The sequence below is a fragment of the Toxotes jaculatrix genome, chromosome 17 (assembly GCF_017976425.1).
Source record: "Toxotes jaculatrix isolate fToxJac2 chromosome 17, fToxJac2.pri, whole genome shotgun sequence".
NCBI lineage: Eukaryota > Metazoa > Chordata > Actinopteri > Toxotidae > Toxotes > Toxotes jaculatrix.
Window position 1 is genome coordinate 19,959,318 of NC_054410.1, and position 144,179 is coordinate 20,103,496.

A 144,179-nucleotide genomic window follows, 5' to 3' on the forward strand; every position below is an offset into this window, starting at 1 on the left:
TTTTTGACTCAAGGGAATTTGCAGCCATTACTTTGTTACTCAGTTTGTTTTATGAATTGGTAGAAGTAGAAGAAGAAAAGTAGCACATCTAAGCTCTCAAGTTCATTTAAACCCATTCAACTGACTTGTCACAGGATAAAAAAAAAACAACTTGTAATAACAAACATGAATATGACGGCTGTGCTTCGTTTGGGTGGGACTGTGCTCCGTCTCGTGACATGGTTTACTGCGACACCTAAATGAAATGGAGACATCGTTTATTGGTTAATCAGTAACACCTGTGCTTTTCCTGCAATGACATGTCCAAAAGCCTGCTGTGACCAAGGTCTGTGGTCATTTAGCAGCGTCTGCCTTTAGCAGAAACACACTTATATCAGGCCATACTTCTGATAAGGTGAAACTGAAAACATGTCATTCAATCTATCTGCTTTCTCATTGGAATCCCCCTGTTTGGCATTTATAAGAACTGAACATTAAATAAATGATTTATAACATACTACAGTGTAGTTGTAGTATGAGGATGTTTATATGTGTTTATCACTGCACAGTGTTTATTGACAAAGACAATGTCTCCTGTGAAGATATATTATGTATTATTACAGCTGTGTTTTACACAGCTGTAAAACACAGCTGGTTACATTTACATTTTAGTGCGTTATAAACCATTTAATAAATATTTGAGTTCAGCTTACAAATGCTAATTACAGTGACTAAAGGTGTCCCATTCTATCCTTTATCCGGTAGTGGGAAAGGATTCAGAATCACACACAAAAAGCATTCAAAACAGGGAAAAGTCCTGTATTCACAATCTAAGAATACAAAAATATTGATAACAAAATTTACTTGAAGTAAACGCACTCAATGCAGGAAAATGGCCTGTAAACACATTATTATGTCATTGCAGTATCATTGTAACTGATGCTTTGCTGTGTAAGTGGAATGTGAGGTTGAGGTGCGGCTAAGTATTTTATATACAGGTGAGCAGTTTAATCAATGCATCATGTTTTATAAGATCATTATAGCGTCAAAAATACTGTGCAACTGTTTCCCTCTGAGCTGCAGGTGAATCATTATGTTGCATCCTGAAAACAGTCAAATAAAGTATGAGCAACAAATACTTTACTTTCCACCACCAAGTTTACCACATGTTAAAGGACTCTTTCTTTGGCATGAGGATCATCAGCATGGTGAGATATGCTTGTTTTGACTCAGTATCAAAGCATCTCAATGATAATGTAAACTTTTACTGCCTTATCATCCTTCATATATCCTGTTATGGGCTTGCGATAACAGGAACATTTTACCTGAATACTATCAGTAAATACTGTTTTGGCTTGTTTTAACATTTTAACATGATTTTAACATGTAAGACGTCACATTGACCTTCTTTTGGAGCACTGTAAACTATGGTTCAGCCGGAGAGTAGCTTCAATAGACTTGAAACTGAGTCTTTGAGTTGTAGTGTCACCATAAGTTAATTCACAAGTTATTATCACAGCGTGAATGCATGAGCATTGTACCCTGAGGATTAGTTCTTTCCAATGTAGAGTGTGGGCGGTTATACAAATCAAACACTGAGGAGTGTCAGTCGGACCAAATACTACTAGACAAAGTGTGTCCATTTTGAAGTCTGGAATGATTTTTACAATAACAACCAATCTATTGTACTGAATAAAGGGACTGTTATTTTTACTGAGGTGTGTGTAAACCCTCTGAATCCATGAAACAGTTGCGGGTGCTTTTGTTTCAACGGAGCTTTCCAAATCTAAATAGAAGCTAATGTTTCCATTTGTGAGGCTTTCCAACAACAACAACTGCACCTTTTCAAGAATCTCCATCAGAGACAGAGAGACAGAGAGAGGAAGAAGGAGAACACGTCAGGTGTAATTGGCGTAAGTGGGGCATCCAGTTTCAATGATGTCATTCTCAGCAGCCACTGTCTTCTCTAAGATGTCGATGCATGCGTGCGTATGTTGCACGCATGTCCTGCACTGCAGCAGCATTTGTTTTTGTTCTTTCTATGACCACTGACCTAAAATGCTGTTACTAGAAATACGTTTATGCAAAAGCTAATTTTAGACTGAACAAGAATAATTATTCAACACTAAAGTAAGACAATTTCTAGTCATTTAACACATTTAACAAACAGAACTTATGTGCGCAGCAGTGAACACTAATGTTAACAATTTGCTGTGCCTTTAAAGGCTTGTGGCTCACTTGTTTGTGTTTGCAGGCTTTCACACTTAAAATCTCCGGTCAATGACCTGGTAAACTTTCCAAGGAACCTGTGACTTGGCTCCTGGTCAAGCTCAGTGCAAATCCAATTTGCCACTGAATATAGCCAACGACTCAGCAATACCCATGACCTGCATAACCTGTGTGAGTGTGCTTTTCTAATACATATAAACTGTCCAAAACAATAAGAAAAGAAAAGGTACATTATGATTTTGATCATGTGTAACCGTATTCAAATTACAGAGGACATTTATAAACTCATTCCCTTTGGGTTTTTGTCTTGACATTTTTGGCCACATGGGGGCAGCATTCAAATTCTTTTAGAGGCAGGGAATAAATGGATTACATCAAAGAGAAGATCCTAGATTGCGAGGATAGTCACAAATCCTCTAGACTGCGGCGTGTGGCTGTGGTGCGGTTCAAGTTCAAGTTATTACTAACAGGACCACTGACCTTTGGAGGATGATCATTCTGGTTTGTCATGTTCAAAACAATTTGAAACATGTCATTCTCAAAGGGGAAAATAATATATGTGGATGAAATGTTTTTCCATTGATGCACTCTCCTTCTGTGAAAGGTCTTCCTTAGCTTTTCGTGTTCTCAACAAATACAAGCTGACAAGAAGCCCCCAAAAAATGTTTCCCTGAGGTACATATGAAGTGAAAACCACTCTGAAGCGTGGATTTTTTTTTTTCTTTTTGTCAAGTTAAACCATGTCATGCCCAAATGACACCCAATTAATGACAAGGCCACAGTAAACCACTATAGAGTGTGAGGGCAAAAATGAGCACAGTTTGTAGTTACAGTTTGTTCACCTCTTATGTTTGTTGACTGCTGTGTGAATAGAGGGAGGACTGACAGCACAGCTATTTACAGCACTGCCAATTGTCATTGTATATTTGGGGAGTTGGACTTGTGACCAGTTCATTTTTATCCAGTGATCACTTTGTAGATTTATCACTGGAAATGCATCATGCTTGCAGAGCCTGCCGCAGCAAACGTAGCTCCAGTCAGCAGTAGTCTTGTTTGCTCTCTGCTGGCAGCTCAGTGATATTGCACTGATCATGTGGAGTGTAGGTAGAAAAGGTGCTACGTGTTAGGGATCCGTACAGAGCAGGGGTGTGAGAGCCGTTTGTTCATTCTTTGCTGACACTAAAAGCCAAAAGCACATCAGTTATTTATCCTAACGCAGCGTGTTGCATCACAGGGTGGAACAGTCATTTCCTGTTAAGGACAACACTCATAAATGTTTCTCTCTTCCTCATTTGAATTGTAGTCATTTACCGCACATTTGTGTCTAAATAATTCCAGTGAATAAAAGAGATGTTGCTGTAAGAGTTCATCAGAGTTTCAGCACGGACACTCATCATTGCAAGTATACTCTTAGAGGACAGAACCATGTTCACCAATCCTGAAAACAATTCTTCAGAAGAGCAGAGAAGAGAAAATCCTGGGTTTAACACTCTGACCAGCAGCAGGACCACACACCACCTAAAGGTGATGCTATGACACCACTCACCAGCACAGTTTTGTCTCGGTTACCAAATATGGCATAACCTTAAATCCAGGAAACAGTGTTTGATTTCTCTGCCTTGATGATTGCACAATCGGAAGAATGTGGGGGCAAGAAATGATGTGAGCATGCATGGGTGATGTCAACATTTTTCCCTCTCCCTCGTCAGTTGTTTAACATTGCTGAAATAGCTGATGACAAATCAGCCGGCTGACCTCTGAGCGTCATCGCGTCTGTTTTTAGCAGTGTATACTGCAAACCTCAGCCCACTTGGCCTTGGAAGTCCTTGTCTTTCTCTCTCCTGCTGCCCGTGTCGCCCACACTCTCCCCTGGATAGCGGCGTACGGCCATAGCCTCTCCTCTCGCCTCCACTCCCCTCCACTCTTCCCTCACCCACTGACCCACTGGCGGAAAGCGTGGGGCCCATCTGTGGTGGAGAGGCTACTTTTAGTCTCCCAGGCTGCTATTTTCTCTTCACTGTTTTGTTTTAAAAACACAAAGCACAGGCTGACTTACGCAATACTTGTCTCACTCCCCGGTCCTCTCTTCCATTGCTTCACAGGTCTTGTTTACTCAACAGTGCACTTCGCCTGTGGCAACACACCCTTACAGGAAGAATGATTGTCAAATTTAGACATGAGATAAATTTTCTTTTCTTTTTTTTTTAAATGAATGGAGGAATAAAGGGTTTAAAATAGCAGTCCCTCCACTGGGGATGGAAATTTACATTCACATTTAGGCTATTGTTTAGGCAGCTGCTCATATCAAGAACTGAATGATCATGACTTTACATTTTTAGTAACATATCATTTAAATGTATATCATAGAATACACTGTATGTTTAATGTATTTTGGTAGGCAAACCTTTTTTAATGACAGTTTCTGTCTGATGATTGTGCTACATTCAAGCTGAGAGGATTTCCAGCTATTTCGGTCTGTTTCCCATGTTTTCCCAACAGTATACATAACATTACTTAGTGTATAATCTGTGATATATATATAGTTAAATTGAGAAATGCAAACAAATACCCTCCAGATATTTGAAAAATAGAAAAGAAGTGACATTTCAAAGAACAGATGCTGTTAAAAGGTTAATATATGGGCTTAGAAGCTCCTACGTTACGTCAATGCAGAGAAACTGTACTGCATATTAAAGCTGTTAAAAGGTTGCTGTAGACCTATGGCAATATAATTATCTCATAATTTAGACTCATGGGTTTAAAATGGGCATATTTTAAATTATACTCTAACTTATTAGAAAATATGCTAATCCAGAGTTCACAGAGAATTGCTTCTGCTCACTTACAGCTCCCCCTAAAACCACACAGTTTCAGTTTTACATTACTGATTGTGCACAGATTAAATAAAGAACACATAATATGTTGTTTTTTTTTTAGGTGTTGATACATGTATCTCTGAACTTTCAGAGAAATTCCTCCACATTTAATGCACAGATTGTTCTGTTTGGGGACAATACAAACTCCTGATGCTTTAGAACCCAACATATGACAAGAATAACACATTAAATATTATATACATACACATTATATCTCGTTATGCTCTTACACAACAGGTTGCATAAAAGACACAAATGTATGTGTCATATGAAAGCATGAAATGGTCTGAGACAATGACTGACTGAGATATTTGATGACTCCAGTGGAAAAAAGAGAAATGATCTAAGTTGCAGGTTGAACAGCTGATAGATACTGTGGCTAAAGATAGCTGCTTTGACCACAAGTCAGTCTTGTGCTTTTAACTATGTTGATCTTTAACACATGACATCACTGAGGAAAAACAAGCGTTTCTCCTACTTTTCATAAAGCAGCAATCTGAACAGATTTGATTTTAGTCCTTAACATAAGTTCCATTTCATCTGATTTTAACCAGGGAGGTGAATGTTCACACATTCAGTGACACCATGCTCGAAATTTATCTCCAGGGGTGAGAATTTAAATACGCATCTGCAGCCTTTTTCCATAAGATGTTAGCCACACCACACTGGCCTTTAACAGCCCATTTTCCTCTGCAGCATGTTTCTAAGTGAGTATTATTCCAGTCATGTTCATGCTTGTGGAACAAAATGTGGTGAAACTCTGAATGGAAAATATGGCATCTCTTTCTGAGAAGACAAACTCTGGGAACACAACCTCAATTGCAGAAGTCAAATTAATATGCAATTGCTGACCTATGTCCACACAGTGGTGGATCATTTTGTGTGTGTGTGTGTGTGTGTGTGTGTCCACCACTAGGTCATGTTGCCCTGAAAGAGTGCCACTGATTTTTGATTGCTGGTAGAAGCCCTTGTTACTGGATCTAAAATGACATGGTAGGATACAGTGTCTTCACCGGAAAACAAAAATATTTTCTCTACGATAAATAAAGTGATAAACACATTACAAAGAAGATTCTTCCTCTGATCCTCTACATCTGCACTGACCGAAACACACACAAAAAAATATACATAGACTGTTACATTACTTTGTGATGCATGTACTTGTACTTTCTTACCGTTTACTTCATGCTTTTATTCCACTATATATCAGAGAGAAGTATTGTGCAGCTGTAGTAACTATTTACTTTGCTGATTAGGATTTTACTTTTGTTTTTGTTTTTTTCAAGTATATGAAGTTAATGAGCTCCCTCTTGACCAACATGTTAATGCATCAGCATCTGACAGGAGCTGTTCTGTTGCATAATGAGTACAGTAATTCTACTCTTGATACATTTTTGCTGTTAATACTGCTCCACTTTTACTTTTGAATGTAGGGCTTTTACTAATACCCATGGAGTATTTTTGCATTTTGGTTGTTCTATTACATAATTAAATATAGGAATACGTCATCCATCACTGCCAATAAAAGAACATACATAATAAAACAATATATATAATCTATTTAGCCTCCTTGAACTGGCTCACAGTATTGATTACCTGTAAGGTTCCCATGGTCGTGCTGCTTACTGGATTTCTGACCTATGACACAAACCTGTACCTAGCTTGGGATCCTGGGGCAAAGACTTGTTGCGGAGCCCTGCTGTTAATAATAAGTATTAACAGCAAAATATACCCAAAGTATCAAAAGTAGAATTGCTCATTATTCAACAGAGCAGCTCCTGTCAGTGTTAATTTTTTACTGAAGCTCTAACATGTTGAAGGGAGGGAGCTACTTTTAATTACTTTGCACATTACTGGGTAGTTTCAGCTATAGTAATGCATCATATTCCATAAACTAATGTGTTTCTATGTGTTTTTAGGTAAAATCTTAATCTGGAAAGTTTCTAGTAATTACAACTGGTAAGTAAAAGTACTAGAGTTAAAAAAAAAAAAAAAAAAGGACAAGGGGCAGAGGTTTTACTCTCAGGTGTGTAAGTCAGTGCACTGGTATAATTTTCAAAATTTCATTTCAACCTTTCAGTCCTAAGCTTAAACTGCAGTGAACAACAGGGGGCAGCAGAGTGTTTTGGTGCAGTCACTGAGAGCTGATTTAATGAGAGCAGTAGGAAACACAGCATGCTCCTCTGGCTTGGTATGGAAGCACTACACTTAGATGAAGGATGAAGCCGGACCGGCCGCGGCCAAGATGAACAGAGGCAGGGGGCCTCGGGGTGCTACTTCCTCCTTTCCCTCTCTTGGCAGAGGCATAATTGCTGAGGTTGCCTAGCGACCGGAAGCCTGGAAACAGAAGGTGTCACTTGTTACCTCAGAGCTAGATTTAGCCAAATTGTAAAATAGCCGCTGGTGGATCATGAGGGGGGTCGAGTTGCTAAAGATAAGCAGCAGAAGGCAGGAGGAGAGGGAGGGATCAGAAGACAGGTCACTGTGATGGCCACCGATTCATGACATAACATTTTTCTGGAAATGTTTAAATTATTACTACATATTTAAAGCCACCCAGTCAATGGACAAATAATGTAAAACAATAACAAAACAATAAAGGATTTTATGATAATGGGTCACAATGTAGAGTGATAAGTGATGTTTTTACTGCATCTTGGCACAAAATAACTAGACATATTTGTAAGCTAATAGGTTTTTTGGTCACAGGTCATTACAGACATGTAATAGTATATAACTTACTTTTATAGCTCTATGACTACAATCATCTTTAAAGACTCAGTCCCTTCCCTGCACATTGTTCGATAACAAATCACGGGTGTGTGATGCTTTAAGTATTAACGAGTGACCACTGTCACAAGATCTTTTTGAAAGTTAAAAAAAAAAAAGTAAATGACAAAGTAGTTTTATTTGAAGGGTGTTGCATCATAATATTTCTTCACCACACATTTTGTTTCTGTTCTGATTAGCTAGCTTGCTGGTGTCAATTACAGACCACTAAAAGTGGGAGTGAGGTACTATAGGTCCAAGATGTAGGAGGAGATCAGTTAGTAGCTCTCACACACAGAGGTTGATAAAGGTACATTATTTAATTACTCAATTCAAGTAATTACTTTCTAGTAATGATTTAGCAAAATAAAATGCTTAAAGCTGCATAGATCAATATTTTTACATTAAGAAATGGCCACGTGCGGCTCTTTGTGACAAGCAGCCAGAGAGTCATCACTTGACTCAGTTCCTCTCAGCTTTGCAGTGTTTGAGCTCGCTGTTTTTGGTTTTATAGCCCACAACTTTACTATTTTAATGCAGTTGTACTGATCTCATCACTGTTGTTTCCAGCTACAACAGGCAGCGCCTGATAAATCCACTACATGCTTCCCTGCACCAAATGCTATATAGTGAAGTATTTAGCAACTGACGAACTACTTTTTCATTTTCACTACACATACAGTATGCTAGTTAACATAAGTTAACATATAATAATGTATACGTGCTCTTGACCACATTTGTGTTCTGTTAGGAGCACTTTTAAGAGCATACTGTTCCTATTACCCACGCGTCACATGAGCCTGATGCAGATAATCAGCTTGAGTCAAGTCTTTTTTATTTACATAGCCCAACTTTATCCATATTTCTCAGATGCCTCATTAGAACTAGACTGCATAAGGAAAACAAAAGTCCACAAAAAAAAGATCCATTGACAGAGGAAAAAAAAGGGGTAAAACCTCGAGAAGCTCAGCAGAGGAGGGATCGCTTTTCCATAACAGACATATTATAGAGAATGTGTTTACAGATTACTACAGCATCAGCAGTAGAATTACAATATGGAGAAACAGAATGACAGCAATAATTAAATAAAGTACATAATATGAATGTATTATAAATATCATTGTTTGTACAGTAAGGAGTTTTAGTCAAAATGCAAAAGGCTTTGAAGTGAAGACCGTGGGAGCAGATAAGACAGGCTTAGGTTTTATTCAGAACTGCAGTGTAGTACTGGCAACACTTGCATTGTGTTGTGATGTGTATGTAAATGAAGTCATTGACTGGCCTCTGCAGCCAATGGCACTAATTACATTCTTTTATATAATATCTTAATTTGAAAAGCCTTCATTCTCAAAATCATTTCCCATCAAGATGTCATTCAAGGCTTGTCATTCTAATTCCTGATATTTTTCTTTCCGACCAGTCCTTTCCCCGCTGTCTGTGTCTTCCACCCGCTTCCGCTCCTCTGTCCTTATCTCCCCATTATCAGGCTCTCATCCCCTCATCTCCTCCTCCCCACCCCTTCTTTTTCTCTCTGCATTTTCTCACTGATCCACGTCTCCCTCCCTCCAATAAACCCGTCCTACAATCTGTACTATAGCTCACTCTCTTCTTTCCTGTCCCCGTTTATCCCCATTATTTACTTTTCTGTATCTCCCATTGTCACCTTCTCTCAGGCTTCCACTCACTGTTGTTTAAATGCCTCCCCTCCCCTCTCCTCTATCATATACCTCCATCTCTGCCTCCATCTCTGGTGCGCACACAGCGGATGGCGGCAGCCCACTCAGTCCTCTCAGGGAGCAGAAGGTTTGTCCACTCCCACTCAGGCTTTGCGTCATGGAACACAGCGAAATAGAGACAGAGGAGAGAGAACAGATGGGAGGAGGACACACTGGCTGCCTGTTTTATAACATTACTCCTAACAACGCTGTGGTCATCAGTACGACTATGTAAAGTAGCAGGCTATTGTAGGCTCATCAAGCAGGCCTATATATAGGCCTGTGCTGAATATAGAGGAGCAGGAACTCACACTTTTGGTGTGAAGAGCAGATTTTGCCCCACACTTTGGGAAAGGTTTAAAAGATTTATCCATGATTCTGAAAAGATGTAAGGTGATTCGATGCTTTGTATGAATCCTAACCTTTTTAGAGAAACACTGACAACACCTAATAATTTAAAAGAGCATCAAGAAGTTTATCATTAGTATTATTAGTATTATATTATTTAGTTTATCTCATTAACCCGACCCAACTTTTTAGACCATTAGCTCACCCTCACAGACCTGCTGTCTGCGTGGAAATCCAATCTGAGGGCTTCACTATCACAAGATTGGTGTAACCATAGCGACCTGATGCACATCAGTGCATGACATCATAACTGACACAATCACTCCCATTTACGCAAGTGGAAAGACAATTCAGGCCATTCTGCTATCACTATTTTTGCCTGTACCAGCTCCTACCTATGCTTTTAAACAAGCATTGCATAAGATTCTGGTTGCAAATGATGATGATAATAAAAAAGAAAAAAAAAAAAAAGATGTTACATTTTATAAATGGCACAGAGGATAGTCATAATACAGCACGTTCAAATGCAAATGCTGTTTGCTGGATTTACACGAGAACAAAACAAAAATGAGATTTGTAGCAACATGTAAACAAGAGATTACATCTTCTCACTGCAAAGCTGAACATGAACAGTCAAATCTGGGTCACGCTGAAAGCAAAAATCCACCCTGGGAGAGAATTCCCATCTTTTTCCCAATGATCTTGGACAGCTGGATAAAGATACACAGACACTGACAAGTTGCTTCAAAAGCTCCAGAGAGAGAAGAGAGCAGTGTGTGATGTGATCGAGCAGCATTTTCTGGAACAGCCTCACTGAAAATGAATTAAAGTCTGAATGTGGAGACATACTGACAGTACCCAGGGTGGTTTTGCGGGTATGTGAGAATGTCTGTTGGTTCAGTGTCACGATATAAGTAAAGATGTGGGTGTAAAAGCATAATGAAACATTCTAAAAGTCCACAAAATCAGCCACCTACAAATTGTCAAAGGTGCAGAGCCACAGTTTAGCTTGATTTCAGCATTTTGAGAGCTGCTGAGTTAATTATGATCTTGAGCATTAAATGTGTAATTATATTCAACTGTGGCTTTTTCCCTCGAAACAGTGGTTGTCAGGCAACCGGCAGACACTCCAGGAGAGCCACTGCTCCGAGCCAAGACAGAGTCCAGTACGTAACCTCTCCTGTAAAACCACAAACAAGGCATCAGCTTATCTTAGATTAAAACCATGGGGACTGGAGACAGGGGGAACAGCTAATCTGAATCTTTCCGCAAGAAAGAAAATCAGCCTGCAAACACTTCCAAAGCTCATTAACACATTCTATCTTGTTGATTTAATCTACAAAATTCAAAGTAAAAAAGAAAATACATTCAGGTTTTGTCACCTTTGGACACAGCCCAAAGCCTGCCTGAGTAGACCAGTTGTTTTTCCCAGCCAGATCAGCATTATTTCCCTTGTGATTTTTTTTTTCCCAGCCAGAGATCGAGTTAATGACTTCATGACTTGACTTCATCTGTCTCAAGTCTTATGAGTCACAACAAGCTCTATTGAACGGAGCAGTTTAATCAGTCAACGCATTCGGTACTAAGGTGTGTCACAACCGCTGTCCAAGGTGCTGATCCTGGGACCACCGGGGGACGAGGGAGCCGTCTGTGGTACTAACTGTCATAGATCTGCTGACAGACAGGCTTCCTGCTGTGAGCAAATGAAATCTTCTCAGGTGTTGAGATCTGCTGCTCTTAACAGATTTTTACTGAGGCAATTTAGCAGATTTTAATTTTGTTTTGTTTTGTTTATCGTGCCACTTCTAAGCACCAGTCTGACATTTTCTTTTCATCTTAATCTTCTTTGTGCTCATATCAGTGTCGATGTTGCCTGTGCAGGGACTTGAGCTAGTCCATTGATGTGTCAAGTTGACCAGAGAATGATTTCTAACTCACTGACTCCATTTCTCTTTTGTCACCTAAACTAAAACATATCCCGGATATTAATGCCCTCATTTGCATTAAACTTGCTGAGTATATTCAGCAGACGATGAATCTTAATGTTTTAGTTGACCCCTTGACCTTTCCTCTGGCACCGCTGTCAGGCCACAATCCCCACTAATAGATGAGACATGACATGAAAACTTAATTTGCATGTTTTGTCAAGTGCTTACATTTGTGATAGCAACATGATTGCTGAACATTTCTCCATTGAGTCACACCAACTCCAGAGGCACCTGCTGTTCATTAATGATTAAAGGAGAGCACCACTATCCCCTTCATGTGACAGAGAACGATTCCTCTGATGCACAGCTGCAGGCAGGGTGTTCCTCCTTTGCTTTAAAGAGTGTACCCTTCCTGCACAAAGACAAAAACTGCAGGTCATTTGTTGTAGATGGTTGGGGATTCAGACGTGGTGAGGTGACGTGATTAAAAAACACATTTTGCTATTTATTCCTTCCCTTTATTAATTAGTTAATATACCATCGTGCTGATGCAAGCTGGGTAGTTGTGAACCAGTGTGTGGTGTTTGGTGCCTCTGAGTCTGTCTGCGTGTGAGTCATAGTGTCACCTACTGCGATCGGGTTGGTAGGTCAAAAGAACAGCAAACCGTTGTTGTGACAGCTAATAATATACGAGTTGGGGCTTGTTCGGTGGAAGTGGTTTGTGTCTTTGTGTGTGTGTGTGTGTCAGTGTACAGGTGTGCCATGAAGCTGTGCATACTTAAAAACACGACCAATCAACCAGTGGAAGCAATCAGCATCATTAAACACGCACTTTATCAGCCTGTGCTCTTAATTAAATTAGACTACTTTCTGAATTTAGAAAATACATGCTTTAATAATATTTATTTATAATAATGCCTTTGTCAGAACTACAATACAAAGTGAACTGTTTTAGATGTTCTTACCAGCTGTTACATAACTCAACACCTCTTCAGCTAGAGTGTTGATTATTTTAAAGCTGCACTAGTCAATATTTTCACATGAATCAAATGACTGTGTAATGTGTCGCTCATGGTGACAAAGATTTATTGGGATTTATTATTTCTTTGTTAGCTCTGTGGATCCATTTTAGCATCTTTCAACTCACTGTTTTGGTTTTACGGCCCACAATGCAGTTTGGGTTCACTCATTTCCAGCCACAGGAGGCGCTTGTTTCCCACAAAACCAACTGTTTGCTGCCTGCTCAGAACCAAACAGATTTTCAGGGTGTAGTTCTACAGAGTGAGAATTGCTTTCTCTGTTAAATCCAAATCATTTGTTGTGTTCAAAGACACAAACTGAGAAAACTACAGGTAGCATTGCTGACAGTGAGCATACCAGTTCTCCTGCAGAGACAAAGACAATCTATCAATCTCACGTTCTTGGCCTCAAAAACCCTGTTCTTCATTTCACAAAGAACTCTTCAGTCATAACTTGCAAATGAATTACCACTCAGATTTGATTAGTTCTTCCTCATTTGTTTTCCTGACGATAATCTCAAAACTCAGACACTGAACCCATACCTGTTCAACTTTGAGTTAGTATCCGAGATCAAGTGTCTAAAATATAAATGAACGTGTAAGTGATACAGAAGATGGGAAATAACAGGTCGTAAATGAATAGAAAGAGCATGTGAGATGGAGTGAAGAGTATAAGTGCAATGAAGTGGGAGAAGAAAAGAGTAGCTAACGTCCGGAGTGGCTGTGGAGAGTGCTGAGTGGGTGGGGTGGTGGTGGTGGTGGAGGAGGAGGAGGAGGAGGAGAGCTGAAGCTGGAGCTAGTGGTCTCAGCCTCCTTCTCAGAATTATCCCTCAGTGACGCAAGCTCCTCCACACACACATCCTGACAGCTGCTCCCTGCCTGGTTACAGCGCTCCTCGGCCTGTCCAATAACATTCATGTTCATTTCCGCTTTAATGCATGGCTTTCCCCCGCTGGGTTTACCAGTACTGCTCCATTTAGGCTCATTAGTACATGTTCACTTACTACTTTTTTTGTTTTCATCTAATCCATGCACTCGTGGGACCACAGTATCGCCTGTTCACTGGAACTTTATTTTTCTTTTAACGAGGATAAGCTCTGAAAGAAAAGACGTCGTTATTCATACTCCACTCGTCTCAGGCATTGTTCCTCCTGAGTGACGACATACAGACCAAAATACACCGGATGCTCGAGAGAGAGTTGAAGAGCCCTCACTAATTTCAGAGACATACCACCCCCTGTTTTTATAATGGTTCTCTTACCATTTAAGTGTAGTGATATAGTAATGGAGCCATTCAATAAAACATATAAAGGGATTTATGACATACACAGTGAAAGTGAATTAATAAAAGACAAAATGACAATAAAAATCAAAAAAACATCATGACAACTGGTCCAAGTGTATTGCAAATTCAAACAGAGATAGATTATAATAACATAAAACACTTCATTTTTCTTTATGGGGAAGTTTAAAGCCATGAAGAGGAGTTTACATTCTGTGATTGCATATGTATTTTACGTGTCTGGTTTCTGAATGCAGACTGATAATGTTTAGGTTTAATGCCTCACAGGACTAAAGTACCATATGAAGCAATTAAGCTTCATCATTACCAACATTCTGAAATGGGCCATTGCACACAGAGTTTGGTTGGTGGGTACGGTTCTGTTTGGGGAATCTGGACTCAGACTTAGTATTTCTGAAGTCCTGGCTATGCCCTTGCACACACAGGAACATATTTTGTGTCTTGTTAATATTGTATCTAACTAAAAGAAGTTTTAGGTTTATAACTGTAATAGAAAGTTACAGAACGTCTATAAATTACAGTGCATTATCATTAATGTACAGTGCGTAAAATGGGTATAAATTTATCTACCACAGCCAGAAACAACATTAAAATGCTGCTCATTTGTTAATGCCTCACTAATGATCATCCGGTATCATAATATGTAATGTAATATGACACTGACAGAGGTTGTTTTGCCTGCACTGGCATTGGTGCTTTTACTTTGATGGGTAAAGGGTCTGAATATTTCTTCCACCACTGGTTTATAACAACTGATACTGAAAACATAAAGATATTAAACCATTATTACTGTCAATATACCACAATTATTCTAGTGACCGTTATATGAGCCGTTTACATGGACTTTATGTACCGTTTGTTTGAATAAGGTCCTTCACTGTTAATTTAAATTCCAGAACAATATAGAAATATTGATTATTTGTTCTGTTACCACAACACCAACTTGTAAAAAGGCCTATAGTAAAATTAATTATAACGTGATTACCTTAGTTCATGACCCCAGACCTGAGTGAAACCAGAGATTATTTACATCATGCTTACGTATTAACTGAACATGCCCATGTATGGAAACCACTGTCATACTTTAGCAGCCACAGAAAACTACAAAATACTTTTCAGTTTGGAGCAGGCTGAATTCTCACTGAATCATTATTTCACTGCGAACAAACCAAAGGGCTATTAAGTTACTACGTTCTGAGGAGTTAAAGGGGACTTCCACACTGACATTATTTGTATCAGACCCATTCATCTGCCCTTGAGAGACAGGCTTTTCACTGATGCTTTGTCTGCATGTCCTTCATCTTTCTCCTTACAACCCATTCACGAAATCCGAGTTGCTTCACTGAGGCATGATGATATGCGACAACTTGTAACATTCTGATCTTTTTCCATGGTGACTTCAATAATTTTGTCTATTCATGGAACTAAATCTAAATTAATTAAGTCAACATGAAATGAGATGAAACAAAGTCTGCTCCGTTACATACAGCGTGATATGCAAATCATTCTTATAGCAGAAAGTAAGAGTTGTGAGCAGATTTCATTTGGAATTGAGATGCTTTGAGACTCTCTGTTGGATATAAGAAGGAAAATTATTACATCACCACATCCACCACAGCTGGATATAACAATCCCATCTTGGTCAGAAAACGTTAACACATGCTCATTTGCTCTCATGGCCACCAGCCAATGTGCTGCTTCAAAAGAACAAGAAACATGTACTGGAAAATCTCAGAGAGCCCAGTCACGTCACTGATCATGGTTTTAAGGTTGGCAAAATCATCCCCAGAGTGAAATATCTCCATGTCACCTATCCAAAAAATGTGTTTTTTGTCTTTCAACAATAGACAGCCCCTTCTCAGATATCCAGACTGACAGTCTGACATCCATCCTGACTCCTTCCTCCTATTTCAAAGACATCAGTGGTTTCTTGAAACTTATTTATAGATAATGTACCAGAATCACGCCTCCAGCCTGGTCTCGTTTCATGTTCAGCACAATCTTGAATAACTTAAGCTCCCCTGCTCTTAAAAGCAGCCAACATCTCTCTCACAACTGTCAATACCTGCATTTCCTGCATAAAAAAGAAGTGACAAATGCGTTTTGTGGAAAGGGGCTTGTTTGGTGCAACAGGTTGGAAATTGGAAAAGTGGCAAAGAACACAGAAAAGGACAAACAAAAGCTATGTCATTCTTTCTTGACTACCTTCAACCACCACTGCCCAGGTCTGCCCCACCAAACCCAGAATCAGTATCAAAGCTCCCATCATTACTGTATCTTACCATATATGGTAAGATACAGTTTTACAACTGGCAGATATATCTGCCAGTTGTAAAACCCAATCACTTGATTATGTTCATAAGGTCTGTTTCATGTGTCAATCATCAGTTGTTAGTTTGTCTACTTCTTATCAGCCAGTGAATCACTCTCATCAGTTATTGTATATCAGCTTCTTTGGCTGGTGTCATTATGTTAATCATCTCTGTTTAAAAAAATGTGGATTTGGTCATGTACCTTCAAAGGAGATTGGAAGCTGAAGGCCAAACAGGTATCTTTGAACTTTAACCAGCCTGATAGCTTATGTCCACAGGGATTATCCATATTCATTTCTATTGATAGGGGGTACACACTATTCTTTTGAAATAATGGGTATTTCTGTGTGTTGCCTAATCTGTCAGTGCTCTGCAAAGGTGAAAAGTGAATACAGCGTTTTGGTGAACTACACCTTTAAGGGGATCCGGAAGTGATTGTCAAACCGGAAGTTCAATATCCTCAATGTGACTTACAGTGGTTAACGCTGTTATGTTCCAATACTGTCTATGAGTAGCAGTTTAGAGTCTACAAAATGTTTCTTACCACTGCAAACTGTGAGTATTTGAATCACTGTGTGTGGGTGTTCAAAGAGTCGTGTACATGCTCTCTCAAACGCAGCTAAATGAACCAAACCGTTAGCCTTAACTTAGCTAGCTGACAGCTAATTCCTCAGTGTTAGCATCATTACTAACATTACAGTGTTTGCAGTTTGCTTCATTTTACTTGTGTGTCAATTATCGGTGTTTTCGTTGCGGTTTAATTGTTTCTGATGTCCCGCTTCGCTTTTGTTATTGTGTATGTAGCTGTGAGCTTGAGCTAGTCGGTCACTGTTAGCCTTCTGTCCCGTAAATACACTGTTCTTGCTAAGCTTTCGTTGTGTTACTCTGACTCATTCACCCACATGTGCTCTGTTTTCTTTCGTGTCCCAGTGGCCAAGGCAAAATCAAAGTAAGTAAAAGTCGATTAATATACTCTGATGTGGTGTGTAACGTGTATAGCCGCAGCTGTTACTACATGCACTGTGCAGCGTTGCAGCTACATTCACCTCCACCCACGGTTTCTTCTGTCAGGACCCTCCTGGTGCAGATGATGAGCGCTGCAGGGACAGGTTACTTCTTCAACACAAAGAGGAACCGTCTCAGAGACAAGCTGGTGCTGCGCAAACACGATCCAATTGGTAAGATAAGACTAACCAGCTGGGGCTTTGGAGCAGCTCTGTTCTGCTGAGGCAAGATACTTATGAAGGCAATTTATTATGAATTGCTTAAATGTCATGTGCTCTGTTAACAGGGTCTAATTCGTTGTGAAAGGTCATTTCTAGCTCCTGATCCTGCGTGGTTTGGATGCACTTGTTGTAAAACTCTTTGCACAAAAGCATCTGCTAAGTAAATGTAACGTTGCCTTCCCTCTTAGTTCTAATAAAATATAAATGAGGAGTCCATGTTAATTGAAACAGTGTAGTAGCTTGTTATCTGTCATGAAGGCCATGCTAACGTACATCTTCAGTGGCAGCATAAGTACCTTTGTCTAAACCTGCCTAGTGGGAATTTATTAATGACTTAAAGGGACAACCTCTGTTACTATACTGGAAAACTGTGGGGAAGAAAGTAACAATGATATTAAATTCAGTTAGAAGATTAGAATTTCTGCTTTCGCCGGCCGGTTAGCTCAGTTGGTAGAGCGTGAGACTCTCTCGGGGTCGTGGGTTTGAGCCCCACTCTGGACGGCAGTGCCTCCCATGGGTCCACCACCTGTGGGAGGTGCCGTAGGACTTCGGTGCAATGTGAACTGAGCGGCAGTTGCCCCCGCAACCTGGGCCTGGACCCAGATAAGCAGCAGATGATGACATGATATGACAATTTCTGCTTTCAGACTATAAGGTGGTTTTGCGGCATTGTTTTGAAACTGTTGCATATTTAAGTATTAGTTGCCTGTTGTACTGTTTGTGGGGAAATGACACAACATTAGGACTGTTTATGAACCAGATGTGATATTCATCTGACAGTTATGTTCAGTTAGTTCCATTCAAACCCTGTGACTTACATTTAAAATCTGCTTTTTCTCTTTGCAGTGAATAAGCATGTCCTGTTCTTTGAGAAGAGGAAGATCAAATCAATTTAACAATGCACAAAAATAAATGGACAACATAAACCCACGGGGTTTAAATGGACAGTCTCTGTTGTCATGGATTATTCAAGGTGTTCGTCAGTCAACAGTTTATTCAGTGTATTCAGAGGATTTCTTCTCAGATGTGTCAGAAGAGGCCTCTACTCTCCCCACGGCACCAGTTCAGCATGATGCTTCAACAAAGTCTTTATTACCACCACCGCTTTAAACAAGAACGTACAACTTGTGTAAAAGTGAGGTTTTAGTTCAGTCAACTGCTGTAAAGCTTAAATATTCAAACTTGGTAAATGTAATTGAACCATTTGGAGTAATTCAATAAATTAAGTCAATTATGTGCTGTAGAAGCTTTAGTGTTAAGATGTTTGTCATTTATTAAACCGTTTAAAACTATTGCGATGAAAAGAGTTTGTGCAAAATCGGACACTTGCGTCGTAGCTGTGTTATCACTTAGGCACTATTCAAGTTGTTATCGTGTTCAACTTCATGTTAAAATAATATTTGTTACATCATTAACAACTAGTATAACATTGGTCTTTCTCTGATTTCTCAAAAGCAGCTGATTTCATAAGACAGTTAGCATTCAATAAGACCCATTTCACAACTTTAAACCGATCTCAGAAGAGTTCAGCTGGTAGGTCCTTTCTGAAGGGGTAAGACGTCTGTGTGCCCACAGCCTGCACGCTCACTGCTGCCACCTGATTGGCTCTGCGGGCCATCTCCTCCAGAGGCATCGTAGGATAATGAGCCATGTAAAATGCCAGCGCTCCAATAAAGCTGTCTCCAGCACCCTGAGGAGAAACAATATAACAATGCTTCATTAAAGTTCACCTGTGGGGCAAACAGTTGCACTGTGTAACTCTAGGCTACCATGACAAGTGCATATGAGAGGGATTAAAAATGATTCCATGTAAAAATGAAATGATTTAGCTCAAAGTTTTACTGTTTTAAAATGTTTCATTCTGTATTTTTAAGATTATAGGAGCAGTCTGGGTAAAAAAAAAGTGAAATGATGGAAAGGTTTGTTTTAAATTCAGTAAACTGTGAACAGTAGGGGGTGCTGTTTCTCTGTGTCTTACACTGGCGCCTGAAGCTTCAAGTAGTAGGAATGATTTACTGAATTTTTTTTTTTGCCTGGTGTGAACGTGTGTCTCCATCAGCTCTTTAAGAGAAACATCTGTATCATGGTCATTAATCATCTGCTCAAAGTCCTCTAAATGTTAGCAGAATAATAAATTCCATGTAAAAAGTTGATGATATATGTTAAATGTGGAGTTAGTTATACAGCATCCTTTAATAATTTGAAAAGCAGAAAATTTTAAACTGACAACAAATCCTGTGTTAAAGTAAGTGCATGAGCTCTATAATTGCTAAATTAAGGATAAGGGACAAATTGTTTTTTTTCTCTTTAAACAAAATTCTCAAACTAAAAAAAAAAAAAAGAAAAAGAGGGCAGTAATAGCTAATAGCTTTTTCAAAGTCAGCTGAATAGCAGATGCATACTTTGAGCACCCGTCAGTAGCTTCATCACAGCTGCCAACAGCTCTGGTTTGGCGATCTCTGTGAACAGATAAATCATCCTTTTTCCCTCCTCATCTATTGATAGAGATGGAATGTGCCGTCTACGCCCTGGAGGGGGTTGGCTGGGACGGGACACCAAGGGAAGGGGGGTGATGGAGGGGGAGGGTTCGCTGATGGGAAAAGGCACAATGGTATGTGGCGACACGCTCATGTTTAACCACAAATGGCCCCCCGACACTGGTTCTCACAAGCCTGCTCCATTACTCATCACTTCGGCTCTCAAAAGAGTTCATTGCACTCTCTCTTCTGAGCACCTCTGTAAGCCCGGTCCCCTCCCAACCCCCACCCTCCAGCCTCAAAGTAACCCTTTTGTCAGACTGAAGGTTGTCAGTTGTGTAGGATGATTCAGTGACATATGGCAAAAAACAAAAACCCTAACCCTGGCCCCAGTCGGGCAGGAAGGGCCATGCCCTGGGATAGACAGGGCACCAGGAATAGAGAGGGCCAATCAGGGTTCATGACAGACAGGGCACCTGGAGGGCACAGCACAGACGACACATGGGTCGCGTCACAAGCACCTAAACTGGTATCATTCAAAGTAATCTTTGTTCAACCAGATGATAGATACAATAGAAGTATGAAGAAATAAAGGGGATTCTTGCATCCCACCCCCACCCCAGTGCACACCACCGGGGTGACTCCTGGACTGGAGAGATGCTGGAAAGAGTGAGATCAGAGCTGAAACATTTCACAGGCCTGGTGGATTTCCATGTTTAAAGCCGTGGTGTGTTTATGTCTCCTGTCTGGTAGCTGGGCTGGGCTACGGTACAGCCAGCATTTGGAAATAAGGCTTTGGTGAAGCAGTCCCACTGGTTTGGCTCTGGCCTGTCTCCCAGTTCACACGTTGCGGCTGAAACGATGATACCACTCTTGAGTTGGGGGGGCGGGGGGCGCTTGGGAATCAATGACCAACAGAGCACAGCACAGTGAGCAGATCAGATCTAACAACTGAATTTTTGTGTTAGAGAGCAGAATATTTTGTCTGTGTAATCATGGCCACGCTAGTATTATGATGATGATGCTTCTTCAGTTTTCTAGTTTGAATCACCTGTTGCCGCTCAGTTAATCTAGAACCAAATCCCTGCACCTTTGTCTAGTCTTGTCTCGGGTGGGGCTGAAACAGATTTCTGAAAGCTAATACTAGTATTCAGGGCTTAATTAGCTAATAGCCTATATTTTACTATGTTGCTGACAGAATAAAAAATTAACTGCTGAGGCCAGAATTGTAGAATTGAGGCCTGAATGTCTGATTAAGCTACTTATTGATCCGTCTGTGTAATTTACCTTTGCAGATTTCGAACTCCACTTCTTTCACTTAATCTAAAACATATTTTACCACACAGCTTCAGAGTAAACTGCAACTTCAGCATGAAAAGTAACCAGAAGATAAAGCTACAGGCTGAAATTTGATCCAGTTACTCTACCGCTCAAACCCAGAAAACGTAACCTCAACCTTTTATTTATCAAATGAGCTGCACAGTGAATAGGACATATTGTCAAGCCAGAAATGCTTTTTACTTGAAATAATAATTTGATCCTTCAAACTTTGCTTTCATCAAAGAATGGTCCATATGCAGGGGTCACAGCCTTGCTGACCTTTGGCGTTCTAGATGTCAATTTGATGAAGCAATCTCAAGAAATTTCACCCCAAGCTTCCTGAAGTGACTCTGACCAGTTGGATTGCTTTTATGGGCACTTCTTACACACCATATGATCAAGCTGGTTGCACAACAGCTCAATAGGGATGAGATCTGGTGACTGTGCTGGCCACTCCATTATGGACATAATACCAGCTGACTGCTTCCTCTTTAAGTAGTTCCTGTATAGCTGAAGGTGTGTGTGTTTCAGTAATCAGGATAGTCTTCAGTGTGCCAACACACAAACAGAAACACATATGTTAATAATCCTGGATTTTGGTGAAAATTCCTTAAAGGTCCTGTAAAAATATTTGTCCACATCCCTGCGTCTCCTTTACATTATGTCCAATGCATGTGCTCATGCTTTAGTGAACAGTATTTTAAATAGCTAATGAAAGCGGTGAGAAAATGGGAACTTCTAAAGCTAGTGAGCCTCATCATTTTAAGAACAAACCTAAATGTGCCAGAGTTACAGAGCTGATAAAAAAAAAAACATCTTTTCATTTCACAGCCTTTATCTTCTTTTGGTTTGGCCGGTCCATATCTAAATAAATGGGCTACTTCCAAACTAAAAAGACTTCCCTCTCCAACCTATAGGTCATTAGCCGCTGTCCAACCCTTCTCTGTCTTACTAACAACATCTCCTTCCCTAAGACTGGCATGTGACGCTACTGGATCTAGTGAATGAAGCTCAACGAAGGCTGACAAGCGCTACCCCCTTCAGCCCCGCTGCCGATGCCCTCGACACAGTTTGGTGAAGGTTAGATGTGGAGGCCTGTCAATCAAGTGACACAAGCACTTGCCGCGGATGAGCCGTGATGCTCTTGCTGGTTGGCTCTGTCCGCCACGTCTTGACCTCCGTGGCGCTGCTCTGCCTGTTTTCTGCTGGTCCTCAGACTGAAGTCAGAAATTGGGATGGCAGACGTGTCTGTGAGAAGCTCGCCAAATTAACAGTGGTACGGTTTCAGAAGTTCTCTGCAGTTTGATGTGTTTGTAGCGTGACACTGAGCATGTGATCGGAGAGCCGACGAACTTTTTAGCTTTGCGTGAAAAGAACTGCTTCCAAAAATCTGCTTCTCTGGTTCAATTCAGTCTGTTTGGGACAGATTCAAATATATTTATGTCAGAATGTGTCAACTTCGCTTAATTCAACGCAACACTGACAGACCTGTAGTCACTGAAAGCTTACCATTTGCTGTTAGGCAAAACCAGTGGGCTTTCAGCAGCACACAGAGTGCTGTGTGTTTGAATAAACAGACGAAGAGCTGAACAGTTAACACAAGCAGCCATGGCTGTACAGGCAAACAAAGGAGCGCATACAGAAACTCAGAAGTCCATCAACAGAAAATACAAGGACAAAGACAGCAGTGGCGCCCACGCAGTTTGATTGACAAGTGATCTTTGTAAAGTGCAGCGCAACAAACGCCGCAGCGATAAGCGCTGAGCACCAAAGGCAGACAAAAAAACAAAACACAACACAACAAAACCTATAGAAAATGCAGATCTCAGAAAGAGCTGCACACTTCCCATCCTTCATGTTGCAGAGTCTGCTGCACCCACTGAACCTTTCGAGCCTTCAGAACCTGTGACTGTATTTCTCACCCAGAGGCCTCCTGCGATCTTGACTCCCATCCTGGTATGACAGATGGAGCTATGTGCAGTTAACTCCTGAAGCCTACAGCCTTTGTCAATGAAAGGCACCCCGGGGAGAGTAAAAGACCAACTGAGCGGCAGGGATGACTCACGGTGGCTTCCACGTCCGGAAGCTTCCCATAAGACTTGCAAGCAGCCGGGGACGAGTCCTCTGAAGTAACGAGGGAGGAAGATTCACAGATCAAAAACACATTTAATTGGACCAATTAGAGCTCTGACATCTTTGATCCATGTGCAGCTCTTTGTCTTAGTCCTCTTTCACCCCTTTTTGTGTATAACACTGATCGACGTGACTATGTGCTGCACCGGCCTAACATCTGGGCTTCTAAACAGCAGCTGCTCCAGCATGTGCAGTCCATTAAAACATGGTGATGTGGCAGTTTTCACATTGTGTCATGCTGACCCAGAGTTTGCAGAGCTGAGGAATCCAGTGCTCAGGCTCAGGAGGTATTCCCTTACCTTGGGCCTTCCAGGAAGGAATCACATGCTATTGGTCCTCACACGTCTCCAGTCATCGGAGAAGACTGGGAATAATTTGAGCGTACAGCTGTAATGTCTGGTTTAGACAGCTCTGTCTACCTTTCGCCCTACACAGTGGACCTCCCGGAGCTGTGGAAACCAAGGCCACCCAAGTCCTGCTGGGGCTAAAAGGCACTGGGTGTGTGTTTGTGTGCGTGTCTACTGTAGTCTCATCTAACTGTCCACACAGGCTCTGATCTCAGCCAGGGAAGCCTGTACTCAATTTAAGACAAAAGAGAGACAAACGGATAAAGTGGGAGGGATGGGGGAGACCCACAGTAGATGAGTGGATTTGCTTTATTATTCATCCACATTCACGACCCTGACTCAGCCCATAATTGCTTGTGCCGTGTAAAAATCCGTTATTCAGACAGCTGCAGGAGGAGCAGATGATGAAATAGTTGCAATAAGGAGGAAGATAAATGATTTAGCAGCCATATTGGCAATTCATTAACCAAGCTACATCAATCAATTTTCGAAAAATACTCCATCTGGAACAAGTGACGAAATGCATCCAAAAAAGAACGGTGAAAAGGTGGACTTGTGTGTTTGTCTCGATCAGCAGCTCGTCGTGCCACCCGCGGCACACAGCTGAAACAGTAGCCTAGCTAAAATAGCGCGAAACCGCAAGTGACTCACATTGTGGATATCGAAGAATCGCAGCTGAAAACGCGGCTTCAATTCACAGTGCGATACTAATGAAACCCGGAGAGTAACAGCAAGAAGAATCCTTGTCAGAATCCTGATAATCTTGGAGCCAGTCTTTCAAGATGATATCAGTCACTACTGCTACATAAAGAGAGGGGAAAAAAACCCAATCAAAGCTGGAATAACAGAAGAGGTACAGTAATCATAACTACGAGGCCCGAGTTACCAGAACAGCCTCAGAGAGGTGAATAATGATCTTGATAACAACCTGTTGTTTTTTTTCTCTCACCAGTAAAAAAGAAAGGGCCTTACTGGAAGAGGGATTATGATGTCCAAAAGAGTTAAACACTCCAGAATTTATGGGCCCATCAAAGAACAGAAGGGGTGGGGAGAAAGAGAGCGTGTGTGTGTGTGTCTAAGCAGGGGGGAGGGGCGGGGGGCATGCAGCAGGCCCGACCACAGCTTTCTGCTGACTGATGCAGGCCCAAGAGGTGAGTCATGAGAGGAGAGGAGGGGGGAGGATAGGGGCGGTGGGTAAGTTCTCCTGGGGGCTATTGGGAATCAGGGGGGAGAGTGAAGACAGTGAATAAGGGAAGTTATGTCTGTCTACTTCGAAATGTGGGGGCATGAAAGGAGGTCACACACCGTTTCAGAAAGCCAGGCCTTTGTTCCTGAAATGCCAAAGTGACCTGGGTAGATGCTGCTGTTTAGTTCAGCTGCTGTTCCTTTGGAGCATTTCTGGAAACACACCACAACACTGCTACTTTTTTTCTGCACTGCACACACTCTTTGCTTTATCCTTATTTTCACCATATCTAATGGGGGATTCATGTAAAGTTAAGGCTGCATGCTCGTGATCGCTTCACTCCAGTTTTTACTATACTGCATGATGACCAGCTTTTGGAAATTATAGCACAACAAAAGTCCCTGAGGGAACTATTCAGTAAAAGAATCCATTACACAAAGAATCTAAAAGCTTTAATCAAACCTGGTAATAACAAAGGGGTGATTAACACCTCTGTGCGATGACGCATTTGGTTCGTAGTACACAGGCCCCACAGAACCCTCAGAGACAGGATACGCAAACATGTAGCCGAGGCTCCTGTGACGAAAACAAACCACAGAGGTCGGTGTGAAATGAGTCAAGTGACGCCGGCCTCTTTTAAAGATTAGAATCAGGGAGGGGAAACAGCCGGTGGTCACCACATCCCCGAGTGTTCTTAAAGTGTTCCACTTGAGCAACCGACAGATCTGTAGCTCCACTAGCACTCAGAGTACTGGGAGTTTACTCGCCTATGATGAAGGGGCAGATAAAAAGTTATGCGTGACAGTGCTTTCTCGTGGAAGAGCAGTAACAATAAGGCTTTTCTGTGTGATTTATTTTTTTCCTTTTTTTTTTAAAAGAAATTCCTCCTGATGTGTGTATTACACTGAGGAGTGGGCTGTGGGGAAGATTACATAATCTTCCATTTAAAACATTTTTCCTTGTTACTTATATAGTGAGTACCATCATCATCTCCTCAGCCATAAAACACTGCTGGAAAATAAACAAAAACCCACACATATGGAAAAAGGAACAGCCAAACCTATTGCTGAAAATTGTTTGCTGTACATAAAATATTCAAAATTATTATCACTGGAGGATTGAAATTATATTTGAAAATATACAAAATATTAAAAGTTAATAGTAAAGAAAACCCTCCACACCTTCACTGGAATTTAAAAAAAAAATGAATGTAGACAGAGACCTCACCCTGAGCTCTGAGACATTGAGATGGGCATTGTCATTACTTTCGAATATTTTAGAGACTAAACAATTAATCAAACAATTGCAAAAATAGTTAAGAAATGAATCGTCAATGAAACCACGTCTAAGAGTCAACAGCCAGGCTAAGGCCTCTGTGAGGCTGTAGCTTTCAGCTAAATGCCAGGTTCGCCATGCTAACATGCTCACGCTGACAACACGCTGATGATAAAATCAATAACATTGGCTCTTTAGAAATAAACACAAAGTACGACTGAGGCTGATGGGAATTTTATGAATGATTTTGAAAGAATGATTTTTTAGCTCTGCCCGAGGGACTGTGTGGAACTTTTGCTTGAAAAATAGGGATCATAAATGTCAGCAGGATTTAACCTAATGCGCATGTGTGTGCATCATTTCATAGCAATCCATCTAATAGGTGTTGAGATATTGGTGTGGACCAAAATAAACTAACACTGCCATCTCTGAACACACTAAACTCTGTGGTTCAAGCTTGTGATGATTTGCTGATTTCCCTGGTTTATATCACTGCAAACTGAAATATATATTTTGGCTAATCATAATATTAAATGTAATAAATATCGACCAGATTATATAAATACATATACAGTGTATGTGTCATCCTTACCGTGGTGTCCACTGCTGTGACTGCAGCAGTTGCAACATGTTTCGGGACAGACTCCTGTGCCTTGAGCACCACACAGCCTTGAGGTCCCAAAGTGATGATGACTGACCCACAGCCTCTCTTCAGCAGCTCTTGAGCGGCCCGATGGGCTTCCTCCACATGAGCTACAGAGGAACCAGTCAGCAGCTCAGCCTGTACGGAGACAGCATTAGAAGAGCAGGGGTAAGACAGTGGGAACATAATGTATAATCATATACACAACACATTTCAACATTCATCTCATTTAGCATAAGATGATAATGCCACACTATTTCTTTGACATTTTCTTCTAAACCAGTGTTTTTTTTTCTTTTCTGGGTCAGGGAGCCAAGTTAATCAGAGGTTAGGAATTAAAATTAAAGATAGAGCAAAACCAACACTGGTGTGGGATACTGGGTGGATAAATAAGGAGCTGCGCTATGGAAATTCCCCAAGGCATAAAACCCAGTCCAGTAACAAGGACTGTGTGAAACATTCAAGACATAAAAGAAAAGCGTTGAGTTTTTGTGTGTTTTAAAATCCAAACCGACAACGTTCAGTCCTTCACAGCCATTTATTGTCTAATGATGTCTAATTAGTAGTCTATTACATGTCCATTGCTTACTTGCTTTAGTTTACTGTTTTGTGTTAACAGTTCTGGTATGAGTCAGCTCTTAAGTACACACTGACCGTGGTCAGACAGACTCATAAAACACATTCAGTCTGTTAAGGATTGGCTGGATCCATGAACAGTCTGCGGGCCAAGCGTTTTCAAAGAGTAGATCCTCTGACTACGCTGCTTCATCTGGCTCCAAAATGACTAAACAGTGACAAAGCAGGACTCAACAGCTGATGTTTGGATCTTCAAGAGAACTCCGAACCACAACAGTTCTCCCCAGAGTAGTCGGCACCCCTCACCAAGATCCCCACATTATTATTTTCTGGAGCTGGGAGGCAGTTGCATGGAAAGTTTTATTTTCAGCCATGATTGAGGCTTTAGATTTTAATGTATTTTGATGATGACTGTTATCATTTATGTGACAAAAATCTCTGTGAGATTAAAAATGTTTACAGTTTTTTTTTTCAAATTTTTATTTTAGTATTTTACTCAGTTCAGTTTTAATGCAAAGCTTCAATGTGCTAAACTGTTCCTCCAATGTGCAAAACACATGTTCAGTTACTATGAATACAGGTCTCTGAATTGACTCAACATAAAATGAATGCAAGTAGTGTCAGCGAGCATTTCTCCTTATTGTAGCAACATTTCCCTGTGAACAGCACTGCAACATAATTTCTAATTACTTCACCACCACTGCCATGCATATCACAGAGAGGTGAGAGGAAACAGCAGTGCTGTTCCTTTACTTCTGGCTATTGTCAAACTGAAAGTATTATAATGACAGTTTTTATTTTAAAATGCAAAAACTATTCAGTTCTAAACTATTGTGATGCTCTGACGAAGTTACTGGATGAATCTTATCTAATTTGCCCCAGATTTGTCCATTGTATGTGCTCTGTGAGATTTTGGAGGCCAAAATCTGGAGTACAGCATTTTTCTGTTATGAGTTATGCAAATTGAAACAGTTGTAAAAATGAGCCAAAGCAACTGAAAAAAAGGAAAAGAAAGAAAAGAAAGAAAAAGAAAAGAAAAGAAAAGAAAGAAAAAAATGCAATGTATTATTTTTCCTGACCATTTATATATTTTTCTCTCTCTCCCCCTCTCAACCGTTACACACTTCCACATATAGAATGACAGACACAACCCTACACACACACACCCAATATGTAGTATACTCGTGTTTTGCTTGTTACTCATTTGTCTATCACATAAATATTAGATCACTTGCACTAATGAGTAATGAGATAATACTTACAAAATAATTAAAAAAGAAATTACCTGGTATAAATAAAATTATGAATGACTTATTACTTTTGTTACTTATTTTATTCAATTTATTTTAACCAAGAGAAAAAAAAACCCTGCAGTGTTACTAATAGAAATAAGCGATTTTAGTGTGTTTTCCTAACAAACTAAAAGAGATGAAGAAATTTTATGGTGGGCGTCCCCTTTAATTTCCTGCCACAATTACAGATCTAAAAATCACCCTGCTCAAAAGATATCAACAATGACAAAAACAGACAAGCAAAAACACAATCCTTGTTTCTTTATGTTGCCATCATGCTCCTATGAAAGTGTGTGAGAACCTCTCAGATCTGTGGATGACAAAAATGTGGATCCATTTTGGCACGTGAGGTCCTCAGGTGGACATCAAAGATAATTTCCCTCACTATAAAGCACTTCAGCATAGTATGTGGGCTGAGGATCAAAGAGTGCCTGCACTTTGTCATCTTTAAGCCCCCCACCCCCCACGCCAAGTACAGTGAGACCACACACAAGCGCACACATACACACACCTGTACAGAATGTGTGCTAGCTATGAGCCCACATGAGAGGGTCAAGACACGGCTGACAGTGGTATTGAATAGGGGTCTGAGGATACGATCCCCCCTCTGCTTTCGTGATCAGTCAAAGTAAACAATGACCCTGGACAGTTCAAAAATAAACCGCGGGGTGTATCTGTGCTTTTAGAGCCCACAGCCACCCCAGTGCTGTCGGATGCCAAAAGAGAAAAAGAGCTGTTTTGTTAGTCATCAGCTTCACACCAGTGCAGGGAATCAATCTGCCTCCCTCTGTGTGCAAGAATATGAGAAAGTTGAATTATGTCTCTCTTGTTGTCTGTGTGCTTATCACACACACACACACACACACACACACACACACACACACACACACACACACACACACACACACACAAAGGTGAACCTATTCTATTTTTTTAAAAAGCATATGCAGCATAAAGCTGTTGACATGGGGGGTGAATATGTATATATTTAGGCACATAGCTAAAGGGTGGAAAGAAACAGTCATTTTATATATTAAGATTTTTAACTGGGAGTTTTTATTTTTGCTTTTAAAAAAGTTTAGATCTTGAATTTTGAATTCTTTTCATTTTTATCACACAAAGAATTTCTTGTCACTGTCTATAACTGTCAGTAACTATTTTGTGCTGGTACTTTTACAGGCTTTTTCTAATTAGTTGCTTTCTGCATAAATCTTGACCAGTGTCTTTTACATTGGTCTATTGTCTTTTCACAATTACTCATAATAAATCTTGTCAGGTCTTTATTTGCATTAAATCATAGATAGAGTTGGAAAGTGGGCATAATAATATAATTTTTATCGTGTCACATGACCGGGAGTTACAACATTTCCAAAATGCAGGGACAGGACACTCTTCCTGCTGAATCATCTGCACCAACAACGTGAAATTCCATTAACGCATCAGTAAATTTAAAAAGACTCAAAAGTACACAGCTGTGTAAAGAGAAGAAAACATAAATTCCAGAGACCACTGCAACAACAGAACATCCAGTCACAAAATATATTATATGATTATATGTACATATAATTAAAAGAAATAGTAATATAAAATATTTTTTCTCATTTACAGGCTTTAGACCACCTGTAAGCAGTTTTTACCAATAAAAAAAAAAAATTCCATTAAACTGCAAATCTAGCTTAAAACTTATATAAAACATTGATCAACTGCAGTTTAAAAACCATTTTTAATTCAGTCCAAAACAAATCTGCATTAAATGAATATTAAATACAGCTGCTGTCATAGGTTCTTCATGTGAAATGTAGAAAGTGAGAATCTGTGTGCAATGACTTTCTCTGTGACTCAACTGTTGACTCAACTTAATATCTAAGTGTTTTTGAACTTGTTTTCCTGAGTTCAGTTAACTTAACTCAGTCAGTTTTACTTAAACTAATAAAATGATGTTGAACAAACTATTTAAACTAAGTTCAGTTAACTCATATTTTTGAGGCAGCAGGGGAACTTGTGTTTCTAAGCTGAACAAACTTCAAATGATTAAAATGAGGACAGGGGCAATAAACATGAAAGGAAAAAATAGAGAGTGTTCAATACATTTTGGTTTTATTTTGAATTATGAACCTGATTATAAAGGTTTTTTTATATATATTTTGATGAAGCAGTGACTTCATTTTTGGGATCCAATATTAATTGAACTGTATAAAATTAAAAAGCCTATTGACTCCCTAAAATATACATCAAATATATATTTAAAAACAATACTGTATGTATAGCATATTTATCTATTTATTTTTAATTTACTTTGTCAGATTTCAGTCAGAGTACAAGTACCTGTCACAGAGTGGGCTGTTTTGGTGCTCTTTCCACGCCTGCATACTACATAATGTATAACATGACTGTACCTCCATGACCTGACGCCTTAAAAAAAAAACAAAAAAAAACAAAGAGAGAGAGAGAGAGAGAGAGAGAGAGAGAGAGAGAGAGAGAGAGAGAGAGCGAGAGGACATGTTGTGCTTTCGTCAACTCTCCCTTTCATGTCCCCCACACCTGGCTACAGTGTCTCTCCACCCTGCATCACCACATCAAATAGAGGCTCACAGGCAAACTCACATCTACTTTATCCCCGAGGGGGAGGCTGACTCAGCCAAAGAGCACATCTGCCCTGTTGTTTTTACTACGATTCCCATCTATTCATGCCCCCCGTCGCTCATCAGTCATCAACTGCCAGTCAAAACGCAAAGTGCCTTGACACCAATTTTTTACCGTAACAGGGTGGAGAAAGGGACCTATTCTGTCCTTCATACCAGAGAGTTTACATGTATGGCTAAAGGCTACAGTGAGGTTATTGATGTGCCAGTGGGGGTCATGACCCAGGAGGTAGAGTTAAAAAACTGTGAAAAGGTGTGTGTGTGTGTGTCTGTGTGTGTGTAGGCGCTCACAACATCTCCAACCTCTGATCTTTACCTCTCACAGAAAAGAGGAAATACTTCTACCCGTCCCTCACTCAGGGCCTCACAACAAGTCATCCAGTGTTACTGAGCGTTGACTGAGCACATTGTAAACTGCAACATCTGTTGATTTTAATTATCAGGAGTTAATTAACCTGTCTGCTCTGTCCTCTGAAGTTCACACTCCAACAGAACAATTGCCATCTCAGACCGCAAAATTAACGGCTGCTGGTGAAGAATGTGAAGCTCGCCTTTGTGTACCTCTGAACGAAACCATGAACCCACTGTTTCAAAAACCTTTAGCGGTAAATCTGCCCCAAATATGTGCGAGAACCAAAAGTTGGTCGGGTGAATAACCACAATTTTGCTGTGTAGGACTGATTTCAGTTTCCTCTTTGCTTCCTTGTAAATGTGAGTGTGTGCATGTGTGAGGAAGGCAGGGGTATTGTGTGAGGATGCATAAATGCTGCTGTGATAAACACTGTGAGCTGTGTATGTGTGTGTGAGTGTGTGATTCATCACCTCAGACTCATTACAGCAAAACACATCAGAGACTCTGTAGAAATCTGGATCCAAGTCAGGAATGGCCGGCGCTGGGTTGAATATTGTCTTTACTGTAAAAAGAAACCAGGCTTTAATCCAAGAGTTAAAAAAAAATATAATTGTTTTCAATAATAAACCCGGTTATAGTTGTCAGCTTGCTTTTAAAACGGCATCATTTTGACAATGTCTCTCAGTGACACATTTTACAGTTGTGTGATGTTTCTTTTCCATTTACTAAGCTTCACTGTCAGGGTCTGACATTACCTTAATTAAACTTGCAATATAAGAACAAAGGCTATTGGGGCTACCGCTGGGGATTGCTCTTGCAGGCAAAGCTCAAGTGGATAAACTGCTATAAAAAGAAACCTTTTAAACGATTAAATTAGCACTCCCTGGAAAAAGAACACCACAGTTTAAAAAAAAAAAAAAAGAAAGAAAAAAAAAAAGGGAAGGATGGTATAAACAGCCTCACATCCTGTACCTTTGTGTAGTACCATGTAACCCCTGCAGTTCCAGAATTGTGTGTGCGGAGAAGATAAAGCATGAGGCACATAACCCTATATATGTGTGTCAGTGTGTGGGTGAGATGAGTTGTGACCCTTTCTGTGTATGTTAAGGAGCGCAAGAGAGCGAGAGCGTGCGCGAGAGAGAGAGCAAGAGTGTTTGTCATAAGTAATCCTCTGTACGTGTTGCACATCACTGTCTTATGCATATTCATGAGCACAGAGCATTAATGCATCTAATACCATGATTTCTGTGTATGTGTGAGGATAAGCCCAGCTTGACGAAGCGATTAATTCTGATATCTCTGTGTACAAAATAAAGCCTTGTGAAAGTGTGTGAGTGTGTGTGTCTGCGTGTGTGTGTGATTGAAATATATGTTCAGCGTTGGTGACATCAAAGTCTGTTTTGCAAAACTGTGTGCCTAGTTGCTGCGTGTATGTATGTCTGTGTGTGTATGTGTGTGTGTGTGTGTGTGTTTGCGTGGGCACATAAGAGAGCAGCTGCGTGGGTTTGTGCAGGGCTTTGGCCACCTGGCGCTTTGAGGTGGATACTGGGCTGCTCGCGAGTAAAAGTGGAAATAATCTTGCTCTCTCTTTTGTAACACACACACATGCACACACACACACTCATACTGTACTATATGTACACTCACACGAGCCAAGGCCATGTCACAAAAAGTGACACTGGGCTCTTTCCAACTCTTCTTCCCTCTCTCTCTCTCTCTCTCTCTCCCTCTCTCTTTCTGTGTTAACTGAATTTCTCCTCAGTTTCCATCGTTTTGGTTTCCAAGACAAGTGCGACATCTCTGAAATGTGATGCCTCAGTTTTGCATAAAAAGGAAGTGTCTCTGTCTTCCCCCTGGCCTTTTTTTACCTTCCATATCTGCTCTGCATCTTTGAAATACTTCCTGCATTTCTTACCATCTTCACCACTTACAAGGATGATGAAACGTTGCGAACAACCGCACAACAGTCACGCCTTTATTGTCTCTGCGCTAATGAAGAGGTTAAAACTGTATTTTTATCAATGCATCGATATAAAAAAATCTTTTTATTCACGCAATAATCAATGCATCTTCCTCCGACTGCTGAAGAGCATTAGGCAGTCTTTCCTTCTTGTCGCAGTTTCACAGTGTCCTTCAGAGGAACAGCTGGACACACGTAAAACACTGTGCTGATTATGTAGGTTTGATTATGCTGTTAAATTGGAGTAACTGTCAAAACATATGTGGAGTTAATTCGCTGGCTTTCACAGGCAGCCATAAGTCACAATATCAAGTGAAGAGCTAACCATGGACTGCGTGTCACATCAAAAAGATAAATAGAGAAAGTATCAGTGAATCATGTAAAAGCCTTACTCATGCTGCTGTTTTGCTGTTGACTATTGTCAATAATCATATTATTATTATTATTATTATTATTATTATTTATGGCCATGGGCAGAACTGGCAGGAAGTCTGACGTCTGACTTTCACAATCTCCTCCCTTAGCTGCCATCTGTGGCATGACCACGGTGTTTGCGTCAAGCGTGTAACTTCAGTGCTGATGTTAGCTGGATAGTCCCAGGGCTCAGGAAGTATACATGCAATAAGACTGCTGAGGATGGAAGATCAATCAATATGCACAAGAGAGGCGCCTGTGTAAAATCCCTAATACACTGATGCATGAAGAAATCTGCCTCTCTGATGCAAGGAGCTGCTACTGTAGACGTCACATTAACCAGTGTGTTGGTATCAAGTTGCTTTGTTTTGCTCTCCAGGTGTTAGTGAAACCACACAAACACACACACACACACACACACACACACACACACACACATACAGACTCACAGCTGCTGGGACAGATGTGGTAATCCTGGGATGCGTGCATACTGAGTCACGTCTGGCTGAGTGCGTGCGTGCATGTGTGTGTGTGTGTCATGACTCTGGGCTTTTTTACTTGGAGGTTCAAAGTCTGGTCGCAGTTTTGCTGCCAGAACAGTCCAGAAACCTACAGCCGTCTGTTACTGTGGTTGAATTAAGAGGAAAGGTGGATGGAAAACAATGGCAGAGGGAAAATGGAGTAAGACAGAGATCACTCACACATGCTTACACGCACACACACACACACACGCACACACACACACACACACACACACACACACAAAAGAAATGAGTCATCAGTGAGTATGTGAAAGGGCTTTAAGAGGCTCTAATTGCATCTGGTGAGAAATATAAAAGCGGCTTCTTGCTCAGACAAGGAAGAGGGGGAGGAAGACGGGGTAAAGACGGAAGAAGAAAGAAAGAGTGAAACTACACAACTCCTACCATTTCCTTGGAATTAATTTAATTCCATTAACTCCTCTGCATTAAATGGTAGAATAAATTATGTATTTACATACTGTATGATTTCTTCTCAGATAATTACATGCAAGAAGAATAAACTCTTCTTGATAGCTTATCTTGACAAGTGTTTCTGAGAGCTGGCATCCACAGTACGTGTGGCTCGATGGTGACATTTGCGTAATTTGAGCGGCGCTTCACCCCCGTGTCATTAAATCCTCGCCGCCAAACCTATTAACACCCATTCTCTCCAGAGAACTCCATTTACGCAATGCTCTGCCGCAGCTATGTTGAGGTGGCATCCTTGCCAAGCGTCTTCGCTCGCCTTGCCTCTCTCCTGGCACCACATGCCAAGCCTAATCCCGTGGTACGATCGACACGGTGAGGAGGGGGGCTCGGAGAAAGAGGGTGGCGCTCGGCGAGGCCATCTGGGTATCCCATCTGCAACACAGTTATGGGTGCGACTCTTTCGTTCTGGCGACCTGCAGCGAGCGTTTACCAGCGACAGGCCCTGATGACAGAGGCGAGAGGCTCCCCAGACGTCTCGAATGACGCGGACGGCTTCTAATAATAGGATGCTGTTAAAGATGATTGGCTCAGTAACCTGGTTATCCAAACAAAAAAAAAGATGGAGGGAAGGAAGCGACAGAGATCACCAGAATCCCATTGGCTTTTAGAAATGTGCACGGACATGGTGCTTGATGGAGAATATTTTCTCCATCCTCTACCATATTTTCCTATACTACAAAATAACATTGTAGTTTTATCATCTTGAGGTATGTGCTGGTTGTATAAAACCATATTTAAAGTGAGGCTATGTAAACTCTCCCGAACAGCAGCTGCCTGGACATGCATTTAAGGTGATACTAAAATGAATCTTTTGACTATGAAACATGAGAGATGGATGTGAAATGTTAGTGTCTGCGCCATCAGAGAAAACAGTGGCTTGAATTCACACCATGTGGAAAGAATTCCAGTAGTTTTCCAAAGTAAAAATGAATTCCAATGTCCCCAAAAATATAGTTAAATAAATTGTTTCCAGTTATCTTGCTTGAAACTTTGGTCAAAACTGCTGTACCATAGCTTACACTGTGTCCTCTCCTGCTTCCTGTTTGTTGGTCTAAATTCCTATAGTAGGTTACTGATTGGCTGCCAGGCACATCACTCAAATATTCTGTCATCAGGTTTTTTGGATTTTTTTTTTTCTTCATATCACTAAACGCGTGACAATAAACTCAAATAAAACTCCTAGTCCGGCATCTATGTTTAGCTATGTTTTACAAAATGTGCAGCGTCAAGATGGGCGAGCTTGGACAGAGCAGCTCCACAGGCCAGAGAGGAGCAGGCTCAACGGGGTCAGGCACGAGGATTAAGACAGAAGCAGTGTATTTAGTCACATTTTGGCAAATATATGAGGGTCTGGAACACACTCAGCCCACAGATGGCCGGCAGAGAAGTGGATTGTATTGCAGAAGTGGTCGGAGAAGTTTCTATGGATATTTTGATACTTTTTTTGGACACGTTTTCTCCCTTCGTCACTGTTAGGATCCACTGTAAAACCACAGTGTTTCTACAGAAAGACTTTAGTTTGAGTATCACTTAAAAGGTCGAATGTGTTCCAAATATAAACCAAAGAGTGACCCAACAACCAAACCATCAAAACGGGATTTTAATCTGCGATCACTCTCAAATTGTTTGACAAATCTTTGAAAACACAACCTAACAGAAAAAAAATATCTTCTGATGCTGTTTGGGGGTTTTTCTCCAGTATATTCCAGTTTTGGTCAGCTGATCGTGCACACATGAAATGACTTTTTATCTAAAGGTTTAACTCCTATACTATATACTGTACATGTAAACAAATGTGTGTAATTTCTGTGGTCAAACAAAGGGCTGAGTCTTTAAAGACCAAAGTAACCATAGGTGGTAAACACAACCACAGTGGAAAGCAAAACTAACCACCTGTTCTGCATTTTATAAGTGCAGCATTACAATACTTTGTCAAACATTTTGTCATTTTTACTTACGTTTTTTTAAAAACACTGTTTTCAGAAGGGCCTGCACATGCACTGTGGACACACCATCACATACAGTACAGACACACTCACTGACCTTTGTTCTCCTGTGCCATGCGTAGTGCTTGCAAGGATGTCTGCGGACTGATCTCCAGCTGGCACACGAGCACTTTTGCATGACTAATGGCTGGTAGAGCATTCTGCAGCTCCTCACTGCCCAGCAGCATGTTGGCACCGGCCACGATCACAATGGCATTCTCACCTGCCCGTGGACGCCAAAAGAGACGTGTGAACAACCACTATGAGATGACTGTAAGACTCCATGGGAACTCTGGGAGTCCATAATTAGGATTAAACTGGGGCTTTGCAATGCACGAAACTGTGGTGACTTGCTGTATAGTGAAATTTGGGGATTATTTAGTATTTAGCGCACTCTTTGTATGCATTATACTGCATGTGTACAGTGGCGAGAACGACTTCAATGACTCATCTGTAGCCTAAACCATCTGCCTTAAAGTAGCCTTAATCTGTTACATGTTACAAAATCACTGTCAGTTGTAAATGTGCTACAAATGAACTGTGACATTCAGGAGCTTGCTGAAAGGCCTTATTAATCCTTTAAGCATACCGTCCATTTGTCATTACATTGTAACCTTCAAAATACTTCAAATGAACCCAATGTCAAACACATGAGCCCTAATGTTTTGATATGTATCTTCTTTTTTCCCTTGAACTTTCCTTTTCATCTATTAAGTAAATAGCTGAACACATTTGGTTTAATTAGCCTTTTCACACAAAGCAAAATAGCATGTGCATATTGTTGTAGCTGGAACTGGAACCTGTGGATACTCAGCATGGTTTAGTGATGTTTGTGAATGTGTGTGTGTGTGTGTGTGTGTGTGTGTATCCAGTGATTACAGTCACTTGAGCAGTGGTGAGTCAATGGTAGTAGTGAATACATTGGTGTACTGTGTGTGTGTGTGTGTGTGTAGTAGTAGTAGCCTGAAAAAGTGCACTTATAGCTCTCTTGGTTGTGTGTGCACAAGACTGTTTCTACAGCTCACAGAGTACAGTATACGGCAGCAGCAAAAGCATTTACCTGCATCATTGACAATGATGGAGGCAGCTCCAGTGGCTGCGTCAGAGGTCTGACCTACAAAGTCTGAGACAGAGAGGAGAGATGAAAGGTACACAACAGAGTTTAAAGCATCTAGTATTTGCCTTTCCTGCAATAACAAATTTGTTGCTTTTCTGTCTTGACAGCATAGCCAAAACATTGAGATCGACTTTCATCAAACACACCTCTGAAAAACAAAAATGTCAGAACAGCAATCACTGCTAAATCCATGCAGTGGATCTGGCTCAGGTCACTGTTTTTTGGCTATGATGAGACTGGCCGCAAATATCTGTAGTCTGATATGTGCACTGAGTGCAACAAAAGCCTTCAGTAACTAATACGAATCAACAAAATACAGACTAAAAAAAAACCTTGCTCTGAATGTGAACTTTCTACCAAGCACCATGGAAATGGGAACCAATTTGGCATGTAAAGCAAAAAAAACCAAAAAACTACTCCATCTTACCTGTGTGTACACCATTGTCCTTGAAATTCTGGATGTAATTGTCTCCAAAGAAGTCTTTACCAACCTAGAAAAGATTGAAGGCAAAACGATTACAACAAAGAGAGTGTCAAGCGAGGTCAGACTTGGTTAGCGGCAACTTTTGAAAAGTGGTATACTCAAATCTCAGTTGGGTTGGATTTTCCTGTGCCCTGCCAGCATACTGGCATGGTGCCGCCGCCGAAAATGTGCAAAGACGAACACACAAAGTCAACAAACGCACACACGCGCAAACACACGACCAGCTGCGCCAAGCCTTGAAGACAAGATAACCCCGCCTTCACGCCTCTTCATGCCCACCTCGCTTTCGTTTTCTTTCCCTCCTTCCACTCTTCCCCTGATCCGCACTGGGATGTCCACATCTGTAGCTACTTTGGGTTGTGGAAGGGGTCCCCACCTTGCCCCGAGGCGCCTACTTCGAACCCACGCTTTCCAAAAAACGTGCCAAAACGCGGGGCACTTCTAGCTGAATGTGATAGTGGGTTGGGCTGGTATTGGCTGCTTGGCCCCATCCTCTTTGAAGAGCGGCCTTCTGTCTTGGATGTTTTTGACAAGCCCGGGTTGTCTATTTTTGGGTTCTCCCCATGCCCGGAGAGCTCCTCCCGCACTGGGTTGTTATCGATCGGGCCTCTTTGTTCTGACAGAGGTGGGGCTTCGGTGCTTTAGTGCTCAGGTTGAAAGGCAACACTGAGCTTACTGATTGGAGACTCGGGGTTGTATGATATGGGAATAGGCTTGTTTGAAGGCGCGCAAGCGTGGGTGGGCGTATGCATGCGGTATGGTATTGATCAAGAGAAAATGAGGCATGGAGAGTTGATGTGGTGAAATGACTGAAGTGTGAACGAAGATATAAGGTTTTGGGGAGTTGTTAACTAGTTGGTGGACCATGGTGGCTGATGGTTTATTATTTGTACTGAGTAAGACGTGGAAGAGCCAAAGGTTGGACAAACAAAAGTACCTTTTCTTCTAGAGATAAGCACATTTTCATGCTGGGATCTAAAAGATCGTGCACAGTAACACAAACTGATACAGCACAACAACAGTTATGGCTGTAAACTTGATTGCGCCGTCATACCTTGCAGACCATAGCGGTTTTTACCCCCAGTCTGGCAGCCTGTATGCACTGGTTGGCCCCTTTTCCTCCAAAGCCAATGAAGAACTTGTGACCATGGATGGTTTCCCCTGCTTTGGGTAGCCTTGGTGCCTGACTGAAGAAAAAACAGTTTTTAGAAGTACGCATTCACACAAAAAAAAAACCCTCATGGGATTTATTGAACAAAAAATGAGTGTTCTCGTTAAAAGAGAGCTTTGGTTGGATTTTGAAATTATAATGAGCTTTTTTTCACCTCAACAGTCTCTTCATACAGCAGATAAAAGTTCGCAAAATTTCCATCAAACTTTAAAAAATGTTTTCTTTTTTTTTGGCATTGTTAGTGTTCTACATTAAAACCAAGGAGTAAAGGGAGATGTCAAAATGTGAAGATAACCCTTCAGGGCCAAATCCTTCCCTGGTTAAGCTATTTATTTATCACTGGAACATGTGCAAAAGAACACAAACAAGAGGATTCTGTGGAGTCTTCAGAGGATTACATCTTTTGGTCATGTGAAGGTCTTCCACAGAAGGGTCAACAAAATGCAAACCTTTCTGGTTTGGGCAAAGGAAACTTTTCTCCTGTTTTTCCCCTGTCCTGTTTTCCACACTCCAACACAACACCAGTTTTTAAAAACACAGACAGGAAATGAAGTCCAAAATTGCTTCATCACTCCAAAAAGTAGTCTAGATATTTTACCTAGACATTCAGTCAGATGTACCCATGCAAATGATGCAACCAGAAAAACCCACAGATGTCTCAACTTGACACTGGCCACACCAATAATGCCTGAGTCATCAGGATTAGGTAAAGTTCTGCCCCTCCCCTCAAGGTTGATATGCCACAGGTGGGTGCCCTCAGGAGGAGCTGTCTTTCCTGATTCCTCTGGTCACAGATCGAGGGTGGGTGATGAGTAACATGAAGAGAGAGACTACAGACGGCTATATACTGTACGTCAGCATGCTGTGGTTTGGCCCCAGACCAGAGCTGCCCGAGGCCAGAGGGTTTGCGGATGGCAAAATGTTGTCATAAACTTGTTTTTCACCCTGTTGTTGTTCTTTTTTATGCTTGTGTGTGTGTGTGTGTGTGTGTGTGTGTGTGTGTGTGTGTGTGAGTGTGTTTGTGGCAGGTGTGCTATTACAGTAAGTTCACTCAATCCCAGGATTTCCAGTAACTGAGACGCTGGTGGCAAACACTGGAGGTTGTTATAAATGCTGCTGTTTTTACACCGGCGTGTGAAAACACTAAAATGCCCAAAGCTATAACAGGATGTAGGGTCAGTGAGGCTAAAATGTGGTGAGAAGGAAACGGAACAAAGGTCAGACACATGTAAATACACACGAACACACACCTACCTCGACACACACATTACCTATTCTACTTCTTGATGCAGCTGTCTCACTAAATTCTTCCCATCTGTGTCACTGCTGTGTGACTTTCGGTGGGAAAAGTAGTGCTTGCACACTGACTCTACTAATTTGTTAGCAGGCTATGTTTTGTCAGGAGAAAAAATTTTATAGTAGTTACTATGTACAAATACTTTATATAGTATATCACTAAGGTGATAGTCTGTGTGGTAACAGTTGGGTAAAAACCAATAAACACACTTAAGGCAGAAAACCTCACAACAATAATCACAACACACATATCTGAAAAAATATATTGCAAAAATACAGCAAACACATTATGAAAATCCATCCCTCACAAGACATCTGATATGAAAGACTAACAACCTGCTGCTCATTCAATGCATTTCTATTACAAAGTTTAAAAAAAAAACCAGTTTGATACCGCTCTTATGTCTGTATGGTAAATATGAGTACTGCCAGCAGCTGGTTAGCCTAGCTTAGCTTAGCACAAAGGCTTAAAACTGGGTGAAACCTCTAGATTGGCAAAGTAACAAATAAGTAAATAGCAGCACCTAAGATATCATGTGTGAATCAGTGATTCACACATGATATCTTACTTGTCTAATACAAGCCTGAGGTTGCAAGGCTCACAATGATGACAAAACTCCAGGAAGTCCAGACAAGAGACAGTCAGACACATAACCACCCATAAAACCACAATGTGCTGTTTATTTGCTTTGGTTTTCATATGGACCAAACAAACAAGATATAACATGTTTATGAGACGGGTCACCAATAAACACAAAATATTTGGTTTGGTTAATTTGTAAATAAAACAGAAATGTAAAAACTATGCAAAGCTAAGATAAACTAAAATCAACTGAGCTGAGATCAACTGAGCTAAGATCAACTAAGCTAAGATCAGCTAAGCTAAGCTAATTGTGGATCTAGCTTAATACTCAATGGACAGACAAGAAAGTTATATACATCTTCTCATGTAACACTCAGCAAAGACGCCATGTGCATTTCCTAAAATGCCAAACTATTATTTTTATGATTTTCCACACTTTTTATTCATCGTGATAATAAGTTCTATTTTATCTAATGTTTTACTAATATACCAGTTCCTCTGCCTCTCTTCTTTAGTTCTCTTATTATTGTACTGCATGATGCCAGAACCTGACTAATAGGAAGTCCACTTTCATATAAGGAGAAGAAATTTTCTGTCCTTCTTGCACAGGTCGGTAGCCAATGTTCTGCCTTCCTATTTTATAAACATGTCCAAAAAACTGATCTGTTGTGTGCCACGGTTGGTCTTGACACTTGAATGCTCATGACAAGATATTCAAAAAATGCTGAAAACTGACGAGCACAAACCTTTGTCAATAATAAAAACGCTGTCAACATAAAGTTTTAACCTAATGACTCCACATTTGGCCGACAGCCACCTGAAGCCGGATAACTGGCAGGTAAGATAAACAGATTTCCAAATTCTTAAATAAACCCACCCACGCTTCTTCATGCCCACAGAGACACTTGGCTATTGTTGTCTGTGGTGAGTGCACCAAACAAACAGGGCAGTTATGTGCTAAAGTGCAACCTCAGTGCGTTTTCTCCCACGGAACCAAAAGGCCAAAGCAGGTGTTCAGTGACGTGAAGTGTTTGCTTTAAGACTGGCTCTCATTTCCCTCACCTCCGTCTCTATTAAAGTCATTCCTCAGATGTTGGTGAGCAGCAAGGGGAAGTAGACATGGGCAAAAACAAAGTGAAATGCTGTTTTTCAAAGTTTGAACTAGAGCTTGTCTTTCTGGTTCCAAGCACAACCACCAAAGTGAACTTATCACTTGCAAAATAAAATGCACAGAGTGAGCCCAAGGTTTTGTCTGTATTAATCAAAATTAACCAAAAGTTTGGTCTATGCACCATTAAGAGGAAACAGTTTGTTCTGATCCTGTATAATTTTCCTGGTCCATGAAAGGTCTCTGTCGCTGAAGCTCCAATAAATCATGACAAGGTGAAGGGACTTAAAGAACAGGTCGAGTAAAGACGGCATACCTTTCATGGACACTGTGAGTTGCTTTGCTAACAAGAGGTGCAGTGTCAGAGTCAGAGTAGGACGTGGGCGTTTATTTTTGTGTGGTCAGAGCATTTGCTGGAGCCATGTGCATGTTGCTATTATTCCCTCGATGGTCAGAGGATAGAGGATATAATCAGCCACTTGCCAACCTATTCAGAGTCTGAATTCGTTGGTGCTCAACATCATCAACATCATAGCTTTGTTTCATGTTTTTTTCCCTTTACATTAAAGCTTGTCAGACAGATCTCTTATGATACAGAAAAATTCTACTGCAGAAGAAATACAGACTAAGGGTTGCAATCCGTTCATTTTAAGGGATCATGGGGGAAAACACTGGAAGCCACTGTCCTAACATAGCAGCAGATATGTCAACATAAGTGAACTTTTAGGAGTAAAACACTGCAGCTACAGTAATAATGGTAACTAGGGCTGCAACTAACCTCCATTTTCATTATTCATTAATCAACGGATAATTTTCTTGATTAACTGGTTAATTATTTGGTCTGTAAAATGTCAGCAAATGGTAAAAAATAGAAACCTTAAGTTCCCAGAGCCCATGGAAATGTTTTCAGACGTCTTGTTTTTTTTCCAGCTTACAATCCTAAACCCAAAGATAGTTGGTTTACTGTCACTGAAGAGTCAGAAAGGCAGGAAATATTTGCATCTAAGAGGCTGAGACCAATAAATTCTTTCCATTTTTGTTTTAAAAAATGTAAAGGTTTATCAATTGTCAATCTTGCTGCGGAATAATTTTCTGTTCATTCACTACTTGTTACTAACCAAGATTATGCTCTGTGTGGAATCTTATGAGAAAGAGTTACACAAAGAAATATGAGTCAGTGAACAGACACCCCTCTAGCTCCAACCAAACTCTGAGATTCTTGGGATTACGACCGTTCAAAGAAAAACATCAAATAAATGTGTGATTACTCTGCTTTAATAGAAACAATCCGGTGGGAAATTTTGTTTATGTTCCACAATTTGGGAAACTCATGTTTCAATGAGCAGGTGGAAAGTGTGGCCTCTCAGTAAGCTGTGGCAGTAGGGGGCACTGTATGGCTTTGAGAATGGGTTAAAAGCCTGAACAGCTCTGCTCCACCTCTTTGTGGACTGCAGATAGTAGATAATTAAACATTGCCTTTTACTACCAAACAACATGCTGTAAAACAGCAGCACAGTGCGCTCCACAGCCTTGACTGATACATTTATAACAAAGCACTACAGAAAACATTGTAACTACGTTACATTTGTGCGTTTGTATCGCAACACAGAGGCAGAGAGAGGCAGAACGTGAGTGTGTGTATGTGTAAATGTGTGCCAGTCTGTCAGTCAATTGTACTGCCACCCAAACACTGGCTGTTCAAGACAACTGGATTTCTAACTTCAAAGCCATGCATATCACTTTGAAGGGCTGTGAATGTATTCCAACCACCCTCCCCTATCCGCATTCTGACCTCCATCCAAAAAGACCCAACCCGACACGCACGCATACACACACACACACACACACATGCTCTGCAAAAACAGGCCATTTCCCGTTAGCTTATTAGAGTCTTAATTGACAACTCCTGCCCTTCAAAGCAGAAAGTCATTGGTTGAATTGCTAATGAGCAACAAAATAAAGCAAAAGAAACCCCAGTAGGAGACGCCATATGTTTTTGATAAGTGGGGACTTGTGGAACAGTTTGAGCGACAACTAAAATGTGACATCTTGAACTGGAGTGTGCACTTTTACAAAAGCCACACAAACCTTTCTCTTAGCAGCACAGATTGAGGTAGCATATCCAGATCTCCACTTGCTGGCACCCAGGTGAGAGTTATTTTGTCCGATTTCACACAAAAAAAAAAAAAAAAAAAGACCATAACACAAAACTGTAACACAAGCTAAACAAACATGTTTCTTCGTGTTGACATGAAGACATTTATTTGGCTGGAGCCCATAAAGACTTCTGACACTGCATTTACTTTATGTGGCTTTTGAGATTGTGTCATTCCTCGCCTCCCAAAGGTTATGGTAAATGAGGGTGACAAAGTGTTTTCAACTAACCCATTGTGCTGGAGTTGATGACTAATGATTTGTGGGAATGGATCCTACTTGGCTCAACACATTTCACCACGTATAAGGATGATGCAACACTGACATTTTAGTAAGCAGTAATTATACCAGATCATCTGCACACTTTGAATCTTTGAAACCGGGTCATGCGATGGTCACATCTGCACCATCTGTCGATGACTAGATCAATTATTTGGTTTACAAGCTGCAGCGGTAATTAATCAGTTTTAATGTCTTAGAATAACAGCTTGTGTTTCCTGAAAAACGATTTGTATGACTGACAGTAAGTGTTTTCAAATTCAAAAGATTTGGACTAGAACCTGAAGTCCGCCTACAATTATTGCCAAATGGCCTAAAAGCTTTTGGACCAAGCACTGTTAGACCACAGACATTCTCTATGACATTTTGAGCTTTTAGGACAAGGACTGAAAATGCAGTGGCATTATCTAACTTTAGACCACTTCCTCTATTCTTGTGTATACAGGACTGTGCAGCCAATTTCAAGCCATGATGGAAAACACCCCTGAGCCCATACGCCATATTTTCCACAAGCCTGCATGTCAAAATAAAATCCTTGAAGGAAAATGGTGACTGTGGTGGTGGTTAATAATAATATAGGGAAATTATGTTTTGAACAAAGACAAAGACAGTTCACCACATCCTATCCCTCTTACAGTTGCTTTGCCTGTTGCGATTTCCGGTCCTGTACAGGACATAATACAGTTTACAATGATAATGGCAGATTTACCACTTAAAATTCTTAGTCATTTTTGAAACACTGATTTCAGACAGAGTTCCTTAACTTAATTTTGCTGCCTGAAATGGCAAATTTTATCAGCTGTGGCTAGCAAGCTACAGCTACAGCTCATTAGTTAACCATGTGTGTCTTGGCTTTGGAAATAACACTTGGCTTACTACTGTAGGTAGTAAGATAATTAGCTTATTACCAGTTGCAGCTTATCCTAGAGCAGATGAACACAAGTTATGCCATTCCTTACATATTTGATTGTGTGTTTTTGTTTTGGGAAATGTTAGAAAAAATGATACCACCCTCCACACTCTATAAATGTCGAGTGCCACTCAACAGCTACATGCACGCTGCTTTAAAATGTGGAGAAGTCCAAATTTTGACCGGTCTGCTGTGCTTAGTTACAGTTGCTAAGGTCATGATTGGACCACCACTATAAATCAATGGTAGTGAAACTGTATTAGTTAAAACTGTGATTTCCGACCTTTTTTTGAGTTGTGGTCCTTAAAATGAAAAAAATGTCTCACATCACATATGACATTGTGTGGACATGATTTGTAATCATTTTGACTTTTCCTTCTTGGACTATTTATTTTTAGAGACATAGGGACCCCTTGGAAGGTCCCCACGCATTTATTGGGAACCACTGGGTTGAAAGACGGCTGAATGGTTTATAATGTTTTTTTTTTTAAATAATATAATATTAAAAAGATACACATCAAACAGTCTTAGCAATCCCTTCTAGCCCAGTGCAGTGCCACATGGGGCCCTGACCCAAAGGTTGAGAAACACTGCTTCACATTTCTGAAACACGTCCTAATATGGCAATGAAAATTTGTCCAATGTGCTGCTTCCTGTTGGGCCCACCTGAGGAAGCAGAGGAGTTTCCTGAACCAGATTTAGCTAGAGGTTTTGTAATCAGCTCTGTCAATATAAGGTCAAATATAATGTTGATTCATGGCAATTACAGAAAGTACAGACACAACTTGCTTCACTCGCCAGTAGGAATTTGGTAAGCAAGGTTAAATAAGGGCTAAACTTACTCACCTCACCAAGTCAGTCATACAGGAGCCGACCACCATCACATCAAAGGCCTCTTCGGTCATGGTCTGATTAAGACACACATTTATGTCAGTTCTATAGGAACAACACTCATTTCTGGGCATGAAATGTCTCAGAGATTTTTCATTTAAATTATGTGATGGTGATTTAGGAGATTCTTGAATTTCTCAACATTCGTCCAGCCTTTCCTGTAAAACCTATTCATAAACGAGGACAAAATCTAAAGCATAGCAGACCCCTTAGGGGCATTTCAGGCAAAATATGTAAACTAGTTTCCCAACAGCCTCCAAACAAAAATCACTTGATATTATTTATCTCCCACATTAGCATGAGCTCAACTGAAACAAGGAAGAAGGTAAAAATAGAGCATTCATCGCTGGCTGAGTTGGATAGATTCCAGTCTTATTGGGGGTGGAGAAGGGTGGGGGTATTTCAATGCTACACCACGTGAACACACCGCAGCCCAGCAAAGTCTTTAATTAATTCAATCCTCAGCTTGTATCAGAGCTAATGCTAGTGTGTTAATCTCTTCAAATCTCTTCCTAGGCAGTGGAAGACTTGGAAAGCCTGGCCGCTGGCTGTAGGATGGCTCAATTCACTCTCCTACATCTCGCAGCATATTGTCTTCCCTCTGCAGGCATGAAGAGTGAGCCTAGAACCCTCCACATCTCCACTGGAGGAGGACATTAGGAGATCTGCATCGTCCGACCACTTGAAACAGCAGAGAGCCCTCTTAAAAATCTCCCTTGCTTGTTGAATTTGAAATTGAATTACCATACATTAGCTGACCAACCTGAAGTGTTTGTAAAGCTTAATGTAAAATGTGTTTAATCATTACACATTAACTACAGCTTAACAAAAGGTTCCACCCAGCCTCAGGCAGAACACTATACATGCCAAATGAATGAATAAAGTGATGATTTAACAGTCCGAACACACATTTTTGGGACTAATTGAGCATAGTATGTTCTGAAATGAATGTTATACATTCAAACACTTTAATCTAAATGCAAATCAACATTGCACACAGTGGGTTAAACAGTTTAGAGTGAGCTGTAAGCAAAATCCAGATGAGAATGTTGTTGGAATCATTTAAAAAAAAAAAAAAACTTGTAAGATTACATATTTTGCCTATGTCTAGTTACACAGTCAAAGCTCAACTGGATAATGATTGTTATTACAACGATATGACCATTTATGTTTAAAAAATGTTTTTCAGAAGTTTAGATAATGACTATAATCTTTTACTGTCATTCCACCCCCACCCCCCTGAAACACACACTCCCACCCAGTTTGTAAAAGACTTACTTTATTTCCAGTGTCATATTTTCCAAACCATCTAACAATAGAAGACTAAGCTGTAACTTAATGTGTAACTAATAAGTCAAACCCTTATGTCACTGATTGAATTACACCAATAATGATTAGATGAAAGGCCAGCTGAGCATATTTTACTGTTGCTGTTTCTACTGGGTGCTTTGAGGGTTGTTCTGAATCACCCCCATGACGGTGGAATTTCCCAGTTGTGAATCAGTCCAGCTGCTCTCAGTAGAAACACCACTGGTCTTACTGGTCGCACTGAGACAATTTTTATGACATTGTCATCGCTTTGCTTTTTTTTTTTAGTAAGAGTTATTTAGTTTGCACAAAACCAACACGTTTCAGCTGGTAAATCACATTACACCTTGAATGTTTTTCAGTCTGAGAGGTATTTTTTGAAGTGTTAAGATTAATACAGGGAAATAAATGCCAAGCAGCTATGCACCCTGTCAGTTCTACACTGTGTCATGCTGAAAGTTGAAATCATTTACTATATTGTCACTATATTGTCACTGTTTCACTATGTCACTATATATATAAAAAAAACACTTGATGTTAAATTGTTGATGTATTTACCTGTAAGATATGCTCTAATGTTAGTAGTAATACAGTACGTGACATGTAATATGCTTATTGTGCAAATAACACATCTATTGCTGTCAAAGTCACAATGTAATAAACTAGAAATAGCAAGCTAACTTTAAAACATCCATGGGAGTAGCCAAATATTCTTCCCAACTCTGGAAATAATGGGAACACTGTGGAATAAAATGCCCCAAAAAACTCAAAGGGAATATAACCCGTCTTAATCTGATGAAAGGTTAGGTGAAATAATGCATGTTGAGACAAAGTGTTGTTAAATAAATCGCTACAGTAATTACCTGAATTCCAAATTTGGTCTTGCAGAAAGGACACTACAGACATGTGACGGTCAATGTACATACGGCTGCATATCATTGTAGTTTTTGCCAGACCCGTAGTTGTCAATGAATCAGTGTATACCCATTTAGTTTTGCTTTAAATGGTTTAGGTATAATTAAATTAAACGAAATATGCTTTATCAGTAAAATATCACCGAGAAATTTGTCTTTGGGAATGAACGCATTCATTGTGCTTACAGGCATTACAGTAGACGGCTATGTACGGGGCTATCAAAAGGACCCAAACAACATGTACCGGAAACTCTGAGAGCATGAAGTAAATATTGGAGTTAACGCTCAAATTATCCGATTTTCAGCTCTTTCAGGTACTCTAACACACTCCTTCTGATGTATTTAAATTGACAATAACGAACAGGTTATATTTCGAGAAAGCTAAACGTTCAAATTCAGGCAAATTGATGCATCAGTCGATGGTAAGCTAGCCGTGGCTAACGAGACTAAGTTTACGAACACTGACATCCTGAAATAAACCAGTGTACAGATTAATTCCCCCCAACTACTGAATGTAACAGTTAACGCTAACCGAAGTGCAGGGCGTCAGCTTATGGTGGCACTACATTACTTGTTTTCCATTCAATGTGGTCAGTCTACAGGGCATTTTAGGATGCGGGACAGGTTACAAACAGTGTTATAGCTGAATTTGCCAACCCATGATACTTCTTGGTTCTTAACAGTTAGGTGGTTTTAGTTTAAACCTATACTTCCAAGAATATTGAGGTGAATAAACATACTTTAAACACAGACATAACTTGCGCCAGAAAGCCAAAATCTTATAATAGGAAACTGGTTCTGACGCGCATACAAAAATTTCCATGACACCAGGAAATGACAGATGAAAACGAGCGTGATGTAGCTCACGTCTTTTGAACGCTTAGCAGGAATACATTGTTTTACTTTGTAAGATAAGGTTGTGTGTGAAAGCATTTCACAGAAACGCATTGTTGTATCTCCACAGACACTTCAGAGTGGAGAAAATGAATAACATGTCCCCTGAGGTTGCACTGCACCGGATCTCGCCTGAATTGCGGCCCTTGCTGTGCAGCGTAGTGAGGAACGGCCGTGTGGGACTGGACTCCACAAACTGTCTCCGTGTCACAGACCTCAAAACCGGGTGAGGTGCAGCTCTGCACCAAAAGACACATGATCCACTCAAATGTTATGAATGAGATGGGTGACATGTAAGGCAAACCCTGTAAACATGAAATTATGTTAAGAGTCGTAAAGTGGGAGTAGCAGGTAGTTTTTCTGTGAGTGATAACCTTACTGCTCCTCAATATAGCAAAAGATGAGTCTAGTGGATAACACCATAGGTTAAAGAATCCAATTCTAAATATGTTTTTTGTTTGTTTGTTTGTTTGTTTGTTTTTTTGGTGTGATTGTAATAACACGGATTCACAGTTGCTGAATTCATGTAAGATTGGCCTAATAATGCAGAGTGAGACATTTAAACTGATTTTAAAAAAGTTCTATAAAATATAATTTTAGCTCTAGCTTACCAATTGCATTGCATTCAACATAATGTTAAGTTAGGTGTTTGGATTTTATCTGCAATGATTCTGCCAAAACGCTCCTTGGGAGTAATATATGTTTTCTACAACAACATCACAGATATTGACATATTCTGACGGCTGTGTTACAGTTTGTTCCTGTTATGGCAGCTGTGAATGACACGAGGATGCTTTTCAGTGGATATCAGTCCTTATAATGAAATGCCCTGTCTAAATAAATTGTGTTTCCTTGCCTGTCAAACTCCAGGTGAAGTGTAGTTGTAACAGTGGTGGTTGCTTTTCATGACAAATTAGTGAGTATGTCTGTATTAGTCTGTATGAAGTTGAAGGAGAGGGGAGATTTGTTAGACTGACTGTTGCTTGCAGGAACAACTCAACACATTTTGACTGGTGACTAGGTCAGATAAAAATTATTTAGATAAGTTTAAATGTATGAGTGCTTATAAATAAACTGTCAATGTTTAGAATCTATCAAATTATTCAGATATTCTGACAGTGGCTTTAAAAGTAACTTCAGTCTTACTCATCTGAAAATAGAAACACCAGGTTTAATGATCATTTTAACTTAATGTTGTATTCATGTTCGTCATCACAAAAGGCTTTAAACTGACGGATGTGTAAAAAAGATTTGACATAAAAAGAAAGCAGTTGATTGGCGCTATGAAGAACACATTGTTAAGTCTGCGTAGTATTGAATCATGTTGTTATTTAATTAATTATAAACCTTGTGGATGTTTGCTTGCTTTTAATATTCAAGACTGACTGTGCCTGCTGACCTTTCCTTGTCGTTTTCATTAACCCCCATGTTCAGATGTACATCTCTGACTCCTGGTCCTTCCTGTGACCGCTTCAAACTTCACATCCCCTACGCTGGAGAAACTCTAAAATGTAAGTAATTTGCCATTTTCAAATTAAATAGACAAGTTTAGCCTCTGATGTTGGTTGAATAAATAGCCACTGATATTTACTTTGGCTGTCACGAAGCTGTAGTTGTACATAAGGAAGTCTGGGTTTGCTAAGGTTCTCTACAGTCTTAAGATCAGGCTTGTATACGGTTACAAATGTAATGATGGTGACTGAACAGTTTAGTGCAGTTTAACTCCATCTTGTCCATACGTTTGTTTGTTCTCTGTGCTCTGAAATGGAAGCGCTGACGGCATTTCAATTTACAGATTTTCTGCTGCACTCTGGTTTATTAATTTATTGTCTAGAGCAATGGGCCTGTACTTTGCAAAGAGAATGTCAGAGCTGAATTAATTTAATTTCAGATAAAACGTGTTCAGCCAACCTTGATTAGTTGTGAGAGATCCTCTTCTTTCTCACCATAGGCTAGTTTAAAGATAAGAGGTGGCTTCAGGTCGACACCAGCTCACGTCACCAACACCAGTGTATAATGTGAAATCATGTAAACATATTCAAAACACAAATTCAGCTCACTTTTTTTTTATCCCAGTACTTGGACCTATGCACAGAAGCTGAAAGGAAACTGGTGGTCCATAAAAATACCAAATAAACAATCTGTATCACTTGAATAAAATACATAATTAACCAAACATAGGAATGTTTTGGAATTGCTTAGCAACTTAGTGAGCAGTAAGACCAAAAGCACCCACAGGAATTCCTTAACTACAAAAACAAGATGAATATTTTTCTGATGATGGTGATGTTTAATCAGTGAAATGATACCAGTAACATGATGTTGTTTGTGCCACTGAACTTTTACTGGAACTGTCTCTCACTTCTGGATCAAGCCCCCACATCAGAGACTTTCCCTTATGAGAATGCCTCCAGAAGTGCCCGATGTGCAGCAGCACTAAATGTTTTTAAGTATAATTATGGTGACTCAGGAAACCCATGTCAGGCCCATCGGTACACGCACATGCTGAAAACATAATATCCGTTATCTCTCCGTTTTATGAGGGAATTAATTTGTCACCAGTCAAGTTAGAAGTTCAGGGCTTTGAAGAGAAAGTTTATTTGTCATTTTGTTGGAATTGACCGTGTTTGGGGTTTTCAAACTGTGTCACACAACCGATTCACCTGTTGAATACAAAATACTCAAAGCTGGTAAAAATATATGATTGTACAGTCAACAGCACTTATCATTCCACGCATTTTCATTTATCAAAATGCAACCCATATTCTCACCCACTCCCACCCACAGAAATACAGTCGGTGGCACAAGCCAAATCTGTAAGCTGGATTGGTGAATCAGATTTTTCGTGGCTCAATTGATGAATTACTCATAACTTCTTTGAACAGACGCCTACGTTTTCAAAGGAACGTAGTAACCGGTTAATGTGCAGGTCTAAATCATAAATGTCAATAAAAATGTGTCCACAAGCTTCAGTTCGATGGCGCCCCGAGCAGCCTGGTAACACTGAGACATGCTAAATTCCTGTAGAGTATGTGCTTGAAACCCTGTTGGGCTGTGGATGGTGTTTGGTACAAATGTGCCTGAGCTTGGAAAAAACCTTTGGCTTGTTAGGGGAAGTAGGATTTGCTTAATTTGCGAAATTCTCTAAAAATCTGCACATGCAGAAATGGTTGTGACCTATATCAGGATCTTGTGGTTAGACTCGAGGAATGTGTAGATATAAGTTTTAAGAATATACAATAACACAGTTGTGGAGTTACACGTAAAAGTGACTGTCAACATCTGGGTGATAGCAGGGTGAGATTTCAGTCTTTGGTATTTTTTTGGACGTATTTTACCTTTAGTAAATGCTGAGTGCTGTTCTAGGAAAGCATTTGAATAATGATGGGTGGATTGATTTACCTGGAATAAAGGAAAAAATAAACTTTTATGTGAAAACGAGGGTTTGTTTATTGTGATTCAGCAATGTAATCTACCTTATTTTTACCCTTAAGGTGAAATAAACTATCATGTACAGTATATCTGTTGTCAGTTGGGAAGATTTGTGGAGACATGAAAGCTGCAGAGTGCTGCAAAACACCAAAAGAAAACAGTCCTTTGGCGCTCTGGCATTGAACATGTCTGCAGCTGTTTTACTAGTTGCTTTATTTCCCTGTGCTTCGGCTTGATGAAGACGTTTTTTTTTTTATCAAAGATACGGGGCTGCACGTCGGTCTGTGCCAGTGAGCGGACCTGCCCAGTGTTAGCGTGCTAAAGCATGGCCCAGTCTGCACAGATCTAAGCACTATTAATGCATGCCCAGGCCCCGACCACTTCACCACCGTGTCTGGTACTGCTAAACAACAAATTGTGGCCTTTGTTGTTTAACATATTCTGCCCTCATGACCTCAATAAAACTGTCTGGCTGAAAGAGAAGTAAAACTTTGGGAATGCACCTTATGCAGCGGCTAGACTGCACTTCTGAGTGAAGGTTCTCCATTTCCGCCTGGAACCGTCCCAGTACATCTCTGACAGAGTTGTAACAGATGTACAGCACATCCTCTCATCTCCTCATTTGACTCTTCTCCACTGGAAAAATACTTCCATATGTGTATGTTTGTCTCTTCTTGCTGTTGCTGGAACAGCAGAAAAAGCAGAACAGAACAGTCTTGCAGCACACAAATAGAATTGTGTAACGTCATATCAGAACATTGTGAACCAGCCCTAGCGATGTGTTATGTGATCATGTTATGATGATCTTGTCCTTGCCCCAGTGAGGGCCATTCTCAGCAGATTTATTTTTTATTGCATCTGAATGCATCGGTTATTTATTTCTACAGTTTTAATGATGGCGTTTCAACAAGTGTTTGTTTTACTCCCTGTTCAGAATTTGAATAAATAAACTCAAACCAAACTTGCTTTTAGCAGTGCCTTATGTGCACTATATTAAAAGTACCATTGCAGTTATTTCCACACGACAGACCTGTTTGACAGGATCTGAGTGGTTTTAATGGTAAATGTCAAGTTTGCTCATTACTTCAGGTGCTTCATTTCAAAGATGCCCGAGCTCAGATGCATATTATGCGGTTAATGCAGCCAGTGGAAAAAACAGCTTGCTTAACAAGCCATTTCATGTCAGATTCTGCCATCTAGACAGGCTGGGTCAAGATAATGTCAAATTGTTCCCACCGCAGTTTCTCTTGTTTCAGCAGTGCTCAAAAAAAAATTACCCTCCACCTTCTGAAACCAGACAGAATAAGAATAAGATTGCAGGTGATATTAAGAAAATGACACTAACTTAAGGTAAATGAAATTTAACAATGAGACATAAGAAAGCCAGCTTTTTGAATTCATGTTGTCCGTGTTAGTGTGAGAAGTCAAACAATCAGGTATTAATCAGTGTTCATGTTTTCTGTCAGGGGACATCATATTCAACGCACGGTATCCAGAGTTGCCTCCAGATTTTATTTTTGGAGAAGATGCCGAGTTTCTCCCCGAACCCTCTGAACTACCGGTGAGTATCTGGCCTCCCGTAGGAATCATTAATTGCACATTGTGAGATTTTACAGTGACTGTACTACCTTTTTTTTTTTTTATGACTATTCTTCTCCACAAAAAAACAAAACAAAAAAAAAAACAGGTTTCCCATTTTTGTTCTTTCCTGCTTGTTAAAGCCAGATCTTGTCTTTTCATTTGCTGCATTGAATGGCTCTCCTACGTGGTCCTAAATGTCACACAGATGCCTCAAATTGCTGATCACAGTTTCACTGATCCCAGGGAGGGAGCTGAAGCAGTCCCACATACACCCTTTGACAAAGCAAACTAACTCTCTGCAGCCGCTGTAGGTGTGTGGTGTTACATAGCTGGAAATAATAATTTGCAGTAATTGGCATTTTCATTTCATTGTGCCATACACTCTGTTTTGACTTACTGTTTATCTGCAAATCTGATTATCTCTGTGAAGCCATGATTCACAAGAAAGTTAGCCTAAACAGAATAAACGCACTGTACCGGTTTGTGTGAAACATGCATGCTAACCTACCCTGAAATAAAAACAATAAAGATTGGCCAGCTCTCTGATGACTGGCTCTGGCAACAGTTGATTAAACAGATTATGAGGTTCATGGCCATGCTGGGGCGTCCAGGAAATTTATCTGGAGGGGAAATTCATGGCATTTATTAGACCTTAGTTTGAATAATTAGAACTTTTGAACAGTAACATAACTCATAAAGTTTCCAAAGAACGTGTTTCCGAAGTGGAAGCGTGTTTTATCTTTAAGCAGAAATTGGTTTTGATAGAAGTAGCTGGGCTTGGCAAATAGTTTTGTCTAGTTTGGGAACTGGTTTTCAAGGACTGGTTGCATCAGCACAGTTAAGTTTCAAATGAGGTGTGGTTTTACATGTTTATATACTAATACAAGCTGCTGCTTGAGAAAAGGGAGTTACAGCATGAACGTAAGTTCCAGATAATCCACATACAGGTTTTAACCACATTTGATTTTCAGGTTTTGAGAGGTATTAACTGATAGTCAGGGAATTTTACAAAGGAGTTACTCTCTGCTGTTCTCTAAAATCAGTTTAACTATTTGATTTCATTATGGGTTTTTAGCTTGTTTTCATCCTTTAAGCCTGGACTGTGTAAAAGAGACAAGTAGCATCAACACAGCAGGAACGAATACTAAGAAAGTATGACACTGAAACAATGGTTGGGACCTCTCACTTATTTGTTTTGCCCATCCTTGTCAGTCACTCAGGTTCCTCTCTAGACTTTACTCTCCAGTTTAAGGCACAGATACATTACACACACACACACACACACACACACACACACACACACACACACACACACACACACACACACACACACACACACAGACACACACACAGACACACACACACACACACACACACAGAAACAACTAAATGTACATTTCTGACTCCCAGACACAGAAATCTTTCTCAGAAGCTGACATGCTAAAGATAAAAGGCAGTGTTAGGTTTGTTCCAAAGATTAACAGAGCTTAACTTATTAGTTTGCTTCTGTGTGCTCAAGGATGTCATTACAGGACTAATTTCTGCAGTATGGGTGGCAGCTACAGTTTGCTTAATGTTAAGGAAAGGTTGTGATTTGTGGAGAGATTGTGTCATGTCAGATCAGACTGGGCCAAGATAAATTCAGATGGTTCCCAGCACAGTTTCTCTTGTTCCAAAAATGACTCTACATTTCCTAGTAACTAGACAGAATAATATTGCATTTTGCTCAGCTAATATTAAGAATATGACACTTTTTTTTTTTTACTCTTGTTAAAATAGTTCAAATAATTTTATCTTTTATGGTGATGATGGCAAAGTAAATGGAATACAGAGTTCGCATGACCGAGTAATCTCCCAGGAATGTGCATTTGCACTTATTTGATTGGCCATTGCAGCCCCTTGCTGGATGATGTCATGTTGCACTCCAGCAAAGATTGAGCCTAGTCCAAGGTTTTGTTTTGTTTTGTTTTTGCTGGAATCCGTAGCTTTGGCACCCCCGCTGTGCCGCTGGACCGGCCTTATTCAAATGAATGAGGGGGCTGCTTTCGTTTCTCACAATGATTTTTGTCAGTCTGAATGTGACATACGTGAAGGGCACATCACTTTTTGCATTGCATGTAAATTGTGTGGTGCAGAATCATTCAATATGGAAGTAATGGGAAGTAATGGGAAATAATGGGATCCTGGACTGGACTGTCATCGTAGCAAGCTGTGGCTATCCTTATAACAAATCAGTTACCTTGCACACTGTTAAAAATGACATGAACGTCTATTGGCTGTGAGACACACAGTATATAGTTGACTGGGGGAAATTATTAGGCCTTGGTGGAAACCTGCACACTACTGAGTACTTCCTTGTTGTTGTTGCTATTAAGCTATTGCCATGCAGTTATCCACTGCTATTTTTGAAGCGGCCTAGCATAAAGAAACTAAATTCCCCTGCTTGTGTCAGAGTCTGGGAGAAGAGACAGGAGTATTGCTCACCCTCTCATAAATCCAGCTGTGCACATACGGGGAAGTACCTTTGCTGAGCCAGTGCCTGGCAGCCCGTCGCTTGTTTATTTTCTCACTTATGTTCTTGCTGTGTTTTGCTGTTCAAGCTTTCATAATTCTCCTGCATCTGTTACACTGTCTGAAAGCCTCCTCTCCTACTCACTCCTTTTTCCTGTATGCTTTCAGTAAGTACATCCCACTCTGTAAAGCCCTGAATTCCCAGCAATTCCTTAGATTTCCTCCCATATTCCCTGGGAATGTTTTTTTTTTTTTTCTATCTGCACTGACCGAGTGAATTTAGAAAGATTCTTCCTAAAACAAATGGACCAGGTGTCGACACAGTATTTCTTGTTGACCTGTACAACATGTCGTTACAGTAACGTCCTAAACAAAAAAAAAAAAGATGAGTAAAAACGTCGCAGTGTGCCACTGCTATAAAAATAACTCTCCATCCACAAGAAGCAGAACTCACAAGCAGTATGTTTCTGGACTTTTTTATCCAGTGGGGGTAAACATTAAGCTAATTTTGGGTCCTCTGTCAGTGGCTGGTTGAATTCCTGATGTCTCAGCAGCACATTGCTCTTGTTTACAGCCAGCCAAGGGTATCATTAGCTTCTCTGTTTAGACATGTGTTTTTCCCTGCTGTCACCAGGCCTTGAGTAGGTTTGTTATCCATGTTTCTGTTTAGACAGAGAAACATATTGCTGTTTCAAAAAGAAGAAAAAAAAAAAACATCAAGGACAAAAACATGCACATAGTACGTCCACCGCCAACCTCCATATTGGAAAACTTCTTCTTTGAAAAATTCATTATTAGCAAATTAGACGTCCAGGGATGTTCGTGCTGCCTCGAGAAGGTGAAGTAAATCAAATATGAAACACTACAGCAGCAGTAATGATCCTCAAGCGTCAGTGTAGTTATTACGAAAAGTCCTTTCAGCATTTAAACCGCAATACATGAGGGATGAAAGAGACCGAAATACTCCTGCTGGATGATGAGAGGCCACATGTCCCACGAACAAACCTTTTATTGCAGAACAGTTCCATGAGCCATGGAATATGAGCAAAGTCTGCCACAGATTTATTGATGCTCACTGTTGCATTGTTGCCACGGTTCAAGGGTTCACTGACGAGTGCTAATATAGGCTTAATGGCATCCAGACAGTGGGCTAATTGGCCACCAGGGCAGCTCCCCGGCCTCAGAGTGCTTTGAAACACATACTGTAAGGCTTGTTTTTAACCGGCCACTCATGTAAACTCTCGCACCAGTTTCATGATTCTAATTCTGTTAAGGCTGTGGAAAGTCATCTGACAGGCCAGTGGGTTTAATCTGAGCAGACAGACAGACAGACAGAGAGAGAGAGAGAGAGAGAGAGAGAGAGAGAGAGAGAGAGCCATTGTTCCTTTTAACGCCAAAATAAATCTTAAATTGAACCAGAGATTGCCCCTGTTAATGTAATCATCACTTAACCACTCTGACACATTTATGACAGTCTAACCTTAAGATTTAATTGATACCAGTTGGTAGTTAAAAGCCAGCTTATCAGAGATGACTTAATTGTGGTGAACATGTAGACTGCAGTCTAAATTTGAAATGCTGCGGAGCATGTGATGTTGATTTTACCATGGGAACTGAATTAATGTAAACCCAAATAAATGGGGCGGCGGCTGAAGGGGCCTGTTGGGCTGGCCTGGTTTATCTTTAGTACAGGGTAATGCATTTATGTATATATAACTTTATGTAATTGCTTAAAGTACAGTCTCATTAGCCTTCCGTTGAGTGAAAAATCCCTTCACTTGTGAGAAAGGATGGCACAGTTCCCAAAGTGTATAATAAATGAATAGTTTTCAAAGTCTGCAGTGTTTTAGAGAGATACTACAGTTGTTGTACTCATCTACGAACACAGTGCATCAGTGTTTCTGTAGGCTGACTCTGCACACCTGCACAGTTGAAGCTGAACCAAGGTGAACCGTGAACTACACGTCTGCCAGAGCCAGCTGGAGATCACACCACAAGACGTGCATGAATTTGCCTTTCATATGTCAAATATTTGTGCGGCAGGAATGTGCAATGTTCAGCGTGTTCAGTTTTGACACTCTGAAAAGCACTTTGTTTGAAACATACTGATGGCTTAAGTCCTACCCTTCTAAGAGTGTTCAGGCTTTGTTCAAAAAGAGGACTTGTTTCAAGTTAATGGTCATTTTGGAGGCTGCAGATGTTGAATCTATACTGTGAGGTGCTGCTGATATTTTGTCTAATAGCCCAGTGAAGAGGAGTTTGGAAACACACGTTCACCACAACAGACTCAGTGACAGGAATACGACAGAGTAGGACTACCCACAAGCTGCTTGGAAAAATGACCAGAGAGGAGGAAATGACAAAGAGAGAGACAGGAAGGGAGGGAAGGCGGAGAGGAATACTGCTTAACCCTTACGTAGAAGATGTACTATTGCATCACGTGGTTCTTTTTTTCTTCCCTAATTCGGTAAATGATGATCACAGAACTGACTGAACTTTACTTGAACGTCTTGTACAAATATTTCAATGAAATGTCCCCCCCCCAAAAAAAAGAACATAAATCCATTCAGTGATTTTTTTTTTTTGTGAGGGTTTGATGTAGAAAGTTCCAAATTCAGTACACACACCATAGGATGTTTGGATATGGTTGTTATGATGGTGTGTTTTTCCATTTGGTCATTTTGTGATTGTGTTGCACTGTAATCATATAATCAAGTAAATTGTCTGCCCTCCATTCCCTCTATGATTTGTTGTAGACACTGACTGTACACACCCACATTATGTTGAGTGAGTTATAGATATTGTAGTTAAATAATATGAGAAGCCATGAAAGAGCCTTACAGGTGGCCTTACAGTGTGTTCTGGTTCAGCCTTGGTGACAGAAGTGATGTAAGACCCATAAATCTCGAGAGGAAGCGGCCTCAGAAGGAGAAGGACGGTTCACTTTGGGACAAAATGTTTTGCTGTATTTCATTGCGAATGTCTGGAGACCCAACAACATTGTTAGAGTCTTTTGACCTTTCCAGATACATTACCCCCCCCCCCCACCCACAGCTGTCTCCTGCCCTTAGGTATTTTAATACATGCCAGACATCTGAAATGAAGCTGTGGGTGTCACTGAACAGACTTTTCATATGTGGAGGAACAGGACAATGTAGTCAAACACACTGTAGGCCAAAATACATGAAAACTTGTATGTTTCTATTTTACTCACCTAATACTACTATTCGTCTGCCCCTCCGTCCCCTTCTTTTTGTGTAATGTATCGCTGGTCTGGTCTAGACTTGTCCGGTGATGCGTGCAGGCACTAAACATTTTGGGAGTTCCCCAGTGTTTTGCATCTTTCTCTCTGTGTGTGTGTGTGTGTGTGTGTGTGTGTGTGTGTGTGTGTGTGTGTGTGTGTGTGTGTGTGTGTGTGTGTGTGTGTGTGTGTGTGTGTGTGTGTGCCCGAGACCTGAGGTTAGTCTTGATGGCCTCTCTAGATACAACATCAACATGTTTCCACTTATCTGTCCTGCAGTTCTCTGCTGTTTAGTACAGAAGTAAGCTCCATGTAGTTACAATGGAAATCCCATATGTCATTTCTGTTTCACTGTTTTTATTTTATTTATTTATTTATTTTATTTATTTTACCCCATACCTGGTCCGCCATTAATTAGCACAGCTTGGTGCATTTGGGTCAGTGAAGTGAACAAGTTGTAGGTTTAGCATGAATAGAGAAATATTTCGATAATGGATATAGCTTCTGCTGGTCGGTTCAGCTCTTTTTGTCTGTCCACTTTATCTATGCGTGAATGGTAATGATACATGTTGCTATTTATAGTCTTAATGACAGTCTAGCTGCCTCTCAGTTTTCTTCACCTAGATGCACTTTGAGAATGACCCCCATTCTAGTTTACACACATGCACATTTACTAAATATGTGCAAAGATTTTTCATTTTTGATAATCCCCATTTTCTTCTTTTGCAGGGTAGAAACACGGAATACAGTCATATTGTCTGTGAAACCCATACTTACGTTCATCTTGGCTGGTAAAAGGGGTGATTTTGAATATGATCAACTCATCAGTGTACTACTGTTATTATTCCTCTTTAATTTAGTGCAGGTTTTCTTTTTTCAGTTAGTGCATGACACAGCCTTTCACAAGTATTGACTGGGTTTCATGTAGAGTCTGTAGAAGATGTGAGGCTTAAAGCAAAATTATTATATATATATATTATATGATATTCTTTTTTTTTCTTATTGTCAAAAATCCCATAGAAGCTGTGCTATAGAGCTTCATTGTTGTCCAAAAACCATTAAACACACAGCATTGAGCCACACAGGTTGTACTGGGACACATTTTCCTACATAACCATGGGCATGGCAAGTTTACTTTTTACAACCGCAAATTTTTATTAATCCCCCCCCCCACACACACACACACTTTATGCTGCTGTTTGAGTTACATTTAGAGAAAGCTAGAGTGGCCAGGCTGCTTAAGGAAATCAGTTGACCTTAAAAACAAAACAAAAAGAAGAAAAAAAAACAAGCAAACAAACAAAAACAAACTATATATTTGTGACATGTTTTTAAAGATTTACATCATCATTAGGGACCAGTAGGCATGAGAGTGAGAGCCACAGACAGTGTGGAAGTCACAGACCGCAAAGTTCGAGTAAAGTAAAAGAATACTATGCTATATAGTATATTAAACTAAGAACAGAAAGAAGAACTAACGCCCTGTCTTCTAATGCTTTCGTGTGATGTCCTGCTTTCTTTGATGAAATGTTTTTGTAAATATTCACTGTAAAAACTGTGTATTTTTCCACTTTTTTGTTCAGGTACATTGTTTGTAATTTAAAGACCAGGACAAAGCCAACCTAAGAATTCTTCCCATCTAAGAAAAGGAAACATTCCCAGCTTCACGTTACCCTCTGGTAATCCAGAATGCATAGCATTGGTGAGCACTTCCTATCTGCTGCTCCAGCTCGTTCCCGCTTACTGTTGGAACAATGCACCTCAGATGGCCCATAAAGCAAGATTATGTCAACCTGGGTATAGTGTACCAACTGTTGCTCATGCTTCCTTCCTGCGTTAGGGAATAATGTGTTCCAGCTTTTATTAGAGTTTATTATTGGCAGTGCTCACTGACAGGTCTGGGAATGCTTTTAGTGGGCAGGCTATTGTTTGCTACCAGAGATGGCTGGTGGAAAGGGGCTTGGCAATTCCTAAACACCAGCTGATGGATGGGAGAAAACAAGAGACACAAGCGCCAAGACTAAGATGGGACAATGGTAACAGCTCTCACCGCGGACTGGTACCGCGCTAAAGCAGTTACTGAACGACATTAAAAGTTGTCAGGAAAGTGCTATTTCTGTCAACAAGTTGTACTGTGTTGGACACAAACCACACGGATCACAGTGAAAAAAAAACACTGGGCTGAGAATGCCAAGTGTCTTAAACACATGACAAGAGCAATTTAGCATGATCTTAGACTTGGCACTCTCCGGGGGCGAAACAGGGTGTGAGCCCACACTTGAATTAGAGACTAACAGAGATTAATTTAATACTTGGGAGTTTTTTAATGCCTCACACTTTCAAGTCTACAGCGATTTATTGGATCAGGTTGCCAGCATCTATAAAAATCACATTTAAGACGTTAAAAACAAATATCTTCTCTTGGCCTATATAATTATCTTGCATTTTCAGATGCCGGTCCCTCTCTCATTGGCCTAAGATAAATATTGGATCGAAGATGGTACAGACGGATGGCACAGGAAGACATAATTCTGTCAACTTGGGTCTATTCAGTGTGAATATGCCCAATTTAGGTGTACATTTTGTTCTTAAAGGGAAACACTGTTTCTGTTGAGTTCTCCCCTTATCCTCAAAATATTTACAATGCGTTAGACTCGCTAAAATTAGCTTAAAGGAATAATTGTGCTTTGACATGTGCTGAAATGTTTTTACCGTTCTGTTTATTCAACTTTCCTACCTGGTAGGTTGTATGAGCTACTCTAGAGGCATGGATGCAGAGTTGGCATCCGTTCTGCTGGTCGGCCCGTCTGTCACTGGTCCAGACTGAAATGTCTCTGCAACCATCGGATGGGTTGCTATGACGTTTTGTACAAACATTCATGGTACCCAGAGGATGAATCCTGCAGACTTTGGTGATCCTGTGACTTTTCTTCCTGCACCACCATAAGATGGACACCTGTCTTTCAAATTAAGATCTTTTTCTACAAATGCATTATAGATTGCCATGACATTTGGCAAACATTCATGTTCCCCAAAGTATGAAACCTACAGACTTCAGTGATCCCCTGACTTTTCCTCTAGGACAGCCCTGAAATTGTTTTTGAGTGAAACCAAAATTGGAATGTAAATTCCAATAACACTGATGATCCTCTGTCTTTTAATCTAGTGCCTTTATATCAGTCAACAGTTTCATCTCAGCTGTCCATTGTGTTCAATGCTGATTAGCAAATGTTAGCATGCTAACACATCAGTCTGAGATGGTGATCATGGTAAAAACGATACCTGCTGATCATCAGCCTGTTAGCATTGTCAATGTGAATATTATGGCATGCTGACATTATCTTAAAGCACCGCTGGGCCTAAATACAACCTCACAGCTCCCCAGGCATGGCAGTAAACTCAAAATCTCGCTTATAACTGTTGGTAGATCTCAGTGGAGATGTCTGTAAACTCTGAAACTCTGTAGGCCCATTTGCTTGTTTTTGAAACCATTACTGTTTAATTTTATCTCTGTTTTACAGAATTTGGAAACTTTTGAAAACATTTCCCTGTATGACTCACGAGTTCATTCGACCACACTCTACATGTTTATTAGTGCTCTCCTTCAAGAACAAACTATTTTTCTTCACTGTCAAAACCACACATTGCCAGTCTGTCTGTCAAATTAGAAAAGGTGTAATTTGAGTAAATTAATCAATAGGCAGAAAGAACAAGTGTTTTCTTTTAAAAGGCATAGTGTTCCTTAATATTTATGTCTACCAAGTGTGCTATTTTGACTGTTCGCACTGGCTTGGACACACTGCTACATGTATACCCAAAATGCTAAATCCTAATGCTAATCCAATATATTTTTAATATGCAGTTTTTAACATTGATATTGAATCAAATCCTAATATCTTATGGTAATACGATTATAAATTGCTTCCCTTACAAATGCTCTTTTCAAAAAAGGAATGTATCAGTGGTTTATTTATTAGAGGTGACAGGTTTTATCATAAGCCAAGTTTAGGCTTAATCATTTGACACAGGTTTAGCCAGTGTGTTGTGACAAAATAATTGGATTATAAGGTCCAGATTGAACCACAGAGTATTGTTGAGGGCTATGATATCTACCCCCTGTGGATAAAGCCCTAAGAAAGATGTTCCTTCCATACAGAATCATCTAGAGGACATGCAGATGGATATTTCTTTTTTTCCTGTTTCATTTCATCAAATGTTAAATCTCAGCTCTTAAATAGCTTAGATTGCAACTATATTTTGTTTTTTGTTTTTTTTATGTATCAAATCTGTACATTTTCCGCAGGGCTTATCCTATTCATGACAAAAACACATAGATTTGTTTTGGCACGCACAGCCTTCAGCAGAGCGTACAAAATCAATTCAGTGAAGAGTCTGTTCAGACTCACATGTCTACACACAAAAACACACACACACACACATTGCAACACATGGACATTTCTTTTTGGCTCAATGCTTTTCACTCTCTCTCTCTCTCTCCCTCTATGTTCGACCAATGCTTTGCTGCGGCATTCATGCACTACCTTGTTAACTCAGAGTCAGAACATTCAGTGCAATACAAGATAAGCTTGAGTGGTGTCCTGTTATTGGCCATAACCGTGAGCTTTAGCCATGCTAACAGCAGACAGAGCTCTAGGAGTGGTGCTGTTGGTCGGTTGGTCCGTCACCTGGGAAATGCCTAGTAAAAGAGCAGCTTCTTTGTCATTGGCTGGCAAATATGTCCACTGGAGCAGTTGAGGTTAACTCCTGTGCTTAAGGACATCTGTAATTACTGAGGGAGTGTTTCTAATCCACTCCTGTCCTAACTACAGGAATCTGTCTTGAACAGTTGTCTTAAGGAAAACAAATGAGTTGTAGTCCATCTCACCTCAATTTTTTTTTTTTTTTTATCATAGTAGCTTAGTTTTGTTTACAGTTTCATTGTTACCAGCCAATGAAACCAGAGCTGCAGGGACTCAGTACTGTTTTCTTTGTTACTGGCTAACTTGCCTGAGCTCTATATATATTTTTTTCTTCCTCCTGTCCCACCTCTGATCCCTCCTCCCTGCCTCTCCTTGTCCTCAGTGGAGTTTCACTGATATTCTGTGTCACAGTCCTGACACAGCACTTTCTCAGTCTATCCTCAGTTTCAGCTCACTTCTGCCCTGGGGCTCTGACTGCCTGCTTTGGACAATGCCCATCCTTGTTTGCATCTCCCCCTCGTTTCGGGAATCCCAGCACTGCTGGTAACCACTGGTGGATCAGGACGATGAGGTCACTGTCTCTGTTTAGCTTGCCTTTGCCATTGCTTCCCCCTTTCTTCCATGGTAAGGGGGGATGTGGGCTGCTCTGAAACAATGGAAGCTTTCTCCATTGGGCTGATATGGGCTGCTGGAGAAACAGACAGACAGACAGGCACACACAAAGACAGACATCCAGTCGGGGAGACAAGCTAACGCAAGTCAAAGACATCCTGCTTTTGACAACTCAATGTAATGGGTATTAATAGTTACAGTATTTCCAGCACTTATTAATCCTCCTCCACTCAGTACACACTAGAATGGCCCTCTATTCTGATTTTTTCATCATTTAGGATGACCTGCATTTAATTGGCTTGAGTGCTGCAGCAAGGCAGGGAGAAACAATGATGAACTGTAGTTACACATTTACTTTGGTATTGCAGTTATGTCATCAGGTTGCACAGCTTGTTGTTTGTCTACTCACAGTTTGAGTCTGCCAGGAGTATTTCGCTTTCAGAATGAGCTGAGGAAAGGAATCACTTTCACTTTTCAGGGCTCTCAGGGTTCACAGAGGCCTGTGTCGTGGCCAAAGCCAAGCCCCTATTGAGCGATTTTAGCTCGCACGTTGTCGTCATCGCCTTCATAGTGAATCTGTATGAATCACAGAGAAAGAAAAAGTTGCACTTTTAATTTCACCTTTACGAACAACGTCAATGTGAAAAGGTAGCGATTATGTGAGAGGTGACAAGTGCCAACTCTCAAGGGAGCTATTTCAAGGGCTATTTTCTCCAGGGAAAAATAAATCTTTTTTTTTTTCTTTAAACTTTACATACACAGTCATTTCAAAGGCCAAACAGTGCCGTAAACTCATTAAGCCACTTATGTGTTTTGCTTTCGTCTTTATTTGCATGTTGTACTTCTCCATTCTAAAGCTCTCACACCATTCATTCTCTAGAGCTCAGCCATCCATTTCAAGGCGTGTTTCCTGTAATTTATATTTGCACAGTGTTATTTGCATTAATTAGAAGTTTTTTTTTTTATTCCTTGTGAGGATTAACCCAGCTGGAGGTCAGATTTGGTCGGTTCTGCTCGCTCACGTGACAGGGGGTTGCATATGGTTGTAGTTTTGTCCTGCAAATTTGTGCTTTCCGGCCTCAGTCAGTCTTCAAAGTGCATTATGGGATGGCTTAGATTGAGTCTGGTGAAAGGGCGAGCCAGTGCGCACTTTGGACCATTTAGATATGCGAGGTACACTAATAAATCAGACAACATGGTGATAATTATTATGAAAGCAAATACAGAAATGGGCGTCAGCTTTTCCAAATTTTAGCACCACGATGATATGTAAATAATAAATGGTCTGGGTGTGTGTGTGTGTGTGTGTTTGTGTATTTGTGTGTGTTTCCATGCTATAAAGTACACACTTATCAAAACCTTTAGCTATCAATCAGTGTGGCAGCAGAGAAGTTTGAGATAGAAAGGGTCAGGTTCAGTACTTTTCCATTTCACCCTAAATCACTCTGTAGCAACAGGACATCCTTTAGCACAACCCTTTCCTTCTGATCTGGTAATGGGAAGTACCACTTGTCAGGATTAGGCTATTGCTGTGACTTTTTTTCTTTGTGTCTTTTTACCCCCCAGCTATCCCTACTGCTGCTCACAGCACCATTACCTACCCACTACACAACATTTCCCAGTGTATTTCAATAATTTCCTCAAATTGATTTTCTCTTTTGCAGTGATCTAATAACATGAACATGTATGTCAGTGGTGTCAGATTGCATATTTAACTGCTGTGTATCTTGAAACCACGCACAAGATACAAGATAATTGTTAGTCATCTACAAAAAAAAGTCCCAGTGTGTCTTGTTGCCATGTTGCCATAAAGAGCCGTTTTAAATATTGAAATCTTTAGTTCAGGTTGTGCTCTTCTTACATCTTTTTGTGTGCCTATGATCAGTTCAGAGGATGTCTAGCCAAATCTGCCCCAAGACACAATGGAGTAGATGCCAAATAAGACCGCTAATCCTCTCAGTTCATTTGCTTATTGTTATTATAACAATGAGATTCTACATGCTACATGAACCTTTAAAAAAACATGTATGTCCTGTCTTATGTCTGTCCTTATACCTCCTCTCTGGTGCCTGCCTCAGCACTTGGTCCAGTGGGATGCAGGGAACCCTGAATGTTTGCTCCAGCTGGTGAAGGAGCTTATCCAGCAGTACCACCACTACCAGTGTCAGCGTCTGCGCGAGAGCTCCAGGCTCCTGTTTGAGTATGACAGCCTGCTGGAGGATCCCAACTACGGCCGCAACATGGAAATTTACGCCGGACGCAAGAACAGCTGGGTAAGGACCTGATGTCCTACATTTTACAAAACAAAGACTCATGTAATAGTATTACAAAATACCTTAAACTCTGAAAACACTGTTCATATGTCATTCCTATAGTCTGTTCAGTCTTGATTTGAGAGCATAAATGCTTCTGATTGTTAAAGACAGAGATAAGATGGAATGACATGAGGAAGGGTTGACTTTTCCTTATACTCCCACACCATTTTTCAAATTCCTAGGCATAGCGTATGCTGGCCTCAGATGAAAATTTCCATAGGAAATACCATGCGATAAGACTTCCTGGTTGTGCAAAAAAAAAAAAACGAATGCCAGACGAGTCCGAATTGTGTGTTTTTGCTTTTGGTTCGGTTTTATTTTCACCAGTCACAGTTCTGCCCCACGGTACAATGAAGTTAAGATCAATTGTGCCTTTGTGTTGTTGTCTGTGTATCATTCTTGGGGACACAGTGACAGTAACTCACAAACAGAACACAACCCAGTTTTATGCTTAATTGTACAGTGCTTCAGATTACAGTTTGTTATTATTACTATTTAAAATCAAGTGTATTTGAACAGAAATATGTTGAGATAAAATGTATTTTGCTAATAAATCATGACATAGTGAAAGCCAAACAAATGGCCTGACTAGCATAACATTTTTGCGTAATATGTCACAGTGGCACATTAAGTTCCAGTGAGGTATTTAAATTAATTAGGAACTTTAAAACGACAGTGTTCATGCCGTGATATTCACACCTATGGGCAATTTAGAGTTGCCACCTAACCTACCTAACCTAATCTGTGTCTTTGGACTGTGGGAGGAAGTTGGTAAAGTAGGAAAGTGATGTGGTTTTGAGCAGCAACCAGTGACTGTGAAGATGATCGCTTACTGTGGTTGAAGAGACCTCAATATTTAAGCAAATGTTATGATGTTTCTTCAAGGATTTTGCAAGGATTTTTTTTTTTTTTACATTACAAATCTTATTTTATTTTAATTATGTGAGCTTAATATTGTACACATTACCTCTGCTTCTCATTCCCCAGACGGGAGAGTTTTCAGCCCGGTTCCTTCTTAAACTCCCTGTGGACTTCAGCAACATCCCCGTCTATCTCCTTAAGGTAACTCTAGCAGACCCATTCACATTTTGACTCTAGGTACACACCTTCTTCACGTTATGTACACAGATACACATTGCAGACCTGCAGACACTGCTGCAGACGTCTTAGTCTCAAGGTAGACTGTGCCATGATGGGATAATCTGAGATAACATGAGTGTTCATTTGTTTACATGTGTGTGTGTCCATGTGTTTTGTATGTGTGCAGTGATAACAGTAGGGCTTATTTAGTGTGTGTGTGTGTGTGTGTGTGTGTGTGTGTGTGTGTGTGTGTGTGTGTGTGTGTGTGTGTGTGTGCATGTGCATGTATGCAGACTCCGGTCTTGGGGGCTGTGAGTTGACTAATCAGCAAGCCGTCACTCTCGATCTGCTCTGAGCCGCGTGGTGTCTGGAGGCAGCTTAGCTCTCTCTCTCTCTCTCTCTCTCTCTCTCTCTCTCTCTCTCTCTCTCTCTCTCTCTCTCTCTCTCTCCCCCCCTCATCTGTGATTGCCTTTACCCCTCTCTCACCCTCTCCTTTATCTGTAGTTCTCTTTTCAGTCTGTGTCGCTCCCCTCCATCCTTGACTGCCTGCATGCTGGAGGCCGTGGCTCTCTGGCCTTTTCCAGCCTAGCCACTGTTTGTGAAGAGAAATGATGGTAAACATAAGGGAAACAGCAACTGTCATTAGCCTCACATCAGCCTTTGTCCCCCCATGTCTCTCAGACCTGGAGCACTGAGACTCGTCTCTCTCTCTGCAGGTTCTGAGCGGACTCCTCCAAAGTCAAAGCCCTGCTTCAGAGCCGTGCTCCTGGTCATGATAGAATTTTTATTTTTTACCTTTGTGTCTTTAGGCAGGAAAGTTTCGAGACTCAGCCCCGAGGGGGGCAATACTGCTGACATTTTTTTTTTTTTTTTCAAACAAGCATGCTGTCAGTTGCTGGAGGTTTCTGTGCAAAGGCTTTCAAAAGCATGGCAGACACACTGACACCTTTAACCAGTGGGTGGTGGTCGCTTTATGGCCACTGACACAATGCTGTCTTAGACAAACCCTGTGATATTTAGTGATTTTATTAGAGACAAAATCTTGGATATGAACGTACATTCCTGTCCTCCTAATCATACTATGTTCTTTGCTTCACATGTGCGCACACACACACTCACAGTATTATGCTGTATTTGGCAGCCAGGGTATACATAGTATCACCATGGGAGCGCTTGAAGACTAAGGAAGAGTATCGACTCGCAGAGAGGAAAGTAATGAACATCAGCCCACACCTTGTCCACCTACGCATTACAGAGGAACGGGATTATGCAGCATATAGGCTGGACTCTAAGAACACAAATGTACTGTACGCCAAGCCGATGACCTGAATTTTCAGTTTGACAGTTGTCATGCAATTAGTTCCGTCAGTCTGAGTTCTGTCTCAAGTCAACTGTTTTTGTGCATTGCAGATTTCTTCACTGCAAGTAATTCCATAGATGTGCTGTTGTAGGGCTGTTGAAATGCAGTTAATTCACTCCTACAGTGCTTCTGACTGAGCAGGCAGATATGTATATATATACATATATATATATATATATATATATATATATATACGCTCAGTGTAAAGGAACATGCAGGCAAGCCTGTTCCATTGAAGATGATTTGTGAACACGAAAATGTCTGACACACTGGGCCAGATTTACTGCAGCTTTTTTTGCGCCTGTGTTTTCAGGTGCAGATGTGATGCATTCTGTCCCAAACATATGTGCTGTGTTTGTCAGGCAGGGACACCGGCTGTCATCGGTGCGCACGCGTTTGTAAGGTGTGTCGTTCTCCTTATTACACGTGCATTTAAGGGAGGGAGCACGCGAATAATAGGAGGAGACATGTTCACACAGGGTGATTATGTGTTCTGCTGGATTTACTTAAGTCACTCAATTTGCAGCTGTTGGTTTTTGCAGGGAAAATTCTCTGCTTCTGAAGAAACATAGCGCGAGTGGGTTTTACAAGAGCTACAAGAGAGGTTGTACTAGAGAGAAGAAATATCAGTTCAAAATAGGCCTCAATATAATTAAAAACAGTTATTAGAAAAAAAAATTTATTACTGTTAGATAAACTAAACAAATAGGTGCAGGTGTTTGAGGTTAGCACTGACTGAACTCTCCTTCATTTGCAGTATGAGTCTGGATGTCAGTACCAGGATCAGTCCTCTGCAGCAGCCGCTTCTGTTGCTCCGATAATGTTTCTACGCCTTCTGTGTAGACACGGTGTTAGCAAATCAGGCGCTGAATGTATGTAATTGTGGGTGCGAGCTTAATGAAAAACATGCGCCATTTACTTAGCAAATCTGGCACTTTTCAGTTTAGTTTTAATTACGTGTTGCTGCAGCGCTGGTGCTAACACAGAGGGCTTCAGCAAAAAAGCACAGGGTTGTCCATCAAAACAGTTGAATCGGGCTCAACTTTTAATATAATTTAATCAGGCTGGTAGATCACATGAATGCTGACTTTTACCAATCAGCCCAACTAGAGTAATTTTCCTTGCACTTAGTATCATCAGCCACTGTGCAGTGTTTTGCTGTCTGATAAGGGTCCAGACTCTTGGACCTATAAGTTCAAATGCACTTCTTCGGTCATGTTTCATCATCTCACTGATACCTGAAGCAACGTGGCCCCACCAACGCAGCCCTTTGCATTATTCCAGCACAGGTCTGTCTTTGGTCTGGACGCCCACTAAGCCTTCAAAATGCATTGAAACCCATTTAATAGCCAGTCTGCTTTACAAAAAAAAAAAAAAAAAAAAAGAAAGTCAACACTTCAAAAATCAAAAAAGATGATTCTCTGCAGACAGAGCATAAGCCATCAGCCAGGTACTGTAGGTAGAGGTCAGACTGTTGACCCTCATTTGAATCAGCCTCCCATCAAATCCACGGATGTCCTTGCTTGAGGAGGGAGGGTTTGGCACTGAAGCGGAAATCTGTTCAGACACAGGCTACTCTGCACTGCTAGTGAATGCTGAGATGTTGCTGGTGGGCGCAGAGCTGTGGAGGACGACTGTTACCTGGAGCGAAGCATCCGCGTGGTCTGAGCTCACCACAGTGGACATGTTTACCTTCCTGCATGGACTGCCCAGCCTCGGGGAGGGGGGAGGAACGCTAGTTTGTTTATTTATATATTTATTTTAAAAGGGGTGGGGGGGGGGGGCAGTCATAGTCAAAATGAAAGAGTGGGAAGGACACTGAGAGCGGAGGTGAAGGGAAGATAGTGAAATGCACGCAGAGGGATGTTGGTGTGGTTTTCTTCCCCTTTAAAGGGCACCCAGTTCTCTTGGGCACCATTTTAGCATCTCATGCTGTGATGGTACCTTGACCTCTGGGTTGTCACCAGTTTGAATTTGCTTTTACCCATCCCTTCTCATTTAGCTTTGGCCTCTGACCTCCACACTTCATTACATATTTGTACATACCAGTAAGGTCTAACATTTTTCCATTAATTACAAGCATGACCTTCTCTTTAAACACTGTCTCTTTTGTAGCCGTTTGTTTGTCCATCCTTGCTCTGTAGAGTACATATATGTGCAGAGGCGGCTTGCCTCTAAATGTCTACACTGATCCGCATGGAGTGACGCCACATTCGTGACTGAGCCCTCTGCTCTCGCTTCACTTGAGCTTTGTTTCCCCCACAAGCACTGACCCATGTCACCAGCTCCAAAGCGATTTCAGTCTGTGTGTGTGTGTGTCTGTGAATGTGTGTGTGTGGGTGTGTGTGTGTGTGTCTGTGTTTGGGGTTTTTTAAGCAGCTGTCATTGATCCAACAGGATGTTTCAGGTGACCTAACTCTTGTGAACTAAGTGATATCTGTGAAGTTCTGTAGTATTGTGGGTGATACATGATAGTTAGTGTTGTATGCTCTTGTATGTTTTCTCTGAGCAATTACATCAGAGCTGCTGCCAAGAATCACTGCCACTTGAATCAAGTTTTGCCAGTCAAGTGCCATCTTATGCACTTGATATGACTGAGGATTGGTTAATGTGGGAAAAAATGATCTTTATAATTATCGTGATCATTTTTTTCATATCAGTCAATATTAATTATATATCACTGAGAGTTAAGATTCCCAAGTAGTAGATTCAAAACAAGGAAAACAAGGAATTGTATGAGCTGCAAACAGAACGTTGCGTTAACTAAATAAATCATACGACAGTAAACAAAAACCTTCAGTCTTGTCCGTATAGATCCTTATAAACCCCATGTGAAACGTTTACAGCCACTGATCTGTCTGTTAAAGCTGTAAAAAGCACTTACTGTTCTGTTCGTTGCTGAGGGTTTCCCTGATTGCCCCGCCGCTCGTCCCAGCGGATGGGTCTAATTGCTGGTTTTTAAGACTGTAAGCTCTTGCATTCTGCAGGTTTCATTGGATGATGATGGTGCTTCATGTCAGTCTGTTGCATTTCCCGTCTTTGTCAGAACATGTTGAAAATGTAGAACAGTTCACGAGAATAGAAATCCTATATGAATCCTATTTGGTGCTAAGCTTAGCTTAGCAGAAAGACGGGAAACATGGGGAAGGAGCTCCAGCAGTTGCCAGGCATCCATAGGACACTCCAGGATTGTTACACTGCTGCTCCCAGGTAGGAAATAGTCCGGTACACAACTCCATGTAAAACAGCGAGTTGTCGTTTTCACACTTCAGACTCTGTACAGATTAAACATACAGGATACAGAGCTTGAGAGGTCCTGTTAAGGCAGATTTTGTTACCTTCAAACAGAGCCAGGCTTGCTGTTTCCCCCTGTTTCTGCTAAGCTACGCAACTGCTTGCTGAGACTTATATTTGACAGACAGATGTGAGAGGTGTACCTATCCTTTCATCTGACTCTGCTCCAGAAAGCAACGCAGCGTATTTCCCAAAATGTTGAACTGCTTCTCTAAGGCCATGTTCCTATTTGTTTTTTTTTTGTTTTTTTTTTTTTAAACCTTTTTTATCCTAAGCCTCTCCACTGCCCAGCAACTGGTATCCCACTCCCCCAGGTCAAATTTGCTTCCTGCAAAACTGACCTGAGGGAGTGCTGCATTAGGCCCTGGGCATCCCTGTATCTTTAGTTTGTCTGTACATGCTTCAACAAGAGCACTTACATCTAATTATTTTTACTCTAATTATTTATTATTACGCACACACACACACACACACACACACACACACACACACACACACACACATACACTCTCTTTAACCTTCAAAGCTCCGGAGGCAGCAGCTGACAGGGGTGAAGCAGAGCCTTGGGCTTTCGTTCTGTCTTTTCATTGCCAGCATCAGTGACTTGATTATTTCAGTACCTCCTTTTTATTTCCTGTTTCCTGTCCTTTTTTTTAAATTCCTTCAACCAAATATCAGGTCTTGAATTAGCTTTGAACAAAATATAACATGCGGTCAATTCCTGTTTGGGTTGTCTTATCTTGATTACAATTAGATATTTAAAGTAAAGGGGAGGCCACATGGCATGTCTTGACTTTTCTCAGTTGTTAATATTTCCTGCTCTGATCTGAATACTGGTTAGTGTTTAAAACACTTCACAGAGAGGGAGAAAACATGAACATTTCCTCCTAATAATCTTCTCAAAATGTCCTCCTGATGCTCCTCGAGGCTGTGTTTATCAAAGGCATATTCTTCCACCTCAGTAGCAGGAGGGTGAGAGTTCAGCGTTGTGCCACCCAGGAGCACAGCAGAGGAGCTGAGGGCAGGTTGAGGGTATTTCTGGGGTTGGCAGCAGAGTGTGGGGCAAGTACATCGCAGTCTCACTGTCTATGCACAATTCAACAGCGGTTACTTGTGATTATCACAAAATTAACTGAAGCAAATAACGCAGAACCAGATGCCAGGCATCGAGACTCAGAACCTCAACAGTTACTAACACGATGTTATGTTATGTTATGTTAATTGGGATATTCCAGCAACTCTGTCTGCCATTTACGCTCAACAGCTGAAGAGCTACTTGCTATGTACCTGTCTGAAACTGACATGAGGTGAATTAGAGTTACACATCTGTTGTTTTCCTTTTAGTCATTGTTCGCCAACACAGTTGTAGACAGTGAAGTTAATGGTCACCAGTTTAAACTCTAGCTTGATACAGCTTAGTTCACTGTTTTATTATTATTAATTATGGTGCATTATGAATGAAATCACAGAGGAAGTTCCACTGATTCCACTGAATCCAAAAAGGCCTTATAATGGCCTAAAATGTCCATACACATAATATATTATACCCAGCACAATAGCTTCAATTACATTGCTCTGTTTTATGCAGTCAGTATGTGTGTCAGTATGTATACCTCAGCTCGACGGATAGCTCGGAGACATTATAATCTTTTTTTTTTTTTTAAACATATTAAATATACCTTACCTAAACCCCTGTTGTTTACACTGCTGAACTGCCCAAGGGCATTTAGCAATATTGAGTTTAAAATATCATTTGAATGATTAACATCTGCCTCTGCGTCTTTACCACAGGGCCTTTTCTCTGTACAGTTGCAGTTCTGACACTACCACTTAATAAAAAAAAAAAAAAAAGAAAAGAAAGCATCCGTTTTCTTCCCATTACAGGTGTAAATGGGTTGTGAATGGGTCAAACCGGGAGCATTACTGATAACTTGAGGTCATCTTTTATTAATACAGGGGCCTGATTAAGTAGGTGTTGTTTATTTAAAACTGCTGGTTTTACCAACTCGCTCTTCTCTCTGTGACTCTTTATTGGCTGATATTGATAGTGTGTGTCTCTAAGTGCGTTTTCCAAATAGATCACAAACGTTAACGTCAGTCACTCACGGCCAACAAATGAAGTCATTATCGACACAGCAAACGATGAAGCGGCGGAGCGTCTTCAGACGAACGGTGATGTTGATGAATTCATGTCATACAGTCCTAATTGAGTTTAGAACAAACCTGACTAATGATACGTTTTTGTCATCGAACTCATGGAAAATAATATTTTCCTCCTTTAAGATTTATGAATCTCATAACATTGCGCTCAAATTTGAATTTATGCATCGAAAACAGTTCATTCATTGTATTAGGTACGTTGCAGTTAATGTGAGGCAGTGTGTGCACATTGGTTTTAGACACACGCAGTAATGTTTTACTACAGAACCATAAGAACAGAAGTCATTTCACTGCCTATTGCAAAAGAAACACAGTATTTACATGTGTAGCTGTTATCACTTGGTTAATACATTTCTGTGCAGAGTCATTTAGGTGTCGTATATTAAGGTGATATTCCCCCTTAAGCAATTAACTAACCAAACTGTTGCAGATTCATTTTATCTTGATCAACCAGTATATTAATTGATTGATTGTATTATGAGCCTGTCTTTGTACACGGTGTCCAGTTATCTTAATACATCCATGGGTAGAATGTAATCTTTTGCATGTTAGTATATTTTAGGTATTAAGATATCATATCATGGATTTCCACTAAATATGCTTCACTGTCTAAATATGCTTCACTGTCTAATTCTGCTACAGAATCACCAGAGCTTGAACATGATATCTACACATCTACAGATTGTGTCCATCTCAGTTTAAACTGTGGGGGAAAAAGAAAAGGTAAAATGCTCCAGAGCAGCATTTAGGAAGTGTTATGATTCTCAGAGTCTTATCAATCAGTGCACCAGACTACTTCTTTAAAAAAAAAAAAACACTTTAACTAAACTCCTCCATGCAAAACCCCAGATTAAGAGAGCTGTAGAGTGACACAAAGCCACTTATGTGACAGCCTACACCACTGAATCACCACTGGCAATGGAGCACCTTTTGGGTATTCCAGGGCGGCCTTCATGCTTGTTTGTGTGTTTGTCCAAATTTTCTTGTCCTTCTTTTTTTTTTTTTTTTTTCTGTGAGCATATGGTGGCTACCACAGCTTTCCAAGAGATAACTCAGAAACCTCATCAGCCTGCAGCAGCTGCAGTTACCTTACCTTCCCGGTTGCCACATAATTGCCGCTCCTTTCTCAACCGCTCCTGAGGCTTTCGTTGTTGCGGTTTTCTGTTCGGCTTACGTCCCCCTTCTGCGTGGCAGTTGAGCTTTTGCAGAAGTCGTGGCTGAAGATAGCCTACTGCGTCACAAGATGAGTCTTTCACAATTCTCTGCACAGACCTGGACAACAACTCTGTTGCCGTTGCACACACACACACACACACACACACACACACATATAAATGGCACACACGTAGGCATGCTAACACAGCCGTGCTCATATATTCTCACCATATGAACATGTGAATGTGACAAAGGCGATTGTGGCTTGAACATCATCAAGTATGACTACAGCACCCATCATTTAAGATCCATTAAGGCTATAATTAAAATGGCCCTCAGTCAACCATTACACAGCCGGCTGTGCTGTCTGTACTGTCTGTGGTGTCATTAGCTGTGTCATGACCAGGACAGAGCCTTTCAATGGCACTTGTGTCTACTGACTGTCTTACTTATCTGTTGGTTTGAACTGCTGGTTGTGGTTTTTACCACATGGCCTCACATCAGGTCAGAAGAGCTGTTGTCAGTTGAGGGAGTTGAATAGAAGTAGCTGTCTCTGGATCGTGTTGTCTAAAAAGACTGAAGTGTTGCCGATTCTGATCATCCCATGACAAAGGGAAAAACAAAAAAATCACTTAATGGGTGCCCTCCATCCATTACCTTTATGCCTTTCTATTCCCGGCCTGTCTACTATTTTGAGAGAAGGCTTGGGCCTGTGCGTGACTATTGAGCATTTGGTGCCAAAGCAAGTGGTTGTAATTTGTGGCCTTGCCGTGCCCTTGCACGGTAAACACTGACTAAGAGCTCAGGAATCTTAAGAGCTATAAAATAATTGCAGGTTACTCCCATAATGCCCAGAGTGGTGTGCTGCTCCTTGCCTCAGCTCTGCCTCTTCTGTCTCCTCTCTTTTTTGTTGTTCAGCCTCTAGTGGCTCCACACAAAAAAAAGTCATGCTTCTCCTGCTGTGTGGGTATTCCTGTTTGCTCATTACGGTTGTTAATTCATGAATTAAAGAAAGTTATTTTGGCCCTAAAGGTTTAGTGCATGTGTAGTTGTGGAGTCGATGGAGTCACTAAGCCAAGTGTGAATGCTTGTTAAATCTCTTGGGAAGGGATGAAAGGACAGTGTTGTAGGTGGGGGATAAGTGGTGTCCTCCTTTGTTGAGGTATGGTTTCTCTACTTTAGTGCAGATAGACTCCTTCAAGGGTAAGAGTGTCCCTTACCCTTCAGGTGTAGGTAAACTTTACCTGACTTCCCACCTGGGTAGATAGGTAAAGAGAGACCATCCCTCAACAGAGGAGGAGGTCTACAACAGTACTTATCCCCCACCTACAATGCTGTCCTATCATATTTGTGTGAACGCAAATGTCCGAATCAGCTGAACCGGACATTAAACAGACTTTACCCTGCCAGGTCCCTGATACAAAGCCTGTGCGATGTCTGATTGAGCCCATGTGTGAATAGAGCAGGTAACTGTCCGGAGAATTCACAGCGAGCTAGTGGGCATTTTGCTGACGTTTCTATCCAGCCTGCTGCACAATCTCCGGCTGCGTGCTGCATGTGTGAAAGGGCAACTCCAGACAAAGTTCAGGCCTGATTCTCTGGACAGTGTCCAGAGGTGATATGTGAAAATGGCTTATGATTTTAAATCTCATTTACATTTATGACTATCAGCATTGAAAATGCAATCTTCAGGCATGTTTTGAATAAAATCCAGGGTAAACCACAGCATATCAGCATGCATTCATTTTGTTTTCATAGTGCTTTTTGAAAGTTCTGTTGCTGAGTGATGGCGTATCCGTATAGCATTGAGACATGGCATTTAGTAGGAAAGCAAGTTGCCCAAAAGACATTGTCAAGTAATTGCCAGTTTGGGCTTCACTAATGCAGTGTACGACTGAAATCTGAAAAGGCCAGCCAATGCTTCCACGCAGATAAACAATTATGTGGCTTTTAAATGGTGGATGTATTATAGCTTGGTATGCTCTTGAAGATGAATTTAAATGTCAGACGTAACAGCTCTAAAACAGAAATAAGAAGTGACAGAGCAGAAAGTGTTAAAATGTTCATATTCATTCTTGAGATATTTTTTTTTTGTGTGTGTGTATTTATGTTGTAATTAAAAAATTAGTAATTACTGTAATAGTAATTACTGAAGTTGATGCAGTCATCAGATAATGTATGGTTCAGATAGCTTGTTTCTAATCGGTAATATTGTCCTATGATACCAAATATGGTAAATATTTCTCCTCCTTGATGCCTTTGAGTCCAAACTACAGGAAATGCACACCCCTCTCCTGAGTTTGCTGACACAGCAAACTGAAACTCCTCTGTTGCAAGATTTTGGACGCAGTTGCAAAAGAGAAGGATACAGTGGGTCGGTGGGTTGTGGGTTAAAATCTGAAGCCAGTGTTACATCAGTCCTTGTGTTGATTTCAGGGTGAGGAGACCAGGGGCCTCTCTGATTTAGACTGATAAAAAAGATCTGTAGCCAAGATAACTGCTATCAAATGATCATTATTGTTATTATTCTGTAATTTTTTTTCAGCAATAGCCATTCAGTATATTTAGATTCTTTAATTACCTCTCTATGTGCTAGTTTTTATTGTTCGTAACGGAGTCCACCATTTCTCCAGGGGATTCCAATTACCAGCACAGGCACAAGGTCCTCACAGGAAACAATGCAGGATGTAATCCAGTGTTACTGTTTGTAATTTATCTCAGTGATATAACCTCACTGTTAACTGTTCACTCTCCTACAGCTGCATCAGAGATGCTAATCCAAACTGAAACGTTTGTTTCTGGTGCTAGAAAATAATTAAACCTCTCAACAGAGCAGATACACTAGTCGCCCTTATGTTTATAAAACCACGCTTGCTGTTGTCACTAGTACTTTGTGATCAGATTAATGCGGGTTCACGTCTCTGGAGCCTGGAGTTCACTTCTGAATGTATGGATGTGTCTGTAATTATTGACAGAAGTCTTAAAATAAAATTTTAATTATACGTTAAATTTTTTAAATAACTCAGTCTTAACACATACAGCAAAACATGTTTGTAATTAGAGAGAGAGAGAGAGAGAGAAGGAGGAAGGGAGGTGTACAGTCTCACTCGAACCTGCGTTCATATCCCTCCCTGCTCTCTGTCGTCACATGTGCTGTGCTTTGATGGAGCGTAATTTACAATACAGTCATACTCATTTACATATTTTTCTCTTTCTGTCATCAGATGTTGGAAGTAGTGTGAAATTCGATCGCGGCGCATAAATATTTCCTCCACCAGCAGTGAAAACTCATGGACAAGCTGTTACTGCCGATAAAATCATTATTTTCTGATCACATCTGACAAAATGAACAAAAACACAGGTTAATGACAACAGCTGTGCTGTGAGATCAGTATTTTACCAGTTCCCCACACACATTGTTATCAAGATAAGTTTACAAGAACTTGTAGGACAAAAATATTTTCTTATGAACAAGGTCTGCTGCTGGTCTGTTGTGCGGCATGAACAGTTTCACCTTGAAGTGCCCACAGTCTAAAGTGTGTTAGCCATGATTAGAAAGGAGGACACTGGGACTGAACCTACCTGTGGTTTATCGATTGAAGTCTGTAATTGTTAGTAATTGAGCTTCCTGGTTGAAGGTACCGTACTTTGCATCTGATCTGTGTTCATAAGCTCCACCGAGTTTAGAGCCCCGCTGTGGTTCCTGCCAGGTGGTGTAACATCTGGTGCGCCACAGCTTCCAGCCTTCTAAGAAGAAGTCTCACAATGAGAAAGTTAGACGTGGTCTGGACGAAGCGGCTCTTGTTAATAGTAACATGCTTTCATCTCGCTCGTGTTTCAGACTGTCACGAAGAGAGGCCTGATAAACTGCGGTGCTGTGGTACTGAAATCAAAGGACACCTGTGTACTGCCGTGTAAACAAGTAATATTCAGGGGTAATGCAGACAGTTTAATGCTTTTAGTCATTAGAGCATGTGGCTGATCTCAGGCCTCCCTGAATAAGCACCTGTTGTGTGTGACAACATTTGATTCATATTGTAGCTGCAAATATACTACTACCTCTGCAACAGTAAAACATGATGAAAACAGTACAGAAGTTAATAAAAGAAGATCTTTCGAGTAGATTTCTTGGCCGTTTGGAACTGAGGTCTCCATTCCCAGAGACTTGTAAAAATTCTTGGCTTTCATATCCCCGTGAACATTAAGTTACCAGAGCCCCCACTTAATTGCATCACCCAAAAGCAGATCTGTGCCCTAACTGATATTTATGATGTGCAAGAGGGATCTGTGACCTTCAAAACTGTGCTCACAACTGCCTTCATTACATGAAATTGAGGGCTCTCAAATGTGTAGTGTTTTCCCCCTCTTATCTCACCCTTTCCCACAGTTCCTTTCTGGTGGGAAATAAGGGGCTGTTATGTGCCATGCCACGTAAACTACATTTTTGTTAACTAATCCGATTGACTAGTTTAAGATTAAAATTCATTCAGTTAATCATGGGGGATCCACCTGAGTGAGCCGGAGTATGAAAAAGTTCTTCTTCTTCTTTATTCTATGAAGAATGAAGATACGACTGTGATGATTTTGTGTGATCCGTGTTGGCCAGACATGACCAATACTGTAGGCTATTACTATATTCAGAAAATGAGCGAGAAACTCTCGGTTTTAGTAAACCATATGTGAAAAACGAGCCTGGCATTTTACTGGGCCCAGGTACTGTGCTTGAACACAGTACACAGCGTCACATTTCCCATATAGTATTTTTAACTTTTTAACCCAGGGTGGACTCTGGGAGTGGGCCTAAGAAAACAATATGAGAGAAGACTGCAGTTCTCTGGAAGTTCCAGTTCAATGGAAATTTCCTGGTTATACTGTAACATGGATTCTGCTACATTTCAGATAGAAGTCTAAATAAGGAGCTGCTTCAGCCCTGCTCTTGTTTTACCATCTTGTAATAGCATCCAACAAACCACACTGTACTAATTTATCATAGCAGTTCAAAAAGGAGATGTGCACAGAAGTAACGAGAAATACAGGACTGTTATATATATATTACTGCACAGAAGCGTATTGTCCTGGAATAGGTATGACTGGGCATGTAGACGGGTGGATATACTGCTAAGCTGCATCTAAATCCTAAAAATAGAAAGCCCGTGGAAACCAGAAAGTATTTTATCCATGTTCTTGTAAATATCAATTTGTGGTTAGTGATGCCCACACCCTGAAACACCCAGAGAGCCAAATGTAAATATTTGAACTTATGACATAACCACTTGTGTTAAACTCCAGTAGCACCCTTCTGTTGGCTCAACTTGTTTTTAGTGTCTGTGAAGGTGGTTATGGCAAAAAATCTAAACCAATCGAGAGATTTATTTTATTTGTTGAGAACCGTGGACAGTGTTAAACATGAAATACTGCGGTCGTTGATGTATTCAATCCTTTCTGTGCTTAGCAGGTCACGGTTATACATATAAACATACAATATAATGGCTCACAACACTAAACAAAAAAGGACAGAACACATAATATAATATGGAACAGCGGAACATCACTTATCAGCATGAAGTGTGAAGACTGTGTGGGCATGTGCAGCTGTGCTCGATACACATCTCCCTCATGCTGTTTTGTTGCTCCCGTCGTGGCCGGGCAGCTTAAGCAGGAAAATCAGGCAGGACTTGAAATAATGTGGCGTGGAGTCCACAAGCATAAACTGCTGTAGCTAGCCTGGCTAACAGGCTAACAATTATAAGCAGAAAATGATACACCTGTTGCCTTTCGTCTCCATACTAACTGCCTGCCTATCTTCATTTTCAGCAAGCAGTTACAGAATCAAAACATTACAATGCTTCCTGAAGGACAGGTCGTTTTGACTGTTTTAACATTAAAAATGGCTGCATTCCATTTAGGTGTGCCAAGGTGTTGCCAAAACCCTGGTATTGTGGATACATGCTTAAAGGTTGAGGTGCCCCGTATCCTCGAATTAAATATGAAATAAATAAAGGTACCCTGAGGAGTTTTTGACCACTAGTTTGACCATGAAGCAGTGTTTTCATGAGTGGGTCGCTGTTTTCTCACACAACCATAAAAGGACAAACATGCGCAAGCGCAAGCATGGGGGTGATGCAAACACATAGTCCTGCCAAAAGTTTGGTACTATCTACATGAGATGGTAACATACCAAGAAATGCAGCAAAGCACCAGCAGGGCTGGGAGATACAAGACTGTTGGCAAATAAATGTGGACGTTAACATGTTTGCATCCGTGAGCAAATGGAAAAGAGCCATATTTGAGTAACGTTAGTTTGTTACTACATCTCTGGTTTTCCAGAGGTAAGAATGTCCGAAATGTGGACGGGCTATAGGTTTGACATGCTGTTTTGCCTGTCAGAAAAAAACAAAGGTGACCTTTAGCCTTCAGGTCTGCTGAGGTAGGCCAGAGGTCACAAAGCCAAAAGCACATTTTTAGATTCGTCAGTCCTTCGTGCCTCAGTGGACGTGGATGATTGGTGTTGCAAATATTTACAAAGACTGGAGTTCAGGAATGACTGAGCCCTTCACCGCTACCATTCCTGTTAGTAAATAGTGTCTGGTGACCTCACATATTTCTCATCGTTGCTCCACCTGCTCCATTTTCAACCTGATGAAAGGTTTAATGAAGATAAAGAGCTGAAAACACCTTTACATCTGTGCAAGGCCTCCAACTTTTCACTTTTTGGACTCAGAACTCTTAATAAAGCCAAATGATAAAGTAATAAAGTGTAAATGTGACAAGGTCAGAGGGTTTGGTTATTTGTCTGGATGCAGGTGGCAGATGCTTTATGTGTTGCACGTCCTCACCTCCGTCAGTGCATTTCCATCCACTGACCCATCACTTGCAGCAACAACCCTGGTGCTGCATTGACAGACGGGTTGTCGGAAAGGTCATGCCCCGAGGTGGAGGAGTCAGGCAACCTCCATCATTCCATGTTGTGACATGACTGGTGGCACCAGAGCTTCGCCACATGATGAGGTGGTTAGCAGCAACAGAAAGCGTGAGCTCCTTGACCTTTTATTTCTTCCGCTTTGCTTTATGGCAGCTCCTGTCCTCTCGCCTGCATTCTCTTTTCTCCTCCGTGTTTTTCTCTTTGCCATTTTAATTTTCTTTTATGTAGCACTGTCATACTAAACTAGTAATCCTCATCAGAGGAGAGAATTCATCAGAGGCACCTCGGTGCCCTCACATCCCGTTGATGATGACGACACACACTTGGCCTATTGAGTCTTGCTGTATCACATCATAACTAGGTGTGGGAGCATATGCAGTGACTAATGTCACAGAATGTCTCTGACGCTGGTGAATTGATAATTGTTTGCACACGATAAACAACATATTCCTCACTGTAACTTAGTCATCTCTTGCCTCATGACATGCAAACATGGAACATATTTACTCAGTGTGTCTCATCGCGATGGTGATGACACTTCAGGCCATTTGCTTTTATTTGATTATCTTTTTTTAATCAGTTTTTTTTTTTCTTGTGTTTAGTTTTTTTTTTTTTTTTTTTTTTTTTTTGATTCTCTCTGTCTCACAGTTTCTTATCTACTCCTGCGGTTCCGCTTCCGTCGCCCGCTTTTGAAGTGAGGAAGTAAATGGCAGAAGATTATTTAAGGAGATGAAGGAGAGCAGCACCTCTGTGGACAAAGGCAGTTAAAGACAAAAGCCTTAGGACGAGTGGTTAGAGAGCACGGAGCTCGCATCCACTCATTAATGCTCCAGTGACCCCAATATGACTCCCTGATACCAAAGGTCATGCCAGCCTCCTATTTCCCTCTGTGAATTTGCGATCCTTGATCCGCAGTCAACCCCCACCACCCCCCATAACCACCCACACTGCATCTCCAAACGAAGATTCCCACCCACCTGCTTGTACCCCCAGCTGAGCATCAGAGGTTTCCAGCATTACAGTCTCAGGAGAACCCCCCCCCCTTTCCTCCGTCCCCCCCGCACTTCTCCACGCCTCCATGGAATTACTTCCATCTGGCCTACTTTCCGCCCTCGCTCTATATCAAGTTGTACAGTACACTATATGTTGTTTTTCTGTAACACCTCCAAATGTCCTTCTTCCTAATCCTTTGGGTTTTTTTTCGCACTTCATCCCTGATGTTATTCAGCTTTCATTTAACTCTCAGTTTCTTGTGGTTGTGCGCGCCTTATTCTGCCTCCTGAAGGCCTTTTATTAACACATTGGTGGCTTCAGGCTAAAATTGTGTCCCTATATGTTGCCTGTCTGTGCTCATTTGTGAGTCTTGGCCTTTTCATACCCTTGGCTTACCAATGACTTCAAAACCCCACAGTAAAGATGAATCTGACTGTCTCTGCCCAACTCTGCCTTCTCCCTGTTCTTTTATTTCTCCACAGCAATATTCAAAAGCACAAATAAAGGCATCATAGCTAATAGTCTCAAAGCAGCAGACTCTGAAAACAAAAACAGTTGTGTATTAACACAAGCAGTAAAGATAATAGTAAATCTGTCATTGTGAGCAGGCCAAAGAAATAAATATGTAACCAGTAGGCTCATGGACCAGTAGGCAGGATGTGTGTCAAATATAGCAGCCTTGCAGTAAATACTGCATATGATAACTGTTCAAGAAAAACTTTGTTTTCGTCATGACCCAAATGATTTGTGATTTCAGTAAATGCCGTTATTTCACGGTTATTTAGGCCCAAACATCCCATTGGTCCCAAATAGGGGTGAGAGGCTGCAGTGGTTCAAATGACCGGAATAGTCTCATTAACAGTGCAGTGGGACAAAAACACGCAACAGCACTGTCAGTGAAGCAACATTAATGCAATTACAATTATCACCCCCAGAAAATGCCACAATAAGCAGTGCGTTAAGCCCCTTGCTCAAAGTCTTGCCTTTCCTAGCTTTTGCGCTCAGTTTGCAATGAGTCCTGTAGTTTGAAGTCTCCAAAGCCAGACTGGATAAAAAGAAAAGACTCTGGTTTTCACAGTGTAATAAAAACATGTTCTTAATTTGAGATTTAAATACTGTCACCGGTCAGAACGTCCAGTGGCACTGTGACTTGTAGATCACTCTGTATTGTGTCATCAGTATGAACATATGAACGTATGAGCACGCACTCCTCATTCATTTCTTGAAACATGCTTGAGTCACCCCCAGTGGCTTCAAGCCCTAGCATCACACACACTTGAGATTCACATGGCCAGATCATTGCAGTGACATGCTATCAGTGACACACTATCGGTGACACTTGGCCACAGTCACGCATATGACTCGTGTATCAGTGAAACATGATCACCCATGCCTTAGTGTGTCAGTGGCACATCCATCGGAGAATGTAAAGATTCTGGCCGGCTGCTCAGCTCCAGAGCAAGAAGATTGTTTGAGGAGAGGAGCTAGGGCCATACGTTAGATCCCCTTTAGATCTTCCACCTTGGTTCTGTGAATTTTCTCTCACTTCAGATGACCTGCATTGACTGAACCATGGCCCAGTTGGCTGTATTAACCTATATTTCACCCATGGTTATGACTGAACCATAGGTGTCACATTCAGTCTCATTTCTAAGCATTTCTAAGTTGGCGCTAAGCATGTGGGTTTTTGGGGTGGAGACACCACTGGTTAATTCTTTTGCAACACACTGCACATGTGACTTGTTTGCAGTTGTTACAGCTTCTGTTATTTTTCACTGTAGTGGATTAGAGTGATTTATGGAAAGGCCAATGAAAAGATCACCACCAAACCTGAAAAAGCTTGGCCACTGCAACTGTGTTTAGTTGTGGTTCTTTTTGTTGGGGTTGTTGTTGTTTTTTGTTTGAAGCCACCATTTAACCTTTTGTACTATTACTTTTATTAACTAAAGTTTTGTAGATTAGGAGAAGTTAAGTGGTTATTTGAAACATGGTTAATTGCATTTTTTAAAATTTTTTCATTCTGGTTTCTTTTCATGGACTTAGTGCAGTTTCCCATTAAAATGCTACTATTTGCATACAATGAAGAGCCTTAATCTGCAGTAGGTTTATTGCAACAATCTGAAATAAACTTAATTCTCAGGAACATTCTGGCAACTATTTCTGGACAGAATAATTAGACAGAATATAATTTGTCACCGCACCCATAATTCTTAAAACCCTGTATGCTCAGCACAGAGGCGTACAGCCGTGTTCTTATTCTCCAGTTTGCACACCCCATGCACAAAGCTTTTTGACTGTGGCAACAGGGCAGTGTTTAGGTGTGTTTGGGTGGCTGTTCCGCCAACATGGTTCCAGGTGGAGCATAGGTGCTTTATAATCTCTCTCCAATTGTCCTCATGACAGAATGAAGTCCTGGCACAAGGTACAAGTATGTGGTGACACGAAGTCGCTTGGTTAATCATCTACTATTCCTGTCTTACATCAGCCTGAGTTACAGCATGAGCTGAGAGTTTGATGGAGAGGAGGGTTTGAGACAGAGATGGACAGACACGGGTAAGGGCAGATATTTTTTAAAGAGGACGTTAGGTCCTCTTGGACATGCGTGCCAAATGGGTTGTGTTGGCTTGTGCTTGTGCTTGCATGTTCTGTATTTTGAGGTGGAGGGAGCAGGATCATCATGGCCCCTGGAGTACACCACGGCTCTACTCATCCCCTCCCCACAAGCAGCTGCACCGCCACATCATTAGGAACAATATCCTCAACTCTCTTTCTCAATCAGAACATTTCATGTCATGCAATGAGACATTTTGGCAGCTGCCACCTTGACCCTGTGCCTCTCCTCCTTAGGGTGTGATGGCGTAAGTCTCTGTCAAACCTATGAAAAGGCTGACACAGACACTCTGTACATCAGACATTCATTCACTGTGTTCTGGTGAAGGATTCCAAGTATTATTTAATTCGTTGTAATGGTCACTGCTTTTTGTTTCCGCTCTGTTCAAGGCTCTTGACATTGAACACAAAAGATCAATTTTTGTGCTTTTATGGGATGATTGTCGACATTTTTTACAAGAGGACATTGAAATGTATTTGTTGGAGAATGACAGCAATTTCCTGAAAAATGAATAGAATAAAACTCCAGAATAAACAGCCCCCCGTAGTGTAAATTGTGATTATTTAGTTGCCAACATGTTACTTTTCAGTGTCTTTAATCGTTTAATTTGGAGCCATTATTTGAATATTGACCTTTTACATAAACCTGAATAGTTTAATAGCCTGTACAGAACTGAATTGCAGCAAGTTCTGCAATTAACCTTAAAAAAAACGTATCCAGATCTAACTACATCAGCCGGAACAACAGATGTATATGAACGATTTCAATAATAACCACATTTAAATACTGAGCATTAAAGACTGGACATAGGCAGACTACTGTTTGCTGCGTTGAAATGTAGAATAGAAAACATTAAACACACATACACAATCACAGCAAATGGCAACTAGATATAGTAAAGGTGAAAGAACTACAGCTGTAACACATTGCCTGTAGGTGGCACAAGTGTCAAAATTGCAGATGCTATTATTTAGCATCACAAAGAGACGATGCTTGTTGACAATGTTGATTCTTGTGAACCAAAACTGAATCTTCTTGAGCTTGAGCACTAGAGTTCCTCAAAAACCTCCTACCTGGATTTCAGCCGCTGACCAATATTTACTGTAGATATTCTTGTGGCATAAAAAATGCTGCTCAGTCAGTTTTTTTTTTTTTTGGTTTGTTTTGGGTTTTTTTGTTTTTTTTTCAGGGACAAAGAAACACTGTGTCCAGCATATGTACAGGGGCACTCAAAGTTGCTCGCCTAGAAGCTGGACATGTCCTTGCACAACAATCCTGCTGTCAGTCAAGCCGCCCCATTACGTTGGGCATGACATTTAAAGTTGGGTGAAGAAGGCGGACAAAGTGCCCTTACCTCCTCCGTACTAGCCCTGCAGTAGAGCCCCTGTGTAGCGTTTGCAGATGAGTGTGTTTGTGTGTGTTGTGACTTTGGCCAGACTTGGTCTGGCATAAGGACAGCTGTCACATCTCCAACCTGTCACATGCGACACAGAGGAGATGCCAGAGGCCGGGGCATCAGGAGACACAAGAACGGACACAAGGAAAAGTGTCCGCACTTTTGTGTGTGTATGTGCGTGTTCATGCACACATATGTCTGAAAGAGTAAGGAGGATGGGAGACGCGGGGTGGTGGCCACGTGAAAGGGTTTGACTCGGAGGCACTCGCTAACCTTGATGTCCGAACACACGCACGCGTGCACACTCTTCACCCTCTTTCTTAAATCCAGTCCTTGAGCTGTTGAGTCACGTTCTCGGGGGGCATGTAGTAAATACTGCCTCAGTGTCCAACTACCACCCCTGCAGGATACCCTCCCTGTCTTGCAGTCGTCTGACCCGGGCCATTTCCGTGCTCATTACTTACCAATGAAGAAGTCCTCTTCATTAAGGTCCCATCTATGGCCTGTGGAGCAAAGGCTTCTTTTTTTTATGTTTATTCTCTACTAACTCTTTACATAAGCAAGCAGCACTTGCCCTCAAGTGTATTTGGTTAAAAGGGCTGAAGATGTGTGCATGTGTGCACAGAAACATTAATGGCCATTTGGGGGCTTTTATTTCATTATAGAGAGAAAAGTCCCTCTGTTTCAATTTAAGTAATGGTTTCAAGGCAGGCAGGTTAAAAGGTCAACTTTTGTTCTCATTAGGATATATTTTCACAAGCTTCCTGTGTAGATCTGCAAAATTATGAGGGAGATTTCAGATGCCTGCAAATTACCACCACGCTGCAAGGACACCCCTTGGCATACTGTGTATTCCACAATCAAAACCAGCTGTCAAGTAAATCATTTGTATTTGCCCTTCTGCACTTTAATTTACTTTATACGTCCCACTTAAGACGCATGCAAACTTTGCATCACAAAATTTGAGCAGTGCAAAAGCTTCAGACACAAACTTCTTTGTTTTGCTCTCAGTAGTCACGAAAAAACTACATATTAAAAACGTATTTTAAAAAGCAAGCTATACTTTCTCTGTGCCTCAGGGATTGAGGGTTTGAGCACTTGAAGCCGCAGTTCGTGGGGCTTTAGCGGTCACGAAAGGAGGATTATTAAAAAATGTATTTGTTGATTTGTTTACCTTGACTGAATATTTGACAACCACAGACAATTGGCCTTCATTTAGTGTCTCTGGAAATCACACAGATGCATTTTCCTTTGCAGCAACTGAACAGCGCTGAGGTCACAAGTGACTTAAATCCAGTTTGCATGCGTTGACGCGAGCCATGCTAGTCTGTAACAAGCACAGCGGTGGTCACCAGCCGGTCCAAATATATAAGCGTTGATAGAAGCATTAGTCTGCAGCCTGCATACATATTATAGCAACTGAACACGTCCGTGGGCTGCACACATGATTAATTATGAACATTTTCATATTTTGTCAGGGGGAAATCAAAGCACAGCAGGAAATCAAACACACCCTCTCGAAACCAGCCTAGAAGACAAATCTGTAAATGTGACACATCAACAAATTTTAAAAAAAAGCCGTAGAAGCTCTCAGGCAACAGGTCAAATGGTAGATTCATTGGACTCATGCCTTGCTGTTTCATGTGGCAGCATGTTGGAGAGCTTATTGTCTACACAAAGTTACAACAGCAGTGTTGCACACTGATACTGTTAATGTTACTGTGGTAAATGCAGTGCGTTTTGTCTAGCTGCTTCACAATAAAAGTCTCATTGTCATTTACCCCTGCAAAGCTTTTAATGTAAAACAAGAGCAGCAGTGATGGCTGTGATTTAGCAGCAGCTTTAACTGTTTGAGATGCAGTCCAGATGTGGCTCTGTGAGATCTCTCTGATTGGTGAACACTAAAAAAAAAAAAAGACCTATCACCTGAAATGAATTCTATGAATTCTGCGAAAACAAGTTGATTGCGCTCGACAGGTTGGTGACCCAGAAACCATTCTTTCTTTCAGGCTCTTGTCCAATAAAATATTTAACTCTTTTGTTACTCGCTGTTTAGTCAAAGTCACTGTTTTCTATAACTATACATTTTTTACATAATAATTATAATTTTTTAATTTTTTTTAAAATAATAATTTAGGTGTGTAAGTGTGTGTTTCACATACTGAATTACTGGTATGGTCTTCTCAGTTTTATATGAAGTTTGGGTTTGTGTAAAGTTTGATGCACACTTGTACTTAACTAAACCAGACAAAAAAAAAAAAACAACTATTTTTATCTGCGCAGCTTCAGCTCCCTCGCACAGCACGTTAATTTAGAATGGCAATAGCTAAAAGTTAAAGGGTCTGCCTTTAGTTTTTGTTTGTTTGTTTCACTGATGCAATATGACTTGTGACAGCTCTTCGCTGTCTTCTGGGACAAAATGAGTCTGAATCATTCCACAAAAAAAAGGCTGTCCATTCAACAGCACCCTTGGTCTGACCGAATCACGGGATGGTCCACTGCAGCCCATACGGAGCTGCCCTGTGTTCTTCTTCTGGCCCTCTCACCTTTCTGTTGGTTTTCACTCATCTGTTTACCCTGTCCGGGTCCAAAGGACGCATCCATTAAATCAACTTTGAGGATGAGAACGGGACTTGACAGCTACAAACTGGAGCAAAACAATCTTTTCACAGAGAAACCCCATGCCCACCCCAGACCCGCATCGCCATGCCTGTTCGCGTCTGTCCCATATCGTCAGCGGCAGAAGCCGCAAGCGCTGCTGTGAGACACAGAGCAGTTCCTGTTTACCAATGCACACTATATTGATGTGAGCTGATTCCATCAGGCAACACTTTTGGATGCCACACACCCTGCCGTCTTTCACTGCCGCCCTTCAACCGCCGATGTCCTTACCCCCCTAATGTATCTTGCCACGACATGGCAAATTGCGTGAGAGTTTTGTGGGGCTGCAGTCATTATTGTGACCAATCATATCTGCATGTGCTGCACTATAAATGCACTGTAGACAGAATAACTGCTCATTAATGACACTTATATTTGCATTCTATGTTACCTACTAAATACCTGCTGACTGTGGTCCGGACGTTTGTCTTACACCCGGGGGCTGCAACTAACTCATATTTTTATTCATTTCATTCCTTTGATTTATTTATTAGTTTTTTTTTTTTCTTTAATTAAACATAGTGGTGAAAAATCATTAGATTACATGCAGAGAAAATTAATTCAGCTCCACTTGGAGAGGAAATGTTCAGTGAAGGAATTTCATTTTCCGCCCACTCGGCCGTATTTTTCTCCAACCAATGGTCACTTTGGTTTTGCGACTAACGGACCAAAGCATGTGTAATTAGTTAATAGGCCTGATCACGTTTTAGGCTGTCTTGCTGCAAACTGGTTTCACTTTGCCTCTGTCCATCATGTATGGTGGTTAGATTTCCTCTCACGCTGCCCACACGGTGGGCAGCGATTATAACAAATGGATGAGTTCAAACCATCTGTAAGACATTTGATTAACGCTGCCGAGCCTCTGTCGGGAGAGAGAGAGAGAGAGGCCAGAATGGTACTTGATGTGGAATCACACTAATGACAGTGCCTCGGAAGTGGCCATGCTCTAGGAAAAACATCACAGAATGAGAAATTAGAACCTCGGAGAGACAGACGAGGTTTGCAGCGAGCAGCTCCGGGTGGCCTCTGCATCCATCTCACACACGATTTGATTGGTGCTCCCAGTCATCAGCTCAGCCTCGTGGTGCAGCTGTTGAAGATAATGTGGCATGAAACAAAACAGATGTTTCTTCTGGTGTCGTTCCTCTTCTCCTCTCCATCCCCTCCAATAATTTGGAACTTGTACATTTGTCGTGCATGCATAGTGTGATCCCCAGGGTTGGGTTTCCATCCAATCTGAATCCAGTAATGCACCTGGAACCTTTTCAGATCTCAGTTTAGCTTTCTGTAATTTTGTAAAATTAAAAAATCTATAGCGTAAGTGGGCATTCACCAAGTGGTAACCCAAGTTGTTCTGGATAGATAGAACATTTTTGTTGTAGCTAAATGGCATTTGCTAAATGGCGTTTGCAGATAAACAGTGGTGGCTGTCTGACTTGTCTGAATCAAAGACGTGGACCGAACAAACAGACCAGACCAAACAATGTCACCCAGTTAGCATGGCTAAGATAAAGAGAGACAAGATAAAATATCTAACAAGAGATTTACCAGCTTGGAATGTTATCTAGAACGTAACCATAACAATCCCAGGTATGGGCTATATAAATGACTTTAAGCCCACATCACACAATTGTATTTGGCTTATGTCTTTGTGTTTTTACTGAATTAAATATCCCGTCTATAATTGTCTTTCTCAGGACACAGCTCTGGACCCGGGAGAGGACGTGGCCCTTCTCTCAGTGAGCTTCGAGGACGCTGAGGCCACCCAAGTCTTTCCCAAACTCTACCTTTCCCCCAGCATCGAACAGTAAGTGCATCACATCATTCTGTTTTCCATGTGCCATGATGAAGATGGTGAATTGTGTATGCAGCAGTCCGGGCCAACTGAATCAACTGGATTTATACAAACAGAAACAAAATACTTCGCTCCTTGGTGAATACGTAGCTGATGTTACAGTAACAGTGTGCATCTAAATAAACTTTATTTCAGAGAGGTGCTCCAAAAAGTAGTAAACTTCATCCAGGCTTATGTCCATCACATGCAAATTCTGTGAAGAATGAGAAAACTCTGCGAGTTTGTTGCAGTCGCTCACTCATAAAGACAAGATACCTTGAGAGTCACAGGGAGGGGCTGGGAAGGTCAGTCAAAGGTGGTGTGGGCCCAGTCTGCACTTCTTCTGATTTCGAGGATGCGAGATGTAGTTGACGGATTAGAGTGTGAGTGTGCCGTGAATCTAGCGACATGTTATGTCATTGTGAATAATCCCACATCCCAACGTCTGGACTCATCAGTCGGTTCCTCAAAAACAATAAGGGAAGAACAAAAAAATGAGATGGATGACACACACAGCGTCTGAGCTAGAGATGACTGGATGTCTGCAGACATCTGGGGTGTTAACAGTACAGAGACAGTGTGTGTGTGTGTGTGTGTGTGTGTGTGTGTGTGTGTGTGTGTGTGTGTGCGCGCATGCGCGTGCAGGCTTGTGTGGAATGCTGTGAGTCTGTGGGCACTGTGTGAGTGGGTACTTTACCAAAGTGTGTATTCTTCTGTTCCAATCCATTTTTTTTGTCTTTGCTAGATTTGGTGTGTGTGTGTGTGTGTGTGTGTATGTTGGTGCGCATTTGTCAGTTTACATTTGGGTGTGTATGTGTCTGTGTGTGCAGATGGGTGTGTGTTTGGATGCATGCTCGCTCGCTCGTGGGTTTTTTCTATCCCAAATGTATGTCTGTTTTCATGGGTTTGTGTGCATTCACCAGTATGTGAACAGGCTTTGCTCTCAACACAGTCTTTGTAGGTGTGGATGTAGATAAGTGTGTGTTTGTGTGCATGTGTGTTTGTGTGTGTGTGTGTGTGTGTGAGAGAGAGAGAGAGAGAGAGAGAGAGAGCCAGGTATGGGCCCACTCTGACCTCAGGGCCCCCACGGTCTGGGCTTTCGTGCTCGGAATAATCTCAGGCTGATGTTTATTTACAAGCACACGCCCCGTCGCACCAGGTTAAGAGACCTCTGCTCTCCTCCAACCACCACCACCGCCACCTCTTTCTCTCTCTCTCTTTCATCCTCCTGTCTCACCATGTTCCTTTTTTCATCCTCATCTCCCATGCTCCTCTGTGGCTCCTCTTTTTTTTTTTTTTTGTCCTGCTCTCTAATTGTTTTTCTTTTTACACTCATCAGATCCTTCTTCCTCTCTTTCCTGTACTACATCTGTCCTGTTGTCTCTCACTCACCAACTCAGCCTGTAAAGCAGATACATGCACACGCACAGACGCTCCTCCTCTCCAATATGTTGAAATGAACTACGACAGGACCCTTATCCCCGTGCAGCAACTGCAACTAAATACCCTAATTACAGCACACAAAGCAAAGGTCACCTACCTGCTGCTTGTCCTACATAATCCTCATTTTGTCCGTGCTGTGCATGTGTAAGAGCATATCAAAGCAGTAACGTGAGAGTTACTGCTGCATCTCCTGGAGGTTGTGCTACATCAAGGTTAGCAGAGCAGGATCTCCTTTAGAAGACACAGCTCTGCTAACCTTGATGCAGCACAACCTTCAGGATGTTTATGTTTTCACTATATTACAGCACTGAATACAGAGATACAAGCTGTAGGCTTTAGTTTAATATTCATGTTTTTTTGCTGCGTGGCTCACATGTCATGTGCATTTTCTGTCCTATTAATTGGCTTTGTGTTAATAAGAAATGTGCAGATTTGATGGACATCACTCTGCACAGGAAAGCTGTTGAAATTGCAGAATGCTTCGGGGAGTAGATGCGTGCGTTCGTTGCATATGTCCGCCGGTTTTATGATGGGAGCTGTGCGTATGTGAGAAAGACTGACCTCACTGAGGCTCCGGACCAGGCTGAAGCTGTTGCAGTGGTGTTGGAGGCTCTCCTCCGCTGTCAGCTGAGTGAGGAGAACAGACAGAAGGAGGCTAAAGGCAGCAGAGTGGAGAGCAGGAAGTGGGGATGGAGGGGGCGGTTGCCCGCGGAGTGGCGGGGGGTTAGATAAAGGAGCAGAGGCTATAAAACAAACCCCTCTTCATCTAAACCCTCTAAGAAACGTCTCAAAATGCAGAGGCTTAACAGTGCTGCGATGAGCCAAGCTCTCATTTGCCACCCTTCTTCTCCTGCTTAATGTTGCCTCTTTGTCTTGAGATATTTGCACATATGCATATCAAGGCCGTGTGTGAGTGTACTCCACTACATGCTTTTGTGCACCTTTTTGTCAGCTGTGTGGGTGTGTGTTAATTCATGACCCAAGGCGAGAATGTATGTCTTCTTCACCGTTGTTTGAAGACAAACGATTGCATGTGTGTGCGAGTTCGTGCATCAGCGCGTTTGTGTTGCACTCATTGTGGATGCCACTTAATTTAGCATGCGTATGTGTGTGAGCCAGCCTTTCGCTGTACGTGTGTTTTATGCAGATCTGTTAGCCTGTTAGTTTTCCTCCCTGTCCTTACTGACCCTTGTTAGTCTTTGGTCTTGTGTAGCTGCCCATTATCTCTGCATTGGCTCCAGTGAAGAGGAAAACTCATTTGTTGCAGTGTGCCCGCACATTTCTGTTTGTCCTAGCGAGCATTTGATAGACTGCGACATTCAGGGGGTTCTGCATTAACCCAAGCTACCACAAATGTTTACAATATCATATAATGCCAAGATAAAATTCACATCAAAGTAGTTTTGGAAATTGTTTAAATCAGTTGTGATTTTATGAAGTGGTGGACGTAGCAGTTCTGGACAGCTACAGATATTAGCTCAGCTTTGGTTTTGGCATCTCTGGATTTCAGTGTCAGTACAGACTGTCTTATCAGCTACACCAATTCAGTGTCAAATCTGTATCTTTCTGCCATTTTATCTATTTATCAGTCATCCTATGTTTTTTTTCCCCCATTTTCCTGTTGTCTGTGCAGACATCGTCCATCTGTCCACACATCCATCCCACCGTCCCTCGAACCCTTATCTCCTTTATAGACCCATTAATGATGAACAAACGCAGTCACCACTAAACACGATGACTAACATACTGTTGGCTTTGGAGGCTGCTTCACAATAAAAGCTTCAGTTTGTTTCGCCAGTTGAAAGCTTTTAATCTGGCGCAGCGGCAGGAGGAAATGTTGCGTTTGCGTTAGCAGTACAGCTCTGACACAGAGTAAAGAGAGTGAACAGTAAACATGCGAGGCTGTTAGCAGAGGGATGAAAATTACCCTGTGAATCCCTCATGCATAGGCAAACAATCTGAGTCCGGTGCAGGAACGGCAGACTACGCCACTGCCAGTGAAAACTGCTATATAGAGAGATGTAAATACATTGATTGGCTATGGCTAAAAAAGTGCAGACCAGAAATAGTAGAAAAATGGGATGTGATTTCATTACAGCCTTAAGTTAGTTTTGGACGGTGTTTAAATCGGTCCGAATCATATGAAACGGTGGAGGTAGCAGCTGTGGGCAGCTGCAGACATCATTTCATTTCAGCTTTGGTTTTGGCACCACTGGATTTCAGTGTTGGTACAGGCTGTCACAGCAGCTACATCTATGCAGTGTCAAGATGTTCCACACTTCTCTCTGTCTGCAGTTTCTATATCTGTGTACCTGTCTTTCTGTCACCCTATCATTTTATCAATCGTCCCACTGGCGTGTTCATTGTTCTGTTGTCTGTCCATTCATCCTCCATCCTCCCATTGCTCACTTCCTTATCCTTCACTGCTCACCTGTCTATCTTACTTTCTTTTTTTTTTTTTTCTTTTTTTTTTTAATTCAGTTTCTCCAGTTTTTAACTCTTGTCTTCTCGGTCGTATCTCTCCAGCCCCCCGCCTCCTCCTCCCCTTCCCTCCTGTTTTTCACGTCTGCCGCCTGTCTCTTTTCTCTCCATCTTTCTCCGTTTTTCTATCACTCTCTCTCCTCTGCTGATCCCTCTGGCTGATCCTCAAAGGGAACCGAGAGAGTGAGTGGGACTTAAAAGAGAGAGAAGCGTTGTGCTCTACCCAGCAAGGTCGTCCCTCGCTCAACTGAAACGCAGCGAGGAAAAAAAAAACACACACTCACACACACACACAGCACAAGGGAGAGGAGAGCTTTTCCCTCTCTCTCCTTTCTCTTTCCTCCACCTCTCTACTCTTCTCTCCCATCACTCCTGAGTTGTTTGATATCTCACTTTTACTCTCCTTCAGCAGGGGCTCTGATCTAAAAGCTCTGAACGCAAACTCGTAAGCCCCCTGAGCTACAGTGTTATACCTCTATTTCTATTCCCTCTTCCTCTCTCTTTCTTGCTCTTTCTGTTACTTTTTCTTCCTCCGTCTTCAAACAGACCATCACTGTAATGTTTTCCGCCTTACAGAGCAGCAAGGGGAAAAAAAAATAAAGAAAATGATGTCGAAATATCCCGACAGACACCCACGTTTTTACCAATAATGTACAGTTTACGTAGACTGTTGCATCGGCTCCTCTCTTTGATGGAACTGTATCACTGTATTTGCTTCTTTTTCTGTAGAAATTATTGATCAGGAGAAGTCAAATGGCTGATATTCTTTAAACTTAGCGATTCACCTGCTTAAGATTCAGTGTTCATTTGTTATATAATGTTTTGCAGGCTCCCTAGAAGGAACTATACTGTGAAAGGCATGGTGTCATGCTGTGTAGCTCCTGTGATTTTCCCTCCCGACTCATTTAAACTAGCTAGAGTGTTATATAGATGTAGGGGGCACCCGGTAGCTCCCCTGGCAGAGCGCGCACCACGTATCAAGGCTGAGTCTTCACCCCTTTCTCTCCTCTGCCTTTCCTTTCTCTGCAGTGTCACTGTCAATAAAGCAGAAATGTCAAAAACTATTGATAATGATCATTAAAAAAAAAAAAACGTTTTAAATAGATGTAGACATTTAGAGAATTTAAAAAATGTTAGCTTCGGAGTCATCTGTGGGTAGAATTGGTGGTCAAGCCAAAATGTGTCTTTAACAGCTAGTGTGGTGTGGAGCTCGTGGTATGATCTTACCAAAAATAAGAGATGTGGGGGTTTTCTGGGGATTTTAGTATCCCAGTGAAACAGAATAGTTATGAGAAAGGGCAGCGGAAGGGTCACTTGGATCAAGTGGGAGTCAGTTGGGAGTGTGTTGACTGGGGCCTCTATACAGGCCAGTTAAAGATATGGGATTGGTTTTCAGAAGATGCAGATGAAACGTATCTGTCCCCGTGGAACTTTATAACATCAATCTCTCGCAAAGCATCAAACGGTTTCTGCAGAGCTAACATAGAGGATCCTTCCGTGGCTATAGGCATTGCTTTTAAATCATTTCTCATCATTCTTTGTCTGTTTTCCTTTTTAGTGGTGAGCATTTAGTGCAAAGTGGGTTTTTCGGCAAAGCTGTGGCTGAAAATAAGTCTGAAGAGTGAATCAAAACAGCAGAGCACTGAAAACCAAAACGATGAGCTGAAAGATGCTAAAATGCTTAGCTGAGAAGCAAGGAACTGCAGAGTCAAGTGACAGTTCTCTGTGGGTTTATCGCTACAAGCAGCCCCTTGGATAGAAGTAGTCACGTGAGCCATTGTTGAAATAAAAATGTTGTATACAGCCACTTTGAGGAAGGCTTAGCTATGATACCCACTGGAAAACAAAGTGGAATTTGTTTAAATCAGTTGTAATTTTCAAATGATGTTTTGCATGAACCCAAAAGCCTGCACGTTGCTCTTTAACTGATTTGTGTCTCTTCAGTTACCTGCAGTAGTAATAAAACACTCATTAGCATGGCTTATTTAGGTTTAATCTGTAACAGTGAAAGATTTGAGAAACTAATGAAGTTGTGTCCTTGCAGCTTGCATCCGTTTCAGAGAATTTCAGTGTTTAATTTGCAGCCGTCGCTAAGAAGCACATCTGCTTTTTTTAATTTTATTTCATCCTCGTTGCTTTTGTGTCTCCTTCTCCTGCCGTTTTATAACCAGACTCATCGCTCTTTTCATTTTCACTTTTACTTCTCGTTTACCTGATTGTACTGTGCCCATGAGATGAGTTGGATACATCTCTCCTTCCCCCAGAAAACCTGCTGCATTGCATAAAAGAATCGAGTGGGCACCGTCTCTGCCCCCAAACCAGATTTAGGAGCCCAGAAAAATCAACACAGAGAGACAGTTTTAGGCTGCAGTGCACTAATGTTTGTGTATCTGCATTTGCCTTTAGGTGCCTGCGCACGCGCATATGTGTGTGTGTGCATGTGTGTGTGTGCGTGCTTGCCTGCCTGCCTGCTGATGTGTATGAGTATGTGTGTGTGTGTGTGTGTGTGTGTGCATGTGCCTGTGTGGGTGTACAGTTTGTGTGTGTCCCTTCTCCAGGGTCTGTAGAGGTGTTGTATTGCCTTTGAAAATCTTTGCATTTCGATCAGATATTTTTCAAGGTTTTGTGAACATCTTGTCACAGTCAGAAATTGTCAGTCTAATAAAATAAATTCACCACGAACCCAGCAAACCCACTCGACAGCCTAAGATGTCAGCGCAGACACTTCTCTCGCTCCTCGGCAGCTCAAAGCACTCTGCCACTTCTTCCTCCTCCTTGTCACCTTGAACACTTCTACATTATGTGTCTGTGTGAAGTGAGTTTTGCGATGCTGCTTTGTTATTGGTAACACGCTCTCCTCAATATGTAGGCCGCCTTTAATTCGGCTTGGTCAGAATAGAATATCGTAACTGAAGTCAAAGCATTACTACATCCGACCACGTTTGTTAATGAAGAAGCTGTTGTAAAGGGACCAAAACGTGAAACTAGCATCAATGAAAGTTTCCAAATGATTTAGCAATTTTGTGGCTGTTAATAAAAAAAAAAAAGTGTGATCTATGTATGTCTATATGCAGACTTGTGTACTGATAATAATAAATCTTATTTATGTAGCATTACCTAAAAGCAGACATTATAAAGCAGTGTACAGCAGGGAATCACATGGAAAATATTAAAAGCATAATAAGGAGAGGAAGTAGGTTATCAGATGAATACATTAAAGGAGACACTGAAAAAGAAAGAATGAAAAAAAATCCATTACTGAGCAGTATAGAAAGCATACAAAGAACACATTTTCAGCTCTCTTTTATTGATCTGATTGAGTGCATTTTGTGTGTCTGTGGGTAAGTGTGTGTGTGTGTGAGAGAGAGAGGGGCCTTGCATGTTTAAAATGCTACACAGGCGTAATGGTGAAGTCATGTGTTTTCCTGTGTCAACCCCGTCTCCTAGAAATTACATTTATTTCCAGGTAGTTTGTTTAGTCCATGCTGTGGTTTTCAGCTTTTGTTTTCATGTTTATTTCTTATGTGTAACAAAACAGAAAAAACAAATGCATATTGGACGAAACATAACTGCTGTCCCAGGATATTTTCACTTGCAAAGTTTGACCTGCGGTGAGTGATTGTAAATACAACCCAAAGCATAGATTTATGCTTCGAGTCCATTTTGTTCCACGTCACATGCGTAACTACAGGTGCTCGAGCGCTCTGAACGCATCCTGTGCAGACACACGTGGAGGACTGAAGCTTCTGCTGCTACTGCCGCTCTGCTAATATGGGGGCTGTGTTCACATGGTGTTAGGCTACTAAAATATTGTGGTTACGCTTAGAGAAAGCTTGTAAGTTTGGATCAAATATTGGACAGTAAATCTATTCTGCCTGGTGCTTCAGTTTACTCTTGACTTTTTAAATATTTAACAAAGACCACGATCTTTCCCCCAAAGCTTAACCAAGTGCTCTGAGTGTCTAAACATAACCATAAAACTTGTTGCCATGCTTTGATTACTGTGAGTGGATGTTACATTGCGAGCGTGGACGCTGGAAGAAAAACAAATTAAACACGTTGTCAAGTGAAGTGACTATTTTGCTGACACGCTCATTATCAACATTTTGCATCGCAGCAGATCATTAAATAGATTTTCTCATTATGTTGATTAAAAAAATGTAATTCCCCCTGAACTGCATGTCTCGCTAAATGTTTCTGCCCTTGCAAATTAGTGAAATATAAATGCAGTTTCTCTGTGACATGCGTGTCGTGTGCCACAAGTCATTATTCCACCATACAGGAACTGAAAGCTCTGCAGTTTCTCAGACGCTGTGCAGCTTATGGTGACACACTACGCAGATGGCCTCACCTGTGACCCTCAATTTTAGCTTTTCAAAGACATCATATAAGTGTATTCTGTTTAAAGGGTTAGTAATTCAGTGATTATACAATGGTATTATAGTCAGAACCTGCAGGGGGGGGGGGTGCACGTGGAGCCATGAGCACCCACCCCACCCATAAATACCACCAGTAGCTGATGATGGGTGATGGTGGGTAATAGCAAAGTTTTGCCCTGTTGCCCAGCTTTATCACATAGTAGTGGCAGTGTGTAATGGTTGTGGCTTGAGGCTCTGATTAATCTGGTTTTATCCAAATGGATGATGAATAGAGAATCAGAGTAAAACTCAGCGCTGCTGTGCCAGGATGGTCACCTCCTAACATAAAAGGTTACTGACTCCAATTGCTGTAGGCCAAGGGCATCTTTCCTAGTCACAGATGAAGAATGGGATGTTATTTAGTCTAAACAGTCAACAAACAGAGTCATATGTGGGCCTCTGAGGACCCTCCAGGCTTTAGGAAATGAAGAAGGCAATCAAAATGGAAATGTTGCTGCTTTGAAACTACATTTGAATCTCCAAACAGTTCTTCTCGGCCTTATCTTTCACTTGGGTAATGAATCATGTGTGCCCTCTTTGCAATTGAGCCTTTATCTGCTCTCAGCTGTCACTGCACTGTCATACACACACCCTCTCTCCCTCTCTCTCTCTCTCTCTCTCTCTCACACACACACACACTCACACACACAGACACACACACACACGCCAAACCACACATAAACAAACAAACTGTGCCTCGTCACCATCCACCTGAGTCACACAGGATAATCTCTGCTGTTGATGAAGTCACAGGCAGCCCTGTCACTGTACTGCATGTGTATGTGTGTGTGTGTGTTTGTTTACATGTATGCATGTATACTGTCTAGTGTAAATATATCATACAGTAGGTTACATTGCTCAGAGGGGTTGTATTAGGCAGCATGTCTGCATGATGACTGCAGTATGTGTGGGTAGTGTGGAGAGCGGTGTCACCAGTGGAGACAGAAGCGGGGACTCTTCAGGGTGCCACTTGGAAAGTAAAACACCATTATGTCTCGGTTCTGAGCCCACCCACAGGAAGCTCAATTTAAAGCAATTTAATGCTCATACTGAAAGTCTGGTAACACTGAGATATTAATAAAAATACCACACCATTTGAGGAGCGTTTTACCTGCTCTTTTCTTTATATTTTGCAAATTGTGATATGACTGTTTTCTAAATTGAAAATTAAATCTGCATAATACATAAAGATGCCCAAAAAGTGAAGGGGTTTGATTTCTTTCTGAAGCCACTGTAGATGTATCTGAGCATGACCCAGACTTAAAATGACTGACTCAGTCGCTTGCAAATCTGGTTTTTAAGATCAGTACCAACAGCATTATCACTTTGGTCAGTGCACTCGCTGTTTGGTTAAAGGGGAACTCCTCTGATTTTTCACATAAAGGTCGCTCCTCTAGTCATGGGGAGAACTACTCAGTCTGAGTAAATAGCTGTATAGTGTCTTCTGTGGCTCAGGAGCAGATGTGTCGAGTCTTGAGAAAATAACCCAGATGATGTCATCAGGGTTTTCCACAATTTGGGCCTGGTGAGTTCGAATATATATAACAAGAAGGCTGCGTTTCAAGTTATGAAGACTCTTAGTAGATAGGAAGGATCTAATTAAAAAATGCTATTGGTTACATTATGGAAACAGTGTCTTTAGAGCCTCACCCACACTAAGCACTGAATCAGAATATCTGGGCCTCTGCTGCTTTGAATTTGGACCTTTCTGTTATTTCGATCTGTGTTGTGAGAGTGGCCCCAATCATATGAAGCTGTAATGTTTAAATCACTGGAATACCCCTTCAGTAATTTTCACACATGACAATGTTGCTTGTCACTATTTGTTTTAATCCAGTGTCATCTTTGTGTGTTCTCATAACCTGCTCAAATACGGGCTGCAAATGATTATTTCTCTCCTGTCAGCTTGACCTTTAGATAAGGTCTCACACCTCAAGTGTTTGACTCTCAGTTTTGGGACGGAAGTGTAATGTATACAGGCTGCTGCAATGAAATGTGGCTCGAGAAATATGCTCACCTGCATTTTTTTTTTTGTAGAGTTTGTTAAGTTGTATAAGTCAGAAAACTTTACTTTCAGTTCTGTTTTAAAACAGTGGTTCCCAACTGGTGGTGATCGGATTTTACGAGGTCATGAGAGGGTCAATTTCACAATCCAGGAAAAAACTATTTGACTTTAAAATGCTACAAATTCCCCCAAAAAAACAGGAATTTTGAACTTTCAATAAATGTTATTTTGAAGTACTATTTCACAGTGAGTACTACTTCCTAGTGAGTATAGGCACTACAAAGTGTATCTTAACCATCTTAACCAAATAGCCTATTCATGCTGCTTCTGTTGATCATGTGACCCTCCTCTTACAGGTCTGTTGATCGGGCTTTCCAGAGACTGATGAGAAGCTAACGCTCCACAACAAGCTGAGCAATTATGAAACAGAATATATTCAACTTTGTTTCCCTTAAACTGAACATAATAAAAGAAAAAAACAATTTTATACCGAGAAGTATTGGTATGGGTTGAAACTCATTATCTGCCCTGCAGCTGTTCTGTTGCACTGGTCTTTGTATCGGGCCTGTTTACATGTTGTGCTGTGAAATGGTTCAAGCAGCCTAAATAAGCCGGTAGCAGTTGTACCTGTAATTACAATGCTTTTAATGTTTCTTGACATGCTGCTTTTAAGTCCTAATTGCACCTGCTGCAGTGCTTAGTTTGCTAAGCCCCGATTGTAGCCGACTTTTCTTCTCTACTTTTCGTTTTCATTTTGTGAAATGCAATTCAGGGTAGCTCACTGGCTAGCACTGTCTTCTTAGAGCCAGAGGGCCCTGGGTTTGAATCCATTGATATTATGTTGGTCTGAGTATAGATCGTGACTTGAAGGGAAAATTTGGATCCTAAGGCTGGACCGGTTGGTATCCATTGTAAGAACTTCCCAAATAAGTTTTGGATGTTGAAAGACCGTTTGTTTGACGTCTTCCTTCAAAAGAGTGTTCCAGAGGCAAAACCACTGAAATACAAAGTGCATCACATTTGTTCACGTGCCTGCCATTGACACAAATGAGTGACTAACACACCACCATCTATTTTGTGCTTCTGTCCGCATTTCCATCTGAATGATATGGAGCTATTCTTAGACCAGTGGGAGGATAGATGGGCATCATTTAGATTTTCATTTTCAAAGGCTTTCTCTCCTCATCGCTGTAAGCTATTTTCAATCGACCATTTGTTGGTGCGCTGCAAAATGCACAGGATAATGCTAATTATGTGCACAAAGCCTACTGTAAATGATGGCTTTGGAGTTTTTGAGAAAAGGATTTTGACAATGAAAATGGCTTCATGACAGTTTGCATGGCTTCTCTGTGAATACAACCTTATTAATATTCTGTTGAGCATCAGCTCCCAAAAGACCGAACCTAGACTAGTGATCTGGAGTAAACGCTGTTAACATACTTGGATCTTTGTGGATGGGTGTGATTCTTATCTTTAGCTAATTGAATTAATAAATTCAGACTATTAGTTCAAACTCCTGCATGTAACAGATGAGCAGCTGATCGGCAACCAGCTGTTTTCTACACAAAGCAACCGTCGGTGAGTTATTCTGAGCACGCCTCTCAGACCAAGCATATGTGCATGCTAGACTTTGAGTCGAGCCACTGTTGACCTTTTCCTGACCCCTGTTAAGACATCTTTTTTCTGGTAAGCATTTGTGGGTTTTCACACTGTGAAGTGCTCCTCCCTCCTCCTCCTCCTCCTCCTCCTCCTCCTCTTCCCACAGCCTTTCTTTGGAATTTTCAACATTGTGAAATTCTCAGGAAATCTGCGCTTCCACCTATGAAAATGACAAAATGTGGAAGATATTTTCATAAACCAAAGGGGGAAAAAAAGCCTATTTCTTCATGGCTGTGGATGGATGATGTGATGGAATTGGTTGGATCATCAATGTGGTCTCTGACTCACTGTTGTTATGTTTCACCTTTTGATACGCAATTACCATTTTCACATCATAGACTTTCTGATCAACTAAAGAACAAGCCCCAGGGGCTGCATCTCAACATATGTGACCTTTCACATTTGACATAATCTTACAGGATATATGGTATTTACATGCTTAACCTGGTAAACGGCAGTCATACACTTCAGCGTTGCTTTTAAAATGACATAAGAGCATTTGTAAATGTCCTGAGACCATCCTGCTCTAATGAAGAATGAAATAAAAATAGAAAGCAGCGGAAGAAATCCTCTTCCATGTGTTTTAAAATGAGCATTAAAAGCCAATAAGTGGTTCCTTAAGACCTTTAACCTATCCTCAGGGTATTCCCTCTGTTTTTTTTTTTTTTTTTTTTTTTTTGCCCCAGATCAGGAAAAAATGAGGGAATGACTACTTCGGTTGGTTAGTCACTGGGGAGCTGCAGCAGCAGATTTCATGATTAAACAAGCATGCAGTAATCACTAATGGAGCTGTGCTGCAGGATGGAATCAGGAGGACGTCAAAAGAATAAGTGAACAAGTGAAGGAGGATGAGGATGATGCCACAGGCATGAGTCACTCCTTTATTTTTTTTTTTAATTCCACAACTTCAGTACATTACAGCAAATGAATGTGCTTGGTTAACATTAATTTCCATCACATAAAGTCCTGAATTGGTCTTAGAAGCATAGACACATCTAAACTACAATGGAAAATGGAACAATCTGGCTTAATTGGAAGGATATTTGAAGTGTTTAATAGGCTTACACGGTCAGAAAGTGTTCAGACCCCCCTTTTTTTTTTTGCACTTTATTGTGTTGAAGATTTCATTTTAAATGGATAACACTGCCATTTTTGTCCATCAGTCTACACTCAGTAATCCATAATGTCAGAGTGATTTTAGAAATGTTTTAAAATTAAAAAAAAATCAGAACTGAAATGTCTTACTGTTTTCAAGTATTCAGACCCTTTACTGTGGCACTCCACATTGATTGGTCAGGTGCATCCTCTTTGCGTTAATTATCCTTGAGCTGAGTCTAGGACTTGATTTGAGTTCACCTTTGGCAAATGGAATCAATTAGACATAGTTTAGAAAGGCACACACCTGTGTATATACTGTAAGGTCCCACTATTCACACTGCATGTCAGGACAAAAACCCAGTCATGAAATCCAAGGAGCTCTCTGTAGACTTCTGTATTATAATTGTTGCAAAGCAGAGATCAGGGCAAGGGTATAAAACCATTCCTCTCTTTATGGCAGAGTGGATAACGGAGAACACTTTGAGTAAGAAATATATGATAGCCTGATCGGAGTTTGTCAGATGGCATTTAAAGGTCTCAGAGAGCATGAGGACGAACATTTTCTGGTCTGATGAGACAAAAATTGAACCCTTTGGGCAGAACTTCAAACACTATGTCTGCTGAACACCAGGCACTGTTCATCGCCTGGCTAATACACGCCGATGAAAGTTGTGGAATTAAAAAAACAAAGGAGTGACTCGTGCCTGTAGCATTATCCTCATCCTGATTACAGTATATGATATATGATGTACAGAAAAAACAATAAGATTAACAGTTGTCTTTTTTTTTCTTTTTTATTCAACCAGTGCCCTGGGAGGCTCCTCTGCACTTCATATCCCAGCATTCCCCAGTGGAGGATGCCTTATTGACTACGTCCCTCAAGTGTGCCAGTTACTCACCAACAAGGTAAACGTGTTTGCTGTAACTTATTGTACTTTCACACAGTGTGGTCAAACGTGGCTTGTGTGTTGTGTGTGTGCGTCAGTGTCTTCACCACACATCATTTCTCTATAAGTGTTGGGGGTCTGCATTCTCTGACATTATTTCTAACCCTTATCGTCTCTGTATTTGAATTGAGAACAATATTCCTGACTCTTTATGTGAGTGTGTGACATGTATGTGAATCATTTATTGCATATTTGTAAGCCTCGGTGCAGCAAAGCACTCATCCACGGTGGGATGTCTTTTCTTAAGCTGTGTGCGGTAATGTGTGTATGTCCATTCAAGCATGTGTGTCTGGCATCTGCCGTCGTGGGCGTACTGGCCCACCTCCATAGGCTGTCTGAGCGCTCCCTGGCCTCCGCAGGTTGACAGGTAGATATGCAAGTGTAGACACAATGTAATGCCATGTCCCTCAGGACAAATGCCCATCCCCGGCAGTCCCCATGCACACGCATACACAAATACGCGCGTAGATACCCTTCATCTCTCCCTATTCACCTGGACTCTGACCAGCATACTCAGGGTGTCTGGAAGACTTGTGTCCCTCAGTGACCTCCAAGCCTCCGACTGTCTAAGTCCAGCAGTGTCAGAGCTGCTCCCTCCCCCTCCCTGTAAGAGTCATGGAGGCCATAGCCTGTGTTTGGAAAGGCATGTTGTTGAACAGCAGATAAAGGCACCATGACACAGAGAAGGCGGAGTCTTGCTCATAGTGTCAACATCTCTATTTAAGTATACAGTGCGAGAAATCTGCAACCCACATCACTCGACACTCCCTTATTTAATTCAAGCAGGGGCCACTCACTTCTCTCAGCACTAAGCACAGCATACTGACCAGCTGCTGTCCTGAAATATTTTAGTATTATAAATTTGGAAAAAAAATGAGGAGCGTTCAATTTTATGATCTGCTAATACTGAAACAAACATCTTTCTCCCCTGACAGCAGTGTACAGAGCACTGCAGCCGACACAACTGTTTGTCAGCTGCACCATTCGAACACGGGAAAAATGAAATATTCAATCTCAAATGATACGTCCAGTTCATTTTACAGTGTATCAGTGCAACACCAGATGCAGAAAACTAATGTGCCACGAATGGATGATCATAACACCAAACCATCTAAAAGTAAGAAGCAACTTATTTGAGACTGTAGACGGAAAAGATGAGAATAAAGTCAGGCTAACATTAGCACAATAACAAATCTCTTCAATTTTTTTTCCCCAAGAAATCTGTCCGTGAGATCTTGAAGAACCTGTTCTGTGTTGCAACAGTAAATGAAATGCTGTGAAAATAAAGCTCGTAATCTAAAACTCTTATCACACTTTTCCACAGAACTGCAAATCACTAAACTACACTGACCCAACAACTCTGAAAAAAAAAAAAACAGAATGCAAAATCTACAAGTCCCTGCTCCATAAAATTTGACATTTGACTTCAACTCATCTCCGTTAAACATTCCTGTTTGCATTCTGAGTCAGCCGACAACAAACCGACCATGTGCTCCAAACAACAGTGTCTGTCTTTGAAGTGCCGTCAGTCTCTTGCTAGCTGGGCTGCGTACTTGCATGTTTCCTGTCTGAAATTCCACTTTTTAAATGTAAAGACCTAGTTCATGTAATTATAATGCAAGAAATCATTAATCTCAAGTTTGATTTATTTATATTTACATATTTTTAAGCATTTTCAAACCCAGGCTGCAGAGGTCGGACTAAAACTTAAATCCTTTTTTTCTTTTGTTTTTTTGCCAAAATGTCTCTGCATTCTCTCTCTGCCACCAAAGTAACAGCAGCGTCCCTAAAAAAAAAAATCATGACTCATCAGACAGATTAATCTATACAGTGACTGCTCTACTGTACAGAAAGGAGAGAGCAGCGAGTTGTGTGAGTGGATTTCCCAGGAGCTGAGAATCAAATCACGATATCTCTGATCTGCGAATGGTTCTTTCTTACTTAATATGAAGATGCTGTAACTGCAATTCACATGACATTTCCACTGTGACTGAGGTGAATTAGAGGTACGCTCTGTGTTCTTACTTCTGCCATTGACATGTAGTGACATGACATGCATTTTAATCACCGTGTTCCACATTCCCAGTTTAATAATTATTCAATTTTTTTTTTTTTTTTTTTTTTTGGCGGTACAGTTTTTCTGTGGTGTTTGGTGTGATACACACTGTGTGTTGATCTGATCAGATCACCGAATATCACAGATTTTTTAAAATGAATTTGCAGTCAGATATCAAATCAGTGACTCTTTATATTATGAAAGCCGGGGGTGGTGTAAATGCGTATGTGACAGAGAGATTTCTTAATCACACAGCAGGAAGCACTTTCGGCGTTATTGCATCACAGTCCCCACAGACACACATGCATAAACACAATAAATGGAAGTGTGGGCGAGGGCGTCATGGGTGTGGGCAGGTTTGAATACCTGCAGAGCAAGATCACCTGTCTTGCATCACTCAAACCTCCAGGCAGCCAATAGAAGGACTTGGCTGCGAGTCACAGTGACAGTGGGGGCGGGAAATCCTTTCCCGGTGTGGGTGTGAAAGTTCAGTGATCCACAGTTCCCTTGAATCAGGAACACGCGCTGGCAGTGTAACTAAATAAACAGCTCATTGAGTATGTGGCCTTGCAGCTTTTGAGAAAGCTAAATTGCCGTCTCCACTGTCCCCATGTAAACATAATTGAACAGGAGGCTGAGTCACAATGTGTGTCTGTGTTTAAGAGCTCTTGCAGAGCTGAGACCCGTCGCACACACACACACAGCCGTGTGTATCAGAGATTACCACTTTCCTCTTTCACAAAAAACGCTGTCATTCATACATGGTTAATGAGTAATCACCACCATGCAGCAGCAGTGGGTAACCCAGTGCCGTCTCCAGCTTCATCCATGATAAATCCAGTCCTCAAATGACCTGCAATTTTACTAGATGCTTTTGACTGTTCAGAGCTGGGACTAATAATCAGTAACAGCCAGATATATACAGTACAGTCTTTTGATATGCATTGTGGAAGCACTGGCACCAATTTAGCATAACATTGCCACTGAGTTCAGTTAGGCAGACCTGAGGTATCTCTTCTCTGGCTTATTTTATTTACTAAAAAATTATCTTACTAGTCGCCTCCCTCTTTACATAAATGGCCTTTGACTTGAGAAACAGCACCTGTGCACTTTTTGCCTGACAGTTCCAGCTATGGAAAAATGGCTTTCACAAAGCACATTAACCAAAAAAACAGCCAGAAGTTCCATCATAGACGTTACTGATGTGGTGAGATGGATTTCACTTTACCGCATATTGGTCGCACCCCTATGATTATAACATGAGGATGACTAATTATAACTGGAGGAATTCTGCTACTGGTTTTGTCTATCTTGCCCAGTAATCAGGGCTTCGGCAACGTGGCCCCAGTGCAAGTGTTAGTCTTTGTAGAGCGAGTCACCTTCATGGCTGGCTGGCTGACTGACTGCGGGCCTTCTCACCTGCCCAGGATGCTTAGCAGTCAAGCTAGCCCTGAGCCTCTCCTCTTCGGATAATCGCTAATCACACCTGTCAACGTGCGCTAAAGACAGTACTGGTCAGGTGCTCATAAGAGGACAGCGTGTGAGGTGGGGGTTGTGAATTTTTAATGTCTCCGCTACATTCATGTATTAGTGGTCTCTGTGTACGTTCTCATGTGCTTTTGAAAACCTTTCGCTTCACAGAAAGAATACGAGCTGGGGACTTTCTGTATGGAGAATGTTTATGATGCCATCACTGATAAGCAGCAGTTACCTTCAGATGTGATATTCAGTGTAGACACTACAAAGATATAGAGACAGCCCATAGTTTAAACAAACACTGCTTTTTTTTCTCCTTTTCTTATATGATGCACCATGTCGCCAAACATGCATGGAGCTCAAGATGTTTTAGCAAGAAAAAAAACCTTAATGGAAAGGCTTCATGTAAAAATGTAAAGCAGTGTTAAAATAAACACAGCACCTTGAGCAGATAGTTATTTCCCATTACATTTGACAGACTCTATAGTAGAGCTTTTAACACCAGCTTATTTGGCTGTCGACTGACAGACTTTGTACTCCTGTGACATTCAAATTTAACTGGTATAAAGATTGCATGTAATACTACTTTTGTACTCTGAACCCATCTGGTTTTAAAGTGAAAGCAACCGTTAAAAAGTCCGCCTCTTTTAATCTCTCTCTCTCTCGGCCATGGCATTGTTTACATTCTGGGTGGGGTCGCTCAGAAAGCCTCTCTGCTAGCATGTACCACACTGCCAGAGGTTCCTCTCAGGCTGTGCACAGACTGGGAGTAAGCTCTGCCTATGAGGCCTAATTCAGGGCAACAAATACTCTGAAACCCTTTGGACAGGTGACAAAAAGGGAATGCAGCCGATGAGACCGAAAATAAGAAACATGGAATTCTTATCCGTTAAACACCAGCATAGTAAACACTGGCGTGTATTCGGATCCCACTGCAGTCAGCCTGGTGAACCCTTGGGTGTATTGTGAACTGCAGCGTAGACCTTTGGTACATATTCATATGCACTGCAAACAGAGTTCTGGGTGTGTCACAGTCTAGATTTGAATATACAACAGTCTGGCTTGACATTACAATGATCTTTGCAAAAGCAACCTATTTGGACATCCCAACCTTAGACAACTACATTGTTTTAGATAATGGATCTTATAAGTCACTGCTCCGGTTCAGATGCTGTTTTCCCCCCATGCCTTTGATCCAGTTCCACCGTGCGTACTAACCCTTCCAATTTGTTCTCTCTAGGTGCAGTATGTCATCCAAGGCTATCACAAGAGGAGAGAGTACATCGCTGCCTTCCTCAGCCACTTTGGAATGTGAGTCAACTATCGATCACTGAAATGATCCCAACATGTGTTCAGCAGCAGCCTTTCATTTGCCACTTCCCCCTGTGTATTTTTACAAGTACTTCAGCTGTAAAATAAGACCTGGTGCCACTTCGCAGACATGATAATGTGTGTATTGCAGGGGCGTGGTGGAGTACGATGCTGAGGGATTCACGAAACTCACCCTTCTACTCATGTGGAAAGACTTTTGCTTCCTAGTGCACGGTTAGGAAAAGACACAAGACACTCACGCACATTCACACTGGTTTCCGATTCTGGTCTGCCTGGATCACATCTGATGAAGTTTTTCTCCTGCTCTCTCCGTAGTGGATCTCCCGCTGTACTTCCCCAGGGACCAGCCCACCCTCACCTTCCAGTCTGTGTACCACTTCACCAACAGCGGTCAGCTTTATTCTCAGGTGCAGAAGTCGTATCCCTATAGCCCGCGCTGGGACGGCAACGAGATGGCCAAGAGGGCAAAGTGAGTAGAACAACGTTGCTTTAAAATTATATGCATTTTGGAAGTTGTGCCTTTTAACCTGTATAGATTTTTTGAGCGTAATGAACATTTTCTGCGGGATTAGTTGGGATGAAATTCTGTCGTCTCTTACCACCACCTCTTCTCCACAAAGTCCAGTGCATTTATGGACTGTCCCTCCAAGACCATTGAGCCCATTAAAACTGTTTATATTAAAGGCATACCAGGCCATTTATCAGAGTGAGATACAGTGTGACAGAATAGGGCCTTATTGTGTGGACTGTGCCGCACACAAACCGTTTGTTGATATTCACAGATTTAATTCCACCCTCAGTGCAGATAAACTGGCAGGACAGCAGACGTAAATCTATAGGCGTCGTCCGTAGATTGAACAGTGTTTGTTCTTTTTTTTACAGCAAAGGTTAATGACGGCTGTAAATATTTGAAAGATCTGAGAGATTATAGAAGGCGATCCATCATCTGTTTCACTCATAGGCCATGTGATTGATCTGCTCAGTCTTCATTTCTCCACTTAAAAATCTGTAAACCTTTGAATTCCCATCTGTTAGTTCCTGACTTTGGACTCATTCACCACATCCATTTGAAAGATTTTGGAAAGCACAGTTTTGCCTCTAACACACAAACCTGAACGCACCACCTTGACACGTGGCTAAATATCTTGTGGATAGTCGTTTTTGTTTTTTTGTTTTTTTTAATCAGCTGATTTTTTGGGGGGGGGCTTTGGTTCTTGTTTTCCACCAAAGCGTGTTAACACAGAGACTGCACATATCTCCTGTATATTTGTAATTCTAACAAGTAAAGACAATCTGTCTTTCATCTGCACTTTGATACACTCTGGGGCTGAGACGGACCCGGTGAATTTGTTAGGTGCTTTGAAGCAGCTGAAACACAATTATTGTCACATTTTGATGTTTCGTTTGCTGTGCTCTCCCTCCCCCCCCCCCCCCCCCCCCCACATGTGCCCACCCCCCACCTGCCTCTCTCTGTCTCCCACCCAGGGCATACTTCAAGAGCTTCATCCCTCAATTCCAAGAGGGAGCCTTTGCCAACGGGAAACTCTAGTGCTCTCTAGCTTAATGACATGCCTGGAGAGTTGCCTGTGGGAGTGTGTATGTGAGTGTGTGTGTGTGTGTGTGTGTGTGTGTGTGTGTGTGCGTGTTTGCGCATGCCATTGTGTACCTGTATGCACAGACTTACAGTACATTTCAGAAATGAACAGTACGGTGAGAATTCACACTCTGTAAATTCCACATTGTTTGGCCTTGAAGTTGTTGCCTCTTTGTCAGACCTTCACTTGTTGTTGTACCTGTAGAGAGAAGCCACTTTGCTGAAGGAGTTTAAATGGTCCAGGCACTGCAGCGTGCTACAGCTGAAACCTGGCTGTAAAGGTGATGATCGCTGATCGCTGTTGCTGCCACAGTAAAGGGCCTTTATTTTGTAAAGAAACTCCGTACTCTGAGAGGAGTTTCATTCGACAAGCTGTACTGTACAAATCTGTCTGATCCACCTAACAGTAAATAATATTTTATTATGTTGTGCCAATGACGCCTGGCTTCAAGCAGTCAAACCACAAAGGTATGGGGCTCACAACACTCCAACCAGAGGAGCCGTGCTGTGAACAGATATTTGTTGATATGTAAACAACATGTAAACTATTAACTAGACAAAGAGCCGCGGGGTGGGGGGGGGTGCAAAACAGCTTTGTTTACTGTTTGTTTGCCTTTGTCACTCACACGATTGTCAAGTTTGGCTGCACTGTCAATGTTTAAACGATCTCCAATTTGCCTTTTATTTGTTAAAATGCTGTATGTTTTATTTGACTGCTTGAAGCCTTGTCAAATCTTTTACTGACACGTTGACAGTACTGTAAGTTAATATGTTTTGTCAACATTTCTATCCAGTAAATAAGTGTGTCTCCTCTGACAGTGTGTCGTTTTCTGTATAGCCTGCATTTTTGTTTGTTTGTTTTTTTTTGTTGTTGTTGTGTTAGTTGGAAATCAGTACTGGAAAAATGGAAATGGATTAATGACACAGAAATACTTGTCATGGCATTTAATACAAACCCAAAAATGTCTGGAAATTTAAAGATTATGTCTAAAAAAAAAAAAAAAAGTCTAGAAACTGATTTGAAACAGACAAAAAAATATCCAACGATCACCAACATCGTCAGGATTCATCATCTGGGAACCATGAATTTCTGTTGATGCATCCAGTAGCAGATGTTAAGATGTTTCAATGAGAAAGTGAAAACTCACTAGATCACTAAAACCTATAGGCTTCATCCTCATGAATGTCTGTACAACATTTACTGGCAATCCATCTAATAGTTGTTGAGGTATTTCAGTCTGAACCAAAGTGCTGGATCAACCATCCAACACTGCCGAGCTGCTTCTCTGCTGAGTGAAACACAGGACCTTTTTAAAGGATGAAAGAAGAAAACATGTTATTTTAATTTCTTATTTCTAATTCTTATAATGAACTTAAAATCACTCTGTGGCCTCCAGTCGTGACGGAGATGATGTGCAATTGTAAATTTGCGTACTGTTTTCAAAGGACCCTGATGTGCTTGTGTAATACGGACCCACAGCACAGAGAGGAAGATTTTATGTGTGCGTGTGTGTGTGCACATGTCCATGAATGGATGTGCACATGCATGTGCTCGAGCGAGGCAGAGTGTGTGCTTGCTTGTTTTCATCATTAAATATGAGGGTCATAGTTAGGGGTCCTTCTTGGCCTAAGGCACAGCCCTTTGCTATATTTATTGTTGGTAATGCAGCAACTGTCAAGTCTAATTGAGAACTATAGGGTGAATGTATCTGGGGCATTTAATAGCATCAAGGCTCTTAATAAAATAATTAAAAAGCAAGATTCTTTTTGTCTTTTTCACTGCCCCGCTCCATGTTTCTTGCTCTAACCTTTCCCGACCTGCTTTCAAAACATCTCTGTTGTCAGCCGCGGGACGAGCTGCTCTCATTTTGGAGAGCTGGGGGGATGTTTGAGAGGGAAGGAGGGAGTTCAAAGGAGGGGTAACAGGATGATGGGCTGCATCTTTAACAAGCCTGAGCAAAGAATAGTTTAACTTGACAGTCCACTCTAGACATCACGCTCCAAAGGTACCAATGGATTTTCAATAGCGTAGTGAATCTCACCGTGGATTTAGTCGTATGCGTGAATCTAAACTTGCCAAATCTGAATTCATGGTTTACATTAGCGGAAACACAAAGTAGTAATTGAATGATTAGCTTCAAGTGTAGCTTAAATCATTCCGCTGAATGCAGACCATGACATTGCTGTGTGTAGAGTGTGCCAACTTAGATTATCGGTCTGGAAAAAAAAAAAGTATTCAAACCTGAAGTTTTCCTCTGTCCTTGATGTTGACCCAGGTTGACGTAAGCCCTTTAAGTAACTTGTAAACAAAGTGGCTTAAACTGTGTCACAGTTGCGATGCTTAAGTCACATTTAGTTAGCCTCCTCCCTCAAAAGTGTCTGCACCTAAACATGGCTCACCTTTATACGCTTTTAAGCAACTTAACATGGATTTATCCTGTGTAATGATCCTGTGAAGGTGCTGCTCAAGGTACCTTTTGAAGATGCATTTCTCAGCCCCCTGAATCACAGTGCAGAGGTCTGCCAACCCTCCAAGTTAATACTCCAAATCCACTAATCCAGCCGTCTTTAAGAGATCTCAACGGCAGTCGGATGGAATAATTAAAGGCTGGAATAATTAGCTTGGAATCTGTGGACGGGGGATGATTAAATTGATGAGTGTTTTTTTTTTTTCCATTTTTTTTTTTTTTTTCCTTACGTGGTCCGGCTGAGTTCACGCTTTGCTGGACTGGGACTTGATTTTAGGGACGACTGAAGATGCAATGGTCCTTTTCCTTTGGGGGATGAGGGGCTGATCGAGGGGTATTTATTTTTTATTTTTTTGGTAACTTGCTGGTGATGGGGACAGCTAATGAAGTAATGAGTATACAATGGAAGACACAGACTTGATGTTAACACAGGCCTGTCTGCTCCAGAGGCAGGTGTCCTTAGCTAAAGGGAGCTGGCAAACATGAATATTAACATTAGATTAACGTTTACTGCTCTGGTGACAACCCTATAAGCAGCTAGCTCGGAGGCAGTAAGGACCTGCCAGCCTGGAGAACTGACAAGTGTGTGAAACAGGATCACTTAAAGCTGCGCAACGAGCACCTTTCTGGGCAATAACCCGCGGTTAGCTCTTGGCATCACTCACCCTGCTTCACCTCAGAAGTCGGGCTAGTCGCCAGAAACTTCTGAAGAGAAGGGAAAGTATGTTGAAAGTGGACACAGGGGAATGGATATAGAAAGATGATAAGAGAAAAGGAGGCAAAGTGTTGTGTGATTGAAAATCCTGAATCATCACCTTGTGAACTGAAGTGGCAAACAGCCGGGGCAGCAGCAAGGGTGAGGTAATCAGAGGGGAAACGAGGAGTATCCAAAAGGCCTGAATATGTCAGAGAGCGGCACAGGCGGACAGCTGCCTCATTCACCATTGTTTACCTCATTCTCCCGTCACCGTGTCCGAGCGACCCGATCTGTCAGCCTCGCCTGAATCAGTTTCTCATCCTTATTTTTCGTACGGCAGCCCTTTGACTTCACATAGTCCCCCAGAAAAGACAAAAGACAAACAGTTAGCCAAGTGAAAGAGGAAGGAGGGAGGGAGAAATCACAAACTCTGACTGTGGGGTACTTTGTGTTTTTTCCTGTAAGTACAAATTCAGACTGACATATGGGGAGTTTTCTCCCCCCCCCCACCACTACCCTCCTCTCATCTTCGGCATGTTTGGAGGGATGGGGCTGAAGAGGTGTGTGTGTGTGTGTGTGTGTGTGTGTGTGTGTGTGTGTGTGTGTGTGTGTGTGTGTGTGTGTGTGAGGAGGGGTGGATTTCAGAGGCTATGCAGCATTTGCGATGCAGCGTAGGGTTGTTGATGCGAGCCATGTTGAGGATGATGGAGCTGAGAGGCTTAACTAATTTTGGAAAGAGAGAGCAGGAGGAGGAGAGCGGAGGGGGGATTTGGGGCCTTTTGTTACAGCCTGTTTGATCTGGGAATTTGAAAAAAAAAAAATGGCCCAGAGATGTCGTGAAAATGAGAGAATTACTGCTCTGGTCCCTCACTCTTCTTTTTTATCAAACTCGAGTAACACGGGAATTCTAATTCTCTCCCAAGTCAAAGCGGCAGATATTTTTCTCCCCCCCTCTTGCTTACAGATAATAACTGGATCTAGTTAAACCCTGATTGTTAATTGCTAATTACTCCTCGTACACTCCGAAGCCAGGAGAGCGTAGCTAAGCTGATCAAATGAGTCTTCGCTCTGGAGCTTGTAGGTTTTCCCGTTTTGTCTCGTCTTCGTGTTGTTGAGGCGTTCTGGATCAGCTTGTTTTCGATGGCTTTTGACAAGATAAAGACAGATTTTTGTAGGAGACTGGAAAGTGCGGGGGGGGGGGGGCTCCCTCCTCATTTTCCCCTGGGTGTGATCATAGACACTTGATTTAAACCTTTCACGGGTTAACCAAAACACATCCCGCAGGTGTTTTTTCTCTGGAATACAGCTCTGAGTTCCCCGGTGTTAAAGCCAGCCGTTTGGCCTTGGTTCAGTGAGCTCGATTGTCGTAGAAGATGAGACTCAATTTGCTTAAAAATACTCTACCTGGCACCCTGTGTTTCCTCAGCAGAAAGACGATCCCAAAGCTTTGATGGAGGTTTTGAAGGTAATGTTTGCCAACAATCACTCATTTCCAAAGCATTGTCTCAGAATCACTTTATTATCAGATGGTTTTGTAAAATGTAGGATACAAGCATTAACATCAGTGAAGGTGAATGAATTATTTCAGTGTGTTTACTGACTTACTTCGTGTGTGTGTGTGTGTTCTTTTACTCCTCAGCGGCCTTCCTCTTACCTCTCATCCCCAGATTCCTCCCTCTCTGTTTTTTTTTTTCTGTCCTCCATCCCTCCTTCCCTCCACCAGCTACCTGAGGAGCTGTCAGTCTGGATTGCCGCGCTGTCGGTTCAGCCTGTCAGGCTGAGGGACGCGTTCTGATCAGCGGTGGACACTGATAGACCTGTCAGGTGAGATGACAGCCGCGAGTGAAGACATGCGCAGACAGGTACATGTAATGTGACAAGACTCTTTCATCCCTCCACCGCCACAACCGCCACCCCTTACCACTTCCCTTCACTTCGCTTTCTCCCCATCCGTAAAATAAATATCCACGCGTTTGGAAGTTGGAAGAGTGCACAAGGGATGAGCATGTTTCCTGACGAGTTGAGGGAAAGTTTTCTTTTGAGGCTGAGCGGATGTGATGCAGCCACGTGATGAAGTATGGCTTGGGCATCAGTTTTAGCATCATGTCAACCTGCAGTTTGAATGTTCCTTCTGCATGATGGAGGCCTGCACGAAATTAAGGGGAACTGGTTTTTTTTATATGTCTCATGAGCGTCTTCTAATAACATTTTGACAAATAAACACAGTGTTTGCAGCTGAACTTCAATCATTTTACTGCTGAAAGCGTCTGAATTGTAATTTGCACCTCACAGATGTTATGGGTTTTCTAATTAGTGTCCATGGTACACATTTTCAAATCAGATCATTACCTCATAGTCTTATGCTGCTATAAAGGTTAGGGTGAGCTACATCCACCTCCTGTTTGACTTGAATAATCCATTCGAAAAAATTTTTTGATATTGTTGCCTTCAGTATTTACCTTCAGCCAGCAGCTTAAACTTGACTTTGTCATAACTCGAGTATTTAGTAACAGGCTGTTCTCTTCCCTCCTGCTCTCTCTCTCTCTCTCTCTCTCTCTCTCTCTCTCTTTCTCTCAGCCTAACCGGTCGAGGCAGACAGCCGCCCACTCACAGCCCAGTTCCGCTCTTTAACAGGTAGCAAGGTCTCTACCTGTTAAAATGAAGTTTTTCCTCTCTACTGTCACCAAGTGCTTGCTCATGGGCTGATGTTGGGTCTCTGTAGAATGATAATATAAGGAGTCTAGACCTGCTCTATATGAAAAGTGCCCTGAGGTAACTTCTCTTATGATTTGGTGCCATATGAATAAAACTGACTGTGGAGATTTACCCATCACAACAGGATGTGCGACACAAACCTGTTTCTTACATCGATATTAGTTATCACTAAATATTCACACATACTAACTATCAGGTGTAGCACAGCTAACATTAGCTTGCTAATATATGACATTTTTAATTTAAGAGTAAAGAGGTCATATACTTTCAATACTTTTCACCACTAACAATATCAAGTCATTTGGGTCCTGCATTATTAGCAAATCTTATCCCTCTTTTGTATCAAAATCTACTTTTGGTTAGATTGGTTATATTGTGCTTACATGATGCATCTTGACAAATAAAGTTTAATCAAATCATTAAAAAGACATTGACACATTGGGGCCAGGTAGTATTGTTCCATCATACAGGAATACTGCTGTGTGCACTCTCTCTCTCAAATTGAATCGAAGGCAACTGGACTTGTATTTGTCTGGGAAGACGTTTCGCCTCTTATCTAAGGGGCTTCATCAGTTCGTATGCATCGGTCTTTCTAGTCTGCACTAGTCTGACCAGTTGCCTTCGATTCAATTTGAGAGAGAGAGAACAATGACCTGGATGAATGAGAACATTCACAGACATATTGCTGTGTGCACTGTACGTAATGGGAATTTGGAGGTGACAGTGCGCACACACAATTCACAGATGGTGGTGGGAAAGGCCTAACAGTAAATTCTTGCCCCTGGGCCCACTAACAGGTAAATGCCACCACGCCTGAGACACAACCTTGACATAACAAAACAAGGCACATAAAAAAGTAAAGTCAGCTAAATGTCCAACTTTGGAATTTGCGGAGATGTGTCACTTAAAATTTGAAGCCACACGAGTGAGAGAATACCAGACTCGAAACCACATTGTGTCCTCTTGGAAGTATGTGCTCACATCTTTTCGGCACTGGTGTCACATCTTGTCAGTGTCACACATGGGTTTACCACTGTGATTACATAGAAACCCTAATGTAAAAACCTACATATGAGCGGCCTCTCTCCTGCTCTTCTCCCCAGAGAAGTACAGCAGTATACGGCAACAGAAAAGACATGGCCCCCTCCCAGCATGAGTTTATCATCATATGAGCATATAAATGAGTTGAGAGTGTGAAGGTCATCCTGATTATCTGTGCAGAGCAAACATGTAATTTGGTTTAATGGACGGTGTGTTATTTGTAAATTACTTTAGTGTTGTTTAGAGTTTGTGTAGACATTTCAATTGTGTTATTTTCAGCCACATATGTTAAGAATACCAGGATGTCCTTGGTTAAATATATCCTGGTATTTGTGGATATATATATATATATATTTCTACTATGTCTTTATTACTGATACACAACAGAGCTGTGTTGCAACCTTTTTAATCTGTTTTTCTTGTGTGTTTTATATAGCTGGTGTACAAGAAAGCTATTAAGAACTATTTCAAATCATATACAGTAATGTACATCACCACTTATCCATAGACGTAACGCAAAAATACACAACACATTATAGATTATATGTCATAAATCCATGCTTTGATTCTATAGCAGTAAGGTAAAAGTAAGGTTTTCTTTCCTAGATTACAACAGCATTTCCACGAATGCCATATCTCATTCTAACTAGATATGTTGATAACACAATATTTAAGAAATGCTGTTGAAATATAGGATTTGCTTTACCTTTACATCACTTCAAAAAGCAAAAGGCACTGGTTATGGTACACCTAGTACACTAGGGTGGGGTTCAATTCCCTGCAGTGCCCTGCTAATAGATTGATGATGTAAGATCCACACAAAATCCTAAATCTACACAGCTTGTCATGACAACTCCATGTTAACACATCTATGTAGAATGTATTTCCATTATAAAGCTCACATGGCACACTGACATAAACATGGCTCCAAGTAAAAGAAGCTCAACTGCACCAATGCCTCCACCATCTTCTCTTCTTTTCAACAACCCTAATCTAATCTGCTCTCCAGATATACAGAGACATACACATGTACAAAAGACATGTCTTCTCCCCTATATGTATGGTGCTGTATGTATGTAGCATAATATGAGCATATCACTGTGTTCTCTTTTGTATGCTGATCAGTTTCTCCCTCTTCATCTGGTTCAAAATCGGCCAAAAAAAGTCATACTTTAGTATGACCTCAAAATATACCAAAAAATGTCATAGTATAGTTTGGCATCAAAATGGGCCAAAAAAAGTCATACTTTAGTATGACCTCAAAATGTCATAAAAAACGTCATAGTATAGTATGGCATCAAAATGGGCCAAAAAAAGTCATACTTTAGTATGACCTCAAAATGTCATAAAAAACGTCATAGTATAGTATGGCATCAAAATGGGCCAAAAAAAGTCAGTATGACCTCAAAATGTCAAAAAAAAACGTCATAGTATAGTATGGCATCAAAATCGGCCAAAAAAAGTCATACTTTAGTATGACCTCAAAATGTCATAAAAAACATCATAGTATAGTATGGCGTTTTTTTCGGGCAAAAGAAGTCAACATTTCTTTTGACCTCAAAATGCCATAAAAAACGTCATAGTATAGTATGGCGTTTTTTTCGGGCAAAAAAAGTCCAAATTTTTTCTGGCCTCAAAATGTCATAAAAAACGTCATAGTATAGTATGGCATCAAAATCGGCCAAAAAAAGTCATACTTTAGTATGACCTCAAAAAATCATAAAAAACGTCATAGTATAGTATGGCATCAAAATCGGCCAAAAAAAGTCATACTTTAGTACGACCTCAAAAAGTCATAGAAAAACGTCATAGTATAGTATGGCGTTTTTTTCAGGCAAAAAAAGTCCACAATTTTTTTTGCCTCAAAATGTCATAAAAAACGTCATAGTATAGTATGGCATCAAAATGGGCCAAAAAAAGTCATACTTTAGTATGACCTCAAAAAGTCATAAAAAACGTCATAGTATAGTATGCCGTTTTTTTCGGGCAAAAAAAGTCATACTTTTGTATGACCTCAAAATGTCATAAAAAACGTCATAGTATAGTATGGCATCAAAATCGGCCAAAAAAAGTCATACTTTAGTATGACCTCAAAAAGTCATAAAAAACGTCATAGTATAGTATGGCATTTTTTTGGGGCAAAAAAAGTCCAAATTTTTTTTGGCCTCAAAATGTCATAAAAAACGTCATAGTATAGTATGGCATCAAAATCGGCCAAAAAAAGTCATACTTTAGTATGACATCAAAATGTCATAAAAAACGTCATTGTATAGTATGGCGTTTTTTTCGGGCAAAAAAAGTCATACGTTAGTATGACCTCAAAAAGTCATAAAAAACGTCATAGTATAGTATGGCGTTTTTTTCGGGCAAAAAAAGTCAAAAAATTTTTTGGCCTCAAAATGTCATAAAAAACGTCATAGTATAGTATGGCGTTTTTTTCGGGCAAAAAAAGTCCAAATTTTTTTTGGCCTCAAAATGTCATAAAAAACGTCATAGTATAGTATGGCATCAAAATGGGTCAAAAAAAGTCATACTTTAGTATGACCTCAAAAAGTCATAAAAAACGTCATAGTATAGTATGGCATCAAAATCGGCCAAAAAAAGTCATACTTTAATATGACCTCAAAAAGTCATAAAAAACGTCATAGTATAGTATGGCGTTTTTTTCGGGCAAAAAAAGTCCACATTTTTTTTGGCCTCAAAATGTCATAAAAAACGTCATAGTATAGTATGGCGTTTTTTTCGGGCAAAAAAAGTCCAAATTTTTTTTGGCCTCAAAATGTCATAAAAAACGTCATAGTATAGTATGGCGTTTTTTTTTGGGCAAAAAAAGTCCAAATTTTTTTTGGCCTTAAAATGTCATAAAAAACGTCATAGTATAGTATGGCGTTTTTTTCGGGCAAAAAAAGTCATACTTTAGTATGACCTCAAAATGTCATAAAAAACGTCATAGTATAGTATGGCATCAAAATCGGCCAAAAAAAATTATACTTTAGTATGACCTCAAAAAGTCATAAAAAACGTCATAGTATAGTATGGCGTTTTTTTCGGGCAAAAAAAGTCCAAATTTTTTTTGGCCTCAAAATGTCATAAAAAATGTTATAGTATAGTATGGCATTTTTTTCGGGCAAAAAAAGTCATACTTTAGTATGACCTCAAAATGTCATAAAAACGTCATAGTATAGTATGGCGTTTTTTTCGGGCAAAAAAAGTCCAAATTTTTTTTGGCCTCAAAATGTCATAAAAAACGTCATAGTATAGTATGGCATCAAAATCGGCCAAAAAAAGTCATACTTTAGTATGACCTCAAAAAGTCATAAAAAAACGTCATAGTATAGTATGGCGTTTTTTTCGGGCAAAAAAAGTCCAAAATTTTTTTGGCCTCAAAATGTCATAAAAAACGTCATAGTATAGTATGGCGTTTTTTTCGGGCAAAAAAAGTCCACATTTTTTTTGGCCTCAAAATGTCATAAAAAACGTCATAGTATAGTATGGCATCAAAATCGGCCAAAAAAAGTCATACTTTAGTATGACCTCAAAAAGTCAGAAAAAAAGTCATAGTATAGTATGGCGTTTTTTTTCGGGCAAAAAAAGTCATACTTTAGTATGACCTCAAAATGTCATAAAAAACGTCATAGTATAGTATGGCGTTTTTTTCGGGCAAAAAAAGTCCAAATTTTTTTTGGCCTCAAAATGTCATAAAAAACGTCATAGTATAGTATGGCATTTTTTTCGGGCAAAAAAAGTCATACTTTAGTATGACCTCAAAATGTCATAAAAAACGTCATAGTATAGTATGGCATCAAAATCGGCCAAAAAAAGTCATACTTTAGTATGACCTCAAAAAGTCATAAAAAAACGTCATAGTATAGTATGGCGTTTTTTTCGGGCAAAAAAAGTCAAAAAATTTTTTGGCCTCAAAATGTCATAAAAAACGTCATAGTATAGTATGGCGTTTTTTTCGGGCAAAAAAAGTCCAAATTTTTTTTGGCCTCAAAATGTCATAAAAAACGTCATAGTATAGTATGGCATCAAAATCGGCCAAAAAAAGTCATACTTTAGTATGACCTCAAAAAGTCATAAAAAACGTCATAGTATAGTATGGCGTTTTTTTCGGGCAAAAAAAGTCCAAATTTTTTTTGGCCTCAAAATGTCATAAAAAATGTTATAGTATAGTATGGCATTTTTTTCGGGCAAAAAAAGTCATACTTTAGTATGACCTCAAAATGTCATAAAAACGTCATAGTATAGTATGGCGTTTTTTTCGGGCAAAAAAAGTCCAAATTTTTTTTGGCCTCAAAATGTCATAAAAAACGTCATAGTATAGTATGGCATCAAAATCGGCCAAAAAAAGTCATACTTTAGTATGACCTCAAAAAGTCATAAAAAAACGTCATAGTATAGTATGGCGTTTTTTTCGGGCAAAAAAAGTCAAAAATTTTTTTGGCCTCAAAATGTCATAAAAAACGTCATAGTATAGTATGGCGTTTTTTTCGGGCAAAAAAAGTCATACTTTAGTATGACCTCAAAATGTCATAAAAAACATCATAGTATAGTATGGCATCAAAATCGGCAAAAAAAAGTCATAATTTAGTATGACCTCAAAAAGTCATAAAAAACGTCATAGTATAGTATGGCGTTTTTTTCGGGCAAAAAAAGTCATACTTTAGTATGACCTCAAAAAGTCATAAAAAACGTCATAGTATAGTATGGCGTTTTTTTCGGGCAAAAAAAGTCATACTTTAGTATGACCTCAAAATGTCATAAAAAACGTCATAGTATAGTATGGCGTTTTTTTCGGGCAAAAAAAGTCCAAATTTTTTTTGGCCTCAAAATGTCATAAAAAACGTCATAGTATAGTATGGCATTTTTTTCGGGCAAAAAAAGTCATACTTTAGTATGACCTCAAAATGTCATAAAAAAACGTCATAGTATAGTATGGCATCAAAATCGGCCAAAAAAAGTCATACTTTAGTATGACCTCAAAAAGTCAGAAAAAAAGTCATAGTATAGTATGGCGTTTTTTTCGGGCAAAAAAAGTCATACTTTAGTATGACCTCAAAATGTCATAAAAAACATCATAGTATAGTATGGCATCAAAATCGGCCAAAAAAAGTCATACTTTAGTATGACCTCAAAAAGGCATAAAAAACGTCATAGTATAGTATGGCATTTTTTTCGGGCAAAAAAAGTCCAAATTTTTTTTGGCCTCAAAATGTCATAAAAAACGTCATAGTATAGTATGGCATCAAAATCGGCCAAAAAAAGTCATACTTTAGTATGACCTCAAAATGTCATAAAAAACGTCATAGTATAGTATGGCATCAAAATCGGCCAAAAAAAGTCATACTTTAGTATGACCTCAAAAAGTCATAAAAAACGTCATAGTATAGTATGGCGTTTTTTTCGGGCAAAAAAAGTCCAAATTTTTTTTGGCCTCAAAATGTCATAAAAAACGTCATAGTATAGTATGGCGTTTTTTTCGGGCAAAAAAAGTCCAAATTTTTTTTGGCCTCAAAATGTCATAAAAAACGTCATAGTATAGTATGGCATCAAAATCGGCCAAAAAAAGTCATACTTTAGTATGACCTCAAAAAGTCATAAAAAACGTCATAGTATAGTATGGCGTTTTTTTCGGGCAAAAAAAGTCAAAAAATTTTTTGGCCTCAAAATGTCATAAAAAACGTCATAGTATAGTATGGCGTTTTTTTCGGGCAAAAAAAGTCATACTTTAGTATGACCTCAAAATGTCATAAAAAACATCATAGTATAGTATGGCATCAAAATCGGCAAAAAAAAGTCATAATTTAGTATGACCTCAAAAAGTCATAAAAAACGTCATAGTATAGTATGGCGTTTTTTTCGGGCAAAAAAAGTCATACTTTAGTATGACCTCAAAAAGTCATAAAAAACGTCATAGTATAGTATGGCGTTTTTTTCGGGCAAAAAAAGTCATACTTTAGTATGACCTCAAAATGTCATAAAAAACGTCATAGTATAGTATGGCGTTTTTTTCGGGCAAAAAAAGTCCAAATTTTTTTTGGCCTCAAAATGTCATAAAAAACGTCATAGTATAGTATGGCATTTTTTTCGGGCAAAAAAAGTCATACTTTAGTATGACCTCAAAATGTCATAAAAAACGTCATAGTATAGTATGGCATCAAAATCGGCCAAAAAAAGTCATACTTTAGTATGACCTCAAAAAGTCATAAAAAAACGTCATAGTATAGTATGGCGTTTTTTTCGGGCAAAAAAAGTCAAAAAAATTTTTGGCCTCAAAATGTCATAAAAAACGTCATAGTATAGTATGGCGTTTTTTTCGGGCAAAAAAAGTCCACATTTTTTTTGGCCTCAAAATGTCATAAAAAACGTCATAGTATAGTATGGCATCAAAATCGGCCAAAAAAAGTCATACTTTAGTATGACCTCAAAAAGTCAGAAAAAAAGTCATAGTATAGTATGGCGTTTTTTTTCGGGCAAAAAAAGTCATACTTTAGTATGACCTCAAAATGTCATAAAAAACGTCATAGTATAGTATGGCGTTTTTTTCGGGCAAAAAAAGTCCAAATTTGTTTTGGCCTCAAAATGTCATAAAAAACGTCATAGTATAGTATGGCATTTTTTTCGGGCAAAAAAAGTCATACTTTAGTATGACCTCAAAATGTCATAAAAAACGTCATAGTATAGTATGGCATCAAAATCGGCCAAAAAAAGTCATACTTTAGTATGACCTCAAAAAGTCATAAAAAACGTCATAGTATAGTATGGCATTTTTTTGGGGCAAAAAAAGTCCAAATTTTTTTTGGCCTCAAAATGTCATAAAAAACGTCATAGTATAGTATGGCATCAAAATCGGCCAAAAAAAGTCATACTTTAGTATGACATCAAAATGTCATAAAAAACGTCATTGTATAGTATGGCGTTTTTTTCGGGCAAAAAAAGTCATACGTTAGTATGACCTCAAAAAGTCATAAAAAACGTCATAGTATAGTATGGCGTTTTTTTCGGGCAAAAAAAGTCAAAAAATTTTTTGGCCTCAAAATGTCATAAAAAACGTCATAGTATAGTATGGCGTTTTTTTCGGGCAAAAAAAGTCCAAATTTTTTTTGGCCTCAAAATGTCATAAAAAACGTCATAGTATAGTATGGCATCAAAATGGGTCAAAAAAAGTCATACTTTAGTATGACCTCAAAAAGTCATAAAAAACGTCATAGTATAGTATGGCATCAAAATCGGCCAAAAAAAGTCATACTTTAATATGACCTCAAAAAGTCATAAAAAACGTCATAGTATAGTATGGCGTTTTTTTCGGGCAAAAAAAGTCCACATTTTTTTTGGCCTCAAAATGTCATAAAAAACGTCATAGTATAGTATGGCGTTTTTTTCGGGCAAAAAAAGTCCAAATTTTTTTTGGCCTCAAAATGTCATAAAAAACGTCATAGTATAGTATGGCGTTTTTTTTTTGGGCAAAAAAAGTCCAAATTTTTTTTGGCCTTAAAATGTCATAAAAAACGTCATAGTATAGTATGGCGTTTTTTTCGGGCAAAAAAAGTCATACTTTAGTATGACCTCAAAATGTCATAAAAAACGTCATAGTATAGTATGGCATCAAAATCGGCCAAAAAAAATTATACTTTAGTATGACCTCAAAAAGTCATAAAAAACGTCATAGTATAGTATGGCGTTTTTTTCGGGCAAAAAAAGTCCAAATTTTTTTTGGCCTCAAAATGTCATAAAAAATGTTATAGTATAGTATGGCATTTTTTTCGGGCAAAAAAAGTCATACTTTAGTATGACCTCAAAATGTCATAAAAACGTCATAGTATAGTATGGCGTTTTTTTCGGGCAAAAAAAGTCCAAATTTTTTTTGGCCTCAAAATGTCATAAAAAACGTCATAGTATAGTATGGCATCAAAATCGGCCAAAAAAAGTCATACTTTAGTATGACCTCAAAAAGTCATAAAAAAACGTCATAGTATAGTATGGCGTTTTTTTCGGGCAAAAAAAGTCAAAAATTTTTTTGGCCTCAAAATGTCATAAAAAACGTCATAGTATAGTATGGCGTTTTTTTCGGGCAAAAAAAGTCATACTTTAGTATGACCTCAAAATGTCATAAAAAACATCATAGTATAGTATGGCATCAAAATCGGCAAAAAAAAGTCATAATTTAGTATGACCTCAAAAAGTCATAAAAAACGTCATAGTATAGTATGGCGTTTTTTTCGGGCAAAAAAAGTCATACTTTAGTATGACCTCAAAAAGTCATAAAAAACGTCATAGTATAGTATGGCTTTTTTCGGGCAAAAAAAGTCATACTTTAGTATGACCTCAAAATGTCATAAAAAACGTCATAGTATAGTATGGCGTTTTTTTCGGGCAAAAAAAGTCCAAATTTTTTTTGGCCTCAAAATGTCATAAAAAACGTCATAGTATAGTATGGCATTTTTTTCGGGCAAAAAAAGTCATACTTTAGTATGACCTCAAAATGTCATAAAAAACGTCATAGTATAGTATGGCATCAAAATCGGCCAAAAAAAGTCATACTTTAGTATGACCTCAAAAAGTCATAAAAAAACGTCATAGTATAGTATGGCGTTTTTTTCGGGCAAAAAAAGTCAAAAAAATTTTTGGCCTCAAAATGTCATAAAAAACGTCATAGTATAGTATGGCGTTTTTTTCGGGCAAAAAAAGTCCACATTTTTTTTGGCCTCAAAATGTCATAAAAAACGTCATAGTATAGTATGGCATCAAAATCGGCCAAAAAAAGTCATACTTTAGTATGACCTCAAAAAGTCAGAAAAAAAGTCATAGTATAGTATGGCGTTTTTTTTCGGGCAAAAAAAGTCATACTTTAGTATGACCTCAAAATGTCATAAAAAACGTCATAGTATAGTATGGCGTTTTTTTCGGGCAAAAAAAGTCCAAATTTTTTTTGGCCTCAAAATGTCATAAAAAACGTCATAGTATAGTATGGCATTTTTTTCGGGCAAAAAAAGTCATACTTTAGTATGACCTCAAAATGTCATAAAAAACGTCATAGTATAGTATGGCATCAAAATCGGCCAAAAAAAGTCATACTTTAGTATGACCTCAAAAAGTCATAAAAAAACGTCATAGTATAGTATGGCGTTTTTTTCGGGCAAAAAAAGTCAAAAAATTTTTTGGCCTCAAAATGTCATAAAAAACGTCATAGTATAGTATGGCGTTTTTTTCGGGCAAAAAAAGTCCAAATTTTTTTTGGCCTCAAAATGTCATAAAAAACGTCATAGTATAGTATGGCATCAAAATCGGCCAAAAAAAGTCATACTTTAGTATGACCTCAAAAAGTCATAAAAAACGTCATAGTATAGTATGGCGTTTTTTTCGGGCAAAAAAAGTCCAAATTTTTTTTGGCCTCAAAATGTCATAAAAAATGTTATAGTATAGTATGGCATTTTTTTCGGGCAAAAAAAGTCCACATTTTTTTTGGCCTCAAAATGTCATAAAAAACGTCATAGTATAGTATGGCATCAAAATCGGCCAAAAAAAGTCATACTTTAGTATGACCTCAAACAGTCAGAAAAAAAGTCATAGTATAGTATGGCGTTTTTTTTCGGGCAAAAAAAGTCATACTTTAGTATGACCTCAAAATGTCATAAAAAACGTCATAGTATAGTATGGCGTTTTTTTCGGGCAAAAAAAGTCCAAATTTTTTTTGGCCTCAAAATGTCATAAAAAACGTCATAGTATAGTATGGCATTTTTTTCGGGCAAAAAAAGTCATACTTTAGTATGACCTCAAAATGTCATAAAAAACGTCATAGTATAGTATGGCATCAAAATCGGCCAAAAAAAGTCATACTTTAGTATGACCTCAAAAAGTCATAAAAAAACGTCATAGTATAGTATGGCGTTTTTTTCGGGCAAAAAAAGTCAAAAAATTTTTTGGCCTCAAAATGTCATAAAAAACGTCATAGTATAGTATGGCGTTTTTTTCGGGCAAAAAAAGTCCAAATTTTTTTTGGCCTCAAAATGTCATAAAAAACGTCATAGTATAGTATGGCATCAAAATCGGCCAAAAAAAGTCATACTTTAGTATGACCTCAAAAAGTCATAAAAAACGTCATAGTATAGTATGGCGTTTTTTTCGGGCAAAAAAAGTCCAAATTTTTTTTGGCCTCAAAATGTCATAAAAAATGTTATAGTATAGTATGGCATTTTTTTCGGGCAAAAAAAGTCATACTTTAGTATGACCTCAAAATGTCATAAAAACGTCATAGTATAGTATGGCGTTTTTTTCGGGCAAAAAAAGTCCAAATTTTTTTTGGCCTCAAAATGTCATAAAAAACGTCATAGTATAGTATGGCATCAAAATCGGCCAAAAAAAGTCATACTTTAGTATGACCTCAAAAAGTCATAAAAAACGTCATAGTATAGTATGGCGTTTTTTTCGGGCAAAAAAAGTCCAAATTTTTTTTGGCCTCAAAATGTCATAAAAAACGTCATAGTATAGTATGGCGTTTTTTTCGGGCAAAAAAAGTCCAAATTTTTTTTGGCCTCAAAATGTCATAAAAAACGTCATAGTATAGTATGGCATCAAAATCGGCCAAAAAAAGTCATACTTTAGTATGACCTCAAAAAGTCATAAAAAACATCATAGTATAGTATGGCGTTTTTTTCGGGCAAAAAAAGTCAAAAAAATTTTTGGCCTCAAAATGTCATAAAAAACGTCATAGTATAGTATGGCGTTTTTTTCGGGCAAAAAAAGTCATACTTTAGTATGACCTCAAAATGTCATAAAAAACATCATAGTATAGTATGGCATCAAAATCGGCAAAAAAAAGTCATAATTTAGTATGACCTCAAAAAGTCATAAAAAACGTCATAGTATAGTATGGCGTTTTTTTTCGGGCAAAAAAAGTCATACTTTAGTATGACCTCAAAAAGTCATAAAAAACGTCATAGTATAGTATGGCGTTTTTTTCGGGCAAAAAAAGTCATACTTTAGTATGACCTCAAAATGTCATAAAAAACGTCATAGTATAGTATGGCGTTTTTTTCGGGCAAAAAAAGTCCAAATTTTTTTTGGCCTCAAAATGTCATAAAAAACGTCATAGTATAGTATGGCATTTTTTTCGGGCAAAAAAAGTCATACTTTAGTATGACCTCAAAATGTCATAAAAAACGTCATAGTATAGTATGGCATCAAAATCGGCCAAAAAAAGTCATACTTTAGTATGACCTCAAAAAGTCATAAAAAAACGTCATAGTATAGTATGGCGTTTTTTTCGGGCAAAAAAAGTCAAAAAAATTTTTGGCCTCAAAATGTCATAAAAAACGTCATAGTATAGTATGGCGTTTTTTTCGGGCAAAAAAAGTCCACATTTTTTTTGGCCTCAAAATGTCATAAAAAACGTCATAGTATAGTATGGCATCAAAATCGGCCAAAAAAAGTCATACTTTAGTATGACCTCAAAAAGTCAGAAAAAAAGTCATAGTATAGTATGGCGTTTTTTTTCGGGCAAAAAAAGTCATACTTTAGTATGACCTCAAAATGTCATAAAAAACGTCATAGTATAGTATGGCGTTTTTTTCGGGCAAAAAAAGTCCAAATTTGTTTTGGCCTCAAAATGTCATAAAAAACGTCATAGTATAGTATGGCATTTTTTTCGGGCAAAAAAAGTCATACTTTAGTATGACCTCAAAATGTCATAAAAAACGTCATAGTATAGTATGGCATCAAAATCGGCCAAAAAAAGTCATACTTTAGTATGACCTCAAAAAGTCATAAAAAAACGTCATAGTATAGTATGGCGTTTTTTTCGGGCAAAAAAAGTCAAAAAATTTTTTGGCCTCAAAATGTCATAAAAAACGTCATAGTATAGTATGGCGTTTTTTTCGGGCAAAAAAAGTCCAAATTTTTTTTGGCCTCAAAATGTCATAAAAAACGTCATAGTATAGTATGGCATCAAAATCGGCCAAAAAAAGTCATACTTTAGTATGACCTCAAAAAGTCATAAAAAAGTCATAGTATAGTATGGCGTTTTTTTCGGGCAAAAAAAGTCATACTTTAGTATGACCTCAAAATGTCATAAAAAACGTCATAGTATAGTATGGCGTTTTTTCGGGCAAAAAAAGTCCAAATTTTTTTTGGCCTCAAAATGTCATAAAAAACGTCATAGTATAGTATGGCATTTTTTTCGGGCAAAAAAAGTCATACTTTAGTATGACCTCAAAATGTCATAAAAAACGTCATAGTATAGTATGGCATCAAAATCGGCCAAAAAAAGTCATACTTTAGTATGACCTCAAAAAGTCATAAAAAAACGTCATAGTATAGTATGGCGTTTTTTTCGGGCAAAAAAAGTCAAAAAAATTTTTGGCCTCAAAATGTCATAAAAAACGTCATAGTATAGTATGGCGTTTTTTTCGGGCAAAAAAAGTCCACATTTTTTTTGGCCTCAAAATGTCATAAAAAACGTCATAGTATAGTATGGCATCAAAATCGGCCAAAAAAAGTCATACTTTAGTATGACCTCAAAAAGTCAGAAAAAAAGTCATAGTATAGTATGGCGTTTTTTTTCGGGCAAAAAAAGTCATACTTTAGTATGACCTCAAAATGTCATAAAAAACGTCATAGTATAGTATGGCGTTTTTTTCGGGCAAAAAAAGTCCAAATTTTTTTTGGCCTCAAAATGTCATAAAAAACGTCATAGTATAGTATGGCATTTTTTTCGGGCAAAAAAAGTCATACTTTAGTATGACCTCAAAATGTCATAAAAAACGTCATAGTATAGTATGGCATCAAAATCGGCCAAAAAAAGTCATACTTTAGTATGACCTCAAAAAGTCATAAAAAAACGTCATAGTATAGTATGGCGTTTTTTTCGGGCAAAAAAAGTCAAAAAATTTTTTGGCCTCAAAATGTCATAAAAAACGTCATAGTATAGTATGGCGTTTTTTTCGGGCAAAAAAAGTCCAAATTTTTTTTGGCCTCAAAATGTCATAAAAAACGTCATAGTATAGTATGGCATCAAAATCGGCCAAAAAAAGTCATACTTTAGTATGACCTCAAAAAGTCATAAAAAAGTCATAGTATAGTATGGCGTTTTTTTCGGGCAAAAAAAGTCATACTTTAGTATGACCTCAAAATGTCATAAAAACGTCATAGTATAGTATGGCATCAAAATCGGCCAAAAAAAGTCATACTTTAGTATGACCTCAAAAAGTCATAAAAAAAGTCATAGTATAGTATGGCGTTTTTTTCGGGCAAAAAAAGTCATACTTTAGTATGACCTCAAAATGTCATAAAAACGTCATAGTATAGTATGGCGTCAAAATCGGCCAAAAAAAGTCATACTTTAGTATGACCTCAAAAAGTCATAAAAAAAGTCATAGTATAGTATGGCGTTTTTTTCGGGCAAAAAAAGTCATACTTTAGTATGACCTCAAAATGTCATAAAAACGTCATAGTATAGTATGGCATCAAAATCGGCCAAAAAAAGTCATACTTTAGTATGACCTCAAAAAGTCATAAAAAAACGTCATAGTATAGTATGGCGTTTTTTTCGGGCAAAAAAAGTCAAAAAATTTTTTGGCCTCAAAATGTCATAAAAAACGTCATAGTATAGTATGGCGTTTTTTTCGGGCAAAAAAAGTCCAAATTTTTTTTGGCCTCAAAATGTCATAAAAAACGTCATAGTATAGTATGGCATCAAAATTGGCCAAAAAAAGTCATACTTTAGTATGACCTCAAAAAGTCATAAAAAAACGTCATAGTATAGTATGGCGTTTTTTTCGGGCAAAAAAAGTCAAAAAATTTTTTGGCCTCAAAATGTGATAAAAAACGTCATAGTATAGTATGGCGTTTTTTTCGGGCAAAAAAAGTCATACTTTAGTATGACCTCAAAATGTCATAAAAAACGTCATAGTATAGTATGGCATCAAAATCGGCCAAAAAAAGTCATAATTTAGTATGACCTCAAAAAGTCATAAAAAACGTCATAGTATAGTATGGCGTTTTTTTCGGGCAAAAAAAGTCATACTTTAGTATGACCTCAAAAAGTCATAAAAAACGTCATAGTATAGTATGGCGTTTTTTTCGGGCAAAAAAAGTCAAAAAATTTTTTGGCCTCAAAATGTCATAAAAAACGTCATAGTATAGTATGGCGTTTTTTTCGGGCAAAAAAAGTCCAAATTTTTTTTGGCCTCAAAATGTCATAAAAAACGTCATAGTATAGTATGGCATCAAAATTGGCCAAAAAAAGTCATACTTTAGTATGACCTCAAAAAGTCATAAAAAAACGTCATAGTATAGTATGGCGTTTTTTTCGGGCAAAAAAAGTCAAAAAATTTTTTGGCCTCAAAATGTGATAAAAAACGTCATAGTATAGTATGGCGTTTTTTTCGGGCAAAAAAAGTCATACTTTAGTATGACCTCAAAATGTCATAAAAAACGTCATAGTATAGTATGGCATCAAAATCGGCCAAAAAAAGTCATAATTTAGTATGACCTCAAAAAGTCATAAAAAACGTCATAGTATAGTATGGCGTTTTTTTCGGGCAAAAAAAGTCATACTTTAGTATGACCTCAAAAAGTCATAAAAAACGTCATAGTATAGTATGGCGTTTTTTTCGGGCAAAAAAAGTCCAAATTTTTTTTGGCCTCAAAATGTCATAAAAAACGTCATAGTATAGTATGGCATCAAAATCAGCCAAAAAAAGTCATACTTTAGTATGACCTCAAAAAGTCATAAAAAAACGTCATAGTATAGTATGGCGTTTTTTTCGGGCAAAAAAAGTCGAAAATTTTTTTGGCCTCAAAATGTCATAAAAAACGTCATAGTATAGTATGGCGTTTTTTTCGGGCAAAAAAAGTCATACTTTAGTATGACCTCAAAATGTCATAAAAAACATCATAGTATAGTATGGCATCAAAATCGGCAAAAAAAAGTCATAATTTAGTATGACCTCAAAAAGTCATAAAAAACGTCATAGTATAGTATGGCGTTTTTTTCGGGCAAAAAAAGTCATACTTTAGTATGACCTCAAAAAGTCATAAAAAACGTCATAGTATAGTATGGCGTTTTTTTCGGGCAAAAAAAGTCATACTTTAGTATGACCTCAAAATGTCATAAAAAACGTCATAGTATAGTATGGCGTTTTTTTCGGGCAAAAAAAATCCAAATTTTTTTTGGCCTCAAAATGTCATAAAAAACGTCATAGTATAGTATGGCGTTTTTTTCGGGCAAAAAAAGTCATACTTTAGTATGACCTCAAAATGTCATAAAAAACGTCATAGTATAGTATGGCGTTTTTTTCGGGCAAAAAAAGTCATACTTTAGTATGACCTCAAAATGTCATAAAAAACATCATAGTATAGTATGGCCTCAAAATCGGCAAAAAAAAGTCATAATTTAGTATGACCTCAAAAAGTCATAAAAAACGTCATAGTATAGTATGGCGTTTTTTTCGGGCAAAAAAAGTCATACTTTAGTATGACCTCAAAAAGTCATAAAAAACGTCATAGTATAGTATGGCGTTTTTTTCGGGCAAAAAAAGTCATACTTTAGTATGACCTCAAAATGTCATAAAAAACGTCATAGTATAGTATGGCGTTTTTTTCGGGCAAAAAAAGTCCAAATTTTTTTTGGCCTCAAAATGTCATAAAAAACGTCATAGTATAGTATGGCATCAAAATCGGCAAAAAAAAGTCATAATTTAGTATGACCTCAAAATGTCATAAAAAACGTCATAGTATAGTATGGCGTTTTTTTCGGGCAAAAAAAGTCATACTTTAGTATGACCTCAAAAAGTCATAAAAAACGTCATAGTATAGTATGGCGTTTTTTTTCGGGCAAAAAAAGTCATACTTTAGTATGACCTCAAAAAGTCATAAAAAAACGTCATAGTATAGTATGGCGTTTTTTTCGGGCAAAAAAAGTCAAAAAATTTTTTGGCCTCAAAATGTCATAAAAAACGTCATAGTATAGTATGGCGTTTTTTTCGGGCAAAAAAAGTCCAAATTTTTTTTGGCCTCAAAATGTCATAAAAAACGTCATAGTATAGTATGGCATCAAAATCGGCCAAAAAAAGTCATACTTTAGTATGACCTCAAAAAGTCATAAAAAAAGTCATAGTATAGTATGGCGTTTTTTTCGGGCAAAAAAAGTCATACTTTAGTATGACCTCAAAATGTCATAAAAACGTCATAGTATAGTATGGCATCAAAATCGGCCAAAAAAAGTCATACTTTAGTATGACCTCAAAAAGTCATAAAAAAAGTCATAGTATAGTATGGCGTTTTTTTCGGGCAAAAAAAGTCATACTTTAGTATGACCTCAAAATGTCATAAAAACGTCATAGTATAGTATGGCATCAAAATCGGCCAAAAAAAGTCATACTTTAGTATGACCTCAAAAAGTCATAAAAAAAGTCATAGTATAGTATGGCGTTTTTTTCGGGCAAAAAAAGTCATACTTTAGTATGACCTCAAAATGTCATAAAAACGTCATAGTATAGTATGGCATCAAAATCGGCCAAAAAAAGTCATACTTTAGTATGACCTCAAAAAGTCATAAAAAAAGTCATAGTATAGTATGGCGTTTTTTTCGGGCAAAAAAAGTCATACTTTAGTATGACCTCAAAATGTCATAAAAACGTCATAGTATAGTATGGCATCAAAATCGGCCAAAAAAAGTCATACTTTAGTATGACCTCAAAAAGTCATAAAAAAAGTCATAGTATAGTATGGCGTTTTTTTCGGGCAAAAAAAGTCATACTTTAGTATGACCTCAAAATGTCATAAAAACGTCATAGTATAGTATGGCATCAAAATCGGCCAAAAAAAGTCATACTTTAGTATGACCTCAAAAAGGCATAAAAAACGTCATAGTATAGTATGGCATCAAAATCGGCCAAAAAAAGTCATACTTTAGTATGACCTCAAAAAGTCATAAAAAAACGTCATAGTATAGTATGGCGTTTTTTTCGGGCAAAAAAAGTCAAAAAATTTTTTGGCCTCAAAATGTCATAAAAAACGTCATAGTATAGTATGGCGTTTTTTTCGGGCAAAAAAAGTCATACTTTAGTATGACCTCAAAATGTCATAAAAAACATCATAGTATAGTATGGCATCAAAATCGGCAAAAAAAAGTCATAATTTAGTATGACCTCAAAAAGTCATAAAAAACGTCATAGTATAGTATGGCGTTTTTTTCGGGCAAAAAAAGTCATACTTTAGTATGACCTCAAAAAGTCATAAAAAACGTCATAGTATAGTATGGCGTTTTTTTCGGGCAAAAAAAGTCATACTTTAGTATGACCTCAAAATGTCATAAAAAACGTCATAGTATAGTATGGCGTTTTTTTCGGGCAAAAAAAGTCCAAATTTTTTTTGGCCTCAAAATGTCATAAAAAACGTCATAGTATAGTATGGCATTTTTTTCGGGCAAAAAAAGTCATACTTTAGTATGACCTCAAAATGTCATAAAAAACGTCATAGTATAGTATGGCATCAAAATCGGCCAAAAAAAGTCATACTTTAGTATGACCTCAAAAAGTCATAAAAAAACGTCATAGTATAGTATGGCGTTTTTTTCGGGCAAAAAAAGTCAAAAAAATTTTTGGCCTCAAAATGTCATAAAAAACGTCATAGTATAGTATGGCGTTTTTTTCGGGCAAAAAAAGTCCACATTTTTTTTGGCCTCAAATTGTCATAAAAAACGTCATAGTATAGTATGGCATCAAAATCGGCCAAAAAAAGTCATACTTTAGTATGACCTCAAAAAGTCAGAAAAAAAGTCATAGTATAGTATGGCGTTTTTTTCGGGCAAAAAAAGTCATACTTTAGTATGACCTCAAAATGTCATAAAAAACATCATAGTATAGTATGGCATCAAAATCGGCCAAAAAAAGTCATACTTTAGTATGACCTCAAAAAGTCATAAAAAACGTCATAGTATAGTATGGCGTTTTTTTCGGGCAAAAAAAGTCCAAATTTTTTTTGGCCTCAAAATGTCATAAAAAACGTCATAGTATAGTATGGCGTTTTTTTCGGGCAAAAAAAGTCCAAATTTTTTTTGGCCTCAAAAAGTCATAAAAAAACGTCATAGTATAGTATGGCGTTTTTTTCGGGCAAAAAAAGTCCAAATTTTTTTTGGCCTCAAAATGTCATAAAAAACGTCATAGTATAGTGTGGCGTTTTTTTCGGGCAAAAAAAGTCATACTTTAGTATGACCTCAAAATGTCATAAAAAACGTCATAGTATAGTATGGCATCAAAATCGGCCAAAAAAAGTCATACTTTAGTATGACCTCAAAAAGTCATAAAAAACGTCATAGTATAGTATGGCGTTTTTTTCGGGCAAAAAAAGTCCAAATTTTTTTTGGCCTCAAAATGTCATAAAAAACGTCATAGTATAGTATGGCGTTTTTTTCGGGCAAAAAAAGTCATACTTTAGTATGACCTCAAAATGTCATAAAAAACGTCATAGTATAGTATGGCATCAAAATCGGCCAAAAAAAGTCATACTTTAGTATGACCTCAAAAAGTCATAAAAAACGTCATAGTATAGTATGGCGTTTTTTTCGGGCAAAAAAAGTCCAAATTTTTTTTGACTTCAAAATGTCATAAAAAACGTCATAGTATAGTATGGCGTTTTTTTCGGGCAAAAAAAGTCCAAATTTTTTTTGGCCTCAAAATGTCATAAAAAACGTCATAGTATAGTATGGCATCAAAATCGGCCAAAAAAAGTCATACTTTAGTATGACCTCAAAAAGTCATAAAAAACGTCATAGTATAGTATGGCGTTTTTTTCGGGCAAAAAAAGTCCAAATTTTTTTTGGCCTCAAAATGTCATAAAAAACGTCATAGTATAGTATGGCGTTTTTTTCGGGCAAAAAAAGTCATACTTTAGTATGACCTCAAAATGTCATAAAAACGTCATAGTATAGTATGGCATCAAAATTGGCCAAAAAAAGTCATACTTTAGTATGACCTCAAAAAGTCATAAAAAAACGTCATAGTATAGTATGGCGTTTTTTTCGGGCAAAAAAAGTCATACTTTAGTATGACCTCAAAAAGTCATAAAAAACATCATAGTATAGTATGGCGTTTTTTTCGGGCAAAAAAAGTCATACTTTAGTATGACCTCAAAATGTCATAAAAAACGTCATAGTATAGTATGGCGTTTTTTTCGGGCAAAAAAAGTCATACTTTAGTATGACCTCAAAATGTCATAAAAAACGTCATAGTATAGTATGGCGTTTTTTTCAGGCAAAAAAAGTCCAAATTTTTTTTGGCCTCAAAATGTCATAAAAAACGTCATAGTATAGTATGGCGTTTTTTTCGGGCAAAAAAAGTCCAAATTTTTTTTGGCCTCAAAATGTCATAAAAAACGTCATAGTATAGTATGGCATCAAAATCGGCCAAAAAAAGTCATACTTTAGTATGACCTCAAAATGTCATAAAAAACGTCATAGTATAGTATGGCATCAAAATCGGCCAAAAAAAGTCATACTTTAGTATGACCTCAAAAAGTCATAAAAAACGTCATAGTATAGTATGGCGTTTTTTTCGGGCAAAAAAAGTCCAAATTTTTTTTGGCCTCAAAATGTCATAAAAAACGTCATAGTATAGTATGGCGTTTTTTTCGGGCAAAAAAAGTCCAAATTTTTTTTGGCCTCAAAAAGTCATAAAAAAACGTCATAGTATAGTATGGCGTTTTTTTCGGGCAAAAAAAGTCCAAATTTTTTTTGGCCTCAAAATGTCATAAAAAACGTCATAGTATAGTGTGGCGTTTTTTTCGGGCAAAAAAAGTCATACTTTAGTATGACCTCAAAATGTCATAAAAAACGTCATAGTATAGTATGGCATCAAAATCGGCCAAAAAAAGTCATACTTTAGTATGACCTCAAAAAGTCATAAAAAACGTCATAGTATAGTATGGCGTTTTTTTCGGGCAAAAAAAGTCCAAATTTTTTTTGGCCTCAAAATGTCATAAAAAACGTCATAGTATAGTATGGCGTTTTTTTCGGGCAAAAAAAGTCCAAATTTTTTTTGGCCTCAAAATGTCATAAAAAACGTCATAGTATAGTATGGCATCAAAATCGGCCAAAAAAAGTCATACTTTAGTATGACCTCAAAAAGTCATAAAAAACGTCATAGTATAGTATGGCGTTTTTTTCGGGCAAAAAAAGTCCAAATTTTTTTTGGCCTCAAAATGTCATAAAAAATGTCATAGTATAGTATGGCATTTTTTTCGGGCAAAAAAAGTCATACTTTAGTATGACCTCAAAATGTCATAAAAACGTCATAGTATAGTATGGCATCAAAATTGGCCAAAAAAAGTCATACTTTAGTATGACCTCAAAAAGTCATAAAAAACGTCATAGTATAGTATGGCGTTTTTTTCGGGCAAAAAAAGTCCAAATTTTTTTTGGCCTCAAAATGTCATAAAAAATGTCATAGTATAGTATGGCATTTTTTTCGGGCAAAAAAAGTCATACTTTAGTATGACCTCAAAATGTCATAAAAACGTCATAGTATAGTATGGCATCAAAATTGGCCAAAAAAAGTCATACTTTAGTATGACCTCAAAAAGTCATAAAAAAACGTCATAGTATAGTATGGCGTTTTTTTCGGGCAAAAAAAGTCATACTTTAGTATGACCTCAAAAAGTCATAAAAAACATCATAGTATAGTATGGCGTTTTTTTCGGGCAAAAAAAGTCATACTTTAGTATGACCTCAAAATGTCATAAAAAACGTCATAGTATAGTATGGCGTTTTTTTCGGGCAAAAAAAGTCATACTTTAGTATGACCTCAAAATGTCATAAAAAACGTCATAGTATAGTATGGCGTTTTTTTCAGGCAAAAAAAGTCCAAATTTTTTTTGGCCTCAAAATGTCATAAAAAACGTCATAGTATAGTATGGCGTTTTTTTCGGGCAAAAAAAGTCATACTTTAGTATGACCTCAAAATGTCATAAAAAACGTCATAGTATAGTATGGCATCAAAATCGGCCAAAAAAAGTCATACTTTAGTATGACCTCAAAAAGTCATAAAAAACGTCATAGTATAGTATGGCGTTTTTTTCGGGCAAAAAAAGTCCAAATTTTTTTTGGCCTCAAAATGTCATAAAAAATGTCATAGTATAGTATGGCGTTTTTTTCGGGCAAAAAAAGTCATACTTTAGTATGACCTCAAAATGTCATAAAAAACGTCATAGTATAGTATGGCATCAAAATCGGCCAAAAAAAGTCATACTTTAGTATGACCTCAAAAAGTCATAAAAAACGTCATAGTATAGTATGGCGTTTTTTTCGGGCAAAAAAAGTCATACTTTAGTATGACCTCAAAATGTCATAAAAAACGTCATAGTATAGTGTGGCGTTTTTTTCGGGCAAAAAAAGTCATACTTTAGTATGACCTCAAAATGTCATAAAAAACGTCATAGTATAGTATGGCGTTTTTTTCGGGCAAAAAAAGTCCAAATTTTTTTTGGCCTCAAAATGTCATAAAAAACGTCATAGTATAGTATGGCATCAAAATCGGCCAAAAAAAGTCATACTTTAGTATGACCTCAAAAAGTCATAAAAAACGTCATAGTATAGTATGGCGTTTTTTTCGGGCAAAAAAAGTCCAAATTTTTTTTGGCCTCAAAATGTCATAAAAAATGTTATAGTATAGTATGGCATTTTTTTCGGGCAAAAAAAGTCATACTTTAGTATGACCCCAAAATGTCATAAAAACGTCATAGTATAGTATGGCATCAAAATCGGCCAAAAAAAGTCATACTTTAGTATGACCTCAAAAAGTCATAAAAAACGTCATAGTATAGTATGGCGTTTTTTTCGGGCAAAAAAAGTCATACTTTAGTATGACCTCAAAAAGTCATAAAAAACGTCATAGTATAGTATGGCGTTTTTTTCGGGCAAAAAAAGTCCAAATTTTTTTTGGCCTCAAAATGTCATAAAAAACGTCATAGTATAGTATGGCATCAAAATCGGCCAAAAAAAGTCATACTTTAGTATGACCTCAAAAAGTCATAAAAAAACGTCATAGTATAGTATGGCGTTTTTTTCGGGCAAAAAAAGTCAAAAAATTTTTTGGCCTCAAAATGTCATAAAAAACGTCATAGTATAGTATGGCGTTTTTTTCGGGCAAAAAAAGTCCAAATTTTTTTTGGCCTCAAAATGTCATAAAAAACGTCATAGTATAGTATGGCATCAAAATCGGCCAAAAAAAGTCATACTTTAGTATGACCTCAAAAAGTCATAAAAAACGTCATAGTATAGTATGGCGTTTTTTTCGGGCAAAAAAAGTCCAAATTTTTTTTGGCCTCAAAATGTCATAAAAAACGTCATAGTATAGTATGGCATCAAAATCGGCCAAAAAAAGTCATACTTTAGTATGACCTCAAAATGTCATAAAAAACGTCATAGTATAGTATGGCATCAAAATCGGCCAAAAAAAGTCATACTTTAG

General features: G+C 39.7%; 3 protein-coding genes across 3 annotated transcripts; 2 read left to right on the plus strand and 1 right to left on the minus strand.

The window, feature by feature from the left end:
* The first annotated feature begins 16,904 nt into the window (after nt 1–16,904).
* On the plus strand, nt 16,905–18,950 carry mrpl33 (mitochondrial ribosomal protein L33). Its single transcript, XM_041061518.1, has 4 exons — nt 16,905–17,033; nt 17,409–17,427; nt 17,550–17,656; nt 18,551–18,950. Exons 1-4 carry the CDS (start codon nt 17,012–17,014, stop codon nt 18,598–18,600), a joined length of 198 nt encoding a protein of 65 aa, XP_040917452.1. The 5' UTR covers nt 16,905–17,011; the 3' UTR covers nt 18,601–18,950.
* A 116-nt stretch (nt 18,951–19,066) lies between these two features.
* rbks (ribokinase) lies at nt 19,067–49,535 on the minus strand. The gene is made up of 9 exons (XM_041061517.1): nt 49,481–49,535; nt 47,265–47,326; nt 39,972–40,104; nt 38,861–38,924; nt 38,377–38,439; nt 37,375–37,539; nt 32,418–32,509; nt 27,035–27,223; nt 19,067–19,394 (listed from the first exon to the last, which is right to left on the minus strand). Exons 2-9 carry the CDS (start codon nt 47,321–47,323, stop codon nt 19,221–19,223), a joined length of 939 nt encoding a protein of 312 aa, XP_040917451.1. The 5' UTR covers nt 47,324–47,326; nt 49,481–49,535; the 3' UTR covers nt 19,067–19,220.
* A 212-nt stretch (nt 49,536–49,747) lies between these two features.
* On the plus strand, nt 49,748–115,922 carry babam2 (BRISC and BRCA1 A complex member 2). Its single transcript, XM_041061211.1, has 12 exons — nt 49,748–49,845; nt 50,496–50,651; nt 51,860–51,936; nt 55,324–55,418; nt 68,581–68,775; nt 69,805–69,879; nt 94,147–94,256; nt 108,194–108,293; nt 113,107–113,177; nt 113,329–113,411; nt 113,514–113,667; nt 114,684–115,922. Exons 2-12 carry the CDS (start codon nt 50,515–50,517, stop codon nt 114,745–114,747), a joined length of 1,161 nt encoding a protein of 386 aa, XP_040917145.1. The 5' UTR covers nt 49,748–49,845; nt 50,496–50,514; the 3' UTR covers nt 114,748–115,922.
* The last annotated feature ends 28,257 nt before the right edge of the window (nt 115,923–144,179 follow it).

Bases quoted from the DNA above. Each gene is read 5' to 3' on its own strand.
- rbks (XM_041061517.1), bottom strand. From the start codon at position 47,323: ATGACCGAAGAGGCCTTTGATGTGATGGTGGTCGGCTCCTGTATGACT. The intron at 38,440-38,860 runs GTAAGATGGAGT...TCTCTGTCTCAG, and splicing joins GGACAATGGTGTACACACAG to ACTTTGTAGGTCAGACCTCT. The intron at 32,510-37,374 runs GTCAGTGAGTGT...TTCTTTTTACAG, and splicing joins CATGGCACAGGAGAACAAAG to TAAAGACAATATTCAACCCA.
- mrpl33 (XM_041061518.1), top strand. From the start codon at position 17,012: ATGTTTCTTACCACTGCAAACT. The intron at 17,657-18,550 runs GTAAGATAAGAC...TTCTCTTTGCAG, and splicing joins GCGCAAACACGATCCAATTG to TGAATAAGCATGTCCTGTTC.
- babam2 (XM_041061211.1), top strand. From the start codon at position 50,515: ATGAATAACATGTCCCCTGAGGTTGCACTGCACCGGATCTCGCCTGAA. The intron at 68,776-69,804 runs GTAAGGACCTGA...CTCATTCCCCAG, and splicing joins CCGGACGCAAGAACAGCTGG to ACGGGAGAGTTTTCAGCCCG. The intron at 113,668-114,683 runs GTGAGTAGAACA...TCTCCCACCCAG, and splicing joins GAGATGGCCAAGAGGGCAAA to GGCATACTTCAAGAGCTTCA.